The 109,900-nt window shown below is 45.3% G+C and overlaps 3 protein-coding genes across 4 annotated transcripts; all 3 read right to left on the bottom strand.

The window, feature by feature from the left end:
• Positions 1-5,687: 5,687 nt before the first annotated feature.
• On the bottom strand, positions 5,688-8,570 carry SUPT4H1 (SPT4 homolog, DSIF elongation factor subunit). The gene is made up of 5 exons (XM_080562796.1): positions 8,401-8,570; positions 7,996-8,102; positions 7,840-7,895; positions 7,576-7,629; positions 5,688-6,099 (listed from the first exon to the last, which is right to left on the bottom strand). The coding sequence occupies exons 1-5, from the start codon at positions 8,467-8,469 to the stop codon at positions 6,032-6,034; spliced, it is 354 nt and encodes a 117-aa protein (XP_080418922.1). The 5' UTR covers positions 8,470-8,570; the 3' UTR covers positions 5,688-6,031.
• A 449-nt stretch (positions 8,571-9,019) lies between these two features.
• On the bottom strand, positions 9,020-73,341 carry RNF43 (ring finger protein 43). Its single transcript, XM_080562696.1, has 9 exons — positions 71,272-73,341; positions 29,676-29,798; positions 25,263-25,337; positions 23,817-23,948; positions 23,207-23,308; positions 22,451-22,606; positions 21,809-21,911; positions 19,873-21,402; positions 9,020-12,189 (listed from the first exon to the last, which is right to left on the bottom strand). Exons 1-9 carry the CDS (start codon positions 71,506-71,508, stop codon positions 12,146-12,148), a joined length of 2,502 nt encoding a protein of 833 aa, XP_080418822.1. The 5' UTR covers positions 71,509-73,341; the 3' UTR covers positions 9,020-12,145.
• Positions 73,342-75,357: 2,016 nt separating this feature from the next.
• Positions 75,358-104,132, bottom strand: HSF5 (heat shock transcription factor 5). 2 transcript variants are annotated; one of them, XM_080562698.1, is made up of 6 exons: positions 103,467-104,132; positions 100,207-100,578; positions 90,827-90,924; positions 85,924-86,454; positions 80,817-80,997; positions 75,358-76,370 (listed from the first exon to the last, which is right to left on the bottom strand). In XM_080562698.1, exons 1-6 carry the CDS (start codon positions 104,053-104,055, stop codon positions 76,303-76,305), a joined length of 1,839 nt encoding a protein of 612 aa, XP_080418824.1. In that variant the 5' UTR covers positions 104,056-104,132; the 3' UTR covers positions 75,358-76,302. The 2 variants fall into 2 exon arrangements, with proteins under 2 accessions (XP_080418824.1, XP_080418823.1); XM_080562697.1 differs by lacking the exon at positions 75,358-76,370 and adding an exon at positions 76,379-78,455.
• Between the last annotated feature and the right edge of the window lie 5,768 nt (positions 104,133-109,900).

Below are 109,900 nucleotides of genomic sequence, written 5' to 3'. Positions count from 1 at the left end.
CCATGGCCCCTGACTTGGCAATGTTCCCGGGGCCTTGCTGCACCAACAAGTCAAGGGTACCACTGCTAGCTCCTGGGAACTTTTTGGACAGGCAGAGCATTGACTGCCGCCCTCCTGTGGGGCACCCTTTTGTCCAGCATGGCCAGGACTGCTGCACAAAGAAGAGCTGCAGCACCTCCACGCCCACTGGAGAGGGGCTGGGATAGGGTGGGATTCATCCCCAGCTCAGCCCCAAGCCGCCCTACAGCTGCCTGTGCTCTGTCCCTCTGCCTGTGCTCGAGGCAGGGGACAGGACCCAGGAGACAATGAACCTCCATCCACAGAGAAGCCCGCACCAGCACCAGGGGACACCCCAAGCAACCCAGCTGAGCCCAGAGGTGCTGTGCACCCCCAAACCCACACCCCACCGCTGCTGCAGCACCAGGTGCTGGGCAGGATGCTGGCGTGGGCCGCCAGCAGGGACGGGTGCTGCCGGCCTGACCCCACGGCCTGGTGGCGAGCACGGGGCCGGGCTGGGAGCACGGCCGTTGGGAGTGAGTCAACCAGAAACTGCCGGGTGAAACAGGCCGCGAGCAGGAGGCAAATGAGAGCGCGAAGGGAAACCTCAAAAAGCTGAAGTGACGCGCTGGGGCGGGCGCGGGGGACACGGGGGTGAACGCGGCGCCTCACTTTGCCCATATATAGACAAATTGCAGCTCGTCTGCGCCAATGACGGGCGCGGGACCGTTGCGCTGGCGCCAGCAGGGCACAGAGTGCCCCGTCATTTTCCATGTCACCTGCCACAACCGGCCCGCAGGTGGGGGAAGGGGTGGCGGGCCAGGCCCCACTCCCCCGATGGGCCCTGGTGCCGCATGGGCCTCATCCCTGCAGGGCGACACCAGTTCCCCCCTTCTTCACCTCCGTTCAAGGGTGGCGCAACCACCCTGGGAGGCCCTGGGCACCTTTGGGTCTCCGTCGTGTCCCCAGAAGCCAGATAGCCCATGTGGGGCTCAGGCACCCAGGACCGTGCGGGCGATGTGGAGACAGTGGCCTCAGAGCCCCTGGCCCGGCTGAGGGGCCGGACCGGGCGAGGGGGATATGGGGAATGGGTGCTGGGGCCTGTCTGGGTGGTAGATGCCATCCAGCTCCATGACCGCATGAAGGCGATTATAGGCACGTGAAACACCTGAGTCCCTCCGTTTGGAGGACACATGGCTGCGCACCCACCAGATGAGCATCAGGACCAGCTGCAGGACTGGGGTTGCCACCAGGATGCAGCAGGAGGTCCAAGACAGCGGGGGATGTGATAGACACTGTCAGGCGCCAAAATCCCTCCTGTGACTTCATCTCTGTGGTCTTGCTTGGCCGTTTACCTTAAGGAAACATGCCCTCAGCACCCCCAGCGACCTCCACTGTCGGGGTAAGACCTCTCTCTGCCCCATCAACCCTTGGCATCTCCCTTTCCTGTGACACAGAACTGCGGAAGCAGAGTGGGGAGGTCTCCTGCCTGTAGAGGTTTGGGACCCTCCAGCAGCTTCTCTCATCCCTCTAGCCATGAAAACCCCAACCCTGTTGGCAGACCAATGGATTCAGGTGTCTCCCATTAAGCAGCTGACTGCCATGTTGCAGACAGCACCAGGCATGCAAGCAGTGGCAGCCCAGGGGTGGCAACCCCTTCTTCATAAGCCCTTTGCAGGCCTTCTTCAGGAGTTGCTGGCCCACCAGCCTGCTTCTTCTCCGTGAAGCCTCCTCCTTTCCTCTGCATTTTGTGAGGGGCAAACACCCAGAGATCCTAATGCAAATCAGAGCCCAACATTTCTGTCTGCCATGGCAGGTAATGCATCCCGGCTCCTTACTTGCTCACCTCCACCACTGGTGTACCAGGAGGCCCTTTGGCTTCAGCACGTGGAGGCTGTGCCTCATTTCTGCCATGCTTCAAATGCTTTCTCATCCGCCCACACCACAGAAACCTGTGCACCCATCCTCTCGTGCCATGGTTACCGTAACACCCCCACACCTCCACCTCCGCAGTCCCTCCAAACTGCTGCTGCCAACATCCGCAGGTGAGCGTCCTCTGGTCCTCACCACATCAGACATGCTTGGGTGCCTCACTGGCTCCAACCAGCCCGCCCTGGCTGGGGGTGATGGGTGCGACAGGGCTGCACCCCCCGACCTCAGGCCTCCACATTAACGGCTCACAGCCTCGGCTTTGCTGCCCTCGCTCCAGCATGCATCCCACGGGGTACCAGCTCAGGCCACCTTCCCCTGCACCGTTGTCCGGCTCCCTGCCACTCACCAAGGAAAACAGCTTTGGCTCGGGGTTTTCGTACCTGTTTTGGCACCTACAGCCAAGGGTCCCAGCACCCTGTTCGTTAACCTGTATGTGATCAGACTCCCAGCACCCCAGACACACAGGAAAGGTTGAGTTCACAAGCTGGAGGGCACATCCAGCAAGTGACGGTGGGAGGGGGCATAGTGCAAAGTGTGACCGATCCTGCCAAGCTGCCCCTGTGCAACAACTCTGTCTCCTGGCCTTAACATGAGCACAGAGGTGAGAAACAGAGGCTGCATGGTACATGCAGAGCATCTATAGGAGCAAAGCTGGGGGCAGAGGTGGGAGCTCCCACCCTGCCTTGCCCACAGCCCCTGCAGAGGTGTTCAAGTGAGCACAGCTGCCTGCAGCTCATGACTCCTCTCATCTGCAGTCGCTCGCCTGGGCCCAGCTCACCTACAAGACCCTTGACAAATGCCCACCGCACTGGTCCCAGGGCTCACAGTGCCACACACGAAGTCCTGTCCCTGTCCCTGCACGTGAAGCGGGGAGAGGGTCCCTCACAGGTGGGAGCAGCGTGGCCGGGCATTTCCCAGCACAGCCGGCAGCTGCCTCGTGTAGAGGCACCGTGTGCTCTGCGGTTTTGGAAAGTCACTTTTTTTGCCCAGAGGGAGAGCCGGGTATCGGTTCTCAAAACCCGCACGAAGAAATCCACTCACTCGTGCTTCCTGCCGGTGTTGCCGGGGCTGTGGGCGGCCCCTGGCCCCCGCTGCCCTCCCCAGCCCCCCGGCAGCTCCCGGAGGTGCCCAAACGCAGGCAGAGCGATGCCAGCCCTGCAGCCCGCAGGCCTGGCTGAGATATTTTGGCGTCATTTGCTGCAGGGGGAGGAGCCGTCTTGAATTGACTCAGATCAACAGCTCTTGACGCTTTCTCTCCCGATTACAGCCCAGGCTGCCGCTGCACATTTTTCCCCTGATTTCTTCAACGTGAGAGCTCCATGCCCTACTTTTCTCAGCAAATAAAGCTCTGCATCCATTTGCCTTTGCTGCTATAAAGCCCTGGCAGCTCCAAGGCTGGAGTTTAACTGAAATGCTCACTTCAGGCACTTTGCAGAGGTCCAACGCTCAGCTCGAGCAGCCTGGGAGCAATGAATCATTTGGGCGGTGTGGGCTGGAGATGCAGTGTGTGCGTGGGCGAGCGAGCGAGCGAGCTAGCAGGGAAGAGGCTCGGCTCACCAAGCCAGCCCAATTACAGGCACCAGGTTCTTGGAAGCACTGCAATGTGCTGCAGGCAGAGGAGGCGCAGCTCCTCTGAAAGACCACCGGCGTCCGGCCAGCTTGCTGCGCTGTTCTGTCTCTATTCCACTTGCACTGCAGCTCCCACCAGACTTCACTCTGTATAATCGAGGGTGGCTGCACTTCCTAGCAAGAGGCGAGGTGCTTGTGTGGTTTACAAGCCCCCTAACCATCCCCGAGAGGCACAGTGACAATGCATGCTGTTCCTTGGGGGTAATTTCCTAAGTGAAGTCTCAGTCCTGGGCGGTGAGTTCCTGCAGCTTCCCATGGAGGGGGACGTGAAGCACGGTGCCCGCAGACCCACACCCAGAGCCCAGCTGAACAAAACCCTTGCTGCCTGGGGCCCTGCAAAGGAGATGCACTGGAAAATGGAGACGTGTCTCGGGTCTTTCTTGCTCAGGTCCATCAGCAGCTTCACTCCCCACCCGTCACCAGGCTCCCGCCCTGCTCCACAAAGCCGTGCTGCCACCCTGTGGCACTCGAGCTGCGAGGCTTCAAGGGCTGGGTTTGGCCCGTACAGTTGTCCTCTGTTGGCCTCCCAGCCAGATCATGCACAATGTCCTTCCAGGCTGGCTAGAGCCAAAATCTCACTCCCCAGCTCCACCTGCCTCCAGATGGAGAAAAAAACATCCAACTCATCCTCCCGGACCCATTTTAAGCTGAACCTCGTGAGCTCTCATCAACCTCATACAGCAGCTGGGATGGCGCTAACTGCAGCTTTCCTGAATCTTTCTTTCTGCACGGGACAAGTGTATCCCAGGGGGATCTCACCGCACCCTATGCCTCTCACTGCAAAGCTGGTCCAAAAACGCCCTCCAGGGCCCAAAATCTCCGTCTTGACACCCAGCGAAGTCATGCCCTGAGCCTGACAGGACACTTGTACCTCTCACCCTCTGGTCTGACCTTGGTGTTTCTGAGGTCCATCTCCCGACCAGCCTCCGCAACCACACAAGCCTGGAGGGCAATTATCAAATAACTTTCAGTGATCTGGACATTCACCAAGGAGGTGTGAAAGCTGGGTTCAAGACTCTCCTCTGCCCCAGTACTTGAACATGCTGCTCCATCTTTGCACGGTAAGGCTCTGCCCCCAGCCACGGGCATTTCTGCCACAAAGGACTCAGCTCTCCCTACCAAGATGATCTGCACTAGGAGGTGGGCAAGGGACCTGGGAGCAAGTCAGCAGGCAGCATGTCTGCTCCGAAATCCTGTGGGAAGCTCTGCTTTGAACTGCAGTGTGAGTCTGGGCCAGCTCTACAAACCAGAGCAGGACAAAAAGCACGTTGCCTTGGTACTCCTGTTGACACTCCCCAACAGCGATGCACTCCCTTTGCTGCAGCCACTTTCTTCCTAAATCAGTCATCTTTCAGGTTTTATCAGTTTTCCAGTATCTGTTTACAGAACACAAGAATCAGGCTTTTCAGCTACAGGATTACTTCAGAGGGAAAAAAAAAAAAGCAAAAAAAAAAAGCTTATTTCACAGAGGTGCTGATCTAGGACTCTGCTCTTGGACAAACCACCTTTGTGATCAGCAGCTGCTGCGGAACTGGAACAAAAACTAGGCAAGCGCCATCTCTCAGGAACAGAGACTATTCAAGCTGAAAGTCCCGACACACAGTGACATCAAGAACTTCACAAATGCAAGGCTGGATGGGTGTTTCCACGCCTGCTTGTGGAAGCAACAACAACCTCTCCTCCTGTAAGGCCTGGCGCTGCCTCCCAGCCACACTAGCTGGCTCAGCTGGGTTCAGCTGGCTCTGGAGGCCACCAAGAGCAGATTGAAGGTCCTTCAAGTCTGCTTCCACAATCCTTCTACAGGACCCTGCAGGCCCAGGGCACTGTGACCTCCATATAACTACCTCCACATGGAATACTCTACGTCACCCTACCTATTCCATCCAGCCATGAGACGTGGGAAAAATTGCGAGTCTGCTCATTCCTAGTGATGGACACCCCAATTCAGCCAGTGCAGGATCCTCCTCTAGAGATGGGAATTTGGTCCATGGTATACAAACAATGGTTGTTGCAGGCTCCGAACTGCACCAGCAGTGTGGCAGGCCCAGCACTGAGTAAAAATCCCTTCCTCATACATCTGCACTCAGAGGCAGGTGAAACTAGTGACTGAGTATACAAGATGGACTCAATTCTGACCAGGCACCATGTTTTATTGAAATATTTACAGACGTGTCCCAGCTCTCCTCTTACCCATGCTAACTATAAAATGTTTGTGCATCATCATTAAACACCTCTTTCCCGGTCTCTGTCAAGGATCTAACAGATTTTTATGCTCTTTGTCGTCAGACAGCAGTGTGACTGAGTCCATAGGTACTGAGCGAGAAAAGCTGAGCCAGTAAGCTCCCTCTGAGTCCAGGCTCATTTTCCCACGTACTACAACTAAAAGGTTTCAGAACAGCGCCCCACATGCCAGCTGCCCCTCCAAACAGCCCAGTGGAGCACCAGGGAATCCTCCATGCAGCACAAGAGCCCCTTAGGTTTTTATAGCTGTGTCTCGGGACTTGTAAGCCACACCACGGCTCTTCAGCTCTCGGACGATCCCTGCAGCAAGGAGACAAACACATTTCAGTATTCTTTACGAGGAGCCCTAAAAAAATCTGATAGCTCTATCATGTAGCCTTCACTGCAGAGATTAAGAACTGAACAATCTTCTTCTCAGTTTCTTCTCACACTTTGTAAACTTCACTGTTAAGAGTGAAGTTCCCTCTTCCAATTTAAATGCCTAGACAGAGCTCCCAAACATCAACTCTCATTTTGCCTTGGGAAAGAACTGGGTAGACATTTTGTTTACATTATTTTCTACCTGTAGATGTCTGAATATTATGACCATACTGCATGGGCCAAGCTCTTAACATAATTCTTAAACCTCTCAGTCATTTCCGTGACTTGTCTACATGTTCCACCTTCTCAGTAACCCTGTAAGAAATGTCAGCAGAATAGCACCATGTGGTTCAGGACAGCTCTCACCAGCGCCACACACCAGGTTCAGACAAATGACAGCCTTCGAGGCCCTTGAGTGTAGTCTGCTGGTGGTTCCTGCACTCCCCAGCTCTCTCTCACCTCTGCCTGTGATAGGAGGATGCCACACACACTAACCAAGGCCAAAGAGCATCTCCTACACGTACCCCCTCTTTCTGCTGCTGCCCTGTGCTCCATGTTGTGCTCTGTCTGCAGCTGCATGGAGCACATGCCGTCACTCGCTATGTTCCACTTGTTTCCGAAGTGTCCAAAGCTGTGCCAGGAGGCCTCAAACCTCATGATGCTCCAGCTCTCCCAACACAGACAGTGGAGCTCAGGTCAGGGCCTAGGATTCCAGACAAAAGCGTGAGGGATTGCAGTACTCCTGGGAAGGGGCTCAGGTTAGGTGTCTGATCTAGGGCTGTGGACAGGACAGGGCCTCTTGTCCAAACGGAAAATGTAATCTCTGCTTTATGAAGGTAAGGCCAACTCGCTGCATACTCCATTTATAAATGAATGAAACCCATCATAGCTCAACAGCGCAGTATTACAATGGAAGGGGTATCTGCTCAACCATCCTCCTCAAGATCACTTTTCAAACAGCACCCCTTTCTGCACAACTCATTTTCATGGACAAACCTTTGTGTTCCCCTGTAGCTGAACAGCTTGAAATGCGCCCACTTTCTGTAGTCACCCTTTCATCACAGTTTATCACTCTGATGCTGTCCAGTATCGCAGGTTTTATTCAGCAGCATTTTAATACCAACTTCTGGCAGACAGACTGCTGAATGACTCCAGGTAGAAAACCTGTCTACGGAACACCTGAACCCAGCCTCCCATTTAATGACTTTTTGCAGTCACCTGGCTAATCCTTTCATCCACATGGTGTGCGCTGTGTTTGTAACAAACAGTGTTTACCGAATCCCTAAATGCTGATTTTATCACATACGGCATAATACACTCAAGAGTGTAACTGGCTAATATACAATGCCTAGTATACAGAATAACCCATCGGCTGCCATCCATGCAGGAGTGCCCTACACAAGCCGGCAGCATTACCTTGGGGCAGGCGGCCAGTCACGGACACTGCATATACACCCGGCTTGAAGTTACCTGGGGGAAAGAAAACACTGAGATGCTCTGCGTGGCAGCGGCCAGACGGGCAAACGCCCCCACCAGCCTCAGCCTGCACAGATGCCCCCTCATCGGGAACAGCAGCCAGAAACCCCTGCAGCAGCCCGAAGAACAGCTCCCGCTGCCCCAGAGAGGGGTCTGCTGCGGAACAGTTTGCCCCTGTCCAAACCAGCAGGGAGAGACACTCACTGATGCGCTGCCACTTGGAGACCCAGCTGTCCTCCGGGCTCATCATCGCAATGATCCTGTGGGAGAGAGGGGAGCGCGGGAATCTCCCAGCCCGGTGCCGCCGAAGTGGCATGGCACCGGGGCCGCCGAGCAGCCCCGGGTCACGGCCCCACTCACCCGTCGAAGGAGGAGCTGGTGCAGTCGTAGACCATCTCGCGGTTGCCCTTCATCTGCAGGTAGGCATCGCAGTTGTCGCAGCCGTCGTACTCGAACTGGTCGATGGTCTGAGGGGGACCGAAGCGTCAGCGCAGGGCCAGGCCGGGGGCAGGAGGGGCTGGAGCCGGCTGGGGAGGGAGGGGAGAGCCGGGCAGCGGCGGCGGGAGCGAGGGCAGCTAGTGCCGGGGCAGGAAGGGAGCCCCGGGCCCGGCGGAGCGCGAAGGAGGCCCGGGCAGGCGGAAGAAGGGCCGAGCGGGCGGGCCGGGCCTCGGCCGGCGGAGAGGGGCCCGGGCCGGGCCGGGGAGGCCCAGGCGGGGCGGGGGGGGCGCGGTGGGGGCCGGGGGGGGAGGCTGGGGCCGGGCGCACCTTGACGAGGGAGCAGAGCAGGCAGGCCCGGAGGTGCCGCAGGTCCTTGGGGACGGTCTCCAGCGCCATCCCGCCGCCGCCGCCGCCGCCGCCGCGCAAGCGCAGGGCCGGGCGGGGCCGGGGCTGCCCGCAGCGGCTGCGCCCAGCCGAGGCCCCGCAGGAGGGCGGCAGAGCGCCGCCAGGGAGGGCGGCCGGCCGCGGGCAGCACCGCCCGCCGGGGCCGCCGCCGGGCCGAGGGGAGCGGGGAGGGCGGTGCGGGGGGGGGCGGGGGCCGCGGAGGGTCCGGCGGGGGACGCCCGCAGCCCAGCGGCGGGGCCGAGCCCTCGGGGAGCCGGGGCCGGGCCGGGCCGGAGGTCGCGGGAGCTTCGAGGCGAGGACGGGGCCGGCCGGAGCCGCAGGCCCGCTCCTCCCGCTGCGGCCCCGGGGGACGAGGCCTCGCCCCGCGCCCTGAGCTCTGCGGTGTTTGCAGCTCCCCGCGCTCGCTGGGCAGCGAGGGTTCACCTGGGCGGCAGCCACGGGTCGGCCGAAGCAACTTGTGTGGAGTGGGGAAGAGGCGCTTGTTTGCAACACAAGCCCGGCTTTGTACCGAACAAAAACACACGAGCAGACTTGGTACGTGGATAAATATATTAGTAAATAAATATATTTCTGAGCACATCAGCATATTCACACATCTTTGTTTCTATCAGACATAAATACACAGTTCTGCATATATATAAAACCTATTCTTCCGTTTTGGGTCATAATTTATTCCCAAGCCCCAAGAGCTAGGACAGACTCAGAAAAAAAACAAAACAAAACTTATATTCACATTTCAAAAGGATCTGAACTTTAGAAAAGGGAGGAACAGAGGCTCTGTGCAGAAATGGAGGAGGTCCAGCCAGCCTAGGCACTCTGCCCACAGCAACCTAACTCGGTGGGGTTGAAGGTCCTGGGAAGAAAGGCGTCCCCGAGGAAGGACTGATGGCTTGGTTGTGGATAGAGTGAGTTCAGGATGCTCTGGCTTCCATCAGTTTTCAGCTGGGTCTTTGGACTCAATGAAGGAAAATGAACTCTGTTTCATTGCAGTGACACTGAAGACATTTAGTGATGGAGCCTAAGGGTACTGACCACTCAAAAGTATCACTTAAGAAGTGAGATGTGCAGGAACTGAGAGGAACCATTTCCCATTTTCTCAGATGATGCTTCTTCTCTTGTAGGCAGCCAAGGATTGTAGTCCATTTACAGAAGAGGATTCAAAAAACACCTTCCTGTAGAATTCCTCCCTCTCCTCCCACCTGAGAACCCACCTAGGCAGACCTGCACACTCTCATTCAGCTCAGGAAGCCCCGTGGAGAGGGCCCAGCATCTGAGATGTCTGTTTTCTGGATGAAAAGTAGCAGCAGCATAAAAATCAGAAAATGAAAACACTTTTAAGTGGGCGTTGCCCTGCACAGCCCAGTAATACTGCAGTAGGGAGTGGAAAGGGTTCGCTAGTACCGACCACTTTCTCCAATAAGCTTGGGACTTGCTGCAGACTCAAGAGTTCTCCTTTTTTAAGGATAAAGAAGGAAAGAGAAGAAGTACATTTAGACTGCCAACTAGACACTCATTCCTTTGAGGCAGTGAAATGCATCCCTGGAGGCTCTCAGCCTTCCTGACTCCTAAAGAAACCAGTGAGAGCACCCCGACTTCAAGACACCCCCCCCTCTTTAAAGTCACTTGAGCCCTCTAGGATGGCCAAGGATGCAGGGAGCTGTTTGAGAGGAGCCACGTGCCACATACACAGGAAGTTTAACTGGGAGAATCTAGACCCACTCCTGGCTTTTTTTTTTTAATTTTTCCTTCTAGCTTAAGACTGACTTTCCTGCAAGAGAGAAAACAAGAAGAGACCGAAAAGGTTAGAGTATAGTTCTGCTGGTTTTTTTAATGTGAAAAATTCAGCTTTTCTCTAGACTCAAAGGTCCTGTAGTGGGTCGATCACAGGAGACAAGAAAATGAACACTAGCAAAGGAATAATGTTATGTTTAAAACTGTGTTATTGGCTGACTTTTAATAACATCATGTTAGTGACTACCAGATGGGACGAAGATGCCTTTTTCAAAGATTCAGGGCAGCAAGCCCCATAGAAACCTTCATCAGAAATGAAGGAAGGCAGAGGCATGAATAGTCTGAACTGGGACTGCCTAACCATTGCACTCCTGGCATGGGGAAGAGGCTGCTGCTTCACAGGAAGATACAGAAAACTTATCACAGAGCAGATGGGGGAATGTTTGTCCCTATACCAGGTTTCAAATTGTCAGAAGTTACCTTCAGCTCCCTTGTCAATGTTTCATTAACTCTGAAAACTTGAGATAGTCTTGGTGCCCTACAAACGTGCACTCCACATGGGAATCTGGCTAATTCTTTGGCCTGAATGATCCTTTAAGGCAATGAACTCCACAGTCTCATTCCCTGCTGTATGAAAACTGTTTGGGTTTTATCTTTTGAATTTGCCAGACTTTTTTTTACTTGTATGTCTCCAAATTATGAGGCATAGGAAACAAGAATTGGTAATGTTCCAAAACCAAACCACAAACGGGGTAAGAAGTGAGTAAGTACAGAGCCTAGAAATTTCTCTGGTTTTCTCCATCATCAAAATGCTAGAAAAGGCAAAAGGGTATTTTGAAAAACTCCTTTGCAAGATCATTTCAAGCATCTCACAGAAATACGAAGATAAGGCTGGGTGATAGGTGGGGCTCTGCTCTGCATTTCTTACAGATGCTTTTGCTGGGAATTTTTGCTCTGTCTTTGGGAAATGAGAAAGGAAGGAGAGAAGCAGGAGTCATGTGAACTCAGGGATTTTCCGTGACTCCTGTGATGGGGGCATCTCAAGTTTGAAATATGCTCAAAAAAATGTAAGCTCTTAACAGGGCTGGCTACCACACCTATTTTGAGGATAGATGGAGAAGTTACGGGGTGAGCGAGAGACTTGTTCACATTACCCAATGACAGGGTGGATTCTTTGCAATGGAGAAAATATGACCCAGCTCTTTCTCAGAAATGGCCATTGTCCCTGCGTCTTTACCTCTACCACTGCTGGCAAAATGCAGCAGATGGCTGAGTTGGCTTCAGCTGAGGGACAACAAAGTCATCAAAAGTGGTGAGAGATATTGGTTTCCAATGAAGTCAGAAGAAGCACCTTGCAGGGCAGACCTGAGTGCTGAGATAGAGAATAGCTTGTTGCTGTGTCTGAGATAAAAGTGGAAAAGTTAAATGAAGAAGTCTGGCTTTGACCTAAGAGAGGAAATGAAGTCAGGAGCTAAGGGGCCACAGAAAGTAATTTCTGCAGCTTTTGGTCTTGAAGACTTGTTTATTTTTGAAGTGTTTAGCAAAACCTTCTGTGGCATCAACATGCCAAAATAGCAGCTTGCACTCACTCCGCGAGCTCTCCAGCTGGTGACTCCCAGGACCGGTCTCTGAGCAAGCTAGCCCATGCAGACAGATGCTGCTGGATGAAAACAGGCTGCTTGTGCCTTCGAAGGAGAAGAAGACCTAGAGAACACAACTCCGCATTTGTGTGACCATCGCAACGTGGAAACATGAGGAGACCACAAGCGTTACATTGCTTATGTGCAGTCTGCATCACAGCATGGGCCTTGCAGGTCAGGGCTGGTTATTGTTATGCTGCCTGTGCAGAGACCAAGATGTGAGCTCCACTACGGCTGGTATGCTGAACATCTTTGTTCACTTCAGCTCTCCCATAAGCAAATTAGCCAGTGTCTTATTAAACTGAGTGTTCATGGACATCCTGGACCTCCTCTTCAGATCCTGCATTCAAAAAAAAAAAAAAGAAAGAAAAAAGAAAGTGTAAGCTACAGCAAGCTGAATGCTTCGGGACCTTGCACTGCTGGGACCTCAACTATTACAACAGGGAGATTGGATTCTGCAGTGAAAGCCACAAAGTTTCTCTCAGTATTTTGGAGGGACCTTTCTGCCCCCTCTACAATCAGGTTATGTTAATGCACAATAAAACGTAAGGATAAGGCATCAAACTCGTACTTGAATATTCAGAAAATACAGGCTAAGGATATGGCGAATCCCAGGATTCATATTCCTACTGGATATTTGCTTTTGAGGCTTTTTGATGTTTGCTCTTTGAGGAAAATCTGTACAGCCTTTTTAAAAAGTGATTAGCACCAAAATATAACACTGGTTCATATTCACACAGTGCCACGGCATCACCCTCCAGGCACAGGGGACAACAACAAAAGAAACTCCAGACAACAGAAGGAGACTGTAAGAGAGGTGTGCATGCAAGAAAGGTATGGCACATGCATTTCACGGTGTTCAGAGGTTGCACAAATTGTTTCTGAGTCCCAAAAGAGCCAAACCCAATGACTTGTTGTTGGCCACTAATGCCAGCCCTCTGTGGCCAGCCAGCAAGGACTGTAGTTCATGCTCCTCACCAGCTGCCCTCGCCTGGTGAATTACTGACAGGCAAGTGCTGAGTAGATTGCATTGAAACATTCAAGTAAGGGCTGCCTAGAAACTGTGCACCCTCAGTTACTGCTTCAGATAGTCCTTTTCTCCCTAATGTGGCTGGGTGTTGCGCATACACCATGTTCCCTTTCCTAGATGTCTCTCAAGCCTCTCACACAGGGTAAGCATAGCCCAGTAAATGCATACATGCATTATTTTTCACATTTCCCTTTTCCTGAATGTTCCTGAGATCAAAGGGAACCAAATGCCCATATAGCTATTCACAGAGAGCAATTCAAAACAACTTTTCAAAACAGTCACAGCAAAGTCTTGTTCATTACAAATCACAAGCTGTAGGAACAAAACCTCTGCAAATTAAATATATGGGAAGAAAACAACTAAAGGAGATCCTGCTTTGAAAATGTAGCTAATAGATGTGGGAAAATGAATGGACAGACACAGCATTATACATATATATGTGTGCAGGTCATGGCTAAAGTACCAGAAGGCAGAGTTTGAGAGTATCTGGCATTTCTGATTTGTGTAACCAGTATGCTGAATAAGCTGTTGCCAGCTGCTTCTCATGTACACTGGCTTCTGTGCAATACAGAAGAGTCTATACAGCTTTGATTGCCCTGTGATCATCAGAAGTCCTGAGCCTCAAAGAGGGTTATTAAAGTATTTTCTGAAAACTGTGTGTGTGTGTGTGTGAATGTCAATACAAACCAAAAGAAAAGTTAACAAAGGTGTTGAATCAGGAGATAGAGAGGTGAGAATTCCTCAGCTGCTGGGCTGGCTGTGGAGACCCGCACAGAGCAATGGCCTGAAGGAGCACACCTTGCTGATACAACAGAAATCTTGTTCTTTGGGTATTAACTTGTAATGGTGGTCTTTCCCTGCCCCCTAATCCCTTTCGCCTTCTCTAGCAAAGATCAAAGACGTGACATGAAAGGGAATAGCTGAGAAGACAAGCAGGAGTTGGGGGAGTGAGGGAGGATGCTGACAGCATGCTGCAGGAGATGAGATTTCCCAGAGAGAGAAAGCAAGAGGTTTCATCCTGCGCAGGGAGTAATCCGGCTGTTCCGGGATGAGATCCTTGCATGCTGGGGTGGTGTAGGAAGCCATCTAGCTGTAATTCATTGCTAGTTGTCCGATTTCTCTTAAAAAGAGCCTTTCAGTGCTGCTTGAGGATTGATTCTTCATTTAAACTAGTCAGAGCTGTAAGTCCTTGGCATAGTCTCCCAGGCAAGAGAAGTGTGGACGTATCCTTATGCAAAACCCACCAAGAAAAGCTGCATAAACTCCAGGGTCACGCAAGCATCTTTGGGACCATTGCAGGCACCCTGGTGATGTCTGCAGACAGCATTATTCCCCACGATGCCAGTGCGTGGTACTGTCTGGGAAAGGGGAGTTTCTACAGGGGCTGCGATTCAGCCTTACCAAGCTTCAGCCTCACCTTGCAGCTGGGCAAGGTAAGCACACACCTGGAGGGTGCCACATCCCACAGGAGCACCGTCAGCTTCTGGAAACCCTGGTTTAGGGACTTCCTGAGCCAGAGATTATATTTGCATCTCTGCATTTGATAGCTCTTGATCTAGGCTCTTGAACCCATTTTACTTCTGGCACCCACATCCTCTGGGCGATGAACATCACAGTTTCACTATGCCATGTGTTACTTTACTGGGTGTTTTAAAGCTTCTGTTTCCCATTTGATGCCACAACTTATTTTGTTATAAGAAACAGTGTCTCTTAGCTGTGTTCTCCCCTGCTCTCTCTGATTTTGTATCCTCTGTTTCATATCCTCTGCTAGCCATCATTTTCTCACATGAAAGTCTCTATATTCTGCTTTCTCAAAAAAGCCTCAGCATTGTGACTGTACTTGATATCCTTCTGTACTTCTCCCAGGTCTACTACATCCTTTTTGGAGAAGTAGTGGTGAGTGGTGCATTCTAGCTCTGAAAGCACCACGGATTCATGCAGTTGCACGACGGCACTTTCGGCTTGTCCTGTACTTGTTCCCAGCTAGCTCCTAATAACCATCTGACTTGTTGACCGAACTACTCACAGCAAGTCCAGGATGCAGTTTTTCTGAGTTAGCTGAGAAGGGCCCATCACCGTGCGTAGGCATCTAGCAGCAGCTCTGCTTGTGTGTGGCATTTTGTGTTACTTACATGGAATTTCACCCGCCACTTTATTGCCCGATAACTCAGCAACAGGAGATCCTTCTATAGCACTTTGTAACCAGTTTTAAAGCTGACCATCCTGGAGGATTTTGTCTTCTTAAAACTTTGTTATCTCCTCTCGGTGCCCAGAATATTTATGAGCTTGCTGAAAGGTGCCGACAGCTGGAGAACTCCACTTCCCTCCCTTGCCGAGTAACTTTCCTCCATTAAGACTGATCTGCACTTTGTCTCCTATTTTTCAGCCAGTTATTTACCTATGAAAGCACCTTCCCTTTTATCCTTTGAGAACTTCATTCCTCTAAAAGATCTGTGAGGCGTTATCTCTCTCTACAAAAGCTGTGTTGCCTCCTCCCCTGGGTTTCACATTTAGCCATGTGTCTACAAGTCAGACCCTGTATTTGAATTTTTAACAATTTGCTTGCCAGGAAAGTCAGGCTCATCGTTCCGTTGGTTCAGCTGTTTCAAGCTGATACTGCCCTCAGCTCTTCCTTCTGGCTCTGGGCATGGGTAACATTACAGTCCACATTTATGGTTTAGCAGTTTTGTATTTGAGCCCCTGCACAATGCTCAGGTGAGTAATCAATAGCCCTGGCAATTTGTTACTGTTCACTTTATTGATGTGTTTCAGAAATGCTCATACTGATGACTTGATCTGTGCAGGATCCTCTAACCCATGCCCTGAACAGAGACGTGCCAGGGTGAGAACTTCCTCGAGCACTTCCCTGCTGATTACTGATGCAGCAAATTCATTTTGCTCCTCTACTTTGCTGTTACAGCCCTTGAACATCGCTCTTAGACCTGTCTTACTCTCTGGGCCTGCAGAGCCTCCGGCAGGCTTCTTCCTTGTGATGGAGCTGAAGACGCTCACAGTAGTCGTTCTGTTTTTCACAAGTTGTTCACAGAAGTCTTTCCTGGCCTGCCTCACCATGGCTCTGCACTTAGCTTTACATCCAACTCTCTTCTGATTTCTTGTCTGGCCACACCTTCACTTCTGAAGAATGGCTTATTGCTTCTAATTGCCCCCTCTGCTCTGCTGCCCCGCCAAGCCTTTTCTGGGGCCTGTTTTGTGGTTGGTGATATGTATGACTCTGGGCTTCTGGTGCTGCTTCTTTAAATGATCCCTGTGCCCAAAAGCATCTTATTCTTTTGACTGCTTCTTTCACTATTATTTTAACAAGAGTCTCATGTTTATATAGGCTCCTCTTTTGCAGACTGTGCTAATGCAGTGTATTATAACCCCAATTCCATAGTGTTTCTACTTAGGTACAATTGGGGATTTTGTGCTACTTGTCATTGGACTTTACACTCTCCTTAACACACAGTGTCCCTCCTATGCCCCAGAAAAGGCATACTCTTCTCTACAATTCCACTTGGAAATTGCAGAGTGCCACTGTGTTTTTGTTGTTTATGATTTTTTCTGAAAAGTTCATGTCAAAAATTTCATATAAAGCCAGGCTTTCTAATTCATCCACTTACATTTTTAGCCTTGCAACACTTACTTATCTAGAGGCATATATGCATTTCTCCTTGGTCTCCTTGTCTATTTTCTGTGTGTCCCATTTAAACAGGACTGTCTATTGGGATTGTTCTTTGCTGTTTTTACCAGTTCTCCACTGATCTTTGTGCAGTGACTTTGTAAGATAAAGTACTGATGTGATCAGAGCTGTAGAGGTTGTCATTACAAGCAACATGTTTTCAGCTTGATGGCTTTTCCATATAACCCCTGCATGAGCTCCTGCTCTCTGAAACTTTTACTAGTTCCTAATAAGGTAAAATCTTTCTATTATTTTATAAATTTTATAAGGAAATTTTGACTCTCTGGCTGGTCCTGAAAGCATCACAGAAGCTACTGCAGTGAAACAGACATAGAGTCACACTGCTTTAAAACACAGCAGTTCTTTGGGCTCCTGGCAAAAAGGAGGTGGGAGGGACCAGAGGCTTGCTGAATGTACATGCTTTGACAGTCACGCTGGTGCTGGCTCTGGGCAAGTGTCAGAGTGCCTTCCCCATTGCGCCATCAGGATGGGCACAGATCCGGGCCTCTGGGACAATCCACAAAGCAACAGAGGCATCGCAGCATGTACCTCTGCAATGTCTTGGAGTCCCCATGTTAGAACTGTGAAGCCCAAGCAGCAGGTCCCCTGGGCCAGCGCGTGCCCCGGGGGGATCCCTGCTCCCTCCTTCCCTCCAGGCTGGAGGGAGACTCCTTCCTCCTCCATCTCCAGGGTGTCCCCAGCACAGATCCTCCCGGTGTGGGGGTCACAGACAGGGAGGAGCACAGACCAGGGGAGAAAAAACAGAGGCTAAAAAACATCAGAAAATTCAGACAGCTAGAGGGAGGGGAAGGGAAGGGAAGGGAAGGGAAGGGAAGGGAAGGGAAGGGAAGGGAAGGGAAGGGAAGGGAAGGGAAGGGAAGGGAAGGGAAGGGAAGGGAAGGGAAGGGAAGGGAAGGGAAGGGAAGGGAAGGGAAGGGAAGGGAAGGGAAGGGAAGGGAAGGGAAGGGAAGGGAAGGGAAGGGAAGGGAAGGGAAGGGAAGGGAAGGGAAGGGAAGGGAAGGGAAGGGAAGGGAAGGGAAGGGAAGGGAAGGGAAGGGAAGGGAAGGGAAGGGAAGGGAAGGGAAGGGAAGGGAAGGGAAGGGAAGGGAAGGGAAGGGAAGGGAAGGGAAGGGAAGGGAAGGGAAGGGAAGGGGGCACTGCTTAAAACATGAGTTTTATCACAAAGAGTATCGAGACCTGGCAGTACATCACAAATTTCCTACAAAGGGCACACAGCAGTAGCCACCAAAGCCAGTGCATGGTGTTGCATATGCCTGGCACCTCCATTTCTAAACCTGTCCATTCCTGTGTCTGCTCTTTTGCTCATACACTTCTCTTATAGAGAGAAGTTAAGAGCAGGCAAGCCAATATAGGGGTCCTGCGTCTCATGGTACAAAATATGTAAAATAAAGAAATGACAGCTGCACCTATACCCCTGAAACTTCAGGGTGCAGTCACAGGACACAGCACCATGAGGCACGTCCCACCATGTGCTTATGGTGTCAGCCTCCAGGCAACACGGAGATGTGAGGTAGCCACACCATGCCAGAGGACAGTCACACCCATGGGTGGCAGCTGGGCTCCTCTCTCTGCAGTCCCCTGGGCCACAGCCTGCCAGGGAAGCCCAGACGCTGCTGCAGCCCCTAGGGAGGGCGGCAGTGGGTGGCAAAGCCCTGCACTGTCACAGACAGCAGCAAGGTGTGACGTGCTTCCTTGCACTGTACTCTTCTACAGCCACACCTGGAAGAAGCACCAGCTGCCCTGAGACCTGGATGAAAAGACAGAGGTATTGGTGTGTCCTGGTGGCAGCCATGTCTCGTGTGTCCAGGCCATGGTGGGCTGGTGGACGAGGCCATTCGCGCCGCACAGGACACTCCCTGTGAGAGGGACCCGGAGCAACCCTGGGAGCTGTTTTGGTCCCCCCTTGCTCATGGCTCCTTTGGCCCCAGGTGTGGCACTGCCTCCCCAGATATTGTCCCTTTCTGCCAGTCACACCGTTCCCTGGGCTTTGTTTTGCAGTGGGAGCTCACATCAGCTCCTGAGCAACCTGCCACTGTGCTGTGGTCCTGGCAGGGCTGTGTCCTGACGATACCGCCACATGCCACCTCCAGCTCAGGGCGCATCAGTCCTCAGAGCTACCGGCAAATTGGAGAGACGTCCCTGCGCTGCTGCCTGTGTCTTGAAGTGGCAGCCTCTCTCCGGGCCCTTTGAACAAACTCCCCCATCACCTGCAGTGCCAGGCACTTCTGCGCCTGGGAAAAAGCTGTTCCTGGGAGCCTGGGAGCCCAGCGTGCCGCAGGCACTGCGCCCATCCGGCCTCTCCCCCTGCCCCGCTGCCTCCTTGCAGGCACGGCACAACCAGGAGCCTGGGCGTGGTGTTGGGCTGGATAGACAAGCACGGGGAGGAAGTTATTATCTCTGCGGTACAATGGGCATGGTGAGTCATGAGTTTAAGGCCGGCATTTTAACAGAAATTAGGCAGCCAGATCTGTATTCGGTACCTAAATCAAAATGATTTGCCCGAGGACCTGCAGTGAGTCAGTGGCAGGGGGAGGAAGGGAGCCAGGTGCTGCTCCGCTGCCAGCACCTGCCCTTGCTGACTTGCAGGCTGCTATTTGCAGAGGAGTCCAAGAGAGCAAGGCTTGCGAGCTAAACCTGGGCAGGCTCTTTCAAACGTTCTGGTCTCAAACGTATTTTCCCTCTCACAGAGTGAGCCAGAAGTGACATACAGGCAAAAGGCCAAATCTTAATTACATCTGATTTCCAGAAGACACTAAAAAGTAACTCCCACACATCAGAGGCAGGTGAGACAGGAGGGATGTGCAAATCCATAAACTCATTTAGTCTGTTCCTCTACTACATCCGGCCATGCACACTCATTTCCTTATTGAGCCCAGCAAGCTGGGGTTAACTAAAACAACTAAGCCCACTAAGCCTTAACAATAATGACTTTGCTATCAGGAGATCCAGACTGCGGTAAGGGTACTTAGAAATGTGGTTCCACCCTTTCCTTTGGGAGATAATCCAGTGGCTAGAGACCCCTAAATAGCTTCCTTATTTCTCACTTGTATTATTTTAGGACGAGATTGCAGGGTTTGGTGCACTCAGCCGATGCACGAACACGTGCTAATTGTTCAGGCCATCATCTCAGGACAGGTAAGCTCTGAAAAACTTCTGTCACCAGTGGTCCTGTAGGAGAGCCCACCACTAAGGTGCAAATGTCTACCAGCACACAGAGCAGCCTTGTGCCCAGCCTGCAGCAAACCACCTCCACTCACCTGCCCGCTGAAAGAAGAGGCCAACACCAGACTTACCCTGGCTACACTGCTGCGTTGGGCAGTGCAGGCGAAGACTCAGACTGTGCTTTGCTGTGCCCATCCCTGAGAAACCAGCAGGAACTGTGTGGTTTCCCTCCCGTCCTGACATCCCCTCTTCCTGCTTTTTCAGCTCTGAGCTGGACTGCGGCACTAAACACTTCCAAAGTGGCCGAGAGCCCAAGCTGCAGGGCAAGGGAGCGCTTGGGATCAGGGGCTGGACTTCAGGGGAGCAGCGGTGGCCAGTGGGGTGGCCATGAGGAATGTGAGTGTCACAGGCTTTGGGCAAGGCTGAGTCCTCAGGCAGGAGAGAGGGGTCGGGCTCCAGGGGACATTTTCTTTTCCTTCTGTGGTGACGACTCTGTAAGCTGTGTCTCTGTGGCAGCAGGACAGGGGATGTGCCAGCTGCTCCTGATTGTCTGGTGGCATCTACACTGAAGTTCAACCTGCTTAGAGAAGCAGAGGGGGCATGTGGGGGCTCCCGGCCTTGCTGGGAACAGGCTGTCTGTCCTGCTGGAGGTGCCTCCTGTAACACAGTGCTGCTTTCCACAGGCTGCTGACAGTGATGGCTCTTCTCAGCCCTCTTTTGCATCCGAGCACCGTGGAAGCCAACCTTGGTCCCAGAGTACCGGGACTTGCGCTGCCCAGGCCCCTGGCCGGCCCGCCCAGGCGGGCACTCTGTGTCCCTTCTGTAGTGGTGGTGCTGGTGGTGGTGGTAGTGGACGTGGCTGAGCACCTGGGCCTTGGATGGAGCAGCACCCCCAGGCACCACCAGGTCCACGGACCTGGGCCGCGTCTCCCTTGGCGGCCGCTGCCGCTCCTGCCCGTTGTCTGTGGCGGGCCCCTCTGAGCTGCAGTACACGAACGGGTCGTAGTCGCTGCTGAGAGAGCTGCGGAAAGTGGAGCAGCTGCCGTGGATGCCCTGCAGACTGACGTCTGTGCAGTTCAACATGGAGTCGCTGGAGGAACCGTGGCAGGGCCCCGAGCTGGAGTCACTGCCCGGCCCGTCTGCCAGGTACCCACTGTGCTCCGTGAGATAGCTCTCCCCGGAGCCGCTGCTGTTGTGCTGGTGTCCATGGCCAGCCCCTCGGCGCAGGGCAGGTGCCCGGTGCTGCCGCTGTGCCAGGGCTGCCTTGAGTCCCAGGCAGGGGGGCTGGGGCTGCAGGGGGCACGTCCTATGGGGTGTCAGAGGCTGCCCACATGCCGTGGGGCTGGGATGCTGCTGGCCCCGCAAGCCGGGGACCAGGGGGGACGGGTGGCCGCAGGCGGGCAGAGAGCTGGCTGGCCTGTAGGGCATGTAGTGGATGGTGCTGAAATCCAGCTGGGAGAGCTCCGGAGAGTGGAAGAAAGGGTTGCCGTGGGCTGGCTCTGGGGGGAAGCTCCTGAGGTTTCTCTGAGGGTAGGCATGTGGGAGGTGGTAAAGGGCATGTCCTGGGTGCTGGCGGAAAAGGTGCAGTCGCCGTCCAGGCTCCATGTCCCGAGGGGCCAACCTGGAGCCTGCTACTGGGGCCTGGTCAACCGAGTCTCGGGCTGAGAAGAGAGAAGGTAGTATTCAGCCTACGTCCTGTGGCCCAGATACAGTGGGCCTGGCACCTGCGAGTCTCTACCGCATACCCATGTCCTGTCTGTGTCCTCATGGCTGCCATCAAACCGTCCTGCACCCTCCTTGGTGCCCCAGTCCCCAGCCCTCACCTCCCTTCCCCATAGCCCTTGGGACTGGCTCTCATCCTGCCCCAGCCCAGCACCTCACTGTGCACCACTGGGATGGGGGCTTTTACACACAGAGATCCCCCACACCTCCATGCACTCACCACCCCATATACCCATACGCACAGAGACACGTTCCCGTGATGCACCCACTGCATCACCCAAGGGTACGTGGCCCCCCTGAACACAACCCCGTCCCTCGCCAGAAAATGCCGTGTCTGAGCCCTACCAAGAATATTGAACATGCAAAGCGGACACGTGTGGTGTTGCTGCAGCCAGGGGTCAACACACTCTCGGTGAAACTCATGGGAGCAGGAGATGATCCGCAGTTCCTAAAGAGAAACAGGGAGAGAAGGCTGAATGAGAACCCTGTCCCAGGAGATGAACATAGGGAGGGGGCTCTTGATGCTCCAGAAAGTGAGACTTGAAGGATGGAGACATCTAACAGTGAGCCACCTGCAGCCCAGCTTTGCACAGAGGAGGCTGCGTGCAGCTCTGGGGATTGGTGCCTGGGATTGGTGCTAGTCCTCAGGAAAAAGGGGTATTATGGGCTGACTGTTTTGGAGAAGCAAACCCCGCTTTTGCCCCATCGTTTCAACATGGACACATCATGGGCATTTTAGCCTTCAGTGACAGCTGGAGACCCATCTGTAGGGAACTGGAATCCGCAAGCAGGGCCAGTGCTTTTTGGCCAAGGGGCAGGCAGATATCCGTCAGTGCTGGTCCCTTCCCAACTTTCAGGAGCTGCTGAAGGAAAACGCCCAAGGTCCTCCAACCTCTGCCAAGCTGCTCAGCTCCTCCTGCAGCTCTGCCTGCCCGCAGCCAAGCAGCTCAGAGCTGATGCTCACTAGTAGCCGTGCCTGCAGCCTACCTGGCCCTCGCTGAACTCCTCCAGGCAAATAGCACAGACTGGGGCTGAGCTGCAGCTGCTGGTGGAGTCCCACCGTGACGCCTGCCGGCACCTGGCCTGGTAGTTGCGTGTGGCCAGCTGCCCGATGGCCTGCATGGTCTGCTGCTGCAAGGAGTCCTGCGAGAAAGAAAGGAGGCTTTCAGGAGAGGGTCAGCCTTGTGTTGTCACGTTCCTTGAGGCTCTTCCACTTTCGAAATGGGATTATCGGGGATTTGAGAACAATACTCATTTCCAGAGGTGACTCTTTGCCTAACCTGGCATAGCCAGAGGGGGCTTTGACAGCAAGAAACATCTGGCACTGGCCATTCAAAATCACTCAGCAGTGCTGAATTTTCGTCTTTCTATTGGAAAAAACAGGGTATTTTCAAATCTGGAGGTACATCTAACTCTGTAAAGACTTTTATTTAATTAGTTTCTGTTAAAATGCTAGATCTTCTACAGGCAACACTGTTAAAATCAAGAGCTTGCAGGCCAACTTTGCAGCTTTAGGTGCTGAGACAAGCTCTGAAAGGTGCTGGGGAGTGTGGCAGGCTGCTATGCTCATGGGGTGGTGGGAGGAGAGCGAGGCCACTACACGAGGGATGCTCCACATATCCTTGGCATGCACCTGCCTTGTCTCCAGGTCACAGAGGCACTTTTCTTCCCCCAGACTGGGTTTGTGGCTACCCTTGTTGTGTTTCTGCTTGCTCAGACACATCTGCTCCATGGGATGCTTACCTGAGTTCTGTTCAGCTGGCACTTTGTGCGGACAACAAAAATCAAAATGATGACAACAACAGTGCTGACCACCGTGAGAAGAATCCATACATCATAGTCTGGCTGTTGGATAAAAGAAAAAAGAGATTACCCTTGTGTGGCAGAGGTGGGAATTAGAGGATAAGCAGGGGAATTCTGATCTCTTCCTGACCATCAGCCTTTGAATGCATCAACTCTGATTCCTTGCTCTTCACAGCTGAAAGAAAAAGGGTTCAGACTTTTCTGCACACTTCAGCAGAAATGGATCTTTTGTTTTGCAGCACCTCAGCTCACTATAGGCCGTGGTCTAAGGTAGCACAAGATAAGAAAATCAAGGCTCAGTCTCATATAAAGAGATAGGAAATCCTCTCACCTCACTCATAATCTTTAAGCAAAAGGAACTAATTAAGCTGAAAGAGCTTCTGAGCATTTATTTGCAGCAAAGTATCTGAATGATGCAGATAAGCAGAATGGCTCTGCAGAGCTCCTGCAAAGGGCTGTGATCTCTGTCCATGGGGAGGGAAGCTCAGCAGCTTTAGAAAAGTCCTTGGGAGAGAGGATACAGAAGACAGTGAAATGGTGTGTGTCTCACCCAAGCTGGTGGCTCCTTGACCTCTATCTTCACATGGGCCTCTCTGTTCTTGTTCACGACACCCATGAGCAGCTCAGCATCATGGCCCCTGATCAGAACCACAGGCTGACTCAGCCCTCTGGGCTTTCTCAGCTGTAAAGAAACAAACATGGTGAGAGATGGTCCAGAACAGCCTGAAACAAGGACTATCCCAGCTCCCCAGGCACATCTGGTTCCTCCCAATGCATCTTGTAAACACTTCAGAGACTAAGACTGCTCCCCCAGATCGCACTATCCCTCTGTGAGGGAATCAGATGGAACCTTTCACCAACTCTTCAGAACAGCTTTCATCATTTCCTTCAATGGTGTCTCCTCCTCATGCACAACTGGACACTTTGTTCAGTGTTGTTTGTGCTCCTCTTTGAAGCCCCACTGTAAAAGTCCTTGGTCTCTCTTCTCCCATGTGGCAGCTGCCAACAACACACTGAGTGCTGCCTTTGCTGCAGAAATACTTCACCTACTTTTCCTGTGAGACATATCAGAGTCTCCCCTCTCCTCCCTCTGTGATCTGCAGGACATTGTTTGTTTCTGATCATACCTATATTTTTCCACCATAGACATATAGTCTAGGCAGCCTCGCACAAGCAGGCTCAGCAAGTCCATGTGTTCTCTCCTCCACGTTGACCTGAACTGGGGTGGCCACCTGACCCACTAACCACTTCCCATATGCATACTGAGCAACCTCAGCATTGCCTCATGAGCCTTCACCTGCTGCCACATTTCTCTGGCATTAGAAATTAAGTGCATGAAAAAACCACAAGGGATGGATCCAGTGACCAGGAACCAAACCAGAGTTGTGCTAATCTCAGGAACCAGCTCTCCTATCTGTCCTCTTATCTAGGGCTGGATGTTTTCCATTATACCTTGATTATTCCAACAAGGAACCTAGTCCCCTCCAGAGATGAGCAATGGTGGTGGAAGGTACCTCTGGAGGTCTATAGGCCAGTGCCTAACTTGTAGCAGGAGTATCACAAACAGCATACCAGGGTGGCCAGGACTTTTGCTTGAAAACTGAAGAAATCACCTTTCCTCTATATAACAACAGGGTTGTCCCTACCAGGTGGGCTCTGTTAATCTGTGACTTCCCACAAGGAAGCATCCAGCTCCTGGCAGAAACATTCAATTGACCAGACGATGTTCTGTAAGAGCAGCAAGGTGCTGTTCACAAGCCGCTGCCTTGCTTGTTCTGCCTGCTGATCCGGAGGCTCACCAAGGGATGAGCAAAAGAGAAAAGCACTGTCCATGAGCATGGACAAGCTGTGTAAGAGTTAACACTCAAATCCAACCTGCATTATCTTCCTGGGACCTCCCACTGCATGTTGGTGGCTGGTAGGTCCTGACCTGTGCACATTTAGGGATGTGAGAGGGGCACTGCAATTTATTTGGTAATATCAGTGGGGTCTGTACCTGATCAGCAGCGCTTTCATCATCAGTAATGTCAAAAAGGATAGCACGGGCTCCACGTTCCCCTGCCAGCTTTGCCTGTCCAAAAGAACAGAAGCTTGAGTAGACATTTTATATTTTACATCTATATTAACATCTACCATTTGGATATGCATTTGCCTCCCTGGCTCTTCACAGGAGAAAGAAACAGCTGCTGCTTAGACTGACAAAATAGCTTACACCCTCATTTCTGTACTTGTGTTGAGCTGCAGTGAAACCAGTGTCTGCTCCTGCTACAGCTCTACCGCTCATGGATGGTTTCTCCACACAGTTTCAGACACAGATTTGTTGGTGTGCTTGCAGTCACAGCAACCCATAAACCTAGACACCAAATCCCCTGCATGTCTGTGCCATGGGCCCCTTTGCTTCAGAGCTGGGTTGCTGGGGAGATCTGCAGCCCCATTAGCACCGCTCACTGCTAGGCAAGCCTCCTGTCCCAGGACAGTGGGGACCGCCACAGGTCCCCAGCTCCCACTGTGGCTGCACCAGCTGGGGGCTGTCTATGGGACCAACTCTCATATACATTGCTCTCTCTGATCCCCGGTCCCCACATTCATCAGGGAGAGGTTCAGGTGATCCCTGGGCTGCAGGTCTAGGATTAGGAGTGGGATCAACCCTGCTGTACTCTTCACAGCCCACCTCATCATTGCAGCAGTCTGACGAGGACAACTTTGAGGCCCACCCAAGTGAGTGTAAATACCATCCTGGTGAGGTCAAAGCACACCCAAGGACCTCATGGGGTTACCCACATTCTCCCACCAAGCCCTTCGAGCCCTCGAGGCAAGCAGAGGCAGCCTCTTGTGAAAGGGAGACAGGAACGTGAACAAAGTGCAGGGCTGGGCTGCTGTTACTCATGCGGAGCGCTTTGATTTGTGCGTCCCGAGCGCCTGTGCAAACAGGGATCTGCTGTAGCTGCTGCAGCAGTTTGCCCGCTGCGTTGCCAAACTCCAGCTCAGGGGGCAGAGGTCAGTGCTGCAGCTTCCCAGCTGCAATATCAAACGCGGTGCGCTGGGAAGGACAGGGTGAGCAGCAGCCTCTGTGCTCATCAGGGAGGAGCTGGGGGCCAGGGTCAGGTGCTGTTCTGGGGGACAGGGACAGGGACGGTGATGGGAATGGAGGTGCAGGTGGTGGGGAAGGCTGGGGAGCTCCAGGAGGTAGGGCTGAAGACTCTGAGTCACTGATGGGATTGGACGCTCCTGGGTTTGGTAGAACAGATAGGAAAGATGGAAAAGTGGGATTAGAGGCTCAGGGCAGGGATCAGAGACTGGGGTCCTGCCTGGGATCAAAGGAACCTCAGCGTTTGCCAGCACCAAGGAACAAACAGGACTTTCAAGTAGTAACTTCCACCCATGGGAGCCAGTCAAGCTTTGATCAACAATGAAGAGCTCTACACAGATTTTATCCTGCCGAAGACACTGATGATGGGAAAACGAACAACTGAGACTGGACAAGCGATTCTTCACAACATCTTACAGACTCCTGTTGCAAAGAACACAACCTGCTATTCACAACCTGCTTGCTGCAAGCATTTTCTGAGTGCTTGCTGTCTCTGTGTCAGATCTCTTCAGCCACACGGCACAGCTACCCTTGCTCTCTGAGGACTGAAACACTTCCAGTGCAGATATGCATTTGCACGGTGATTTAGGAGATTCCAGCAGTCTGTCAACCAGACTAGCAATCGATGTTTCAACTGGGAAAAAATATACCGAAGAATTGCAAATGATGCAGCAGAAAGGGAAATAAATCACTTTGAATTGACTCCAGAGGCGTCCTCCATGGCCACCTCTCCCCAAGCAGACCAGACACATTCCCTACCAATTTTAGCTTTGGGTGCTGAACTAGCACTAGAATCTCAGAGAAGAGAAGCAGAAAGTGCATCAGACGGCTGCTGGAGTCATTCTTATGCTGGACTTGAAAGTGCTGTCTGTGCACTGCTTGGCTGGGTGACAGCTGCAGGAGAGGTTATGATAACACTTTGCACATGGCTATTTTTATCACCATTGATATAGCGCTGCAATTCAACATGCAGAGTTTGGCCACAGGAAACATATGCCAAGGAAGCAAGGCTCCTGCCCCAGCATGCACCAGCCACATCCTACAGCTGCCCACTTGCTCTCAAGGAGAAGCATTGTCCAAAACCTTTAAGACAGAGATCTGTGTGACGCTGGAGGGAAGGAGTTTGGCAGAAGCTTCAAGAGGATGGAGAAGCAGCTGGACCCTGATGCAGAAGGACAGCAGTTGCAGGGGGTAGAGGAGCCAGGGTACAAGGCAAAAGGAGGGTCCAGGGATGTGGCTGTCTGAAGGAGCATCTGTCTGTATTTCATGGCTAAACTAGTCCTACGTGGGGGAGAGAGCTGTGAGCATCCCCAGGTGAGATCTTGCAGCAGGAGTGCCTGCAGGCAGCATGGTGACCGACATCATATTCAGTGGGATCTCAAAACCCAGGGGTGGATTCAGCTCTGGTAATAAAGCGACAATGGCTAAAGGCCATCTATCAAGCGTCTATCAAAGTCACTCTATCAAGCCACATGCATGGCAATGAATTGAGGGTTTTATTTGCCTTGCAGGGTTAGAAGTGCTGGAGAAGGTCAGGGCTAGTGAGGATGCAGCAATGGAGCATATCTGGTCCTCCCTGTGCTGATCTTCCTCAGCTGATCCCCAGGCTCAGTAATACACTGGTACTTGGAGTGCTGTGATCAGAGACTGAGGCAGGAGAGGTTAGGGACAAAACTAGCAAAACAGTTTTAAAGGTCTTCTCCTTTTACGTTGTTATATGGAATATGAATCTTTGAAGTTGCTCTTCCCTTCCTGTTCAATCTCCTCCGCAGTAGCTGCACTGGCCAAACCTGGCATCGCTGCCCACAGCAATGCCCACACGAGATGTGGTGGCATGGAACTGTTGTAACACGATGTTCACAGCTGGATGGGCACGGGACAGTTGTAGTACCCCACTGCACTCCCTAAAGCACTTGCAGAGTCCTTGCGCTCACGTATCACAGGCTGCACTGGAAGCCCGTGGGTGTGCTCTTTCTCCTACCTTCCTCATGCATCATTAGCACCTTCAGGTGTGACCAGGCCATTTTCCAGATGCAGGATAACTGACAGTAGGTCAATAACTCCTGCACACAAAATGCTGGCTTGTGCTAACAGCTGGCATCGGCTCCAGAGCAGCAGCAAACCAAACTCAGGCTTCCATCCAGTACAGAAAGGGGTGGGCACTGCCATCTGGCTGCCCATACAGCTGTGAGGAAGCAGTCCTGAGCCGGCAAATCCATCACAGCGGTTGTCACAGCGTCACATCTCCTTGCTTTTGTCACCACAGCCTCTGTTAAAAAATCTGCTGTGCAGGAAGGGCTGCTTGGTACTAATTTTACCTGCCCTCTTCAGCCGAGCTGCAGGGAGGACAGGAAAGGACCCTGTTCCCAGCACAATGTCACCACCAGCAGAAAGCAGACAACAGAGGCTACATCACCTGAATGCAATCCAGACAAAGTAAAAAAGAGCTAAACAAGAGTCTTTGTGTTTGTACAGTGCTTGTGGATAATAATACAACATACTCTACAGAGATAATAAAAGGACATAGACTGAACCACTGAAGAAAAAAGCTAATGTTAGCTTTATCCACTCAACTTTATCAGAGACACAAAGATTTTAAGGCTTAAAATGACCCTCGTTCTCACCTGACTTCCTTATTACCAGAGAATTGTACCAGTGACCTCAGCTTTTGACACAGTAACTGCCATTTCACTGAAGTACCTCTCTTGCAGAAGACCTGATCTGAAGACCTCTGGGATCTCCCATCCCTTTATAAGGTGGATGGTGGCCCTCACTGTTAAAGAGTCACTTTCTGTTTCTAGTTTGTCTGTTATGCATTTTTCTGAATTGCTCAGTGTTGATCCTTCATGTGCCTCATCTAGTGAAGTAATGCAATATAAGTTTTAAAGACAGAAGACATTTTCTGTGTCCGTGGTTCCCACAGCAGAGGACACCAGAAAACATGAATCCCTCCAACAGGCCAGCAAGCAATGGGAGGCTGCATGATGGGGGGCACAGGGCTGCCAGGCAGTAAAGCGTACGGGATGCTGAGGTAAGGTCTGAGCTGTCCCAGAGCAGTCAGGTTAGGGAAAACTTCTAGGGAAAACTGCCTTTTACAAAGCCAGGCAGTACAAAAAGTAAGGAGGAATGGGTATTAGGGAAGCTTGGCGCAGCATCTCTCCCAGAGGATCCTTTCTGCCAAAGTCCCTGCTCTATTCTTGTTCATTTTTCCACCCTCCAGCAGTTCTTTCCTGCCCTGCTGCCTCCTCCAGCTCTTACTCTGTTGTGCATCACAGGTTTCATCTCCCAGCTTGGTGCCATTCAGGGCTTTTTTGCACATACCTTGTTAGCCAGCGACAGGCACGGGTTGGGATCCCGATCTGGCTGCTCAAGCTTGACAATGGTGATGAATCCCGACTCCGTGTGCTCATCCTCACTGGTGTTGCACAGGGACAGCGGGTGGGACTGCAGGACAAAAGCAAAGGAAACTCAGATCCTGGGGCTCAGCACTGCAATGGGTGGCTTGAGCTCACTGCAAACTTTGTGCCTCAAGGACGTGCCAAGAATGTGTAGGAGACACCTCTGGGACCCCTGCAGTGGGCATTACCCACTGCAACGCCCTGTGGCCCTGTCTGAGTGTCAGTGAGGCTTTGAATGCCACAGGAAGCAAACTAAAATTTTGGTCCACTAGGGAAACATTCCAGAGAGAGGTGGAGTATCTACCACGGGCTGCACACAGGTCTGGTTTTGTCCCAGTGACATAGTCAAAGCCAGAGCAGCCTGTGAGACCACAGCCCTTGGATTCTGGGTTGGGGCATGCGGACAGTGCTGGCCCAGCTGCTGCGGGGCTGCTGGGGCCCCAAGGCGCAGGACCCACTTCCCACAGCCAGCTTGCTCGCAGGCAGCAGCGACACAACGCACAGCTCCCCAGCTTACAAGGAAAGCAAACTCCTAGTGCCCTCAAAGAATCAGCAGTTCTTGTTCCTCTGCCACCAGACTCAGCAACTTTATGATGGATTTGTAGAGGAAAAGCCAAAGGAAGGGTTGAAAAACTCAGAGCAGGTAGCAGCAGAGAAATACCACGAATGAGAGGGGAGAAGATAAGATCCCAGTAACCACATCCCTGTGAGTCCTGGAAAAGTATTCACCGCCTTGTGCCAAACTGATGGCAGCGGGGAGCAGAGCTCACAGCCACCAGGGGACATCCGTGTGGGATGGGGTTGGGGCACCATGCCTAGGTGCACTCCTCTGTGGAGCATCCTGCAGCAGGGGCCACGGCCTGCCCCAGCCTATCACAGGGACATGAGGGCAAGGTGAAGTCCTGCAAGGGGCTGAGCGCCACACTGGTCCCTGCCTGTGAAGTGTGTGATTGCTTCTGATTTTTCAGTCTGGCAGTAGAGGGAAGACAGTCTTGTGCTAAATGACGGGAGGCCGAAGGAAACTGCAGTTTGGTTCTCGGCTCCCTCCGGGAAGTCCTGTCGTTTTGCATGAACCTTCCCAGCTTTTCCTAGAAAAGCTGGCTGGCATCCTCCTCTGTGACTAAATTATGCTGTATAAAGCACACAGAGGTTACATTACAGAAAAACCTACAACTACTAAGGGTGTTGGGCAGCTTTTATTAATGCGTCAGTGTGTGGAAATGCAGGAAACGAGCAAGAAAGCTCAGCATTATAAAACAGCAGGATTAGGGCAGGCATTGTACCTGAGTGTCCATCCAGTAGCATGTCCTACTCTGCAAGTAATTCTGCAGCAACGTTCCCGTGCTGTGCAGAAAGGCTGCTGACTTGACAGGCTTAAAACAGGGGCGGGGGGAAGCCATTTGCTGCTCTCTGACAGTTCCAATTGCAGATCTGGCCGCAGAGAGTGGGAGAACGGGGCTCATTTCACCTAGCTTCAGACACGCCGATGGTGCCATTTAGCAAACAAGCGGGTCTCCCAGACACCTCATCAGCAGGAACAGGTCCTTCAAGGCAGCGCGACTCAGGAGCTGCGCAGTGCCCATATCTTGCTGCTGACAATAAAGGTGCATAGACAATTAGCCCAGATGCAGCCACCTGCATGGGACACATCAAAAGCTGAAGGAGACCGGCGGCACCTCCGCTCACTTGGAAATGCAAAATGTGCTCGCTGAGCCTGCAGGGTGTGGGGAGACGGCGCTCTGAGCTGGAGGGCAGGGAACCTGCTGGGATGGTGCGTGGAGCTGGGGCTGGTCTGGCGTGCCGCGCTGTGCCCCGCATCCCCCGGCTCCAGCCAAAGCCCAGCTCCGAGCTGACCCTGCTGGGCCCCGGGGTGCCCCTTGGCACCCGTTGGCACCCGTTGGCACCCGCCTGGCTCCGTCAGGGCTGAGGCTGGAGCTGCTGCCACTGGGTGGGGCCCTCGGCCGGATCCTGCCCCTCACATCGAAGGGGAGCTTCCAGGGGGGACCCGCAGAGATCACCGCAGGGTTGTGTCCCTAAGGAAGAGTGCTTCATCACACAAGCTGGTACCCTTCTGAAAGCGCAGGTGCCCTAACACTCCAAAACCAGGTGCTAGGAAACAAGAATGGGTCTGGCCAAACCATGAAAGCAAGTTAAGATGGTGAGGACTTAAAACAAACAAACAAACAAAAACCCACAAAAACATGGATTAGGTTTGGAGGCAGGCAGAAAGACAGAAAAACCCAAACCCAGGACTCTCAGCTAACCTTCGGGAGCTCAAACACCCAGGTGTAAGGGATGGCACCATCAGCGTGTGCTGTCACACAACCTGTTACACTTTGAAATCCAGCACAGGATAACACGGCACCTGGTTAACGACCTTGTGCCTGTGACGGGCACTCCCTCATTCACCTTTCTCTTGGGGTCTTTCTTTCTAATCCATATATTAGATGAAAAATGTCAGAATGCTATATAATTCAGACTTAAAATCAGCCTTTAAGATGTTCTAGAGAGCATAACTGTGCCAAGCACCACTTACTGCAGAATTCAGAGCTTGGGGTTTCCAGGGAAGCAATGAAATCTGTTATGACTTGGGAGCGCTCAGGAGAGGCTCCCAAATAACCCCGCACTTTGTTCGAGCACTGGCAGGTGTTGCCCACACGCAGATGAACACAGCTTTTAAGTGTTTGCAGTCCCCACTGGCTTTACCAACCAATGTCATTACCTTTATATTCTGTTTGCTTGACTGGGAGTTCTCTGGCTGTTGGTTAATATATCATTTAATAAGCACAGAAAAACACAAAACAGGAAATGCAAAGAGCGTGTCTTGTAATACTTCTAATAATTCAGAGATAACCCTCCCGATGGCTTTATCAAGCCTTCACCAGGTTGCTCCTGGAGCTCTAGGGAGCCTAAGCTGCTGGAGCGCCCTGAGACACCAGTTCTGGAGCGGCAAGAGGCTTTAGAAGGGCTCATTAGTGGTGGGGTGCGATGCTGGTGAGACTTGTGGGGTAGGTACGGGTAGAGGACATCTCCAACTGCAGCTGGCTGGTTTGGGAAGAAGTCCCACCTTCCAGAACTGCTTGGAATTGTGTTTGACCCTTGGTGGGAATGGCTTGCTGGGTGCTGTGATGTTCTTGGGGCAGGAATCTCTATGGAGTAAGGGCTATTCCTGTGTGCAGAGCGCAGAGCAGTGTCTCTGCGACAAGGATTGCTGGGCCTGATCGCAACATTAATGATAAACACCGGGAATAAGTGCAACAAGCGCTCATCTATGTTTCTGCAGCCCAAATGATCTTGGGTAGCATATACGAAGTCCTGGAGCCAGGTGGTAAATTGGGGGAAGACCTGCTGATGAACGCACCAAAACCTTCCTTTTGATTTTCTGTTAAGACTGGCCACTGTGGTGTTTTCGTCTTTCCCTCTGGGACACCTGATCCCTCTTGCCAAGCAAGAGCCCTTTGTTTTGTGCATTCCTGCCAGGGACACAACTGTAACCACACAGGGCACAGTAGGCAGCAGGGGTAAACTGAGACGGCCAGGGGAGCCACAAACATGCAGGGGTCACTGCCCCCTGCCCCATGGAGCTAGGGCAGACTAGTGGCTCCCTCATTACTCTGTAATGAGTCCCTAACCAGGCACCTCTGGAGGCAGAGAGTCCGGGTTTCTTCCTCAGCATTCTGTAAAAGACGAACGGGAGGCAGTCAGGAGGGATTCTTCACATCTCATCCACCCAAGCAACATGCCCCACTCGTCTTCACTCCAGACCACGGCACCTGACCATTGCATTTGGAGTGAGTGATCATGGCTGCACGTTGTGCGCAGAGGACGAGCATGCTCTAAAAATAATCTAAGGATCAAACAGCAAACCAAGTATTATGAGATTCCTTGATGCAGGCAGGACCCATGCCCCAGCTGCTGGCCCTTGCCACTTGCTGGGCTGCAGTCAGCATCCCTCATCCCCTCTGAGGCAGGCCCATGCACAGGTGGCTGCAGAGGGGCTCACTGACTGCAGGACTGACAGACGGGCTTCTCCAGGCAGGGGTCCCACGTCCTGGGAGCTCTCCCAACCTGGGGATGTCTGCGGCACCCACTGCCACAACCAAGAAGTCATTGTTCCTTACAGAAAGCCTCTCAGACCTAGAGAGGCAGGGCAGAGTCAGGCCTGTCAACCCCCTGGCTCTGTCACTCCATTTCTCCTTGTCACCACATCCCGCTCACTGCCTGCGCAACACGATGCGGAGATCCTCTGCATGTGTATGTGCTTGCTGCCACTTTTTTCCCATTTCCTTACCCTATGGCATCTCCTTTCCTATCTTTGCCACCACACCACTGCCCTTTGAATACCAAACTTTTCTTTCTAACTTACCCTCACAGCCTTCCCTGCTCTCTCCCACGACCCGTTACCTGCATACCAGCCCCCCTGCCCCACCACACCAGCAGCGCTCATATGCTGGGGCTTGGCGCTGCTGGTGCGGAGGCTGCTGAGACGGGGCCCTGCCCATGGAAATGCCCTGCAGAAAGGCAGGCACTGAGGCATGCTAGATGCTCATAGAGGGCTTCATTTATAAAACAGCAGAAAAAAAGGCGACCCTCAGAGGTAATCTAGCCCACTTTTCTGCCCTAAGGCAGGATCAGCCAGACCTAAAACATTCCTCAGAGACACTCGCTTAACCTGTTTTCAAGACCTCCAAAAATGGAGACTACTCACCCATCCCAGGCAGTCCCGTCCAGGGCTGCGTTCTCCTCTGCACGGTAAAGTATTTTCTAATGCTTTATCTGAATCGTTCCTGCTGCAGTTCAAGATTGTTAATTCACACTGAATCAACTATGCCCATGGAAAAGACATTATTTGCTGTCCTTTTCTGAGAATCATTTAAACACATCTATTCACAGCAGAGAATGTGGGGACAAGGCTGGAGAAGCAGTCCCGAACAGCAAAGCCAGAGGAATTACTTGCCTTGGTTTTCTCTTTAAGGGAATATTTCATATACGATCTTCATAAGGGATAAGTCAAAAGGATTGATTTGAAGTGCCAGTAAAAATCTTATAACCAACCAATAAGAGGCATGGAAGAGAACAGTACAAGACAGTGTTCATCAAAGGGCTCTAATAAAAACCATGAGCTGAACTGGTGAACTGTTAACAGCAGCATATAACTGATCACTAAATTGATCACAGTACCAGAAAAATGGAAAGCAGCACATACAAAGCTGAACTTGAAGGCAATCCAGGGAACAGCAGATCAATAATACTGCCTTCCCCGCCAAACAAACCGGTAGAAAACAGCAGAATGAAGAGAAGGAAAAGAACCAACAGCGCTTTTGGAAAAAGAAAGTCAGGCTCCACAGACCTATGGGGTTCCTTGAAGCAACCACCAAGTAGGAGACGAAAGGTAGTTCAGCTAATATTGCACACTGGTATCTCCTTTTCTTTTCTTTACAAGGACAAAGCTATGAAAGATGCCAGAATATTACGCAGTACCAACTAAAACAGAGAAAAGCAGATCATTCTTTACAATGGAGCGAACTTGGCAGTACAGCCCCAGCAGTACACTGTACGGTCCGAATGTTTTCACAAAGGGGTTGGAAAATGAGAGGAACGGTAAAGTGGCTGAATTTCTCAATAACACATAAATATTAAAGTTGGTAAATATTAAAACTGGCTATAAAGGGATCTCATGATACTGAGTGATGCAACGATAAAATGTTTAATAAACAAATAAATAACCAAACAGCTATCTTATGCAAAGATGAGCTCTAGGTTAGCTTTTAACACACAGAAAGTTCTCAGAGTAATTGTGAGGAGTTTTATAGAAGCAGTTATTGAATCACTCAAAGCAGTCAAAAGTCAAATAGACTATTAAGCATTACTGTAAAAGACTTAAAAAGAGCACATCTACTAGATAAAGCTGCAGTATGTCAACAACTTCGATATTACAAGAAGTTCTGCTCACTTCATATTAAACAGAAGGGACTATTTGTGTAGAAGAAGAGACTAAACAAACAAGAATTCTTTAGCTTTGTAGAGATGGGATATGTTAGAGCTACATAAAATCATGAAAAATATGGAGAAAGGAAGCTGAGCATGATTATTCACTATTTCTCAAACAAAAAAACTAGGGCCATCAAATGAAATTATCAGGTAGGAATTTGCAAACAAACAGAAGTGGAGTTGACTTGCGGTACAGTCAAATGGCAGGACTCATTCTCACAGGATGTTGGGAATGCCAGAAGTATGGGTTAAAAACCAATTAGACAAATCCATGGAACAGGAAGCCACGAAGGGCTGTTTTACGCAAAGAGACAGATGTAAGCCCTGGCTTGGGCCACATTGAGCACAGCCTGCCCAAAGCTGGGGCGATGCAGAGGAGCGTCACTCGGGAGATGCCCTTTCCCTCCATGTTTTCCCCACATGTTTGATAGCAACTACCATCAGAAGTAGGACACCGGGCACAGTGAACCTTCAGTGGGACTTGGGCAGGGACTTGTTACACATCATGCTCTCACCCCTCTCTTTTTCAGGCCAGTCTCCCTGAGTTGTTCTTAATTGGTGCTAGGTGTTCAGAAGTGAAGCCTTTGGCCTCAAATCCATCCTTGCAGGCGGGGGCTGCGCATCTTCCCACTACTCTCAGCCCGGCCCCTTGAGTGCCCTCAAAATGTGCCCAGCACCCTCCTACCTCGGCACTGCCCACCACCCTCCTCCCCAGGCGAGAGCCCCCACTTCAGGACAGCGCCGTGGGAGGTGCGGGGGAACCTTTGCCACAGAAATTTGGCCTAGAAAGCAAATAATGTTAAATATTAAAGGTGAGATTTTTGGCCAGTGCCAGAGAGCTTGGAGCGCTTCCTCCACCCCACAGGTTCCTGCTGAACACTGGCAGTGCCCGCTGCTGCCTCGCCTATGGGAAGCAGCTTTGTGATTCCTGGCTTTGACCCAGCACCAGCTCTCTGCCGTTGCTCACACTGTCGGCTTCATCCCTTTTACTCCTGCACACGACTTTGGGGCCATACTCAGGCGTGCAAGGCCTGGAGAAGCGCGCGCTGACTTTTTCAGGTCAGCAAGCCCTCGCACTGCTGCAGCTCATGCTGAGAGCATTTAGCACGTGCTGCTGGTGCAGCAGGGTACAGCGAATGGAAGTGCTGTGCTGGAAAGGCTCCCTTGCAAGGGAGCTGCACAACAAAACAGAAGGGAGCCTGGCAACAGCAAGGAGATAAGCGAGGAGCCTAAAGCATGGCCAATGGCGGCCTCTTGAGGGTACGCAGCATCTTAGGCACTGTTGTGCCACCTCTGCTTATCATTTGGAGATACCTCCTCCCCAGTGACCTACTTGCTTCATCCAGCTGTTGTGGGTGTCACAGAGCATGAGCTTGTGAGGGCTGAATACAGACGTTTCTGTATTTGTGGATATCAGGGCCTACATTGGTTAGTCCTTATCCATGCTGAGTGTCTGTCAGTGAGGTTCTGAGCTAAATAAATGATATTTCTTCAAAGGTTATATTCCTTCATAGGTTTCAAAAGAGCAAGCGGAACTGCTCTACTACCTTCCTTCTTTGCTGTTAAAACTGACCTCCTTGTGAGAATTATTGGGCAAGATCCTTTGCTGAGGTCTACCAGGAGATGGAGACCAGGATCCTGTGATAGCATTGCCACAGGAAGGAGCAAGGGACATGTACCAGCTCTGGAAGCTGGGCGTGCAACTGCGTGGCACATCTCCAACAAGTGTCAGTGCACAAACACCGTCGCAAATGCTGACACCAGGGAAACCTGGGACCTCTGCACAGCAGGGGTGGAACATAGCACATGCAATTCCCTGGTTTCCTCAGTTATATGCTGCGTCACTGAGATACTGAGAGCCCTTAGCAGGCTCAGTCTGTGATGCCTGGCAGTGCTGTGCTCTGGTGGCACTGGGCAAACCCAGCAAATGCTGCTACCAACTACACTGCCCTGCCGGGACAGCCCCAGTCATCAGAGCCTCCTGCCCAGTCTCCTCCAGCGCTCATACTGCACGAACACGTTTGTCCCTGTACAAGAGAGGCTCTTCCCAATTTATCTGAACCCTTCTGCTATATCAGCTCAGCAGAAAGCCCCTCTTACACAAAGATCACTCCAATTTGTAGTTGTCACTCTACTTGCAGGCACAGTCACAGGAAAGAGGGAATGCTACAAAAAGGCTGGTATCAGAGGTGCTTCCAGGAGGCTGGCACACAGCTACAGTGGAGATGCTGTGAGATGCTGCTGGAAAGATGTATAAAATGAGAAAGGATGAGGCAGGGAGATGAAGTGAACCTAAGAAAAAGAAAATGGAGATGGCTGGTTTGAAAACGAAGAGCATGGCAGGGTATTTCAAGGGGCCTGAGGAAAAATTGCAGCTTCCATGACTCCTGGGCATGAAGCCTAGCCATCAGGATATGGGGCTTTTTAATTTCCCCGCATAAAGTTTCAAGACCTGTTATAAAAGCAAACACACCTTACCCACATGTGAGTCACAGACAAACACATACACTGATAACAAACACATTATTCTTAGAGAGACTCAGGTCCTACCTCAACATGCGAATAGCTCAGACAAGCATCCTAGTCCCCTGAAGGAGTGGCAAGAGGTGGGAGAGGAGACAAAGGACCTACATGCTGCCAATGCGATACTCCTGCGTGTTCCCTTACGTGTGCTCATGAGCTTTGGCCTGTATAACGATTCATCAGTGCCCGAGAATTTGGTACCATAAATCAGCCCCTAATCAATGACTGCATCTCCTTCCCCTTCTCATTACAAAGCTGGTGAGCAACAAAGAGAAGTGCTGAACCCCAAAAGGGACATTTATTTGACTATCCCATACTCAGGATTAGATGTTTTAGGTGAGTCACAAAGCCTGGATCTTTTCCGTTTAATTGCACAAGCATGGCCATGATATTGGAGAAAACTCTCACTACACACCTCACTGTCCTGCTGCCAGCTCTGCTGGAGTTTGCTCTCCTACAGACAGAGAGGTCTGACATAGGGGAAGCAAGTGTCGCTTGTTCTAGCGTGGCCACCACGATGACAATATGAGCCAGCAGGGGAATCTTTGGAAAAGTTTCATCATGTCATGTTTCAAGATGTCTGGTTAAACTCCCTCTCTCTCTGCTCCACACATCCCCTTTGGAATATCAAAGGTAAAGGGAGGTTCTCTGGTCAGTCCTGACTCACGCCGCTAAATGAAAGTAAAGGCAAGCTGGCCCACGTCACGGGAGAACAGCTCATGCTCCTGCTGCCTCCAAGCACGCAGCAGACAGCCTGAGAGTCAAGACCAAGTGAACTGCATCCAACCCATGCTTACCTGCCTGCCCCATATACCTTAGAGGGCTCAGCTTGTTCTCCATTCTGGGTGAAAATGCCACCAGCAATCTCCATACTCCAAGGCCCTCTTACACAATGGCCTTCTGCACTGTGCTGACCCCTTTCAGAGCCTGGAGGATAAAGCTGTTCTACAGTACTTGCCCCTGAGCAAGAAATCTTGCCCTCATCAACAGGCAAGACCCCAACTGTGCAGACAGCACTGGCATCCTTCCTGCCACTCCAAGTGCAAATCTGTGCTGTCACAGCACAAAGCTGTCTGGTCCCTCAGGTCCAGCTTAGGGGTGGCAGAGATCCAGGAAGTCTTCCACAGTGGATATATCAAGCACCTTTACAGAAGAGAGCTCTGATCCCCAAAGCAACTCTGCAGTAATGGGCCAGATGCAAACACTCACCCAAACCCAGATCTCTTTACCACCCAGACTGGAATCACAGAATCACAGAGTGTTAGGGATTGGAAGGGACCTTGAAAGATCACCTAGTCCAATCCCCCTGCAGAAGCAGGAACACCCAAATCATGTCACACAGGAACGCGTCCAGGCAGGTTTTGAATGTCTCCAGAGAAGGAGACTCCACAACCCCCCTGGGCAGCCTGTTCCAGTGGTCTGTCACCCTCACTGTGAAAATATTGCTTCCTCACCAGCAAGTTCCTAAAGTGGGTTTCAAAGTTAAAGCCTTGAAAGTGGATGCCAGAAAGAGCATTCTTGCTCTTCTAGAAAGGAGATAACAGATCTAGAAGAGCAAAAACTGACACGGAAATTCTCCTTGGGGCAGATTATGCCATAATTTCTTCTGAAGCATCACACATCTCCAGGAGGGCCAAACAGCTCTTGGAAGGAGACCATGGGGTTCTCCCTAGGCTGACGTGGACTGGGGAATCCTCCAGTGCTCTTCTGGAGATGGCGCTCAGCAGCAGCGTGGCCTCGCCTGTTGCTCAGGGAAGGCAGGGCCCTGATGTGGGCCTGAACCACCAGCGTGGCCACTTCCGGAGAAACCAGCAAACGTGCAGGGAAGCCTTACTGGGCCACTACCGAAAGACAAGCCTTTGTCACCAGCCTGTGCTCACCAGGGAAGAGCCGCAGAGACGTGATGGGCAGGGGGGCAGGAGACACCCCTGCTGAGGCTTCCCGAGCTGTGCACCAGAAGGGGAAGGCGAGAGCGTTGTCTGATTCCTGAATCCCATCCCCTCCCCCTGGAATATCCCTGGGCTCCACGGCCTCAGCCAGGTGCAGAACAAAAGGAAACTAAAGATTTAGTTATTGCTCCAGCGCCGAAGGTTTGAAGGTCAGCCATTCAGCGCGGCGCTCATTGTATGACCAAGCACTGCCTGCCCTGCCTACAGACCTGCAGCTACAGTCAGCGCAGCAGGGGCCGGCACTGTACGGCTGGCTTCTGAGCGGGGAGATGAAAGGCTTCTTCTAATGTAATAACTGACGGCCTCTTCAGTGCCGTTTGAACTGTTTACAGACTGAGTTAACGATTACAGGCAATGTGTATCTTGGCCGCTGCCCAAAATTCTTACCCGCCCGTCAGATATTATCAAAGAGCCCTTCACTGCTCGCCTGGAGTCCTTCCAAAGCTCAGCACTGAAATGCCGGCGGAGAGGAGGGGCCTTCAGCACTCGCTCCCGAAGCCCAGGCTAGCAAGTCACAGGGCTGCTCTGGCAAGGTGTCCTGGGGAGTCCTGCAGGGACACAGCAGCACTGGCTGGTCCCTAACAGCCCTGGCGCACTGCTTGTTGTGCAGGGCAGGCTCTGCCCTGCAGGACACCACCTAGGGCTTTGCCTGTGTTGGTTTGGTCTTCCAGGCTTCACTTAGAGGACACCACAGGGCCGGTGAGCCCTGGCTGCCCGGGTTTCCCCGTGCCCTGCCTGCACGAGGCCGCTGTTGTCCGCACCTTGCTCTTTACACTCCGTCTGTGTAGCCTGGGTGGTTGTGTTAACGCCGGCAGTTACACAGCTTAAAGCTACTCCTGCCAAAAGTGTTTTCAACACCCTCGTGCCTAAGAGTGTGGACAAGAACAAACCAGGTGGTGGGAGATTAGATAAAATCACTTCCATTGTTATTTGTAGTTAGAAAAATGCAGGTGTAGGTATAAGGTCTGGTTAAATTTGGTTTAGAAAACAAGTCCCAGCTCTCTGGGGCAAACTGCACAAAGTCTGGAAATACAGTTGAAATGAAGGGATGAAATCAAGAATTGGCAAGCAGCTCTAATTACAGCCAAATAACACAGAGCCACATTCAAGTAACACTGAGGCTACACAGCAAACTGCTTCCGAGGCAGGAAATGCCACAGCTCCAGATGACTGCTCCATCCTACTGCCAGTCCTGCACCCACTGAAACCCAGAGGAGGCTCGACACTGCCTCCAGTGAACGCAGAAACTAATCTGGGTCATGCGTTGCTCTTGGAAGGTCCTGTCATAGACAAATTCCTAAATAAACTAGGAAAAAAATATCCCATTTTTAGATAGAAACATCCTCATGGACTATCAGTTCCCCTTACCACCAAATTTTATGCTGGAAAATGCTATTAAATACAATTCAGTAGATAATTTGCACACTGAGCTACCATGGCTTCAAGGTATCACCAGTGATCCACAGACCATTATTTAAAAACCTCTGCTTCATTCCAGCCTGGCAAGCTACACCAGGAGCATCAACTGATGTATGGCATGTCTACCAGGAGGCTGCAGCAGCGCTGGTATGCCATCAACTAAAAGCTCTTGGTAGAAAAGGTCAGGGAAAAAAAGGACGAAAATTTGCTACTATGTCCCTGAAATGAGGCATGTCTGTCCCACAAAAAAATGCAAAAGGGTCTCCCCTGAAGGCTGACAGGGTCCTGTCCATGACACAAAAGCTGGAGTTTCCAAGGGATTCCTTCCTGGAAGGGCTGATGCCTTCCTTCCCATGGTGCCAACTGTGTGCCTGAAATACGATGTGTGTCAGCGGGTTCCAGGCATAATGGCGAAGACTGTAGAACAGCTAAAGGAATATACGCCTTGATTTTAATCGTACCTCATACTGACTTCGCATTGTTTTATTGCTCAGATGCAGTTGTTTTATTTTAACAGGAATGAAAGTGGCTGGTGAAGGAGAGGAGTAAATCTCCTGATGGATGTTGTAGCATTGCCAGGAGACAGAAATGGAGATTCAAATACATTTGCTGTGATTTGATTCAATAAAACTTGCTAGTACAGTACAGTACTCTACAAAAATTGGTTCCTCCTACGCTTACTTGCTAAGACATGAGTTCAAGCCCTCTGGGATCCGCATTTCCCTGGCTGCTATCGATGACATCACTGACATCTAAGGAGCTACAGGAATGCAGAGAATGCAGCTCCGGGCTCCTGGGGATGCTGAGCTCATCGGCTGCTACAGGAGGCAAGAAAGATGGGGTATCTGGGTCCCAGTCCTGGCTCATTTGCAGCCTTTCACTTCCAACATACATGCACATGCTATTTTTAAGTCCACACAACACACAGCAGCACAAGGTTGCACCAGTTTAAACAGAAAAGTTTGAATTGTTTTAAAATTGATTCCATTGGTGTCTTGAGATTTTGAGTAGAAATGAGAATTTCAGCACAGGCACACAGGGTCAGTACCCCAGTCAAGATAGCCCAACAACCTGTCTCTCACCATCCAATGGATATCACTCAGAGAGTGATCTTCCACTTCTTGTATCTTTCCATCATCCAATGGTTGGAAGCTTGGGGAATTACTGTTCTGAAGGATTTATGCAGAGCATGGTGCAGCTGGATGGATTTCACAAAAATGTCTCATTCCCTTTTTATCCATTTGTATTTTCTTGCACAACATCCTCTGCAAATGAACCCCACAATGGGTTTCAGCTAAGTCAACAGCTTTTTTTCATCGAGGATATCCTCACAAGAGACTCCTAAGAGCAATCTCTGTTAGCTCTGAGACACACCTTTGACTACTCTATTACCAGCCTCTCTGTGTGTAGCCAAGCCTGCATCCTGGGGAGTCCAGCAACTGAAGATTTCACAGGCATTCAAAGAGCTTGGCTGACATGCTCAAAGGAGCTTGAAGTAGGTAAGCATAATTCTTCCCCTTAGTTTCAGCCTGCTGGGAGCCTCTGAAGACTCCAGCATTCATCACCAAAGGGCATGTCTCCACACAGAGGTTCTTAGGGACAAGGATGACACAGCTCTTGGCCCAGTACTCAAGAAGCTGAGGCCAAAGAGGTGAAGAAATTTCCATTTTCAGCCACCTCTGCTGCAGTGTTCAGAGTAGCATGGAGATGTAAATACACAGCATCAAGGACAAATGGGGCAGAAAGTGAAATAAATAACTTCCCTGCTTGACAGAATGTGATCCAGTAGAAGATTACCTACCTGCTGTCTTTACTCGAGGCCACACAATAATTTGACCAACTGTTACTTAGAAATGGTACAGACTGACTGAGCTCTAAAAGCCTTTTTTTGGTCTGCAAAATGGGAATGGAGCCATCCACAGATCATTTGTTTTAGGGAGTGAAAGTAGGCTAGTTGCAACATCACCTCAACTGGAGACTCCAACTCTCACCAACCCACATCTCCTATAGAGGTAGGGAAGGGGGAAAAGATCTGAAAGCAGGCTGAGTGTCGGGACAATGAGGATATCCAGAGTCATAGTAGTTAGGACTGAAAAAAAGTTTTGAAAGCAAAAAAAAGCCCTCCTGCTTGCAGGAGGGAAGGCTCTCTCATCTCTGATTACTCCGGATTAGAAGACCTAATGGAAGGAACTGTCAGCCTGGCACTGGCCAGTTCTTTGTTTTCTGATGTTTTGTAACAAGAAAAGGTTCTCTGGTTCCTGCCAAAGAAAGATCACTGGAAAAGAGGATCTAGCACTCTCTAGAGTTTCTGATATGGCTTCTTGGTGAAAAAAAAATACTCTCCATTGTGTAAAATCAGACATCTACACCTTGAATTGACGCATGCAAACTCCAGTTCCTAGGCGTGCTTGCCTTTCCTCCTGGCTTTGAAGAGTGGAGGTGGAATGGAGGTGGTTGTTGCAATCACAGATTCTGTCTCTGTACATATCTGCTGCTTTTCAGCTTGTTGTGTTCTCCCTCACCAAGGCAGGATGTTTGATTAAGGGTTTATTAGACAGCCATGCTGGAAGCACAGAGAATGTTGTGTTTTTTTTTCTGTTGTTGTTGTTTTTTTAAAGTTGTATCTCATCCTTCCATGCCGTAAGACTCCATACTTCTGCCCTGTGACGGCTGCCCATCTCCCCGGGAAGGACACGGCTTGCTCTCATAGCTCCACTACCAGTGCCACACCCAGCACACATAATGTGAATCCGCAGCTCTTTTTTGCAGAAAGCAAACTCTTCAAACATCTGAGCCTCACTGGCATTGATATTACCATGTGGGAACTGCTGATGTGTCTGTTCACTACTGTGCAATGTCTGGAAGGGACAATTCTTCATTACAGTTCAGCTGATTTCTCCAGCAGTACAATTCAGTTGATTTTCCCACCAAACCTCCCTATGTTACATTGAATAATGTGCATTTGCACTGCCTAGTACCCCAAGTTCTTGGTTTCCTCACGCAATCTGCGTTACTGTCATTCTGTAAGGACAAAAAGCCATTGTAGCCAAAACCTTTAAGCCTGCAGAGCACTGCTTCGATGGTTTCTGTTATATTAGGCATCAGTGCAGCACTTGAGAACACAGGGATAAATCATTAACAAGTCATTATTGTTCACAGGTATTTTTGGCAGGAAACCACTGAGGTCAACTTGGACAAACTGCTGTGGGGTAGTGGGGGTGGCACTTTTCCTGGAGGAGCACTCAAATCCTTGTCTAATGCCATAAAAATAGTCTAGAAGTGACCTTCATTACTGAATCTCATAGACATGAAGAGTGTCAAAGCCCCTCCTTCCCGCTCTTCTGGCCTGTGCTTTCTTCCCGAGTCTGTGATCAAGTCCTTATGTCTGTAAAGTGCCTGCCATTCTTCTGGCACATACGAAGTGACAACACTGTTAATCATGAGCACCCCTCACAGCGTGGGCAGGCTGACAGCCCAGACAATATTTTTCATTTACCAATCCTATAATCTCACAGGTCACATCAATCACTTATGTTACCACGGCTGGGGATTTCCCAAATACTGCTTCTCCTAGAGATTTGTCCAAGTATGGCTGTTTCTCATTCTTTGGAAACCTGCAGAGGCGCCACTTCTGTACAACTGTATCAATCATCCCTCCAATCCCCAACAAAAATCATCATCTGCACATGCAATACAATGCTCCTTTTCCTGCAGGGGTACATGCGTGTGTGTGTGGAGGGGGTATGAATTCATAAACTGTTTGCTCCTGTTGCCACCCCTGCTGGCACACAGCTGAGCAACCATCTGAGAACCCTTTCCATAGTTAATATTCTGGACGCTGATCTGTCCTCCCAGCTTCTAGCACTGTCAGACACTCCAGCTCCATGAAACACTATTTATTCTCGTTGTCATTCAGTTTCCTGCTTTGGTGGCCAGCTGGCCACTGACCCCCTTGTTATTTAGCTGTTGTAAATCAAGTGCCAAAGGACACTTTCAGAGCATCATGATGTGGCAATCCCTCCGACTATGTGGATGTGGTCGTTTTAAAATTAAGTAAGCAAACAATTCTGACACAAACAGCTCAAAGGCTGCTCAGTGCATGCTCCTGGCTGGGAGATACAACATCAAGATGGGTCTGCCTTTAAAGTCCTAAAAATCTCCTACAAAATGCCATGGAGTCAGCCCAGCTGCTCAGATGGTTGCCTGCCCGGCCAGTTCTGAACAGCTTGGTGGTGATTTTTTGCTAAGGAAAAGTACTTTCAACTTCGACATTTGAAAACTGCCTTTCATAAGCACAAAAAAATTCCTTTCCAAACACTCCAGCTTCTGGACACATTTGTGGAAGCCAAGAAAACTCCTCAGGTAACCGAGACCACACTTCCATCCTTCTCTAAAAAATATTGACTCCACCATCATAAACCCAGGTAGGGACATTTGTATTGCAAAGTGAAGCAACAGCTGCTTTACAAAAGCCTGAAGCATGTTTAGGTAACTCAAAACAGTTTTTCTGCCCAGCCTGAGGTTGCCAGCCCCCTGGAGCTGAAGGGATCACTCGGCGTATCCCGAGAGTGGAGGCTGTGCCTCCAGCTGGGGGTCCTTTGTTTAGTGGGTGACATTGGTAGTAGGGCAATGGTTGGACCAGATGATCTTGAAGGTCTTTTCCAACTTTAATAATTCTACGATGTTCTTCAGCTACCTTCCTACTGCCCTGCCCATCTTCATCCTGAAGCAACAGTTGGGCTGTTTGAGCCTATTTTCTGCAGAAATTTTTGTTTTAAGAGGCTGAAAACATACGTGTAATCGCAGCCTGACAGGACAATGAAATGAAGAGCAGCTGTCTGCTTCACAGTAGGACTATGAGACCTGGGCTACAAGCAAGGCCATAATATGCACAGAAGTTGTGGAAACAGTACTTAGAAGCAGTTAACATTTCAGTCACTGAAGATGACACTACAGGACATCTCTCTGCTATAAAAATAGCAAGTTCTCTGTCTCCTAGTACAAACCATTTGTAACAGTGATGGCAGATGGGTATCTCCTTCAGGAGATACTGGTGGCAGCCATGTTTCAGAGTGTGTAGAGCCCACATGCCAACCACCCATGTTTCACACTCCTGAGAACAGGATGACATCTGTTCTTTCCAGCTGCAAGGCCAGGAGAGGAGCCCTCAGGAACAGCCGTGGGCCATGAGCACTCTCCAGGAACTCGACTTGCAGAGACAAATTAAATTTGTTGGTCACCCACATCTTTAAAAATGTGGGTGAAAATCAAGCCCTGCAAAACCCACAGTATACTTTCTTCTTTTCCTAGTTTTCACACAGTTCTCAGATTTGGTGTTGATGAGACCTCCCCAGGCTCTCACAACACTCTCTGCATGTCTGCACAGAAGAGATTTGGGATGGGGCTGCTATCAAAGAGGCTTTGACTAGACAGGCCTTCCCTGGAGCAATAACTGATAGCATTCAAATAAAATCCTTCTGAGTCCGATATGGTCCTATTGACTCTGAAACTATCAGGGATCTTCACATGATCGTGTATCCAATGGAGACACTCAATCACAGTCACTGAAACTAAAGGAAGCGGTCTTCTTGGTCTTCAAGAGCACCTACCAGGGATCCTCCCTTTCTTTCTAGGGGCTGTCTGGCATTTTGTTCGATTACTATGACTTCTGGAGCAGAGCCCAGGAGCTTTATGAGCTTCAGAGTGCCCCCACATTCATCTGCTCTGTCCCAGCACGGCCATGCCACTGCCGCCATCCCCTGCTTTCACTCCCAGGCTTCATTCCGGGCCCTACAGATTTCCCTGGTCCTTCAAAACCCCCTTCATATCCAGGGACCAGGGCTGAACATCGGTTGATTATAAAACAATTTCTTTTGTTGATAGAAAATTCTTTGCAGGGCGTGAACAGCAGGAGAAAGAAAGGGTTCCTCTGAACTGCGCGCTCGCTGGAAACCCCCGAGGGCGAGAATCCGATCCCTGTCTTTGAGGCGAGCAGGCCTGTCTGTACAGGCCGCAGGAGCCCAGGAGAGCTTTGTGCGCGCACAGCCGACACCAACACCCGCCAGCCTCCTCCTCGCCGGCACGGGGCCCCTGCAGTGCGCCAGGTCCGTTTGCAGCATGCCGTTTCTACGCCCAGCACGCAAAATGGCTTCATTTCTCCTATCTGTGCACCCCTACGGACGTAGCCCTCACGCTGAGTGTGCCGGTGTCCGTTCCCCACCAACCTCCTCCCCACGGCCTCCCAAGCCACAGGCCTCACGCAGCCTTGCTGCCTCCCTCCCCACCCCCGCTCGCCCTGCGCCAGCTGGCTCAGCCACCCAAAAAGAAATCCCTCTCTCTGCAGAGCCACGGCTGTTCAGAATCTACCTGTGCATCCTCCGGAGCGGCTCGGGAGGACAAAGCTCTCCGTCCGCTGACCACGAAGCATGGCCAGCGACACCAACCCCTCTTTCATAGACCGGGACCCCACCATATCAAATGTGCGTGGCCACCACAAGCACTGGGTGTCATGATTCAGCAGATGCCACTGGATAATCTGCTGTTAAAATCAACGCTTCTGAAGGGAAATCCCGAGGATCAGAAAGTGCCGCCATTTTGCAAACCAGGCAGAATAAAACATTCCACACGAGCAAGCATTTTGTTAAAGCAACTGGTGCTGAGCTCAGGAACCAGATTTCACAAGTTTCGCAGTTGCCAGCCTTACGAAGAAGAGGCCAAAGGAAGCGAAATCTTTCATGCATTTCTCAGAAGTCTGCTGCCATGGTGGCTTGAACTACAAGCCCTGCTCCAAGTCACAGACCTGTCTCCTTCCCATCAGAAGCAGCGACACCTAACTTGCACACCTCTCTTACACAGCCATGCAGCCCTGAGCATCCACACCAGGGTCACACACCCCTTCCAGCATCACCTGTGTCCCCGGTCCAGGAAAACCCATGGGCTCCTGATTGCCCCTAAATGCATTTTCTGTCCTCCCCTCCTCTGCCTCCACCACACAGCTTCGCTATGGGGTCTCTCAGTCTCTCATGCAGCACTACTACACACACAGTGTTTGGTACTGACTTCAGAGAGAGGAGAAAGGAAAGCCAACAGACATGGGGTGATAGGAAGGAGCTAAAACTCCCTGTTTCTGGACCCCAGAGCTGCAGCTGAATCTCTGCTATGCATCTGAGCTGCAGTCCGGGTTTTCACTCATCTTCACCCCCTTTTACTATGTGCATTTCAGGTGGTAATATGGTCCTCAGCACATCTGGGGAGGTGTTACAACAGCCAGACCCTGATTATTTCTGGTGATGGCCCCACGCACTGGGGCTCCACTCATCCTGGTATATCCAGCCCACCTCGGCCCTGCAGACGGCCGCTGTGTGGGATTTCTCCCACTTCCCTGCCACAGCCCCCATGGGACTTTGGCAAAGGGTGCATCACAAAGGAGTGCAGCTACAAGCCACCCCATGTCCTGCCAGAAAGACATGGTGAAGAAGGGATGGCAATAGCTGCTGCCCCTTCCCTTCTCTTTTTCCACTTCCCCATTGTGCTACAGATGAGGAAACTCCTGCTTGCTCCTCACCCTCCTGGCGTTACTACAAACCATCTGGCACAGCCATGCCCTCATCGTTGCACAACACCAGCCTGAATGTGTCGGCTGGTCCGAGCAGCCGGTCCATGTCAGCTGGGCTGGCAGGACTTGGAGGAGCCGGGCAGGAAAGGACGGGGAGTAAGGGAAGGTCTGCTCAAGGAGGCTCAGTAAAAGTCTGATTAGGAATGTGACAGGAGCTGAGAAGAAAGCACAGGGTGTGGAAAAATAGGGAGGAGAAAGATTGTTTTGGAGGAGAATAGGTCCAGAGCTCTGGGCAGTTTCATTAGAGGAATATTAAGTAAATGAGTCAGAGCTTGCGGTGCCTGAGGCTCGGGAAAGCTGCTGCTGGTGTGAAGGGATGGCAAGGGAAAATGAGGTTTGTGGCATGCTGTCTGCATATGAAATTCAACCATAACAAAACAAGAGGAAACATGTTGCCTGCTTAATACTTTTATTAACATTTGCAGAGATTAAGTACTGCAGACATTCGATCGGTGCCTTCGTCTGTACCTGATTCAAGCTCTGCCTCTGTGCTTAGCTCTGGGCTAGTAACTTAAATGAACATTTTCCAATTCATTACATTTTCAAAAGGCAATGCAGAGCAGCACTCTGTGCTCCCCTTCTCAGGCAGCACCTAAAAACCCACACCCCTCTTCCAGATTTTCTGTATGTCAGGCTCTATGCATTCATAGCTGAAATCTGGATATAAACTTGGTGTCCTAATTCCTGCACCTAAAAATGGGATATTATACCGATATCTGTCCTGCAAGAATGATATATGCATCAGTAAATGTGTGTCTTTTACTGTATATATACAGGTGTGTGTCTGTACATATATATCTTGTATCTATATCTGTATCTACATATACCTATCTTACAAAAACAAAATCCAAGGTTGAAAGTCAAGATGGGTAAAACAAATTGCCTGCTTTAAAATTAGAATATTACTTTCACAAACATCTGGGAAACCTAAAGAAAGGCAGTCTGCATGAAAGGGTTCAATAATTAAAACAAAAATAATAATAAAATATTTGTAGGTTGAAATTCTATGCCTGTACAAAAAAAACAGAAGTATTAAAACTACCAATCACCTTTCTGTGGTAGTGACAGCGACCTGGAGAGGCTAAGGGAAGTAAGAAAGGTAACAAAATTGGAGAAACACAGTATTAATAAGTGACTTCAACCATCACTATATAAGCAGGCAGAGCAAATGTGTTGAGGTCTGGCCACATCACAGCTTTAGATATCTTCATCAACTTCTTTGTGGAGCACTTCAGGGAAACCTTCAAACTAGACACTATCCTACATAGTACACAGGGGTCTGGTTTAAGACAGAAATATCGAACATAAGTTCTGCAATGTATATATTTCTGTATTAAAATTCTCCTCCTCATAGGAGAGAGAAAAAAAAACAACAACATAACAAATCAAGCCATTAAAATTCTAAGAATAAGGAGAGTAGTTAGATGTTTCAGAAAGCAAATGAAAAGGTAAAATATTTCCAATGATTCTAGGTGATACAGAAATTATTTAGAGATCTATTACAGGCTTGGAGTAAATGTACACCATTGTGCAAAAGGTCCCTATATGGAACCCAAAAGTCCAACAGTGAACAATAAAGGAAAAGAGAATACCAGGAGGAAAAGGCAACCTTTGAAAAGTGGAACTTGCATCCAAATGCTGAAAACATAAATGACTATAACCCTGGCAAGTTAAGTAGGCTGGTCAAAAGGGAACAACATGCTAGGGGCCTGCATACAAACAATAAAGCCTTTTTCAACACATCAGAAGAAGGAAGCCTATTAGTGAGTTTCTGTGGCTAACAAACAACATGGGGAATGAAAGATGCACTCAAAAAATATTTGCAAAAAAGCTAAATGAATTGTTTGCATCATGGTTCACTACACAGGAAGTCAGGAAGTTCCCATGCAGAGCATTTCAGCATATTCATAAATTACTTGGGAAACGGTAAATTAATGAGGTGACAAAATTTGCAGATGAAACAGTATTTTTTTGAATTATCCAATCTAAAGCTGATTGTGAGACTTGCATGAAGGATCTCAGGCTACTTGGTGTATGCTTTAATAAGCAAGAGCATGCCAATGACTCCCCCCTCCTATGCCCACCTCCACCCTTGTTCCTGACCACATCCCCTGCTGTTTACACTGTTTGAGCTTGTTTAACTTACGAAAACCTCAGAAAAAGACCTAGCAAAAAATGTCTGTTTTCTGCAGTTTTAATGATTTGGACTGGTTTGGGAAAGGGTCTAATGAACACTGGAGACAGAACAAGAAAGTGAACAGTTACCACATGGAGAGTGGGCATGAGGGAAAGACGCAGCTGGGGAAGAAACAGGGAAGAGCAAGTTTTCTTCCTTTCAGTAGCAAGGAGCTATCAATTAGGATCAGCTCTACGCAGAACTGCTGGTTGGATGGCCATGTGATAAAATGACAGGTGAAGTTCAGTATCAGTGCAAAGTGATGTGCCTGGGAAACAATCATGCCAATTTTAAGGACAAAATTGTAAGCTTTAAAATAGCTAATTAAACTTAGAACTAAGTTCCTGGGATTATTCTGGAACATTTTCTGAAAACATCAGACACTACCCAAAAAAGCAAGTAGAGACTTACAGAAAAAGAGGACCAGGAAATATTGTCTGTGGTAAACTTACGGCTGAATGGTGCATTCAGTAATGGCCATCCTATCTCAAACTGGAAAAATATAACAGGAAAATGTACACAAGTGACAACAAGGTGTGGAATGGCTTTTGTGTAAGAGCCTAGAACGTTCCATCCAAACGAGGAGTTTTATAAATTTTTTAATTTTGCAAACAATAGAAACATAGAATAATTATTCATCATTCTTCATAATGCAAGGATAAAAGCAGGCACCCAAACCACAGCCAAGTCAAAGGTCAGAAGTAAACAAAAAGAAGACTTTGCACAGGCCCATGTTTCCTGATCCTTCCCTGATGAAAGATGATGTGGAGGTGTAAAAGACCCAGCAAGCCATGTAGGTAAGATCCACCTGGGCTAACTACCCAGGTGGCCTGTATGTAATTTCCACCTCTGGTACTCCCAGAGCCATTTCCTGCTGGGATTTGGGAGGATACACCAACATTGATCTTTTTCTACTGGGCACAGAGAAAAAGAAGATGGTCTTGCCTGAAGATGATCTCAGAAAACTGCAGCAAAACTACTCTGCCTATCCTGAGGTCATTTCAACTAACAATCATTTCAGCTGATTTAAGCAGCTACCACATGTACCTATGTATGTAGCTCATGTACTGCTGAGCTAGCTGCCTCACCTTCCTTTAAAGACAATAGAAAAAGAAGTCATGTGAACTGTGAATGCACAGTTCACTTGCCCTGTAATAGCTGCCTATGTTGTGTTAGATCAGTTGGCCCCAAGAAGTCCCTGTTCTGTGCAGTGACATTCCACAAAATGGATAAAACTCATCTGCATAGAAGACATTCTGGAGCACATCTGTCTTGCAACATGGACTGGATTCACAGACCTCTCATTTTTCACTTCTGGGTAAAGACACCTTTGGTTTTATGTTCTCCAACAAATGTAAGAAAACTGTTCTTTTAAAACCAACAAAGCAGGTCACTTTCTACACAAAATTCTGACCCTAAGGAGATGATGACAAAATAATCAGTATATGAATGTACGTATCCACGCTTCTCAGTGTGCTGATGGAAGAGGTTTAATATATCTAGTATGATAACAAACAACATAGAAGAACCTACAAGGAACGAAACTCTTGACTCAGGCTTTCATACTTCCTTTAAATCAGGCTGCAGGCTTTGATGTCAAATAATTAAACCAATCATGCAGTTTAGCAAGGCTGTGGTAATCACTCATATCTCTGTGGCAGGCCCTAAAAGCGGTGCAGCACGGTCATTCTGTCATCTGCCGTATGGTTTAGCTCATTCTTGTTAACCTCCCTTTTCAGCATGCTTGCACGGACGCTGCACACCTTGGAAGAATGAAGATACAACACCATAAGCCGAACCTGGTTGGCTCCAGAGAATATATAAACATTGACTGAACACTGTCCAAGTTAAGACTGAAATGGTATTACCAGGCAATAGGAAGAAAGAGAAGAGGCATTATCAACTTGACTTTTGCTCAATTATCCAAATTTACAACCTTGGTTTCTCATTTAATCCTGAACTTCCAGTCAATAATGGGTAAAAGTACATTTCATTCTTATTTTACTACACGGTAGCCATCTCCTCACTTCTTGATGAGATTGCATTACAGTTATCTAGGTATTTTGTTATCAGACAAGATCACTACAGAGAGCTCTGAGGATACAGAATGTAACTGAATACTTGATAAGCATATTTTAAGAAAGCATAGTAAATCTGGCTGCAAGAGACAAAATTGTGTCCTAGTTTGTTTAATACGGAGATCCAATTATTGTGTTTTAGTCATAAATTCCTTTATGGTTTGAATCACTTATAATCAAACCTATTTCTTTTTCTGGGTTATTCTGCAGCAAGACAGAACAGTGGCAAAGACTGAGCTTTTAATATCTGGACTGAAGTTTTGAGAGGCTAAATGTTTTCAGCAAAAGAACTTTGAAAACCTGAAACAACCTCATTTCGCACCTCATTGTCTGATGATGTCAAATTTCCAAGTATCTTGTAAGCATGTCTGTTTACACAGGCTCTGTCTTTGGGCAATGAGTTCAAAGGATCTAATACTTTTTTCCATTTGATGATCTGAGGAGCTTTTAATGAATTGTCCGAGTTGACATAATGGTTAATTTGGGTCTCTATACGCTTGTGTATGTGGGCTGTACACCTAGATCTTAAATGAACAGAAGAGCAGAGGAAATAGGTCACTAGAGAAGACAATTACTAAAATGAAGGGGAAATGCACTGAGAGATGCTTATCTTCTTAAAACATGGTGGAAAACAAAGAAAAAAAAATAAGCACTGAAACTAGAGAAACCAAAGGATCAGCTTACATGTGAAATGACAGATATCTTTTCCCTGTAAATATATTTGGAAGACAGTTGAGTTCCTGAAGTTATTGTGGCAAAACAGAACTGAATATCAGAGGTTGGACTCGGTGATCTTGGAGGTCTCTTCCAACCTAGATGATTGTGTGATTCTGTGATCAAAATTTAAAGATGAAAGCAATTGCTTTGAATCTCAGAACTCTCCCTCTCCACCACTGCTCACAAATGTCTTCTGTAAAGAGGTCAACACTAGACTCGACCAATTCAAACAAGCTATTTTCTCCTAGTAGATGGCATTTTTGTTTAAAAAACTGTATGATTTCTATATCGTAAGCTTTCATCACTGTGTCAGTTACAGATAAAATGACAGAAATTTCTTCAAAAGCTAGCTGAACACATCACTCAGATGGGCTTTGTATCAGCTGATCATAACAAGAAGAGTAACTTCTACAAAAAATGTCACAAACATTATATTTCAGTTAGTTTTTCACAATGTTTTTTTTTTTTCATTTCCCAACTGAAGAGATAAAAGGAAATTTGGCAAAACAGCAAAGATGCACTTTCTTAATGAACTATTCACATAGGCATATCAGCCAGCCTTCAAACATTTATAGAGATGAACCTCTACACACTTAGGCATCTACAGATGAAGCAAGCATAAGGTGAAGAATAAACCAGAAGGGCATTGAATAGGCACATACATCATTCTGTTTTGTTCACCTTGCTTGAATCACTTCAGTGGAGTTCAGTTATTTAAATGGAACTGAAACAATATATGTTAAGATCTACCTATTTAACTGGAAAAGTCAATCAAATGGAGAAACTCAGATTACTCCTGCAATTCTTCCACAAATACATAAAATAATCCTCAAAAAATTAGTAACATTCCTTTTATTAGTTCTGAGCTTCACTTAGTTCTATCAATTTCAAAGAAAACAACTTCTTTCTGGCAATCTTGCTCTAGATAACACAAGGTCCTGTACCATCAAAAATAATGTCAAAAATGAGACCTGACACTAGCTCTGATGTCTTGGGCACACTGGAACAATGGACGTTATAGCATGACCAGATATAACGGCAGAGACACCAATATGAATCAAAAATGAAGAGCTCAGAAAATACTCAAAGGACTTGTTCCCTTGAAAGCACTGACTCTGAAAGGAACCAAAGGTGGATGAAAGGACAGCATCATGCCAAATGAACAAATGAACGTACACTGCCAGTGTGATATCATGGTCAGAATGTCAACTGTAACCCTCTATAACAAGTTAGACAGGTGAGATTTAAGATCACAGGAGTGGCCGTACTGGCTCAAATGAAAGTTCCACCTCCCTTTGCCAAGGGCTGATACTAGATGCCTAGAGAAAAGGACACGTAATGGGCACACAGAAATAGCGACGTTACTGTGAAAACTCTTCCCCATCTGGAGACTCATGGCTCAGACACATGACATATAACCACTTCAGACAGATCTTTCTTTGAGACATACTGCTTCTAAACAGCACTGATGTGATTATTACTGGTATTAAATGCCTAATTTCGCCATCCCACTTACAAAGAAGAAACTGGAAGGGAAAAAAAGACTGAGGACTAGAATTTTCTAAATGCAGACCTGCAGTATCAAAATGATCGTATTACCTGAGAATTGAAACTCCCCCAAATGAACCTCCCACAATTGTAAACTTCTGAGATACCTTGAAAATGAAACATGATTGCTTCTTAAGAAGACCTCTGCAATATATGCTTAACATATTCCAAAGCCACCAACTAGTTTGTATGGCCAAGGGATGAGAAGACTGTTGCTAACTTCCGCAGACAAACAATGTGATCTTTCCACCAGGACAAAGACAACACAAAAATCTTCCTGACTTCCCTTCAAATCTGTGCTAACATAAAAATGACAAAAACACCATCCCACATGGTCAAAAGTATCACTTAGCAGCTTTCACTTAGGTTCTTCAGGACTCTTTAAGTCCTACATAAACTTCAGAGAAGCATAGGAATATTCTCGCATCATTCACACAACATCTACAGTTACTCAGCCCACCTACCTAGATCCATGCTCACACAAATGCTTAACTTGAGTTTATATGCTATTAAAAATCTCTCAAAATTCTTAACATAGTCAACACAATTAAATAAACATAAGAAAGTTTGCCTTCGTGGAAACACCAGACTTCTCAATACCAGCATTCATCTTGTTTACTCAAATCAATATGTCCATCCACAACTACTGCTGATTTAATTCCACTTTTTTTCTCTCACGTCATAGATCATGGCAGAAGGGCCAGATTACTGGTGTGGGAAAAAAAATAAAAAAAAGTTTACCATCATTAAGTAGTCTTCTTTGAGATCACATCATCAATATGCATATATTCAGTACAGTAAGCTTGGATATACAGTTCAGTGTGGGCCTGCAACTTGTCCCAACCACAAGATCTCAGTGGAAATGGAGAAAGCAATCAGTGTGGATTTGCAATACACATCTCAAAACAGCCCAATTACTATCAAGTTATCTTCTTTTCTTCTTCAAATGACAGTCCACATACATATTCAAAAGGTGAGTAACTCCAAACAATAATTCCCCATCTGTCTCTCCCCACAGGTAAGTGGGGAGGGGCATCTCGAGCATTTTAGAGTAGTCTGCAAACCACAAGCTGCCTAATTTGGCATAATTCCTAGAAGCATCTGCAATGGTATAGAGATTAATTGAACACCACATGACAGCTCTGCAGATGTCAAGAACGGAGATATCCTCTAGAGAAGCTACTGTACAACTTGACCTTTGATGGAACTTACTGATGGCCGGAGGCACGAACACTTAGGCAGTATCATAACATCTCCTGATACAATATGTTATGCAATTACCAGTATCACTGTACCTCTTTATCTCCCAGTTCATGACACAACTGAATAGAGGCCACCTGACAGGTTTAGTTCTCTGTAGACAGAAAAGAGATGGTCTGTTTGACATCAAATGTCCGAAGAGACATGCCACTGTCCCTGCTGGTCCGGGGTTCACTGGTAGGAAAAGAAGAGTTATTTTCTGGCTCCAGTGAAACTTCTTTATGACCTCAGGAAAGCATATGAGAAACCTTATCTTGGGAGAGGGAAAAAAGACACTCCATGTTAGACATTTAGCATGTGGGTCTTTCTTGCCCTCTGGCAGAACTTCTTGCTACCAGAAAAGTTACATTTAAGAACACAATTAGAGTAATGAGCAAGCTGCCACAGGTTCACGTTATTGCCCCGTCTGGTTTGTGAGACCCTGCATAAGATTCCATGCTAGAATAGAGGCTAACACTTTTTTAGCAAAGCTCCATACATAATTTGAGGACCCAAGGGCCAAAGAAAACTGAAAATCCCTCAGATGGACAGAAATGATTGCTCAGGTATCTGCACTGATATAATTAATAAATTACTGCTCATTAGTCAGAGAAATTTGCAAGTGAAAAAAATGGAAAATCAACTCAGTACCTCTGGAATGATAAATTCAGTCTTCTTTAGAAGACTTTACGGATTTGAAGACTGTAAGAATAATTCCTTCTCCCACTCGTCATGTGTGTGTCCTTTTCAGACAGAACTCGTGAAATCAGATCTGTCAGAAGAGGTTTATTGCGGCTGCAACTGGATGCTTATCATCCCCTGTCCTAGAGCAGCAATACCTTGGAAAAACTATACACACATCTGTACTGTCACAGCAATAATGCAGCCCATGCCATTGTTTTTCTTAAGCACTTCTGATTTGCATATTGCTGTACTATAAAATAGTAATAATGGTCATAGCAGGTAAGACCAAAAGCCCACTGAGTCCAGTACTCTGCAGTCAACAATATTAGTAATTGGTGCCTAAAGGAAAAGATGAGAGTAGGGAAGGTTTAGAATAACTTTCCTCCCTTTGTGTTCAGACTTTTTCAACTTTACAGCCTTTTCAACAGTACAGGAAAAAAGAAGGTGTGGGGAGCTGGGGGTCGGCTTTTTCTCACAGGTAACTAGTGATAGGACTAGAGGGAATGGCCTCAAGTTGCACCTGGGGCGGTTCATGTTGGAAACGAGGAGACATTTCTTCTCAGAAAGAGCAGTCAGGCATTGGAATTGGTTGCCCAGGGAGGTGGTGGAGTCACCATCCCTGGGGGTGTTCAAGGAAAGGTTGGACGTGGTGCTTAGGGACATGGTTTAGTGGGTGACATTGGTGGTAAGGACATGGTTGGACCAGATCATCTTGGAGGTCTTTTCCAAACCTAATGATTCTATGATTCTATGATCACACCGATAACTCTGGCTTTAGCATTTCCTCAGCCCAAGCTAGTCAGCCTGAAGTGTGCAGGATGACCACTAAAGCATGTTGCCTTGTCTTGCAGTAGGTTTTCAGGGGAAGAAGGATTAGACAAATATCAACTATTACTTCAGATCACAGAACCAAGAATTCAAGAGACATGATGGCCTGTAGACAATAGAGACAGAACTTCATCCAGTGAAAAGGAATCAATCTTGCAAAACCCCTAGCTTCTGCAACCTGTCCCTTCAGACGTTATTCCACATTTTTCACTTGTAGTCTGTTGGCTAAAATGACTTTCTAACACTGACATATTCAGCATCCGTGATAGCTGGGTTACCACCAGACACACTGGATTCCCTAGCTCCATGGCTTCCAACAGAAAGGATGGGACCTCAGAATACCTTGTTTTACATTACTTGAACATGAAGACCTTAAAATAAAAGTGGTACAGCTGGCAAGTGTTTGAAATTGTTTTTGACTTCAACACAGTGACTGGTCTTTGTGGTGACCAAATACCTGATGTTCTTAGATTACTGTGATTCACTCCCTAGGCAAGGAGAGAGGTATGGATGCCAACAGCCCTGTAAAAAACAACAAAAACAACAACAACAAACTTTCCTCTAAAATGTGAAGAGGCTCTTATTTCAACCACAGGAATATCTGACTGTTACTGAGATATGGTTATTATAAGGGGAACCCCACAAGAGCATGTACACTACCCGAACACTCTCGTAGGTATTGAAGATGCAGGCTCTGTTGTCTACAATATACACGAAGCACTGAGAACGTGAGGAGGGATGAACACATGCAGTGCTGCCTACAGAGCTAGCTAGCGAGCAGTCTCCTGCTACAACAATATCTTGTGACAGAGGTCCTTGAAAAGGGCAGGAAGCTGCAAAATTAAACAGTGTACATCTGATTCTTGCTCCCTAGCACTGGCTGGGCTGATCATCTCTGCTCCAAAGCAAGGTAAGAAGGCTGATATCAATGGAAGAAACAGAAGGATGAAGTAAGCCTTCCTGATGATATCCTGATATATGCCCAGGATGATAGGAAGGCCAAAGTGCCAAGGGCATCATATGAAGCTTAAAAGCACCAGTTGAAAGCCATGTGTTGAGGCCATTTGCAACAATGATTCCCAAGGAACTATATGGTGCTTTCTGCAATTTTTGATAGCTGATCCTTGTCTTCATTACTTCAATCTATTGAATGTATTAGAAAACTCTAAAATATTACCAAGCACTCAGCTCCCGTGTGCTTTATAAATGTACAGGATGGCATGGCTACCATCACATATGCCTGCAGAACAATATTTGTCAGCTTCTTCCACTGTGAAAATGTGCCAGGTATTCTTACCATCTGCTTCCTATCTTCTAATAATTATTTAGTCAGTATTCTCCTTTCAACCCTTAATTTCCTTAAAAGCCTTTAATGGGGGCATTTTGGAGTTTCACCTGGACCTATCGAACTGTCCGCTGACTTATTTATTACACTCTACATTATAGTTACTGACAACTTACTCCATGTGGATTTTACAGTACTGGGCTTTTCCAGATGACTTGGGGCCAGTAGAAAAACTGGTATCGCATCAGCTGCCTTCCAGTTATTTTAAATATGAGTTTATTAACATAGTTAATAGTTCAACTATTTCATCCTCCACAACTGTTGGGTCAATACCATCTGATCCTGGTGACTGATAACGCTAATTTTGTCTATCTACATCATTATCTTATCTACAGACACTTCAGCCTGAGACAGATGAAAGAACAAAAAATATTGTATTCATTTTTCTGATATCAATTTGGCTGCCCTGAGTGCATCTTTTATACTTCAATTTTGTATAGTTCCTACAGATTGTCTGGCAAGCTTTCTGCTTCTGATGTGACTAAAGAGAATCTATTATTAATTATTCTATCCTTTGCAAAGTTTCTGTTCTCCTAATTCTTTTCATTATGCTTTAAACATATTTTAGCTTGTTAGTACGTGTGATCCCTCCTCTTTTTCTCATTTTACCACGATCTTTGCTTTTTCAGGACGCTTTCATGTACTTTCTTTTACCCTTATGCTTAGGTATGTAGGTCTCATTTTATCTTTTTTTTTTTAAGTATTTCTTCAGAGGTACATTTGATCTTAATTCCTTCCTACTGTAGTGTCCTTACATATCTTCAAATCAGCTGTGAGGATATAACTCTAAGTTGCCTTCTTACATTCTTTTTTAATAAGCTTACTCAGTTTTATGTAGCCCCTCTTCCTGAATTAAAAAAGTTAAAACTGTGGAAGACTTTTTGGATTCTCTCTCAATATCCTTGCAGGTACAAAATACATTACCATCACCATCACAGAGCACCTTTCAAAAGATGATTTTTGAACGAGGTCCTGGAAAAGGCCATGGCAAGCATCACTCCTCTCCTTGGTTCCCTGGCTAGCAGCTCCCTGAATGACAATGGCTGTAATTGAAGCTTCCCCTTACTGCTGCATTTCCTGCTCTTTGATCTTCCTCAGCCTACCGAAGTCAGTGCCATAGGTTGGCTGACTGCTCTACAGTGTCATGTGGATGCAAGATGGTCCATCTGGGTGTCTTCAGCAAAAGGAAGCTATGACTGGTTTTCTTAGGGAAGACTCAGCAGGAACCTTCCCCATGGGCATTCCCTAGTGTTTGGTTTATGGGGAAAGCAACCACAAAACAGGCAGTCAGAGGGGAGCATGAAAGCATGGGCTAGCACCAACTCAAGCCATTACTAGGTGCAACCATCAGAAATGGCATATGGTGGTTTCTCAAGCAAGAACCCACAGAAATAATTTTGATAATCTTTTCTAACACAGGGTTTATAGGAGCTGTATGTTGCCCAGGGAAGGGGTGGCATCACCGTCCCTTGGGATGTTTAAGGAAAGGTTGGACCTGGTGCTTAAGGACATGGTTTAGTGGGCAACATTGGTGGTAGGGTGATGGTTGGACCAGATGAACTTGAAGATCTTTTCCAACCTTAATGATTCTATGATTCATCCATCACCCAAACAAATCAGACTACAACTACCTGCATCTCTCATGAAGGTGTACTTTGTACAAAGTTTACAAATAACAGCTTTTGGTGCAGCAATCTTCCTCATCAGAGACAAAACAGATGTCAAAAGTACTCTGGAGGAGACAGCAGAAAAAAAATAACAACAAAAAAAAAAAACAACAAAAGAACAGATGATCACAGAGAAGAAATGAAGAAAGCAAACTGTCCCAGGCAAATGACGCCAGGCAACAGCAATTTTATGTACTGGTGGTGATCAGGGTGAACACATACAGAAAAATAACAAAAAACATTGTTCTGACCAGAAAGTAGGATGAAAATGTAAGGGGCAAAGATAAAAGAAAATACTCCAGAAAGCAGATGAGTAGGAAAAAAACTAAAAAAAAGCCGTCTGAAACTATACGACCTGAGGTGGTTTTAAGCTTATATGCTCATATGAATGAGACCAGATGAAACAGAGAGTAACAGGGAGGACAGAGACAGAATTTTGCGGTGGTAGGGAAATATTTAGAAAAAGGTTTCTGGTGCTGTCATTTAGGGACATGTGTGCACCCATAGCATGGAACAAAAGAATAACTAAGGTATAGCATGGCAAGAGGGAGCTCTTTCTTATCTCTTCAGGATCTTTGCGATGTTCCACTTACTTTGATGTGAAACTGTCTTGGTAAATAAAAGTTACTAATACCATTTTGTAAGTAACGTGATTCAACATAGAAGCAATAGCAGAGATACATGTTACCCCTCCTACTACTTTCAGACATAGTTCACTAGGGTTTCTGAGGTTGTATTTCTTCACTGGATGGTGGTCTAAAGAGAAGCCTTATGGCTAACTTGCTAAGCAGTAACTTCTGATTCAAATTGTGATCCAGGAAGTTACAGAAATTGCCACGGTGCACACTTTGTTATTTGACTTTCATATCCTTAAAGATTTTTGCTATATTTAAACATTCAGGAAACAATATTAACATTTTACCTATGATCCTGACCAAAAACAAACCAATGGAAGAATGAATGTTCTTCATTCACTCCCTAGAATATCTTCTCAAATTCTCTCTTCTGTTCTACCACGTGGCAATCTCCCCAAATCTTTTTTTAGCCTGTGTCTTCACTGAAGCTACTGTGCCCTACTATTGAACTTCAAGGCATTTGGAAGGAAAATGGCTTCACGTCTGCAAGAGCACTAGAATGCTATTTATTTTGCATATCTGAATGCAATCTTTCTCTGCTAGCTCCTGCAGTGATACAGAAGTATCCCTTCTGCAGGGACCCACAGGCCAACCAAAGCAAAGCTACCTAGATGAACAAAGGTTCCATGGAACAACAGTTGTTGAAGTGCTGTTGAAGCAGATAGCCTAAATTCTATTTTTTCATGTAATCTTGAGCTAGAATTCACATACCCTTTGGCAAAACCATAGTAAATTTAATCCCCAAACTGCTTTATTTGCATTCTAAATTAACAGAGATCATAACTGAGCTTTCTACAAAAACTTTAAATTTGTTTCACAGAGTTTACGGCCAAAGAAAATAATTCAACTACGTAGTCAGAATTATCTGTATATGACAATCCATTACATTTATGCAACTGCCCCGACAGTGAGCAGAGTAATGCACATTAGATTAACCAAGATGATCACCAGAGACCAAATGACTGAACAAAAGAGAAATCAAAGGGCCACTAATGCCCTTAACTAGCCCCTTTAGGGCTAGGGAAGTGACAAGGTGAGAACACATCCAGGATTATTCATGTCTCAAAATGCAAGAGAAGATGGTACACACCCAAAGTTTCTGATAATTTGAATGGGGTGGTGGTGGAAGAAAGTGTCTTCCACTTCAAATCCGGCAATCTTTTCTTTCTTGCGCATGGGAGTAATGCATACAGCCTACACATTTGTGAAACTATATTCTCTCTACTACCTACACTGACCATATGTTTTAGTGTTTTGTTTTAAGGCAAGGCCAATCCCTGATGCTCCCCCAAAAAGGTGAAAAGGTCCCAAGTCTTGGCCAACCCTGCATGGAGGGAGCAAGAAGAGTTCCCTCCTGAGCCATGCAGGCATCAAGCCAGAAGCTCTGAAGCATGAGATTACAATTCCTTAGAATCACAGAATCATTAAGGTTGGAAAAGACCTTCAAGATCATCTGGTCCAACCATCACTCCACTACCAATGTCACCCACCAAACCGCTGTCCCTAAGTGCCAGGTCCAAATGCAGGCTGAAAGTGTTATGGGCAAATGAAAGGCAGTAAAACACTTTATTTCTCTGATGACAGTGAAATACTGGAAAAACAGAGATATTTTTTAAAAAAATCACAGAACTCCAAGACAAGAGACCACCATGACCATCCAGGCCACTTATGCCTACTTCATACCCTTTCTTGCTGTCTGTATCTAATGTAATTTTAAAGACCTAGAATGGAGGGATAACCAAAATTTTGCCCGATAACTTGTTGTAACCTTTAATTTTACTTACAGTGAAGAACCTATCTGTTTTATCTAAAAAATTTGAGGTAATCAATTGTGTAACACTGGTTATTTAACTTCAGTTTTCAGCTACTAGATCTGGCTATGTCTTTGCTAAGCTGCTCTCACCCTCTCCTTGTAGGCAATCCTTTGTGTAAATGGATACATTTATACTGCAGTTTTCATTTTGCACTTTGAAAAAGCTGAAAATAGTTGAGTTCCTTAAGCATTACGTTTTGTACGTGGGATCATTTCTGTAGCTCTCCCTACAGTTTCTTTCAATACTTCCATATCCTTCTTAACACTTGGGTACCAGAAATAGGTAAAGCTCTCCAGAGAGACATTACTAACACTGAGTATAAAAGGAGAATCACTTTCATTATTTTCTTAGTATTTGCTTTTTGATGCACCCAAAGATAGCATTAAAACAGGAATGACAGCATAGGATTCATCTCTTTTCATCACTTACAGGCAACGCTATTTTGAAAGTTGATTATTTAGGTAAAAAGATTGCACTGATATTATGTCTTGGAAAAAAAAAAAAAAAAAAAAACACTTAAATAAATCCTGTACTGAGATGGACTTCAATTCATCTGCAGGGTTGCTTAATTTGACAAGATGACCAATGAAGTACGTGACACCAAGAAGGATGCAAAGTAACAAAACCCAGGCTTTGTAGTTGCTTTTTGTGAGATGACAAGAGGAAACACCCCAAATCTGAAAATGGATTAACGACTTAAAAATACATATCTAAAACAACATATGCAACTAATACATTGATACTTCAAGTCTAAAGGGACTGAATGCAACTATTGAACATAGAGCAGCTTGCACCCTACAGGAAAACAAACAAACAAACAAACAAAACAACTGTAACAAAAAACATAGCAGAAAAGCAAAAGAGATAAATACACACATGGTTCAATATTTTACTGACATATGTACTTGTCTTTAGACATTTCACATCTACCTGTTTTAGAAATAAATTCCTAAACATGCGAAGAGGTTACGACTTGTCTAAGAAAGAACCAGTGGTAAAATCTGAATGTTGACTGCTTGAGTGTGCTCTACAACCCCATACTCTGAGTTTCAGCTTACAACTCAGCTTTGTTTATAAACCAAAATGTCATGTATTTGATTCTTGGCAACCCCTGCTACACAGATTTTATGATACTGAAGACAGTTGGACCTGAAGATCAAAGTTTTCCATTGTATTCATTTATTACTTTCTTCCTTTTAGGTTAAAACTTTCTTGTTTTCAGTTGGAATAAGACTTCGGGGGAAAGTCCACAGAAAGCTTTAATGCACCTTTGAGAGCTCTAAGCATAGAATAACACAGAGATACAATTGTAGTATATTGTGTTATATATAAAAATATGTAACACAATTTTTGTTTAAAATAAATTCTAATAAAACGGACCTCTCTTTGATCATGCAAAGCTTGCAAAGTTTGTATTACTTGGATAATTCTGAAAGCTTCCATTTAAAAAAAATCATGAATTCACATGCAATTCAGTCTAGACTTTCATAATCTGCATGAAATGCCTACCAAACATTTAGGTTTATGGAGGCGCAGAAAAAAAAAGAAATTTTCCCTTTTAACCTCACCCCTCCTGCCAGCTTATCTTTGGGAAATGTCCACTTGCTCCTTGGAGCTATTCCAGGAAGGGCGTGCATGGCCAGGAGTCCTGTGCTGGCTTTCACTCAGCCCTGTTGACACAGCCTTCTGACCATGCAGCATTGCTCTGCTGCTCTTGGTTTTATTTCTGCTCCTTATGCCTGCCCCATGTAAATACTTGGGCCTCCAGATCCATGCCCTCTTTAGTACTGAAAATCTTCAGCTCAGGATGGGTCTTTGCCTCCATGGGTCTCCTACGGGGACAAGGGCCAGCAACAGATGGTACACCAGGGAGCATTTGAGAAACATCCTTGGTGGCAGAAGATTTCAGTTTTAAGCCCTTCAAACTCTTAAATGGAGAATAGCTTTTCATCAAGCATTTTCTGGACCAGGAAAGGGGAAAACACAAAATGCAAAGCTCTAACTCAACCTCTGTGTATGCTCAAGAAAGGGATGGAAGTTCCTCTAGGAGCTTCCCAAGTGATGCCTCTAAGCTCAAATTTTTCTGGAGCTGATTCTAGCCAAGACTACCTACTCTGCATATGGATTTTAATGGCTCACCTTTCAAATAAACACCAATCCTATACTAATGCTAATTACTTATACTATACTAATCTATAGTGTATATTCTACTGTATGTTACCGTAATACGATATACCCAAATCTTACAAGGTCTGTTTGGCCCAAATAGTTTCTTGACCACTATCAACGTACTGTTGTTGGAGTACAATTGCCTTTTTAATTCCTTTTGACATTTCCTAAGACTATTTTTACTTTCTTGAGTAGTATTTATATCACCTCAAAAGATACTTTTTTTAAACTATAAGAGCCATTTGTTGCACTGTTTCACTTTACTGCAATTCCCAGTTCTAAAGGTTGCTGTCGGAGTTCTACTTTCTGGTACTCAGACAATGAATTTTATTATACTGCAGTCAGTATAAGTGGCTCAATTATTGCTAGCTTTTCAGTTAGTTCTTGCACATTATTCAACACTAAGTCAAGAATATCTTTCTGTGTACTCTAGTACTGGCTGTTCCAAGAGGCAGAAATTGCTTCTTTGAACTTACTCTTATTGTGCTATCTGACCAGTTTATTCACAGGTAATTTAAGTCCCCATTATCATTTGGTTAGACTTTCCCACTTCTTTGATCTCTGTCAACATTATGCACTCAACATCCTTTTGTTGATCCAGGAGCTGGTAGTATATAAGACTACTAATATATTTACTTTCTTATGGGTTGGGAGTGTAACCCTCTACGAGCAGTTAAGTAGGTGATTGTAATTCCCCAGCAGCACTATGCATTGCAACACTGGAAACACTCCATTTCTGCGATGATCATGTTGAATTCACCATGCCAGTATGTAACTTCAAGGTGACTTCAATGGTTAATTGTCATTGCTGTTCAAAATGCACCGTGCTTCTTTTCTGACTTCATCTATAAATGATAATCAGCTTTTCGATCGTGTACAACACCTAAAAAGCTTATGATTTAAGATCTAATTCTCACTCGTTCCACCCTAACTAGAAGGCTGACTTTAAAAACCTTGTTTTTTAATAATTTATTTCTTTGGAGGGAGAGGAAAAGAGGATAATCCTTGCTCTGAGCACTTAGGGAGTTTGTTCTGTGCTGTCAAGATTTTTTCTGCAGTCATAAGCTAAAACAATGTGCTCAGTGGGTAAATGAAAGTTGACTTTCTCATGCAATCACCTAATTATGTAACTGCTAAGACTATACGGAAATGAAACAAAGTATTGTGAGACTTGTGATAAAGTAAGACTTCTACTACCTCATTTTTTTTCCTGCATGTAGGCATGTAAAGTGATTGTCCATCGGTTTGCCTTCTCTGTACGAAAGAGAGTTTAGGTATCTCTTTTCAAATATTATTGTTTGGGACTTTTTCAAACTTTTAATATTATTTCCAAAAATACTAGCACCAGAACTAAAGAGAAAACTCCATTAATGATCCCAGCCACACCATACCTACTAGCAGTACCATCCTTTCCCTTGTATACAAGACTGAGGTTATATATACTCAAAAAAAAAAAAAAGATGCTAGTGCTGTTTTATTTATGTATGCTTGTATATCCACTTTTCTAGAAAGCCTTTAATTAAGCGATGTGCTATTTCTCAAATAAAGTTTTTTTCTTCCACAATATTAAATTTGCATGTGAACTCTTGTTGTGACTTGAATTGGACTCCAAATCTTTTATCTCCTTTTGTCAAGTCTCTAAATGTCTCTCTCCTTTTCTTTCCATGAATTTCCTTATTTTCCTATGTATCTTCAAAATAACATCGTGAACTCTCTCCAGTATCAAATGGAAACTGAGGCATTGAGGAAGAAGGAAAACAAGATTTATTCATCAAAAATAAGCTAACAGAACAGCAAAATATCAAAAGCAGAGGTTGTAGAAATTGCATTAGCAATCATATTGAAGGGAGCTAATCTGGCACACAGCTACAGGAGTTGTGATTTGGAGGGCATGCTGAGTCGTTAGCTGCTGCTGGATTTCCATTTAGCAGTAAGATCCAAATACATGCTTTACAGCCTACTTGTCTGAAAGGCTTGGTTCTTCCATTTTTAATACAGGGACTTTTTCTGACTTCCCCGGGACTCTTTTTCAGAAGAAGTGCAGACTATTGCATGCAGTGAGCTCAACAGAGATCTAAACCTCCAGCCATCTGGAAACTGCCAGCTAGTACATATGCTACTTCTTGCTTGTTAAGCAATAGTTAATGCTTAGAGCATGTAATATCTGAGCAAGCTTGTGCTCTGAACAGGCTTGAAGACGATTTCTGTAAGAAGTCTAAGGTGTTGGTTTTTTGACCTATAAAGTCTGAAGTGGCGCTGCCTACTTGAGAAATTCCTCTCCCTTTGCATCATCCGGCAGCAGCCCTGAGCCTCTGCAGCGCCAGAGGCAGTGCTGCTGGGCCCCAGCGGTGTCCCGACGGGCAAAAGGCAGAAATGAAAACCCAGACATTTCCCAGAGAACTGGTGATGAGGCAAAGGGGGGCGAGTGGGAATTTGGCATTTGGGTTATTTGGGAAGTAAGAAAGATAGCTTTAAAGTCACTAAAGAATGCAGCACTATGGTCAAGGTTAGTTTCTGTGGATGATCCTGGAGAACAAGTCGGGAAGAAGAGAGAAGAAGAAAATATTACGGTAGAAGTATAGTTGGTGAGACTCAACCACGGATATGCTGGATTTTCTATATAATTAGGAATGTATTTCCAAAAGTATATTTACCAAAACAACGTAAGAAACCTACAAGTTAAATAGAACTTTACTTGAATATAGGCCTAATCCTGTAGCACTTACCCTTAAGCAACCTCATTATCCTGCTGACCTAAGAAAACATTATCTTGAAAGCAGGACTGGACTACGCATTCACCTTTCCCAAGCTAAACTCTGCAGTTTGTGTTCTCATGTGATGCATATGAGGACTGGCTGCATCTTACTGACTCCGACACAGCCAAGAAGGCCAATCCAAAACCAACGTAAAACTAGACTTCTTAGTTCATTAATTGTAAAGATGCCTAAATTACATATAAAGAAGCAATTATGAAGGTATGTGTGAACAGGCTGAAGTTTATTTACCTAAGAGTTCCAATGACATCAAAGTTAAGCACGTGGCCTGTAACGTTTTTGCAAGACTGGGATGTTGGCAACCACATGTAAAATGAGATTTTCCAATAGAGCATAATTCAGGTGTATTTAATACCTGACTGTTTAAATGCAAACTAAAAATAGTTCTTCCTACTAATTTCTTACTCATATTCTACCTTAGCAGTTATGGCTCCATTTCCCATTTGGTCTCAAGTTTTGACTTTCCAAAGGCAAGAACCCACGGAAGGCTCAGGACCCAAATATCGACATGACATTTAATATCACAAGGTTCATTATGCAGTGGCATAATTAGAAACTATGCTGTAAGATACACAGGGTACTGGATGAGGTGGACTCGAGCTTTCCCAGAGCCCTGTGCCCAGCACCATGCAAACATCCTGCTGCAGCAGGCGGTTTGACCCCCCCAGTCCCAACATCATGCACTAATCCTGAAACCAGATCCAGATGTGCAAACTCTTCAAAACTGAACCCAAATTCAGCGGGATACAGAATAGGAACGATCACCTGTGCAAATCTAGCTGCAGGACCAGGGCCTAAAATCATATACAATGCAGGTCCGTGTCTGTTTACACAAACCGAGCAGATTAGGTTAGTGTTTCTGTAACCCTCTCCATTTTGAGGATGATTTTTAAAGAATGAAGTTTTGTAAACCCCACACTATTCATGGCTTAGTATTCAAAATGCCTCATTTGTTTGCACTGCAGGGTGGGCTTCAATGGCTGCACGTGACACAAAAATCACAGTTTGAATCACTGCATTTGGTTAAAAACATTCAAACACCATACAGAAGAGGTTATCACCTTTTCATTTCAAAAAGGTCCATACTCTATACTTTGTGCTCAGTTGCAACACCACTGTAGTTTTTGTAAGGAATAAATATTGACTTTCCTGGACATTGCCTCACGACAGAACAGGACCTTGAGTACATTTGACTAAGATATTTTTTACCCTGGTAATATAACTTTATAACATAGCTTTCATTCCAGTTATCCGATTAGTTCAAAAGGCTTTGCAAACAGGATCTATAAACGTCACAAATTATCTATTTTAATTTTCAGCCATGTGACTCTGTTTTAAAGCTGGCTCAATTGCATTTCTTTTCTTTTAAGACTATAAAAATCTTTTGATTTTAACTTAAATTTACAGGTTACAGTCTTAATTAAGATTCAGATTGCAACATACCACATTTGCAAAGTCAAGCCAGAAAAAAGCCATGCAAAAATTAGGGTTCAATATTAACATGGGTGATTTTGTCATTCTTGGTTTTCAAGAATAAAGCACATGATGAGCAAATTACCAACAGAAAAGAGAGAGTACACAAAGTCTCAGAAACTGATCTCAAAGCATATTGTAAACAGGAGATCAGCCTGTTCACTGAACAGCACAGCTCCCGGTGGCATCTGTGTCTCACAGTGAGATGTTCGGATGCTCTCCCTTCTTAGAAAAGGTCAGAAACCAGCATGAATTTCGCTTACAAACACACATGGTGGTGGCACCGTAAAGGAACCACCGGATGGGTAAAATGCAGCTTCCAGGTACAGGTGGTACTACAGGCAAGACTACAGCTAGAAGGGTCAGTAATTCTGGGGGGCAACACCTGGATGTGTATTTTAGCTGTAACAGAACCCTAGCTATTAGCAGAAGCATGCACAGATTTCAGAAAAAAAAGTAATCATGTTTTCTGTTAGATGTTTAGTGTCCCAACATGTGACTCAACACAGTCAGCTTTATACCATCAATTAAGATATGCAATAATCTTCCTGGGATCGATTGACCATATCCAAAATTAACATTAATACTAGCACGACTACATATGGTAGCAGAATGAAGAGGCAACCACTTACATAAGCACTTCTGCCTCAAAACACTGTGCAGGGTTGAAGAGCAGCAGCACAAAGAAACAAAACAAACAGGTGGACAGCTCACATGAAAAATACCTTGTTGCTCAGGTTATAAACGTGTAGTCGGGAAATAAAGCCGAATGCTTCAAGCTGGAAGCTGGAGCAGCAAGGAGAAAAAAGGGGGCAAGGATAGAAATAGTGGGATCGTGAGATGGGCAGGGCTGGATAAAACGGAGCTGCTCTTACCTGAAGCAGTTTTCCTTCGGCTGGAGTAACCTCAGCGACATTTGCGAACTCTCCCTCCAGGATGATCGGCTCCACTTTCAGGGGGATCACCCTAATGATCGCCTTCTGTGCCGCCGACCTCTCAGACTCGACTGCCGCTGCCAGCGCCAGCCCTGTATGGCCAAGTCCTACCTGCAGGGTAGCCATGAGCAGCCAAGGCCAGAGGACAGCCAGCTGCAGCTGGGGGCCACCACTCATGCTACCAGCTGCAGCAGCGCGCTCCGGCCACACATACCGCTCCGAACGCGTCCTCGCCCTGCCAGCAGCTTCCAACAGCGGGTGCAGGGCGTGCAGCGCTGGCTCCTGGGGCGCGAGAAAATGGGGAGAGAGGGGCTCAGGTACCGGCCACTGCCAGCGCTGCTCACTGCGCGGCCCTCCTGCTTCTCGCCATCATCGTTTCTCTTCCTTGGTGCCACGTGCTCAAAGGCCGCTTGGAGCTGAAAAGCATACTTTAAACCAGAAAAAAAAGAAAAAAAACACAAACAAAAAACCAACCACTGAAGTTACGAGTCCCTCCTCTACAAGATAGATCCAGAAAGATCAGTAAAAGAGAACGAGCAGGTCACAAGCACGGGTTCAGTTCAGACACAGAGGAATCTCCCGCAGCATTAAGAACTCGTCAGGTCCGCAGAGAGGAGGCACAGGGAGGTTCCTCCATGGACGCAACGTCCTGGTGTCTCCTTCCCAAGAATTAGGAAGATCGCCAGGTTCAAAACATCCATCTCACACATGCTTGAGAGACACATCTCCTTCTTGCCAGCAAGGCATCTCTTCCACAATATATGCTCATGCTCTTAAAGTTGAATGTTTTCTACAGTTACTGGTATCCTTCTTAAAAATTATGCAGGAGGTATTTCTTGCATTTGTGGTAAAAACAAAAGTTTGCTACTGTATTGTTCCCTTCCAAAGCGAATCAATCCCTTCCATCCTTCCTGTGCCAGAAATGCTTCATTCAGGCTTAGAGATCAGTTCTAGTTTTCTCCTAACAATCCAGGCTCGGTCTGACTTTGGGTGCAATTCCCAAGGATAATTATTGAAGTACGAAGCTTCTCTTCATAGTTTCAAGTTCCCAGGAGATTTTAAGAAGGCCCCAAAACATGCTAAAAGCTTAGACACCAAGCAAAGCAGGTATCAAGCAAAAAGTTACCGCATATCTTGTTTCCTTCACGCTACGAGTTCCGGTATTACCACTTCCAAGAAGATCCCAACTAAAGGCCCCACAAAATAAAAAAACCATAAAGTTCCATGGTCTTCCCCAAAGTCACATGAAACGTATCGAGGAGCCTTCATAACTGGGAGACTTTACACAGGGGGTACGTGCAACCAAAAATTTAGAGCGCTCACTCTGCTGTGAAGAGAAGAAGTGATTAAAAAAAAAAAATCTGCAAACCTGTTAGGCAGCACGCCTGCTGCAACCCGCAGGGGCTGGGACAGATGGAAAGGCTTCTACAAATCCCAGAAAAAGTTACTTCCAGTAGCTTAAGGAAACCATGTGCGTCCGACGATGTTTGGTTCGGGTCTTCTTGCTCCTTTTTAGAAACGCAATCTGTTCTTAAAAATAAGGAACCCTTGAAAAAGAAGTCGCGGAAGACAAGCCGCCTCACGCACATGCAGCAGGCAGGTAGGTGCGAGTGGCGCTCCACAGCCCGACGGAGAATCCAGCGAGATCAAAGGGAGAAAATTACCGCAGACAGAAAGCTCCCGGGGCAGGCATGGCTGCAAGTGAAGCGTCCGCATGCAACCCACAGCCTCGGGAAAGAAGCCGGCCCCCTGTCGGGAGAACTCCCGCGGACTTCCCGGGACTCCCTCCCCGCGCAGCCCGTGCGGGCACCGGCTCTAGGCGCGGCGCGGGGCGGCAGCCGAGGCACGGGCAGCGCGGCCGCGGCGAGCCCCGCGGGGCTGCTCGACCATGGCCGGGGGCGGCCGGATCCCGCGGCGGGCGCGGAGCCGCCTTCCTGCCGCAGCAGCGCCCGTGGGCGAGCGCCGGGCGCGGGAGGGCTGCGAGGCGGCCGCGGCTCCCGGCTCGCGGCTCCTACCTGCTGCCACAAAGTGAGGGTGGAGCAGCGCCGAGCGCCCGCCCCGGCCCCGGCCCCGCTCCCGGGCGCCCCCTCCCGCCCCGCCGGCCCGGCCCCGCCGGGCTCCCCGCGTTTCCCCCGGCCTTCCCCCCGCTGCCGCCCATCGAGAGGCAGCGGTAGCCCTTTTCTGGCCGCTGCTTGCTGCGAGGCTTCAGGTCAGGCTGATGTCAGAGGTCTGGAATTCAACTGTTACTCTCCTCTGACATCACCGAGAGGTGAATAATGCTGCAGGTCAGACCTATAACCTCAAAGTAAGGTTGCAACTGGAAACTGGTGAACGGGCGCGCGATGGAGTGGTGCTCGAGGAGGGCACTCAGACACCAACGTGAAAACAATGCCCGGCCTGCAGAAAGCGTATGATCCGGGCAGGTGAAAAAGCACCTTCAAGAAAGCGGAGATTAACGAACTTTTTTTTGTTGTTGTTGTTACGCGTACAGCTAAACTAATCCCTGGAGTAACTCCTTGAAAGTAGAAGGTTACACAAGGAAGAATTGCTCCGCTTTTAAAAATAAGAACGTGGTTCCAGGGGTAAGGGGTGTATGCCGATAAAAGTGGCAGGAGGAACTGCTGAAACACGAAGGACTTTTTCCAACTATGATAATACATCATTTGTAAATCAAAAGAAAGAAAATATAGGTGCAACATCCATATTTCAGTTTGAAAGTTTAATTTATTGCAGATTGGTGCAACCATGCTGCCTGAGCAGGACGATAAAAGAAGGTCCGCGAGGTAAACAAAATTGCACTGTGTTCCCATTAACAAGAATATAGTTAAAAACAAGGTTTTGCTACAGAAGTTACTTTTTATTATTTACTGACTGAACTAGATCCACATTAAGGTGCTGAAGCACTAGACCTTCAATCTAGAGGGCCACCTGAGACTCGTGAGGCCTTGTGCAGCAATATACTAATTTCCTAAGCTAGCGAGTGCCCTTTCTCCTGTGCTTTCTCCCTACGTCAGGGTGAGCTGGTTAAGAATGAAGGGAGCTTACATCCATGTGTGTTCTGAAAGTGATGTACATCAGGAGAGCCAGCTCCATGGCCTTTCTAAATCAGCATACTAAAAAATTCTAATATGAAAGATTTCGTAATTTGCCTTTAGAACAACAGAGCATTATCTAAGACCCTGAGATTCCCCTATCTTAAATCTCCAAAAGGGTCAAATCTTTTGGTGGCAAGCAGGAATAAGAAAGGTAAGCTAAGAAGTTCCCTTTGTAGTGTATGTGAATTAAAGAGGTAGCAGCTCCAGTTTGATAAGGCTGAAATCCTTTTAAGTCCATCTCCTTACACCTTGGTCTGTGAGGGCTAGTCTGCTGCTGTAAAACCCTGCTACTATTGATGGCACCAACTCCTACAGGACACAGATCGTCCACAATTTCCACAGCATATTATGCAACAGTCTCAAGCCATGTCAGCTGTAGGGCATGAAACCAAGCTTAGGTGACAAGCTGCAGCAATGTTATTGAAAAACTTTTCCTTTTAACTACCCAGATACTCTCATTCATGTACAAATGGTTTCCATATACTTTCATTTAAGAAGTAGGACTTGAACATAACCACCTATCCCTTCACTATTCATGTCAACTGAAATTGTACTGCACATATATCCTGTAATATACGATACAGGATAACAAAACTGAGGACAACCAGTATGGTAACACTCCCACTAGCCTTGACCTAAAAGCATCCTCAGATTGCATTTGTCTAGTTTGGACTGCTGGTGAATAATCAAAGGCTTTGCCCTGGTTCGTTCTACCACTCAACGTTCACTTAGGACACCCTGACCACAGCTAAAAGCTACATAAAGTGCTGGAGGGTATAGCTGAGGCGGTCCTGATAAATTCTGTTTCTTTCTTGTGTGAAAGGACTGGCTCTAATTAATTTTAAAAGAAGCATGAACACAGATGACACAAATCTGTGTTTTTGGTGCTCTTTCACATGTATTTCCCTAACATAAATAAAGACTGTGCCCACTTTATCCTTTAAACAGTATATTAACATAAATACAAATGCATAGCTATTAAAAACTTTAAATATACTATCAATATAAATACAATCAGATTTAATATGTTAAAATGTATTTAAGACCTACTTAAAATAAAGTACTAAAACAACAGATAACTTACCATTACATATATTATTAGAATCAAAAAGAAATTATTAAAACAGGACAATTTTCCATAAATGTAAAAGATCAGCAGCTGTCATGTGTAACAGATACCCACCAGAAGGGACACACTTGTTGCTGAAATACAGCATTGGTTTAGGAAAGAAGAGCATTTCCTGGTTAATCACTCAGAAAATTAGCTCATCTTTCCCATAGCTTCTCTCCTGAAATCCCTGACCCATTCAGACCTAGAATCTTGTGACTTTCCTGCGCTTTTGTTTCATACACAATTCCCATTAAAGAGCCACAGTATGACTTCAAGCAAAGACGGTGAGAGCACCAAACAGCATCTGTGCCGAGTACACTGTAGCTTCCAACAATGTTAAATAAAAAGATTCCAAATACAGCACTAAAACCAACTTGCTTCCCAGTAAGAAAGTTTTGGAAAAAGTTTTTAAAGCTGTTCCTGTTTACAGGAAGTCCAGATTTTCCATATCTAAAAAAATGAGCAGCTAAGTATTTACTTCACATTAAATATTCTGACCACTAGGCGCTTTATAACTTGTCGGGTAGAAAATGTAATGGAAGAGGTGTAAGAAAGCATGGAGTGACTAACACCTCACAAAGTCAGAATGAAATTAAAAAAAAATAGTGGTGTTTTGTGTTCTGTTTTTTGTTTGTTTGTTTTGTTTTTTATAAACAGTTGAAATGATCCAAAGCGCCTGTTGTGTGCAAAACATTGCCTCTGGAGTCCGACAAGAGAACCCAGCTGGCAGCTGCTGCACATTTTCACATACTTGTCACCCACTTCTCACTCTCTTATTTCTTCCTTTGGAAAATGCCCCTGCTTGCAAGCTACATCTACCAGCAGATGGAGATCTAGGAAGAAAAGGGAATACTGAGTAAATATCAGTCCTTGTATACGTCACTAAACAGCATACAAACAGCACACATAGCAATTGTAATTCTATCAGCTAATACAGAAAATGGCCTGAAAGGCAGATTATAACTTCAGAATTTGAAGTCTACTGTTCAAGAATAGGAATTAATCGAATTTTGCAAAATTTTAAATGGAAGACCAAAAAAAAAAAAGTGACTTGTGCTCCTATTCTTCAAGGTATATTTCTATATGCATTCACTGCCATGGGTACCAACTGCCAAAAGCTAATTACTGTAAAACCTCAGCAGTGTCTACAGAAATGGCCATTCAGCTTGTGATACATACCTTCATTTATGCAAAAAGGCACAATATCCTCAAAGTATACCATAGCTGGTGCCAAGATGCAAGAGAAAACGCATTGTGTCATAGAAAGGACAGACAGACTTTTTTAAAAAAATACCTTGATCCAGAGCAAAATGGAGATAGTTGTAATGTATAACCAGACCAAAAAGGCAAAATGTAGCATCTTGCAGGTCAAGGAAGTGAACAAGTACCCTGATAGAGTCACAACAGTACTACCACTGCAAATATCACCCCTGTGAACTTCAAGCCCTTAACAGAAACATTCCCATCTTAGAACAAGGGCTGGAGTCCTTTTTCTTTCTCCATACTGCAGAATAACTGCTGAAAAGACAGCAGTTCTGCACTTTCTGACATCCACCTCCTGCCAAAGCAGACTCTGTTGGGAATGAATCTCGAAAAGGCATTGGGATGGAGAAATGAGGGGGCTAGTAACAATGCAACTCTCAGTTGTGTAAATATGGGAGATAGCATCTAACATCCACTCATACAAACAGCAGACTGCCAGGACACCTGAGAGTCCTTCACTGAATGGATAATGAAATAAAGGTAGTAGCAACTGAGCTAGAGAAAGAACCTGCAGCTCAGACTTTTGAGAGCAATTTCACTTTGGGCTTCCAATACAGGACATGTTGAGAGTCCTGGGCCAGGCCCGTCTCTGCACTAACCCTTAACACTTTCGTAGAGGATTTCACCATGTCCTACTAGGAACGTTATCTGAACACTAAAGTGTTTTTTGTCTGGAAGGTGCAAGAAATAATTCAAATGAACATTCGCATATACAATAGCATGGGAAACCTTGCCTGAATGAAGATTTGACCTTAGCAATTGCACCTATAAATCTAAATAACCTTGCAGTGAATGAGAAGGAATGCGTAATGACACAACTGTAGTGGCAAGGGAGTGGGTGGTAAATGTCTAGGGCACCTTGAAGCATAATGACAGATTCATCTGAGCCAGTGGCATCTCAGTATTATGTCTGTATTCTTGTTGCAAAAAAAAAAATAAAATTAAAGGAAGTTGCCAGATTATTTGAAGAAAAGGATCAGATAACTCACCAAAAAGAATAAAAAAATAAAGACAGACATTGAGGAAGAAAGCTTTTTCCTTAACGTGTCAGAATGCCTAAATCCAGAAGGATCAAATTCTACCTGCACCATTCTGAGATCTCTCCTTTCAGAATCTGGTCCTTCTTATGTACTCTCTTAGAAGAGAAAACACAAAACACAGATACTAGCTCCAGTACAGCTATATTCACTAGATGAGCATACCAGTGGAATACAATGCACAGGAGATGGGGGAGGACACAAGAAGAATTTACAGAGTTCCTAGCCATCATTCATGAAGTCCAAAAGGACACCTGTTGCAGGTATGGATGCTGCTGACAAATTTATTCTGAAAAAAAAAAAAAAAAGAAAAAATACACAACAATTTTATAGATGAGCTGAACTAGAAAGTAGTTGATAAAAAGTTTAATCATCAGCGCCTTCAAAAATGCATCCTAAGAAAGAGCCTGGGGCTGAAAACAGCAGTCTCTCAAAGGTGTGAGCTATCCCTCAGCTCGTGATAAACAAACATGCCAGGAACTACACAGCCATACCCACCATCTCTCGAAAAAATGAGTAGGAAGGGAACAGGTGAAACAGTCCATTCAGACTCTTTTGGAAGGATGTTCTGTTGCAGCTTCTGATTCTCTGAGGGAGAACTCACAAGCAGCTCTCCTGCTGTTAACAAAGGAGATGGGGTCCCTCTATCAGACTGAGGTGCAAAGACAATTAGCACTTGAGGAGTAAGGATATGATGAAAGCAAACACTGAAAACAAAAGTTTTCAAACAAAAGAAGAAGAGGGTTCTTCACCCATTGTGTAATAAACCTGTATTAACTATATTAATTTGCACAGAACAGTAGAAGTTTGCAAGACTTCAAAAAGTGACTAGAAAATTTGGTGGAAGAAAAGTTCACTGTGGCTTGTACTTAATAGTACCAAAATGCCTTTTTTTTTTTTTTTTTTTTTTTAAGACAGGACACCGGACTAGGGAGATCTTTCATCTTGACCCTGTTTGACAGGATGGTTTTAAAACTGGTAAATTAGAATTCAAATGAGAAAGCTGGTTAAGTATACTAGAAAGCAGATACCTATTTCATTTATCTATGGTGATGCGAAGATGAGCTGGCATCTACAGAAGGAAATTCTGAGAATTGTGTTTTAGTGAGACAACAACTGTCTCTCTCACTCAGGATGGCTGCAAAAGGCAAAGAAATCTGGTCCAATGCTTCAAAGGAAAGCAATGACTTCTTCAGAAGGGACAGTTTGATTTGTGACCTTGGTTTTCGCCCAGAGTGGCTCCCAGTCACAGGAGTGACTCTTCCTTCCATTTTCATTGCAGTGGCATTTTGTACTCCATTATGGGGGCTCTCACTGTGTGATATCTCGAACTTGGTATCACCAACAAAGACACCGCACAACAAAGACAAGTGAATCATGTCCTAAGCCTAATGAAATAGATCGAACAAAAGTCTTTTCTATACCAGGATATACATCAAAGCGTAGGCTCAGGAAACACACAAACGGGTGCCTGAAGGAAAAGAGGAAAAAGGACAGGACTCAATCGCACTCAGACGATACATTGTGAAGAAATACCTAGAATTTGTCGTCACGTACCTTTCTAGATCAGAAAAGTTAGGGAAGAAGTTGTGTCCAGAGACACATAGAGGAAAGGAGGTATTGACAGACAAACATGTAGTCAGAGCAACAGAAGTCAGCTTATAATTAAATGTATATTCTCCAGCCTTACATTTAAAAAGTAGGAGGTGGACTATGCAGCTTCAAGGCTTGTATCGTGCCAAATTTATTTTGGGCCAACTTGACCCTGATTGTATTTGGTTCAGGTGTGCTCTCTCTATCCTTTACATGTATGTCAACTCTAAAAGGTACAGCAGTGGAAATGAAGACCTGGATGACTATCATGTTTCCCAAAGAATAACTATGCTAATTATTGCTAATTAGCAAAGCAGTGTCTCATTTCTGTATAACAGAAATGCTTTCTAAAACATTCCTGTAACTTTACAACTGTTAAGTAAATTTGTTACTGTTGAGTAAAATTTACTTAATAACAAAAATTAACTAAAGATACAAAAAACTGCAGATACAAAAACTGAGAAGTGTACTAATTGTCTATGGAATCAGGAAGTAACTGAATGAGAACTTACAATTCTGTGTTTTTAAACAAAAGTCTGTATTCTTTCAAGAGGACTTTTTTTTTTAAAAAAAAACTTTCTGATAAAAAGACTTTATTCCTCACTTAAACATTTGAAACTGATGGGCATATGAGCTGAATTATTAACTAGCTTCATTAAGTGGTACCTAGAAACTACCCTTTGAAGTGAGCAACAGCTCTTCAAACTACACAATCAGTTCCTCGATGATCAGCTGTGAGGGAAATAGTTTCTTACAAGATTTGCAGGCCACACCAAATTTTCCTCTAGAATGGATCTAAAGTACTCTTATGTCCTCAGACACATTTAGGTTTTCCATTAGTTAGTAGATTTTGTGAACTGTTTGGCCTCAGATGGTCTACTACTTGTTTTTCTCATGCATTTCAGCATACACATCAGCAGTCTGGTACAAAATTTTTAGTGATCTGGGACAAAAAGTTTGGATTTCTACACTAACTTCATAAGTTTGGTGTTTTTTTGTTTGTTTTTCCTGCTACTCCAATAGTCACCTTGTTACTTAATCCTTCTTTCATGGCACTGTTACCCTCCAGCACATCTATGGACTTCATCTCAATATTGCAACATCCAGGTTTCTTACACAATCCCCAGAACATCAGATTTTATTTACTCATATAATTTATACCCGTTTCCACATATGAGTAGTTAATGCAAGCATATCTCAAGAAGTATATCAGCAAGTACACTAAGAGGTTGTACAAGTGTAGTATTTTGATTGAAGGTACAATGAAATACTTACACTGCAGACAAGAACTAACCTGTTCCGATTTCCCCTTTCTGCAATGGTTAGTTTTAGAGCAGCTGCTTTTGTAATCTCTAAAAAAAAATATAAATTAGGGTCTCTTCTTACCAGGGGACTTGCTGTTCTGTGTACTGTTTCTTCTCTCTCTGCTTCTACGTTGTACAGATGAAACTGCAGATTTGTTCACAGGCCCAGTTCCTGAAGTGAGGAATCCTATCTCTTCTGAAGACACCACTGTCCCTGATGTATTGGATTGACATTTAGCTTTTGTTTTGCTTTCAGGTGAATACTAAACAAACAAACAAAGAAAAAAAGACCACTCAATATTTTCTTGTAATCACTGCAAGGAACAAAATAATAAGTATTTTTCTCCACTCCAAAAGGACACCTAACAATTGTTGAACAGTGTCTATATCGATTATATAACTGTCAGTTAAAAACACTTGTTAAGGTTGCCAAGTTGAAACTCAAGCTCTTACAAAATGTAATATTAAGCAAAACATGAAATCAGAAAACCAGAATATACAGAGAAAGAGTACATGTACTCATGGTCTCAACTTTGCCCTCAGTCATCATACTAGGTATGAGAAATAAAGCAGAAGAAATCCAGGTACACTCATAGTTTCTGACACCTGTATGACAGATTTACTTCGGACAACTTGACAGAGATGGGTAATGCAAAACTACACATGCAAGCAGCGCATTTCTGGTTGGAAACCTCACCCCACCCCATCAAATTGTTGAGACATTACGGTATAATGTTGTTGCTTGCTTTTTGGAGCCCTCTGCTGCTGCTCCACATGTATTTTGCAAGCAACCATTCTCTGAACTTGGATATTTCTCTAGCGATATGGCAAAATCTGTAGGTTAAAAAGGGAAACAAACAAACAAACAAAGTTATGTTTCTGTCCCAGTAAGGAAGTAAAGGCCCAAAATTAAGCACTTGGACTTTACCTTTAGACAGAAAGATGTTCTCGCTGTCACCTGTTCTAGAGTATTAATCTCTTCTGCAAATATCCTATCAACCAACATCTTAAAGATGAATGATTGTTCAGAGTCTGCAATGTTTCCTTCCATGAAGGAAAAGAAAGCTTTTGGAAACTGGTATGTGTGAGTGTGTAGAGGGCAAAATGTCATTGTATTTGGTATTAAGGTATTAATAATTCCAAAAATCTCTCTTTCCCCCCTGAGTCTGTATTGCTCAGCATTAAATATATAAAAGGCAGTGTGTATGCATATTAATAGAAATACATATACATTCTGTGTCAAAGCTTTATTATAATTTTCAAACAGGCCTGTGCAACTACAGAAGCTGAAAACTAGTGGCAGAGATAGTTCCTCCCAGCAAGCCTCCTGGACTTGCTAGTCACTCAGTCACTTTACTGTAACATTTGTTCTTTAAAATGTGTTGTCTATATGCATTACATTAGTAGTATTAATTAGCTAATATGAAAACCATTTGGATAGATATGCCTTTTTGTCCAACATCAGAACCACAACTCCTTCCCAAGTGTAAAAGCAAAGAGAAGGAAGGAGGTCTGTAGTTCATTACCTTCACTAGCTAGAATCCAGATTTCTCAAGACTAACTCTTATGAATGGGGAAAGAGAGCAGGTCAGAGTAGATACAGGTTGCACATTTTGGAACATCAGCAATGGTGTGATAAGACTTTTCTTCACATGATGATTTAAACCTCTCCATTCCTGGTGACTTTTACATAATTAATTTAATTCTAGAAAAATGAGTATGCAGCCTTAACCTAGTGAGAGGTCATCCTTCTTAAGCAAGCATCCTAATTTGCATGCTCCCTAGAAACAATTCTACAAATTTATTATTAAAAAAAAAAAAGAAAAAAAAAGGAAATCAATAGCTACAGTACAATCTGAAAAGCAAGCTCTTATCAGAGGATTTAGAAATCAAACTACATTAATAAGAAAAAAAACGCATACTAAGATTTATTGAGATAACCATTATCAGGAAATTATTACTACTTGCTAAAAGAAGTCCAGAACCTCTGACTGAATAGCAGTTTTGCTGCAAAGGACCTGGGGATGCTGTAGTACCCAGTAAGGCTAACGGCACCTTGGGCTGCATAGGGATAAACGTGACCGGTAAATTGGGAATTTAATTTCCCTGACTGGTAAATCTCTACTTGCAATGCTGTGTCCACTATCAACCTTACTGTTGTATGTGTGGAACTGAAGCGCAGGGAGGGATACCGTGCACCGTTCTTTCCAGATTCCTTTTTACTGCTGTGCTTATAGGATCTTACCCACCAACTCTTTTAGTAATCTTATATAAAATAGGCAATAATAAGATTTTAATTCTAATAGCATCAACCTAACACACACAAAGCTGGTTCCAAAGCTCTATTTATTTATTTATTTAAGTGAACATGCTTCTGATTATGGATTTACCACATCTGTGGAAAGACTCTTCACTCAAGCCTAGTACTGCTGCAGCTTTGTCCTGAATGCTGTTTGGCAGAGAATCAAACAAACTACCAAAGCTGACAGATGTGAAAGTTTTGCCTTTTCATTTTATTGAAAAAATGCCAAACCGTTCTCAAAAAACCTGCTATGTCTCACTGGTTACATGACTCCTGTACCCAGCTGGAACCACGATGAGAAGCTAAATTGCTAAAATTAGCAACTCAATCTCACATGAATGGGGTTTGCTGCATTAACCAACAAAGTAAGCAAGAGCTTCAACCTTCAGACAGGTTTACTGCTAAGGAGAGTGAACAAAATAGGAGGAAAATTCCCCTTGAACTGGTATTACAGAAATGTTGTATTTCCACTTTAAGAAGAAAATAATATTAATAAGTATATATACATATTTATTATGAGTAAGAGTGGATTAAAATATGCCCATTTATGGCAAAAATCAAAACAAGGACAGGAATTCACTGAGGCTAAGATGACAATGCTGAACCTGAACTGTGAACATACTAAGACTTTTTTATGCAAAGAACTGCTCTTTAATTTGTTATCTTTTAAGCTGGGAAGCAGAATAAAGCAGGTTTCTACCAAACTGTTAGTTCTGTGAAGAGGACCATTTGAGGCTCGATAGCTGTCACAAAACCAATGAAGTGATAAGAAACATCGTGGAAGAAATAGAGAACAAAATAGCGAACGCCTTCGTGTCACTGTAGAATTCCATAGTTTTCCTAGGAAGCACCACATGGAGCTTGTAACAGCCGAGCTCAAAACAAACAGAAGGAAGCTTTTTGTGCAATAGATTGCGAGCAAAGAATCTCTTTGGTCAAAGGATACCACATGCTACAGTTTACATGGTTTCAAGGGCTGACTTCAGTCAATGGAAGAGAAATCTAAGATTTAGTATGCTGTATCGACCCTAATCCTTGAGTTGAAAATATTTGGAAAGTATAAGGAGGAATGCCCTGTTCTATTTGCATGCCTTGTTCTTGCTCTTCCTTAAGCATCAGATTACAGCTATTGCCTTGAGACTTGACACTGTGCAAGTCGGACCTTTGATCTGACCCAGCAGAGCTGTTTTGATGTTCTTATATTAACACTGAAGGAATTTGTTCCTCCTCTGCTGCTACACAGAGGAATAAAACCGTCTTCTCTACACGGACAGTATTTTACCATTAAGCTTGCCTTGAATTACATGGCACTGAGCTACTGAAAGCCTTGGAAGGCTTCCAGATTCAGGAATAAAGAAGACAACAAATTATGTAGGAGCCTGATGGAAGTACAAGCATAGAAACCTTCCCTGGAGACTTCTACACCTGCCGTGATCCCAGGCCCTGGAAATACCACTAGACAAGAGACAATCTTGCCCCTTTTGAGGATGCGGAGGACTAGTAAGAGAAAGAATACTTCTAACAAAAAGAGGGAATCTGTCAAACCAAAGGCCTAATTAGTCCCCAAATTCCTCTTCAACACAAAATAACCCCCAGTTATTTAGCCAGTTAAATTCCAGAGAACTGGACCAGGACCAGCATCGTGATTCTCACCCATTACACACATAAGGGGGCCTCAAAACCAAAGCACCTTCCCCCCTCCATACAACTCTGGGGCTCTCACAATTAATTCCTCTGTTCTAAACAAGAAAGTCTGGATCACAGATTTTCAAGGTCTTCAACAAAGGAAAAATATACTTCTAAAAATGCAGTTCCAAAGTTTCCAAAACTGAAAACATTTAACCTGTGGTCAGCAGTTAAGATAATGAGTGGACACTCACTAAGGAGCATGGCCAGCTCTGTGTACACTAGCACAAGGAAGGGCTCTTCTCTGTGCAGGGCTGAGCAGAACGGCCTCGTAACTGGCTCAGTCTCTGCAGAAGCCTGATCAAAACATACACTTCTTTCTCTAAATATATACCCAAGAGGAAGACGACTGATCTTTATAACATTGAGAACAATAATGGCAAGTTTCTACCAGCTGAGGATTTCAGAGATAGAAACTTAGGGGAAGGCATCAAAACGCTGATAACACAACAGTACAGTAGTCTTGTTATGTACACAAAATGAAATACTGGGTGCCTACATGTGAACTAGGTCTCATGCCACAGAAACGGATGCAGTAAATTTCTTGCTTTTAGTTTGTTTTCAAAACAACAATGACAAAAAGGGCATGTATTTGCTGCCTTAACACAGTAAACATCTAGAATGCCTGTCAGTGATTATTTTACAATTTTGTGCACAGGGAGGACTGAGGTGCAGGTGAACCACAGTACAATTACAACCTAAATGCTAAATACCATTCACATGCAAATAAATTATGCTTTCCACAGAAAAAAAAATTAGTAATTGTTTACTGGAAACAATCTAACCATTTATCTAAATTTTAAACAGAAATCTTTGCTTTCCGTGGCAGTTTTTAAAATACTCTTATTTAAAGAGTAAAGAAAGTATGTTATAACCTAAAAAAGCTTCCACTTCATCACCGTGTATACTTCTGCTCTATGTATTTTTCCCATGCAAATGAGCAGCCTAAGATGGCCATCACAGACTAACATGCTCATTAACAAGGGATGCTTTTTTATTATCTTTTTAGAAACAACAAAACACACCAACAAAAAAACACAATGTTGCTTTATCAAACAAATTCTTCGTTGTCCATTAAAATCCTAATTAAAGAACTCTTTAGTTCTAAGAGTGCAAGAATACTAAAAAGTTACCAGACCAGCATTAATATTGAATATAATTATCTCAAAAATATGCTGCTTTCTCTCTCTTTACCCCTTACCTTCTGTGGACTGAACCGCTGTCCTTCCTGAACAAACATTACTGACGATGGAGTTGGGAAGTGATCTTGTTGTTCTCTCAGTTTTGCACATGCTTCCTGCATGGTCACAGGTTCTTGCAGTAGTCGAGCTGCACCACTTTCTACTGATGCAGAGTTACGGAGAGTGTAAAGAAATTCAGAAGGTTGTGACAGAGGACAAGTCATTTCTTGATCTGCCCCCATCACAAATGACGTAATGTCTGAAGCTACAGGAGTAAGAGGTTCCAGTTGGCTCTCCTCATTTGAAGAAGGTGGATCACTGTTCTCAGTATCAACTAGCAGTGGTTGGCTTCTGTTGGACCGAGGGCTTGAACACTGGTTCTCCATAGGTTCCACTTTCACCATTTCAGCTTTAGGTGTTGAATGCATTTCATCAACAATCTGAAACACGGCTTCAAGATTTACTTCTGTCTTCTTGTTTTCATCAGATGTATTACATGGCCAGTTAGAGGGTAGAAATTCAACTGCATAAGGCGACTGCATTGGAGGACTCTGGGGGAAACAAACTAGAGTGAACTTCTATATTAAAAAAAGGTACAATAAGAGGATGCGCATTGGTTCTGTAATGTCCTGTAAATGAACCTGAGCAATCAACATAGTGTTCATATAGACAAGCTTTCTAGTTTTTGAATGTTATTTTCAGTTAAATCAGGAGGTTTAATTACAAAAAGCTACGACTTTGTCTTATTTTTCATTAAACACCTTACCCATAGCAAGCTTACTTTCTTCTATTCACAGTCTGCCCTGGAGAGAAAGGAAGGTTACCTAACAGTAGCTGGGTACTCTTTCAGATGCACTGTCTGCATACCCTCTTCATTGCAAATAAACAACATACACCCAAGCATTCAAACCAGAGACTTCTACTCTGAGTAGATCTGTTAGATTACATTAGAACCATCCCCTTCACACGTGACATATGTGATAGAAAGGACAGAGCACATGTATCCGCCTTCAGTTCTTCTAAAACTCAAGCATGGCTGTTATGTATAAAAAACAATGTAAACCACATTTTTAGGAAAAAGGTACGGATGCTGTAAACGTGCATATGGACAACACAAATTGAGGAACTCACAGTTACTTACCAATAACATCTTTTTCCTCTTCTAGTGATTGTCCATATACACATTCACACAGTAAATGATTTCCAAGGATGCTCCAGTCCCAAATGAAAGGGAGTTCAGATACCTATGAAAACAAATACCATAGAATCGCCCTGTCACAGCCTCCAGTCCGGACACTCATATCATAACAGAGAGTCCCACAAATATATGACTTGAAGTCTACATAAATCTGTACAGAAGCCTTATGGATCTTCAGTTCAGAAACACCAATCTTTTTTCTTTTTTTTTTTTTGGTAGAATTCATCAAAGAACCTTCGAAGCATAAAGAAGGCAATGAAGAGTCTTCCAAAAGCAGCAGGTCCTACTCAAAGGAAATGATAAATCACATTTTAACAGCCAATACTTGTACTGCTATTTCTTCTGGAGATCATTCAGATTTAAAGGACATTAGTAGGGTAATTTCTTCTGACAAAAAGTAATATAATGATGCTGAACAGAAACTCGGGTATATTTAAAATACAGTCTTACTTTGGAAGAGATCTGGTAGGAACGTTAGACCTCAGTGTTGATTTTCCTCAGACCTTCTAGCTGAGGTAATGGCTATTAAAAAAGCTATGTCAATAGATTAATATAGAGAATAGGAAGCCACAGGACCAGGAAAGCCATATCAGATCAAATGCCATTCAAGCATCTGGTTTCTCAGCAGCATGAACACCAGAAGTCCCTGAAGGAAGTACCACAAAGAGATGAGACAATATCTTGATCCCTTCCTCTGGGTATATGAAGACAAGTCCTTTAGTGGACTCGCAGAAGTGCCGGTCTGCAAACAACCATACCCTTTTAGGGAGAAAAAGAAAAAAAGATAAAGCCTTAAATTTGAGATATTTAGGCTAAGAAAAAATCTCCTCATCAAAGGCAAGTCACCTTAATATTTTTTAAGATATAGGTTTGAATTTAGTTACCTCTGTTTTATTTTTTCCAGTTGCACTTTTAAAAAATATTAACACAAGGTGTTTCTCTTTTGCTGCATGGTTTATTCGTAGTCTTAAGTAGCCAGGATTTTAAGAAAGATCTGTGTTAAAAAATCAACTGCTTAGGGATGAGACCATCTAAAAACACACACCATCATTTTGGGTGCACTGTAGGATCTAGTATACAATTCCAATAGAAGAAAATACCCACACACTAAGACACAGCGCAAATCCTTCTAGTTTACCTAAACATGTTATGACAGACAAGACTGAGAGGGAGGCAGCGATGAAACAGAGCAAAGTGACAAAGATTGGGAAGTCAGCACTCAAAAGACTAAAAGATTGCTGGCCATTTCAGCTCAAGAAGAAAAATGGGCTGATTCAGCAAGAGGGGTGAAAGGGAAGATAGGTATTTCACTTATTATAAGATTAATATAGCGTACAGAGAGAGTAAAATGCAACCGCACCTCCTCAGTGACTGGCTTGAGTCCTTGGGCAATCACTCAGAAGGAGTTGGGATTCAATTTCCTTTTGAAATAACATGGTTGGTTAACATTCTTGTTACAAATAGAAGTGGAAGTTTCTTTTCTTCTTTGTTCTCCCCTATTTATTGCTTCAGTTGTAGAACAATATTTATTGCAAGTGTAGAACTTGCTTCTGTTTTACAGGAAAATACCGACAGCTTAATAAAAATGCTAATAGCAACAATCAAATATTAGGGCTGCTAGTTTAAAATAAATGTGTGTATATACGCACATATATACAGAACACTAAAAACCAATATGTAGCCTCAGTTCACAGCCATGATAAAATAGCAGGGAAGTACTGCACTATTAGTTGTGAACTGTCAGAACAACTGTTGCAGGAGATAGCTGGAGTTTCCTCTCACAAGACTCTCACTTGTCCAAGCAATGGGACTCATCACATTGATCCACACCCTATTCCTACAGAGAAACCAAACGAAGAAGAATACAAAGCTGTACATGATTCCCAATTTCGTTAGCAGGAGTGTACAGAGTATAACACAAATCCCTGAAGCTGTTGATTTCAGAAACTTGATGAGACGCATACCCTAAGCAGCCATATAGCCACATATAACCCCTCACCTCTTCATGTGCTGACTCTCTGGAGCTTCTTCTGGAGTGCGAGCTGTGGGCAGGCAGGCATTTACCTACTGGCCTTCTCTGCCCACGTTCCAGTCGGGTCACCTAGCTCAGATGCGTACTCTACAGCCCAGCTTCTAGTACCTGTGAACCGAACCTGTCTTAATGTCTCCTGAACATAAAGTGACGTTCTTTGAAAGACTCAGTAAGGACTAGAATGAGGCTTAGGCTTTCTTGGTCAACAATTCCCATTTTTCCATCTGGACAACAAAGCACTGTCTTGATCCAAAGGAAACAAGACTGATAACTTGTTGACTGCCAGTGTGCTAACTGTCTCCTGGACTGGTCTAATCATTTCTTGGCTAACTTCAGCAGTTTGGTATAGACTTTGCCAGCGATAATAGGCCACAGCATGATCAAACAGCCTAAAATGCTCTGCAAACCATCCTTCAGCAGCACTGCACTGAATTCCTGCAACTGGTGGAAGACACTACTAAGTGGCCTAAACCTCTTTTGACTCCACGCACTGTCTGTGGACTTTCTCCCTTAAAACAACTAGTTTTCACTGCACCCTTTGGACAGTATATTTTGCATCATCTTTCAATCTAGACCTAATAACAGCCATGATGTCTCTCTTGAAATGATCTGCTATCCCAAACACTGATCTCAGCCTTCTGAGATGACAATTTATTTGTTTTATTTGATCACTCAGACTTATTCTCGGGTCCTGCCTGGGAGGAAAAAAAAAAAAAAAGGAAAAAAGAAAAGCTTCCACAACTCTCATAATGAAAGTGAGAGGACAAAGACACACTGTGTGCAAAATAAATACAAGAGTACCAAAGTCGTGATTGGTTATTTATAAGCTTACAACAACACATTATTCTGGCTGTAACCTGGCCATCCTGAATAAGCCTATATTAAAAGAAATCATGAATAAAAGACAAAGGTTGATATTTGCAAGACAGGAAACTGGATAATCAAGCTTGGGTAGGTCAACCTATTTTCAACACACATAAGCATAACTTGCTTTGCTTGTCCTCTGTGAGGAAAAAAAAAAAAGTACATGTATTATGCTGTAACACAAAAGGAAGCCCTTGCATTTTTACTTCAAGCCTTTTGATATTTGATAAGCCAGGCCCTCCAAAAGAGGTGTGTTTTCACCAGAGTTATATAAAGCATTTACAGTAGTTATTTTTAATAGGATACCTCTGTGGTGGGGTGGATTCCAAAAGACATCTTAGTTTTTCCTCATTTATCAAATGAGCCTAAGGACTGCAGAAAGTTTGGATGACAGAAAATAAAAAATAAAAATAAAATAAAAAAATAAATAATTTTTTAAAAAATGGGGTTGTTTCCCAGTGTTACTGTAGTATATTAAGAATTGCATTTTGTCTAGGCAAGGATATTCTTAATATATATATATATATATATATAGACTTGTTAACTAAAACAAATTCTGGTGAAGCTGAGCACACATCTCATACAGAAAAAAACACTCCGCTGATCAGGACATCCACATCCACTATACTGCTACCCTGAAACCTATCTAGAATTACAAAACTACCTTTTTAAATATGCAGTGGTTCTTCTAAATAGTAAACTAAAATTTAATTTTACTTTCTCAGGTAGATAAGTTTTCAAATTTATGTCCTTTGCTCCAGAATCCATAAACCTACAGTCCATCCATACAGTTTCCAGCTTTCACCTGATTTCAGTATGCTGCACTCACCTGGAAAAAGCTGCAGTGGGCGTACGTCGAAGCTGTAGGACTAGCATAGCCAGTCAGAGGATCTATGTGGGTAGTTGGTGAGCAACACTGCAGTGCAGCTACAAGAAATCAAACACAGTTATCAGACTTCCAGAATTTGTGTTTGGCAGGCAGGGTTCTATTGCTTACTTTGGTTAAACATTTCAATAGTCACATAGCAAACTAACCAAATTCCAGAAATGTATTATTAACTCCTGAACAACTTTAAGACTGATTTATTCATATGAAGATATATTTGTTGTAATATATTATAACACGTACAAATATTATAACATTTTATAAATATATGTGTATATGAATATATATTAAAATATATGAATATGTATGTCACAATCTTTTGCATATCAATATCACCTCTTTCATTTAGCTGCTTGACTTTTTCCATCACAATATAACATAGATAGGGGATTCACACAAGAAAACCCTAGATATTCATACATACACATTGACATTAAAGAGCAATTTTATTCTAAAAAGCAACTTTGTATATGAGGCAACGTTCTGCAGGTATAATTTTTGGTGACATGCAGAGATACTCAATTTTAAAGTAAAGGCATCATTTGCATCATGGATAATCTCTAAGATTTCCCATCATTCTGAGAAAAATAAGTGCTTGATGGTATCATGTTTAGTCCAATGATCATAACAGGGACTAATAAGTGTAACTTGAGGTGGCAAACAGATCAAGTTTATTTGCAACATTTGACATTTACATGGGATTTCACATAAGATAGTTGCTACCATAACCAAATGCGATTTTTTTTAAATCTATTCTTATTGCCCTGTTTAATATGATATTGCAGATTTTTTTCTATGATTCAAAGAAACAAACATGGGAGCTAAGCAACAAAGAAAGAGCTAGTGGACATCCTTCTAAGCAAGCATGAGATCTGGGTATGATTTGTAATTTCAGAAGCAAATTCTGAGCAACTTTATGATGAAATCTGGACCTCTTTCAGGAGAATATTTTAGGAACCATGCATATATCCATATATTCCATTTAGGAACCATGAATATATCACAGATCTGGATACTGCTAAAAACCTAAATGATACCTTGGTTTGGTAATATTTCACTCACTGGAAACTCCAAAGAATGTTTACAAACACAAGAAAAACACCAAAAAAGCTTTTAAAAGACTATTGTAAAGGCGAGGCAAGAGAGCAATGACAAACAAGAGGTTTCTTGTAGCCCGTTAAAGTGACCCTAAGGAAAAGCAAACACATATTATAAAAACATTATTTTCTAATGAAAGAAAAGGAAGGATGTGAGGGCAGAAGTGCTTGTGAAGTACTAGGTAAGTGTAAATTATTAATTGCAGATTATTTTCTACAATATGCTACAAGATAAATGACAATATTCTTTTCACAGCTAGTAGAACTTAGGGCAAAAGCAACTCATTAATCAAACACATTTTTATGTTTGTATGTTTGTAAATCAAAGTGAGGAGAACAAAAATAACTGTCTAGAGGACAAGAGACTGATGACATTCTGAATGTTTCTGAACTGGAGGAAGCGATATGAACTCAATGGTTTGCACTGCCAAGATTTTTTTTTTTTTTGGTGGCTCACAGGCTACAACAGTGACTAGATCTAACAGCAAGAACAATGGCATTTGTGCAGTATCATGAGAGATAAACAATGAGTCAATTCAGAAGCAAGTCTACCATAAGACAGAGGTCAATTTTAGATAAGCAATATCATCACCCATGGTCAAAAAGGGAGATCCACCATTTATCCAAATAACTTAAAAAACATTCAATAAAGCATTTACTGACAGGCAGCATTATCAAAGGTAAAAATGTTGATTCATTTACAGTACTTCATGTCTTCATATTGAATTAATTCATTCGACAAACGTATCTGCTTCACTCACATGCTTTTGTCCTACATTAAAAGGAGTGTAAAACTGGAGCGAATAAATTTCCAAACTCTGTTGTCCAAGACATAGTTAATCTAGCCACACCCAGAAGAAATTATCAGCTAAAGCACATTTTGTTACTGGCTGCTATGAAATAGTTGACAGTGAGCACGTCTCTCATTCAAATACTAAGGAGACAGGCATGAACAGTATCTTAGGGAATAAAGGAATAATTACGGAATAAATTAAGAAAGAGATATAGTCCTTTTCAGCAAACAAGATGGATCAGCCTCAGAATAGGTTTAGTTTCTGTCAAAAAAGAGACATAATTCTGCCCATACAGGCTCTGGATGGAAAAGGAAAATTTCTCACAGTCTAAAGTACACAGTATGTAGAATATGAGCGCCAATGTACAAGAATGGAATTGCTGTCAGTGGGACACTGAGGACAAGCAGAGAGCAATTAACAGCACAGCTCACAGAACAAGGAAAAGACCAAACACTCTGCATGATGAATGTTCCTGCACAGAAGTCAAATGATCGTATTTCAATCATACTGAAAATATATTTGGATATCCAGACAGGTTGCAAAGAACTCAAGCAAAGAAATCAATACTTAAAGAAAAATATTTAGAAGCATATTAACAAAAACATTACAAGGAAACACACGTTATAAATCCTGACAGTTGAACAAGAAAAAATAGAAGGAAATATAATGGAGGATTAGTTGACATTGGATAATATATTATGGGGGCTGAGTCAACAAGAATGTTTTTCATTTATTTAAAAGGAAGTCACCCTTCACTGCCCTCTTGAAAGACCTGCAGCAGGTAAATGAACATGGGTAATGGTGATCTTCTTGATATGATACTTAGATTTCCAGAAAGCTTTTAACAAACTCATCATCAAAAACTCTTACAAAACATAAGCAACAACAGCGTGAGAGGGAAGGCTGTACGTTTGAAAAAACAGTCTGTTTTAAAGACTGGACACAGAATATAGGAATAAGCAGTCACTTTTCACAGGTGAATGAAGCGAGCTGGGGAGGACCTGCACTAGAACTCATGCGGTTCATCATTTCAATAAACTACTTTAAAAATAGGGTGAGGGAGTAGCGAGGTGATGCTTGCTATTTGCACCAGGCTTTTCATGGCAGAAACAAGCAGCCAGCTATGGAGGCATGCAAAAAACCCTATGAATCTCCCAAAGCTACCACCCACCAGATAAAGCTCTGTACTTTGGTAAAATAAAAATTAACATCAGCTTGACACTCAGGAGCTGTCAAAAAGACCCCCAAAATCAAAAATGGCAGGTTGTTAAAAGCTATTATAAAAGGGAATGGAGAAAGAAATAGAAACATTATTATTCCGCTGCATAAACCCATGATTCACCCACACTTTGACCACTGTGTATTATTTTTGATTTTACAACTCTATAAGAAAATAACAGAACTGGAAAAAGTCACAGGGAAGGCAACGTGGGTGATGTACAGAGCACTCCTGAACAAACAGCCAAGCCAGGTAGAGAAATCCAGAAAATTCTAGAGAAATCTCCAATCTAGAGAAAATGCAACCAAGGGAAATCACTAAAAGTATTTAGAATCACAAATGGTGCAGTGAAGGGGATATCCATAGAGACACATTTACACACGTACGCACAAAGAAAACAAACTAACAGAGATTCAATTAATATTTAATTGGGTTAAAAGAGACAAGAAAAGGTGTCTTGCACAAAATGCAATTAAGTTATGAACTGAACTCCTTGTCACAGATCCCATATATGCAACAAGTCTACATTGGTTGGGAAAAAAAGACAAGTTCATGGAAGTGAAATCCACTGAGGGCTATTAAATTTGACAACTCATGTTACAGTTGATTAATACCTAAGGAAGAGTAAAAGAGTAGAGCAAACATGGACTGACGCTTTTCCAAAATGCTCCAACACTGCAGCCTCAGGGAATTACTGTCAAAGGAAATGATGAGCTATATGGTCATTTGATCTGATTAAGGCTAACATTCTCATCTCCAAAGCAGAGATCTATATTCTCTGCTCCAAAGCAGAGAGCTATTGAGGCATTCGCTAAATCCTGTTTTCTCAACATTGGCAAAATTAAATGAATTATATAAAAATAAGTAAGTGAAGTGTAGCTGGAGGGATGACAGCATTAATCTCACTAAAATCATTCTGAAGTCAGCTATCAGTAATACTAATGGAATTGATTCCAGGAATTTATGATACAAACATGATATTAGCAAAACTTATAGAACCAACCTAGTTGTTAGCAGTGTGGAAAAACAAGGAATGGTCTAACATCTAGCTGTTGGAAAATAAAAACCAAAAGCTTCTAAGATTCATAGAATCATGGAAAAGACCTCTAAGATCATCTGGTCCAACCATCACCCTACTGCCAATGTCACCCACTAACCCATGTCCCTAAGCACCACGTCCAGCCTTTCCTTGAACACCCCCAGGGACGGTGACTCCACCACCTCCCTGGACAACCCGTTCAACGCCTGACTGCTCTTTCTGAGAAGAAATGTCCCCTCATTTCCAACATGAACCTCCCCTGGCACAACTTGAGGCCATTCCCTCTAGTCCTATCACTAGTTACCTGTGAGAAGAGGCCGACCCCCAGCTCCCCACACCTTGCTTTCAGGTACCTGTAGAGAGCAATAAGGTCCACTCCGAGCCTCCTCCTCTCCAGACTAAACAACCCCAGCACCCTCAGCCACTCCTCACAGGACTTGTGTTCCAGGCCCTTCACCAGCTTCGTAGCCCTTCTCTGGGCACAGTCCAGGGCCTCTTGTAGTGAGGGTAGTGAGTCCTTCTTGTAGTGAGGGGCCCAAAACTGAACACAGTACCAACAGCGAAAATTTGGCCTACACTTTGTACATCAGCGGACTTCCGAGGCCTGAAATCAACCACCCCACAACACCACCTCCTCCATAACAACACTCCGTAACAACAACTCCTATGAGGAGAGGCTGAGGACACCTGGCCTGTCCAGCTTAGAGGAAAGAAGGCCAAGAGGTGACCTCACCGCTCTCCACAGCTTCCTGAGGAGGGGAAGTGGAGAAGGAGGCACCAGTCTCTTCTCCCTGCTCACCAATGACAGGATGAGCAGGAACAGCATAAAGCTGTACCAGTCTGACTGGACATGAGGAAAAATTTCTTTACCGTGAGGGTGGTCAAACACTGGAATAGGCTTCCTAGCGATGCTACAAAGGATCCAATACAAGCATTTATCTCAAGTCTTTCAATCACAGGTCATATACACACACACACACAAATGATTACATAATCTCCTCAACAGATCAAGTTCCATTTTTTTGTCCAAGAACAGAAAAACAGTTCACAGACAAAAAATACACGTGAAGAAATTACAAAAATGTCCCATGGAAATCATGAGTCACTCCATTAAGCAAACTAGAAACCATTGCGATAAAATGGAAATTCTTATATACATCTCCCTCCCCTCGAGACAATATTATTTTAAGTGCTTACAATGTTTCAGTAGAGAAGTACAAATCAATCATAATCTTTGCTGAAGACACGAAGGCTACAGCTATACCAGTAAATTAAATGCATCCAGATCTGTTCTCTGGCACAGACTCTGTTAATACCATTAAAATTTCTTACTCTTCCAAGTCAAAACAGCCACATCCAAACCACCTGTTGGGAATGGTCCCACGCCAACTGCAAAACTTAGCAGAGTACTTTCCAGGCAGAGTGCTAACTAGGCTAGCAGTCTAATTCTAGAGTGGATCAAGACACCCAGGCTCTTTACCTGTGAAGTTCAATGCACTAGCATAGGCACAGACAGATATGCCTAAGTTCAGCCATGGTTTCAACAGAGGCATACCTTACCAAATGTATCTGGGAGTTAGAACCTAAACGTAAACAAAATCTGAGAACATGAAAATAGCTCCATGCTTATAGCTTGATGTATACCTATTTGCCCTGCATGATGTTCTAATAGCACATGCCAGCTCAGGAAAGTCCCCAAGCAAATACAAATACAGTATGATCAGCAGCAGATCTTTTCCACGCTTGAACAACCATGGTAATTTCTCCAAAGATCTGTTGGAAATTGAAGGAAAACATATACCTCTCTATGTACTCAAGATAGCAACAGACATTGATAAACAGTGTTAGCAACTCACTGTGTCATAGGGGATGAGACTGACACTCCAGCTTCTTCCATTCTTCTCAAGCACACGCTACATGCAAAATACCAGGGAAGAACCCTGAAGACCACCTTTTCAGTGTGACCTTATCATGTCATTTCACAAAGTTATGCTTAAGGGAAGTGAGATGACTTGGTTTTATGATGAGTACCAGTACCAAAGCTGTGCAGGAAATTATGGAAAGCAGCCGTACCTGTTCTTGTCAGATCAATTAACATGTCATGATGGACCTGAATGCAACAGCTGTGCAAGCTCTGATCCTTTACCAACCAAAAGACTGATGAGAATGAGGATGACATCCAAGGTCTCTTCCATAAAGGAAAATGGGAAATGTCTTAGACATTTATGTGGGATTAATTGCATTACCGCTACACAGTCTACCAGTTTTCAAAACTAGGCATCTGTGCTCTCTACACCATTGATGAAGAAATAGGCTCATCAGAAAGATAAGAGTTGTCTTCCAAAGGTATATATCTAAGAAAGTTGGAATGACTCAACATCTGGGAGGTGCCTGTTTCTCTCTACCGACTATATATGTAATCTGACAAGCCCAGGCATATACAATTCAATATTATACATTCAGATGAATCTTAGGCAAGATGAATCCTACTACTAGTTTTACAAGTGCATTACTAATGCATCCAGTCTGCTTTTCTCAAGGGAAAATATGGTGCTATTTATGCTGTGTTAAAACACAGATGCTATATTTTCAGCTGCTTATTTAAGATATCCCTTCTGACTAACCCATATGTGAATTTTAAGCTTTACATATGAGAAAAGATGAATACATATTTATCTTAACAGAAAATGTACCATTCAGAATAATGTGACTGCTCCTAAGCTCTCACTCACCAGAAAGGTTATCATATGTAAATGAACTCTACAGCCACAGATGTATTCAAAAGATATGACTGGACCTGCAGTATCAGGTGGCACCAATAAGTAATGTTTCTCACATAGTCTCATTGACTTATTTTTCATTATTAGAATACTCAATCAAGCTTCACTACATTTCTTTTATGCAATCCTACTACTATCAAAGGTTTTGCAGTTAGCTGAAGTTGCAGCACTAAATTCTTAAAACAACTATTCTCTAATACTAGAGAAAAAAATCCAGAGGAGCATCTAATTTTATTGCCTTTCCAATAAGGATCATAATGAAAAAACAAGGAAATCTTTTGGTTTCTTAAGTTAACAAAAAAATTTGAATATACATAGTGACAAACCTTTCGACAAAGTTCTACTTTGATTTAATGGCACTACAAAAACATTATGTTCATTATAAATGAAATGAAGAGAGTCAACTACAAGACCGGACATAGATTCTTTCGGCCTGTCACTTATGAAATACATACTTTAAGATTAACTGTCACTTTTCAAATAGGCTAACCTTGGTTCTGTGCTCTCAAGATTAGGGAAAGTAGACTTTTTCATGTGGACATATGAAAAAATAAGCTTTCAGCATTCTGTACGGTATAGTATACAACAAAAAGGATAGCAGAGAGATGAAGAGATACACAGGAAGAGAAGTAAAAACAGTGTCCAAAGTGGCAGTGAACATGAAGTGGTTTATAAAACAGTCAAATGAAATTACAAACCTTTTTTCTCAGAAGTACTAATGAACTCATTGGAGTTTTCAAAAGTCTCAGACTCCATACCTTTCTCTATTTTTGTTTGAATTACACCTTAATTTTCATACCTTGCAAAATTTGGTATGCTTTTATCACGCTTTCCCCCTGCTAATGATTCTGTCTGTACTTTTCCCATGCTATTGCAAAGGAGAGAAAAGATTTTTGAGCACCATAACTGATTTCTTCTTCAAACGTTTGTAACTACAGTGAGACAGATTAGCGTCATCCAGTTCCAGAGGTCTACGTATTCATGTCTAAATCTAACCTAGTCACACTCAACTCCTCTACAGTCAATACTGCAAAATAGGGTGGGATCACTCCTGTCCTGGTAGTGCCTAAGACAAAGTCTAACACAAGCTATACGAATCAAACCCTAGAGATGTCCATTTCCTTTGTTTGACTATAGATGAGGTCTGGGGGACAAGCTGAGATATAAGCATCTAAAATTCAAGAAGACGAATCTCAGCCTATGCTCTGTGTCCAGACAGAAGCAAGAAGTAGGGACCGTTTCCCACCTTAAGCTCACATTCTCATGTCACCCTGCTCCTTGGAGGAGGCTTAATAACTTGCAGCTTGTGATGTAGGCACTAGTCACCAGTAATCTTTATAAGCAGCACAGGGCAAGGAACATATGCCAAAAGTTCTTAAACCTTTACAAGCGTACGAAGGATTTGCATAACTCCTCAGAATCCTTCCTTGACAAGAAGTATGTAACGGAAAGTAGTGATTATTGTTTGAAACATGAGCTAATATTCTCTGCAGAGGTCGCAGAAGACACACACAAAAGATGTGAAGATTTCATTGTGTACTTGTTGGAGAAAGACAGCAGCCATCACATGCCGGATTTCTAAACAGGGATATCTGACTCAGTGAAGGTGCAGCTGCCAAGGGAGGAACAGGCAGAAAGTGAGAGTAATAACTGAGTTTTAATTTGTTCGAGGAAAGAGTCACTATGTTCTGAAGTTCTAGGGAAAGAAAAAACTAACAAACAGAAGCCCCCCAAACTACTGCATGTTTTATTCCAGTTCAAAGCAAGGACAGAAGAATAATTTGCTTCAACTACTTCCTAGGAAAAAAAAACAACACTTGGCTGTAGGAAGACTGAAAAGTTTAGCAGAAATGTTTTAGACAAAAGAAGGTAGTCAAGACTTTTGTAACTCTTCAGTCTTAAGTGCATAAAAATACAACGTTGAAGAAGCTAATAAGAAAAAAATAATAATAATAATAACACCGATTATGGACCAGAATTAAATTTTCTGCAGAAGACTTTTGACTGACCTCCAACTTAAAAAAGTTACTTGGGAAAACGTAGGACTGAGGAGTAGTATATTACTTTTCAACAAGTTATCAGTGGTTTAGTATCATCCCCCTCAGTTTTCCTTTATTTAAAAATAAATAAATAAATAAATAAATAAATAAGAAGTTAGGCTAACACTGACTAGTTGTGGACAAATACTTTTCTCCTCACCGTCAACAGGGAGGCTACATGGAAAATCACCAGGGGACACTCCAAATCTAGAGGAAGGACAGGAACATCAAACAGGGAACCTTTTTGCTTTAAAAGGTCTCTCATCCTCTTAGACTTTAAAATTTCTAATTCTCCCTTGAAATACACATGACACAGCATTATAGAAAAGTTATAACTTTCAGAATTTTTTCTCACCTGTTGGATAATAGGTTTGTGAGAACTGCATTGAAGATGTGTAGCTGCTGTATTTTGGAGGGGAAGTGGCAATGGCTTGAGACCGTTGCTGAAGCGGCACAGGAGAGGTGCTGGGCTGTAGTGTGTACGTGACCTCTGTCGGAAACCTCTGGAGTACTGGAAAGGCAACCCCTTTATCTGAAAAGGCTGGGGAAGCCTCGTGCCCTGGAACAAACCCAAGAGAATTCTGCCATGTTCTGGAAGGGACTGGAGTCCGATCTAAACTTTTTGACGGTAAAGTGCTGTGGTTGTGGGATGAGGCCGATATGTAGGAGTAAGGAAATAAACTGTCTTGATGATAAGGTCCATGAAACTGTCCTACAGTCAGCAGTCCTGCATTGGGTACAAAATAAAGTAAAACAAGTGTGAATGAAAGGAGTTTTCACAGGTAATGAAAGGTAATATGGGGAGCCAAGGCTCTAAAACATTATTTGGGAAGACAACACTTCTTTCAATATACGTAATCCAGAAACAGACTGTATTCTTCCACCTGAACGTACAGTAACAGCTGCAGTGGCACATGGGTGCAGTGTCAGTACACGGCTGTCTATGTAGCATTTCTCTATGAGCCTGCAGTAACCAGTTAACTGTATTTATAAATGTAGTATAATGAACATATAATGCATAGTAAATTAGTAAACCACACTAAACCAATTTTAAAAGTACTGTGTGTTAAATCAGACAGGATATTAAAAATAAAAAATGAAAAACAAATCATAAAGCCGGAATATATGAAACTCCAATGCTGAAAGCTCAAAGACAGCCAAAGAAAGGCAATGTCAAAATCCTCCAAGTGGTTTTGAAATCCAAGCTCAGATGTTTCAGGACAAATAGTTTAATTTGTCAAGAAAAAAAATAATGATAGAAGCATTTATTGTTGAATCTGAAGAAAGAGCAGCAGACAAGGGCATAAAAGCAACTGTTTCCTCCCAAGTGTCATTCATCGTACTAGCCTCTTGTTCTCTAGTATGAAAAACTAGAACTGCAAATTAGCACCGGAGGAAGCCAGAGCTACATATCACTTGGCTTCTGTGTAAGTTACAGAAGGACACCAGTGATAATGAAAAAGGGAAGAAGTATTAGAAGTAACCTGTAAAAGAAAAGAATAATGAATTTGTAATCAAGATCTTGCATCAATGCTTACAGATAAGGTATTTTCACTTAGACCTTGTGGTTTTGTTTGTTGTTGTTGTTTTATAACTTTTTGAAGTGTTAAAATTTTAAAACAGCTATTTTCCTTAGCCAGGTTATGCCCCAATTTGATTTGGATTTTAATACTTCTGCATGAACAAGCAAGTCTTTTTCAAGAAGGGGAACGAGAAAGAAGGCTACAAGCTTTGTAATTCATCGTTGTGTAGGTTTAAAGAATATTCTCTCTTATATACACAGCCTTGCTTTGATTAACATCAAAGATCACTTGTCATTTTTAAGTCAACTTTTTTCCAGTCAGCATAACTAGTTCAGTTTAGATACCATGTCTTATGCCATGATGACATAGTTTCTGTTAGAGTTTTTGCTGACATTCTCAGAACACTGACTATAAAACTCAGAATGTCTTTATGCTCATTGAATTCCTAAAAGAACTACTGTATTTATGACTTTTCCACAGTACCGTATACAGCTATGCTAATTATAAGCTTAAGAACGGTTTGCATCAAACTAGACTTTTTAAAAAACAGCCTCACGTTTACCTCTTTCACTCTTCTGGTAGGAACTAATTCAAGAAATGGGTAACATACAGTCATTATTCCACAAGTTCATATTAAACCATTAGGAATCACTAAATAAAAACCACCTGCCCCCTAAACTTTAGTAGGAGTTTACGTATAGGACTGTTTATTTCCTGTTCAGTATTTCTACCATATAAAACAGAGAATGAAGAGAATATGAGGATTCCTTTCTTCCTATTTTACCTTTGGATAGGGAAATTAAGATTATCTAGTTTCAGGTTACAATTATCAGGTTACAATGTACCAGTGCTTTAACAGGAATTGTTCCTGGACATTTAACACAGAGCTACATGTTGCAAGACATTTGGAACAGAATGACACTTTGCAAACAAAAATATCTTCCACCTATCAAATTACCTCATATTTAAAGCAAAGTAAGACATGCCCCTAAATAGTCAGTACAGAACAGAGTGCACAGTAAATTGTCAGCCTGTCAGAACTCGACGGCTATAAAAACTGATGTTCTCTTTTTCTTTCTAGAAACTCAGACTCCTAGAGCAAAAGCTCTCTAAAAACTGGGACAAAAATGCACCCATAAAAACAGATGGGGGAAAAGAAGGCTGTGTTTTCCTTAGGATTTACTCTATCAATGGCCTGTAGTATACCAGTTCAGACCTGATTTTATTGAAGACACCCTTAATTACTCATCTTAGCCTTAAAAATGTTGAAACAAAATCTTTAAATGCTTCCTAGCCTCAGTATTGAAGCAAGCTTCTTCCCTTCCTAGAGGTTTCTTTTTGTTTTCTTGCTGTTACGGGTGCAATTCCACTCACATTACAGAAAACACCACACGAATTAGATTACAGTTACTACTTGGAAACAACAACCGAGAATAAATACCAGGATACCCTGATTTGCCCTCAGCGAGGGCTGGTACTGCCGGAAGCAGTACCACCGTCTGCTTTTTCCTGTCTGGTTGCAGAGTCCTGCCACTTCTCCCACCCCGAGCCTCGCAGTTCTGCACCCAGGTCAGCCCTACAGGGGCAGCCCGCTCTTCCCTTCAGGGCACGGTGCACAGCCAACGACTGCAAGGAAGGTGATGGCAATGTGTGGCCACGGGAGCCGGGAGCAGGACTGCTCTTTTGGTAGCTGCCCACGGTTGGGCCAGGCTGAGAGCACAGCAAACGAAGACACTCACACCTTCCTTGCGCGGCGCCAGCTATAATTCTCCCGCTCTTATCTGGAATTTGTGGAATGATCCTCCAAGAGCTCAGGCTTGTCTTGGAAAACTCGGACCCTCTCAAGGAGGGTTAGGAAGATAATAAAACATATTCTGAGGCCTTCTAACAATCTTACGTCCCGTTCAGCTTTCACCCTGTCATTCGATCCTCTTTACAGACTCTTCTCTCTGGGGAGAGGCCTGTCAGAAATCTTACAACCAGGCCTTTTCTCCTCTACGAGGGCTCGCTCAGCATCCCCGCTGCCGGGCCGGGAGCCGTGCCCAGCGCCCCGCGCCCCGCCCGGCCTCCCGCAGGCCCCGCCGCGCCTCACCGGGCCGGTCGGCCTTGCCGGGCGTCGAGGGCGGCAGCAGCAGGTCCCCGTGCAGCGAGGTGCCGAGCAGGCGCTGGAAGCGGTTGGGCGGGCGGCTCGTCACCTCCAGCCCGGCCGCCAGCTTCGCCTTGTTGGCGCTCGTCAGGCGCTTGAGGTGGACGAGGAGGTCGGGGCGGTCGCGGCGGAAGTGGGGGCTGTGGAAGTGGTGCAGGGGGGCCCCGGAGCCGCCGCCGCCGTCGCCGTCGCCCCCTGGGCCCGGCCCGGGTCCGGGTCCGGTCTCCGCCGCGCCGCCCGCCGGCCCCATCACCACCTTGCGGAAGCCGTAGAGGTTGAGCTGCCGGATGAAGCTGGTGAAGTTGGTGGTCTTGAAGAGGTCGCCGGCCCCCGCCGCCCCGTCGCCGCCCGGCCCCGCGGCGCGGCCCTGCCCCGCGCCCAGCAGCTCGGACTCGAAGAGCGGCTGGTCGATGAGCAGCCCCTCGCCGCGGGCGTCCCAGCGGATGGAGCGGAACAGCGGGCTGTTCACCAGCCGCCACAGCTTGGCCGGGAAGTTGTTGGGGTTGATGGGGGCGGGCAGCAGCGGCTCCTCCATGGCGACGGGACGGGACGGGACGGGACGGGACGGGACGGGACGCGGCGGCCGCTCACGCTCCAACGGCCGCCGCGCGAGGGCCGCCGCCGCCGGGCAGCACCGGAGCCGGCCCGCGCCGCCCGGCACGTGCCCACGACGCTCCGGTTCCCCCGCTCCCCTCGGCCCCGGCGCCCCTCCCGCCCCCCCGGGTTCCCCGGCACCGCCGTCCCCTCAGCGCCCCCGGTGTCCCTCAAACCCCGCTGGTTGCCCTCGGTCCCCCCCCATAGTCCCGCCGTCCCTTCAGTGCCCCCCGGTCCCCCTCAGCCCGGCTGCTGGTCCCTTGCCCCATCGTCCCCTCAGCCCCACTGGTTCCCCTCAGCCCCTCTCAGTCCCCCCATAGTTCCGCCGTCCCCTCAGACCCACTGGTTTACCGGTTCTCCTCAGGCCTCTCAATCCCCCTCAGCCCCCTGTCAGTCCCCCTCAGTGCCGCTTAGCCCCGCTGATGGTCCCTCAGTCCCGATGTCCCCTCAGCCCCTTCCAGCTCCGCCACCCACTCAGCCCCAGTGCTATCAAGGGCTCCCGGTGGGTCCCAGGAGGAGAGAGACCGAACCCCAGGGGTTGGAGCTGCTGCTGCTGGAACTGCCTGTCTGCGTTGCCAGGCAGTCCTGGGGGCATCATCCAAAGCGCGGGTAAGTGTGCTACTGTCAGCCCGCATGCGTGGGAACAGGTTAAAAACGCCAGGTGCTGAGGGAAACTATGGCCTGAAGGGGAAGTCCAGCCTCATAAATGGCTTTAGCGAAGGATCACTCCTTTGGAGGAGTCCTCAGGGGCTAAGGGAGGCTGCCCGCTTCTCCTCAGAGCAGCTTGCTCAGGAAAGCGAGTCAGCTTCCACAGAAAGTGATTAAATCCTGTGGGGACCGAGGGCCTGCGCCCAGCCTGTGCAGGAGTGCACCCAAAAAGAGGTTGGTGAGCCAGATGATGGCTTGTGCTCCTCACCTTAACTTCTCCGGAGCTGCTGTGAGGGACTGCAGGACTATGCATCTGCTGGTGTGGGCAATACTCAGGGGGAACTCGGTGCTGGTAGAAGCTTAACCTTATGTACCCAGTGATGGTCACCGAAACAATGCTGCTTGTGAAAGAAATCATGATGTTATACTAGATCTATGAAAGTGTCAGCTCACAGCTGTGTCAGTGCCCAGAAAGGAAAAGAAAGTGAGTTTAGATGGGATTGGAAAAGGAAGAGAGATGAAAACACAAATTTTCACTTTTGCCCTAAAAGTGAACATGTGCAGCTCTCATCTCTCCCACTCCAGAACTGTTTTAGTAGAGTTAGAATGGAATAGAGAAAATCAGCATCGAGGATATGGATTAACTTCAACAGACGGAAATACTGAAGAAGAAATTTTCAGAGTGGGTTTGACTATGTGAAGGTGGGTAGTAAAATTGTAAGTAGTGTAAAGAAAGTGAACGTGACTAGTAGAAGAACTGGGAGGATGTCAAATAAAAGAAATCAAGTTGGGTGCTTACAGGGAAACTGGGTAACTAATTGCTACAGGATGTTTTGGATACCAAAATATTACTTGGCTGAAAAAAAAATAAAAAGACCAGATATATTCACAAAGAGAAGTACATCCAGGGCTCTTAAAGATGGCACTTGTCACTGGTAGTCCCTGAGTCATAGATTGGTGGATGATCAGCATTCATACCAGAGATGTATTAGTACATGTATATCCTCTTAGGCTCTTCTCAGAGCTTTGGCTGCTAGCTGTGGTTGGAGACAGGCTACAGGGACTTTTTTCTAGCCTAGTACAGCCATTCTTAGAATTTTAGAGCAAGAATCTCTGCTATGAACCAAAAAGGGAGGAGAAAAAAGGAGGTGGGAAAGGAAGAGAACGGTAATCTCTCTCTGTCTGCATCCCATCTATGGGTCATCAGCAGTGAAAAAGATATTCCTCTATCTTTGGCTGCCCTCAGAGCAAGAAAGTAGTGAGAAGATCAAACAGCTGCACATCTTGTGGCCTTAAATACATTATTTGATACTTGTCATAAGATTTCTTTAACTGAAATAATTTTTAATGCTTTGGTTTACAGTACAGCCCCAAACCACCATGGCAAGTGAAAGTGCAGTAAATTATAGAAAGGAGACAAGGTTGAATAAACTGTGATGGGAAACTGTTCTTATTTGTAAACTGAAAGCAAAATCATTCTGCTCTTCTGCATAACTGAAGCGAGGAAAAAGATGTTAAAACTGTGCTTAGCTTAAATATTTTGGGATGTGGTCACTTCAAATTAAAGCAGACAGGTAAAATAAGAAATGGGTCAACAGAAAGCGATCGTAAGGAGGGATTAAGAGAGATGATTTTTGCCTCTTTTCTAGCAGACTGATTACTACTCTGTCCTGTGCCTATCTTTGGCAGATTTAGCACTTTTGCCATAATTCTGAGTCAGTAGCAACAGCAGGAAAGAAGAGAAATTTTGCCAGCATTGTTGTCAAAGCTAAAATCCTGGACCATGGAAGAAGTTGCTCTACCCGAGGAATTAATGGCCTACAGTTCTAGCTGAACTCATTAAACCCATGTGAAGATGAAGCCATCTTCCCAAGGGGCTTTGCATTTTTATTTCCTCAGTAATAATTTATCCTCTTAAGAATTATGTAATGGTTGCTCAGTGTCAACAGCTATAACTTTGAAGTGAAGCATACTGAATGCAAACTTGAAAATCAAGAAAAAGTCCACTTCACAAAATATTTTCTCAGCATTCCTGAGTCTGTCTCTTGTACTATGTCAAAGAAATTATTTAAGGCTTCTCTTCTTTCCCTGTGCAGGAGTGCAAGAAGACTATGACTGCCTGAAGCTGAGATAGGTGAGTTTTTTTATGTCAACCATAACTCTTGTCATACTCAACAATATGTAGTCCATAACTAAAATGTAGAGAATGAGTCTCTAAAACTAAGAAGTTCCTTTAAAGTATTTCCTTTGGTACTTTGTAGCTGAGCCCATAGCTGCAAACCAGATGACTTTTTAAAAATGGAATGTTTTTTCATCAGCTTCCAGAGCACTGCCTGCTCCCAGCAAAGCCATGTCTTGCACCTTTCAGTGCCTCACCACTCATGCCAGGTCACACGAGACAATCTTACAGCAGATGTGGCAGGAGGTAAGCTGAAGGAAACAGCTTCATAGCTCTCTTATAGCTATGTCACACAGATGGGAGCGTGCTTGACTCGCCCAGCAAGCCTGACAATGAGAAGGTAATGATCCCTTTAGCTGTCTTGGTAGGTCAACATCTGAACTGCCCATGTTTTAGACAATGTAGGTGCCCCTCAGAATGTTTTTGGGGAACACTGAAAGTTTCCTCTTACTTGAAACAGATCAATAATAATGAAGTGCTTTTCAGCAGGAAACATAGCTCAGTCAAAAGCTGTTGGACAGTGCAGGATCTAGAGGTATCATTGTCAGCTGACAACAGCGCCTGGCATTTCCAGCCAGCCTTACTGCTGCTGCTTCTCTGCATCTCTCTTTCCCTGCACACTTTCATCGCCCCTCCAGACTTCACTCAACACCCACCTTGACAGCATTCCAGCCCCACGCTGACTTACAGCATTCAGTCTTCCCCAAACTAGCAATGCTCTGGGTCTGAAAAGACGGGCAAGGAGTACAATCCACCTGGCAGCACAGGTTCTCCCCTCGTGGTGGTCCTGGTTTCCCTTACTCGCAGCTTCAAGTCTGGCAGCACCACTGCTGCCTCCACAATTCAATCACCAACTGAGAACTGCAGTTCTATGCACGAATTCATTGCAGAGATTCTTGTCCCTTTTGGATTTACTGACTATTGAATTTGTTCCTCTTCAGTTGCTCACCTGTTACAAGTCTTTGATGTTTTTGATGCCTCCTCAAAGTCTGAAGTCTTTGATGCCTCCCTTCTTTCAGTAGCACTGACTTTTAGCATAGTTGACTTACCCTTACCATTCATTCAAAAGGAAGATGCTCTGCACAGTGTACATACTGAAACAGTTAAGCCAGGCCTGTCAGTCTTTATTTCTGATACAGTTCTGCGAAATGCTTTCCTTTTGGCAAGTGCCTTTGCAGCCATTAAAAAAAAAAGTTATGCAAGTCTAAAATAAATTTGCATTTTTTTTTAAGACCATGAATGAAAATGAAAATGCATTGTTCTTATATTTTCTTGATGTACGTTCTTGGTATACAAGTATATCCATTTTTGTACAACATGACTACTTTGTTAGAAGGCAACAGTGAGCACTTTATTGTCTAACTGTGAAATAAGGCTACAGTCACAAAAGGGAAGTGGCAGTTGTAACACTGAATATTTTGTCCCAGGTCATATAAAGCACCTAAGTACCCCCATAATGAAGGCTTACCCTTATGCTGCTGTCTTCTCTCATGAACACGCCACTTAATAGGCCAGTCCAGCAGGTTCGCACAGCAACTGGCTTTTCAAATGCAGAGGTTGACACAGGTTCAGAACTGGCTTTGTTTTCAGTAAGAAAGAATAGGATACAGACATGTCAGTAAAATATATGGTTGCATGGGAGACTAAAGCTGCATGACTAACCTAAACTTCGTGAGACTGAAGATGCGTGTGCTGCTTTCAGTAACTCTTTTTAAACATACTGGAGACTGCATACAGCATCTTTCATCTAAGGACAGTTTGACATATATATTAGTATGTACTTAAGAGATACAGAGATACCCAAGGTACCGTAAATAAATGGCAGTGGCCAAAGTTCACTTTTACAGAAGCATAACATTTTGGGAGAGCATTGTACTGCTATTTAACTGTTGAAAATGAATGGCCAGAAGCACATCAAACACACCTCAGAAAGCCTGCATCCGTCTTGTCTGTCTCTCACTTTAAACTTGTTTCCTGTTCAGTACTTGCAGGGTTCACAAGAAGGCCATATATCACATTCCTCTTTTTTTCCCTCTTTCATAACCAAGGCTTAACATGTCTCTTCACATCTGCTGCAGTTTTAGCATTATCTACTAATGGCTTAGCAGATGAATAATATCCAACAATCACAAGCTTGACCTGACTTCTCACTACACCTAAATCTATGTTTATTTTGTTCAGTGGCTGGTATTATAGTACATCATAAGCAGTTCCGGTTGTTAATTTGCTAAGAATTCATGGCAGTTACTGCACTGATAGGGGAAAGCTTTGATCTCCCTGTTTGTGCTAGGTTTAGACACATTTCAGTGTGCACAGATAGATTACCTCAGGCTGAACGTGTTGGCAAATTATGGCTTTATATTCTTTAAGTGATAATCCTTTGTCCTGTGCTCAATACTCACGAATGTTAAGTGCCCTTGCTGGCATTGCCAGCCTGACACTATAACAGTTGTAAGTGTCTCAAGCAAAATGCCTAGATTCAGCTTTGAAGGCACAGGGGGAAATTCTGCTGAAGTACCGTTCCTTCTGGTGAAGGAATGCCAAAAGTGTCATACAACAGTCCTAGCAGCCAGTCTTCCACTGCATAGTAAGATGACATCAGAACTGTTAAGACCATAGCCTGGAAGTTAATCTGTCCTTTCCTGTAGAAACATCATTCACGGTTAACATTCAGAAGCATTGCCTTCAAAGATGACCTTCCTTTGTATGACTGTTTCAAGAGCAAAGGTTAATTTTTAAATGTGACAAGTTATCTTGCTTCTGTTTTCTACTACAACAAAGTGTTTAGGTACCTGCCTGACCTGAACTATTGGAGTAGTTTTATGAGAGGCCTATTCAATTTTAAGATCCCTGGATGCTTTCTAAAAGTTTCACTCCAGTTTCACTACAAACTGTTACGTACCTGCATCACCCTTGGCAGATCAGGCTGACTAAACAAAACAGTCCCCAGCTGCCATTC

This window comes from Anser brachyrhynchus, assembly GCF_964034855.1.
Source record: "Anser brachyrhynchus genome assembly, chromosome: 20".
Taxonomy (NCBI): Eukaryota; Metazoa; Chordata; class Aves; order Anseriformes; family Anatidae; genus Anser; species Anser brachyrhynchus.
Note: the sequence above shows the minus strand (reverse complement) of the source record. Positions and strands in the feature narration are given on the sequence as shown.

Bases quoted from the DNA above. Each gene is read 5' to 3' on its own strand.
- SUPT4H1 (XM_080562796.1), bottom strand. From the start codon at position 8,469: ATGGCGCTGGAGACCGTCCCCAAGGACCTGCGGCACCTCCGGGCCTGC. The intron at 8,103-8,400 runs GTGCGCCCGGCC...GGTCCCCCTCAG, and splicing joins TGCTCTGCTCCCTCGTCAAG to ACCATCGACCAGTTCGAGTA. The intron at 7,630-7,839 runs GTGAGTGTCTCT...TCTTTCCCCCAG, and splicing joins CTCCAAGTGGCAGCGCATCA to GTAACTTCAAGCCGGGTGTA.
- RNF43 (XM_080562696.1), bottom strand. From the start codon at position 71,508: ATGAGTGGTGGCCCCCAGCTGCAGCTGGCTGTCCTCTGGCCTTGGCTG. The intron at 29,799-71,271 runs GTAAGAGCAGCT...TTTGTCCTGCAG, and splicing joins CCGAAGGAAAACTGCTTCAG to TCCCACCCGCTGTCCCTGTG. The intron at 25,338-29,675 runs GTATGTGCAAAA...TCTTTTGGACAG, and splicing joins GCCTGTCGCTGGCTAACAAG to GCAAAGCTGGCAGGGGAACG.
- HSF5 (XM_080562697.1), bottom strand. From the start codon at position 104,055: ATGGAGGAGCCGCTGCTGCCCGCCCCCATCAACCCCAACAACTTCCCG. The intron at 80,998-85,923 runs GTAAGGGGTAAA...TTGTTTGTTTAG, and splicing joins AGCGGTTCAGTCCACAGAAG to TATTCACCTGAAAGCAAAAC. The intron at 78,456-80,816 runs GTAAGAAGAGAC...CTTTGTTAACAG, and splicing joins ACAGAACAGCAAGTCCCCTG to CAGGAGAGCTGCTTGTGAGT.